A 144179-nucleotide genomic window follows, 5' to 3' on the forward strand; every position below is an offset into this window, starting at 1 on the left:
GCGAGCTGAAACTGCGGGCGACGCCGGTTCCCTCGCTTGCGCCGCAAACTGCGATCGATATCGGATCGCGCCCCATGAATTTTCATAGTAGCCCACTATTTTTAAGTCAACATTTTCGTGGAGGCCTGTGTAAAATTGTAATATCCCCTTATACACTTCTATTACACATCTGAAGTAAGAATAAAGCACTCTTTGTACTGTATATAATTATACACTATAAATAATATAAACCTTTACCTAAAATGAGACATTCCTTCTTCAGATGGCCTTATTTAGAAATTGCAGGACACTGGAATAGGCTAGACCCATAGTTCAGACGTAAACAGGTAAAGGCTCACAATGTCCCCTTCACAAATTGGTGTCCCTTCCAAAAATTGCAAACCTTGACAAAAGTGTGCCCTTCACAATATTGTGCCCTTTACAAAAATTGCAAACTTGTCCTTAACAATAATGTACCCAGCCACAAAATGGTGCCCCTTCTAAAAATTCCAAATCTTGACGAAAGTGTGCCCTTCACAATACTGTGCCCACTTCAAGTAACGTCAAACCTTCACAATAATGTGCCCCTTTCAAAACTTTCAAACCTGTCCTTCACAAAAATGTACCCATCCACAAAATTGCAAGCATTGACAATTAAAGTGCCCTTCACAAAAGAGTGCCCATTCAATTAATTACAAACCTTTACAATAATATGCCTTTTGCAAAACAGTGCCCCTTAAATTAATTTAAAACTTTTACAGTAATATGTCTTTCACAAAATGATGCCCCTTCCAAAAATTGCAAACCTTCATAATTAATGTGCCCTTCACAATAGATTGCCCCTTTAATTAATTGCAAACTTTAACAATAATGTACCCTTTCAAAAAATTGCAAACCTTCACAATAATGTGCCTCTTCCCAAAAAACGAAAAACATTCACAATAATGTGCTACTTCAATAAAGTATAACCCTTCACAAAATTGTGCTACTTCAATAAAGTATAACTCTTCACAAAATTGTGCTACTTCAATAAAGTATAACCCTTCACGAAACTGTGCCCCTTCAAATAATTGCAAAACTTTGCAATATAGTGCCCATTCACAAAATTGTGCCCCTTCAAAAAACTGAAAACCTTTACAATAATGTGCCCTTCATAAAATGTGTGCCCCTTAAAAAAATTGCAAACCTTCAAAAGAAAATGTTAACCCTTCACAAAATTGTGGCCCTTCAAAAAAATTTGTAATATTAATGAGCCCCTCACAAAAAAAATATACTACTTAAAATTGTACCCCACACAATTGTCAAGTTTTGAAAAATTGAAGGATTAAATACATCCCAATAGTAGAGCGACCATATTGTCGCTTTAAGAAGGAACACATATGAAAAATACATATGTCAGGGCTGTTTTCAGGTCTGTTTAAAGAAATGTTTTGTATAAGAACCCTGACATATGTATTTTTCATATGTGTCCCTTTTTAAAGCGGCAATATGGTCAGCCTACCCAATAGTGATGCCTCAGTGATCCCCACTACACTGCTAAACTTTAATGCAACCGAAGACCATAGATAAAGAAAACTATAGAAAAAAACATACTGTAAGCAATGAGACTAATGCTACAGCGACCCCTATGTTGGGTGTACAGCACTGCACATAATATTAGTAAACTAAATACATTCTATATTAAACAAGGGACAGAGTTAAAATGCAGGGACAGGAAGCCAAAAAAGCGGCACTGTTGGCACATTTCATATATATACATTATACAGAAAATAGCGGACCATGTTTCTAGGTCTTCTAGGGGAAATTTAAATTCATCCAGAGGACCACAGATAAAGAAAACTATAGAAAAAAACATACTGTAAGCAATGAGACTAATGCTACAGTGACCCCTATGTTGGGTGTACTGTACTGCACATAATATTAGTAAACTAAATACAGACTAAATTAAACAAGCGACAGAGTTAAAATGCATCCCAAAAAAGTGGCACTGTTGGCACATTTGATATATATACATTATACAGAAAATAGCGGACCATCGGCTAGATTATGAGTTTTGCGTTATGAGTAAAAAAAGCAGCGTTATGGGTGATAACTCTGCTTTTTCACTACTGCTGCTATTACGAGTCTTGTAGGTACAGCTGTACCGCAAACTTTTTTGGCCTTAACGCAAATTAACTTACGCAATTTGCGTTACGTCTTTTTTCAATGGGCCATAGCACCGATATTACAAGCTTTTTCTGTGAGGCCAAAAAGTGAGCGGTACAGCCTATCCCGCAAGATTCGTAACGCAATCTACAGTCAGTAGTTATGAGTTTTACGCTACAAAGCTGTAGCATACAACTCATAACTAAAGTGCTATAAAGTACACTAACACCCATAAACTACCTATTAACCCCTAAACCGAGGCCCTCCCACATCACAAACACTAAAATAAAATGATTAATACCTAATCTGCCGCTCCCGACATAGCCGCCACTACAATAAACATATTAACCCCTAAACCGCCGCACTCCCGCCTCACAAACACTAGTTAAATATTATTAACCCCTAATCTGCTGTCCCTAACATCGCCGCAACCTACATTACAGTTATTAACCCCTAATCTGACGCTCCCAACGTCACCGACACTATACTAAAGTTATTAACCCCTAAACCTAAGTCTAACCCTAACCCTAACACCCCCTAACTTAAATATAATTAAAATAAATCTAAATAAAAATTGCTATCATTACCTAAATAATTCCTATTTAAAACTAAATACTTACCTGTAAAATAAACTCTAAGCTAGCTACAATATAACTAATAGTTACATTGTATCTAGCTTAGGGTTTATTTCTATTTTACAGCTAAGTTTGTATTTATTTTAACTAGGTAGAATAGTTAGAAAATAGTTATTAACTATTTACTAACTACCTAGTTAAAATAAATACAAAATTACCTGTAAAATAAAACCTAACCTGAGTTACACTAACACCTAACCTTACACTAAAATTAAATAAATTACCTAAATTAAATACAAATACCTAAATTACAAAAAAAAACACTAAACTACACAAAATAAAAAAGAAATTATCAGATATTTAAACTAATTACACCTAATCTAATAGCCCTATCAAAATAAAAAAAGCCCCCCCAAAATAAAAAAAGCCCTAGCCTAAACTAAACTGCCAATAGCCCTTAAAAGGGCCTTTTGCAGGTCATTGCCCCAAAGAAATCAGCTCTTTTACCTGTAAAAAAATACAAACACCCCCCCAACAGTAAAACCCACCACCCACACAACCAAATCCCCCAAATAAAAACCCTAACTAAAAAAACCTAAGCTCCCCATTGCCCTGAAAAGGGCATTTGGATCGGCATTGCCCTTAAAAGGGCATTTAGCTCTTTTTCAATTGCCCGAACCCTAATCTAAAACTAAACCCCCCCCCCACATAAACCCTTAAAAAAACCTAACACTAACCCCTGAAGATCCACTTACAGTTTAGAAGAGCCGACATCCATCCTCAACAAAGCCAGGAGAAGTCCTCAGCGAAGTGGCAAGAAGTCCTCAATGAAGCCAGGAGAAGTTTTCATCCAAGCCGGCAGAAGTGGTCCTCCAGACGGGCAGAAGTCTTCATCCAGACGGCATCTTCTATCTTCATCCATCCGGCGTGGAGGGGCTCCATCTTCAAGACATCCGGCGCAGAGCATCCTCTTCTGATGACGGCGACTGAAGAATGAAGGTTCCTTTAAGTGACGTCATCCAAGATGGCGTCCCTTGAATTCCGATTTGTTGATAGAATTCGGAATTCAAGGGACGCCATCTTGGATGACGTCACTTAAAGGAACATTCATTCGGGAAGAAGACTTCGATTGAAGAGGATGCTCCATGCAGGATGTCTTGAAGATGGACCCGCTCTGCGCCGGATGGATGAAGATAGAAGATGCCGTCTGGATGAAGATAGAAGATGCCGTCTGGATGAAGATTTCTGTCCGTCTGAAGGACCACTTCTGCCGGCTTGGATGAAGACTTCTCCCGGTTTCGTTGAGGACTTCTTGCCGCTTCGCTGAGGACTTCTCCCGGCTTATTTGAGGATGATGTCGGCTCTTCAAAACTGTAAGTGGATCTTCAGGGGTTAGTGTTTTTTTTAAGGGTTTATTGGGTGGGTTTTAGTTTTAGATTAGGGTTTGGGCAATTGAAAAAGAGCTAAATGCCCTTTTAAGGGAAATGCCCATCCAAATGCCCTTTTCAGGGCAATGGGGAGCTTAGGTTTTTTTAGTTAGGTTTTTATTTGGGGGGTTTGGTTGTGTGGGTGGTGGGTTTTACTGTTGGGGGGGTGTTTGTATTTTTTTACAGGTAAAAGAGCTGATTTCTTTGGGGCAATGCCCCACAAAAGGCCCTTTTTAGCGCTATTGGCAGTTTAGTTTAGGCTAGGGTATTTTTTTATTTTGGTTTTTTTTTTTTATTTTGATAGGGCTATTAGATTAGGTGTAATCAGTTTAAATATCTGATAATTTCTTTTTTTATTTTGTGTAATTTAGTGTTTGTTTTTTTTTGTAATTTAGGTAATTGTATTTAATTTAGGTAATTTATTTAATTGTAGTGTAAGATTAGGTGTTAGTGTGTAAGACAGGTTAGGTTTTATTTTACAGGTAAATTTGTATTTATTTTAACTAGGTAGTTAGGAAATAGTTAATAACTATTTACTAACTATTCTACCTAGTTAAAATAAATACAAACTTACTTGTAAAAGAAATATAAACCCTAAGCTAGATACAATGTAACTATTAGTTATATTGTAGCTAGCTTAGGGTTTATTTTATAGGTAAGTATTTAGTTTTATATAGGAATTATTTAGTTAATGATAATAATTTTTATTTAGATTTATTTTAATTATATTTAAGTTAGGGGGTGTTAGGGTTAGGGTTAGACTTAGGTTTAGGGCTTTATAACTTTAGTATAGTGGCGGCGACATTGGGGGTGGCAGATTAGGGGTTAATAAATGTAGGTAGGTGGCAGCGATGTTAGGGGTGGCAGATTAGGGGTTAATAATATTTAACTAGTGTTTGTGATGCGGGAGTGCGGCAGTTTAGGGGTTAATATGTTTATTATAGTGGTGGCGATATCCAGAGCGGCAGATTAGGGGTTAATAGGTATAATGTAGGTGTCGGCGATGTCTGGGGCGGCAGATTAGGGGTTAATAAGTGTAAGATTGGAGGTGTTTAGACTCGGGGTTCATGTTAGGGTGTTAGGTGTAAACATAAATTTAGTTTCCCCATAACAATCAATGGGGCTGCGTTACAGAGCTTTACGCTGCTTTTTTGCAGGTGTTAGGCTTTTTTTCAGCCGGCTCTCCCCATTGATGTCTATGGGGAAATTGTGCACGAGCATGTAAAATCAGCTCACCGCTGCCTTAAACAGCGCTGGTATTGGAGTGTGCAGCGCGGTATGGAGCACAATTTTGCTTTACGCTCACTTCTTGCCTAATAACGCCTGGTTTATGAAAAACTGTAATACCAGCGCTGTAGGTAAGTGAGCAGTGACAATAACGTGCAAGTTAGCACCGCACCCCTCATAAAGCAAAACTCGTAATCTAGCCGCATGTTTCTAAGTCTTCTGGGGGAAATTTAAATTCATCCAGGACGACCGGTTTTTCAACCCTGTATAAACATATATGTAAAGATATTATAAATATATCTCTCAATATATATATATATATATATATATATATATATATATATATATATATATATTACAAGACAAGTACCGGGAGAGGAATACTGACACCTTCCTGTTTAAACAGAGCAAGGTATTTAACAGTAATTATATTTTGTTTGTTTAAGATCCAAGCGGTAATTATCCGTTCTTAGGTCAGGTGCAGACCCCCAAAAACTATTATAGATACAAAGTATATAAGAAAAAGAAGAGCCACAGTAGAGCTATATGAGATACTGTGTTAAGATGGGGGATTACAGCACTCAGTAGAGCTTCATTTTACTTAGTTAGGTGTTTGGCCGAAAGCAATCAAGAAACAAACACGCGGATGCACATAAGCTCTGGTCACACAGCAAATTTATTTACACAGTAACAAACATACTGAAAAGTCATTGCAATATGTCATGGTATAAAAGATTGTATTACTACCACTGCAGTGGGATATACATTATTGTAATATATTACTAAACAGCTAATAAAATTGCAACATGTATATTGATCTTATAAGTCAACAAAAGAAAGATAACTAATAATCATGTAGGATTACTTTTGATCATATATACGACCTGTATGGAAGTCCTCCTTGTGATTGGAAAAGTAGAAAGGGACAAAATATTTCAAAAGAGTCCGTTTCTGCCTGGGCCCAGGTTCCAAATGAAAGGAAACTTAAAAAAGAGATTTTTCCAGGGCTCATTCTTTGCTTTAAAACATGATCTTTGTTGACGAAACTTGCATGCTAGAATTCCGAGGTAAATGCGTCCTCTCTAACTATCATGGATAAATAACACTTTGTTGCAAGATGCCGTTATTACTTACAACCCAAGACAATTGCAGCTTTCCAGGAAACTGCGGTAGGTAGTGGTCCGAGGGTCTGCTTCAAAACACTCCTCCAGACTTCTGTAGTGTAACAACAGTCCAGGTATCTGTGTTAGCGCTCACCTCGGGCTCCACTTTTGTAGCCGCAAAGCAGCGGTAAGTAGCGGTCCAAGTGTCTGCATTCAACACACTCCTCCAGACTTCTATGACTTTATAAGTGTCCAGGTATCTGTGTTTGTGCTCACCTCCGGATCTACCTTATATCCGCAAGAACTACAGTGATTAGTTCGGATATGGATACTGAAGTTTCATGCCGAGTCGGGACGAGTACTTCCGACGTCAAACTGCTTGCTGTCTCCACTTCAAAGTCACATCACCTTTGCTTATAGGGATGTTGACTACACCGGGTGACAGATATTTATCTTCATACCCTTCGTCCGAACTTAGGTACACTGCAGATAGGTGTCTGTGTCTGTCTGTGTCTATATATATATATATATATATATATACAGTATATATATATATACATGTGTGTATATATATATATATATATATATATATATATAAATAAAGAGAATGCACCCTCTGGATTTATAAATTCAACAAACTTTACTACATGACGTTTTGAGGTTTTCACCAGTTCCTCAGTTATTCCTGATGCACCGTGGTATTTAAACTGTTGAATGGTCTCTGAGAGTGCTGCATCTTTCAATTTGAATGTATATATATATGGAGACTGTTGGGTTCTTGTTATTCTTTCTAGCTTCTGTGCTCGCTACCCCATTTAGTTGTCCTTGTACCAAAAAAAAACCCCAAAAAAACCCACCTTTTTAAGAACTTTATGGTGTGCGATACCTACATCTATCTATCCCCCAAATTAACAACGTTTGTGAGAAGGATTTCCTCCAAGATAGATATTACAGCCCCCCTTTCTAGAAGTGGTTAAGTTTCTGCCGGAGAGGTGAGGACTGTCTATGAGGAGTGAAAGACAGGTCGCAAGCGCAAGGGGATTGGATTGCCTTCCTTAGTGGACATTCACCACTCAGAGTCTTATCTATATCTCATATGGTTGAGGTGGAAACACGTGAGTTCGCATTTGTCACTGCACTGCAATTGTTTAAACAAGTGTCTAGACTTACTACACCAGGAGTTTTTCTCTGCTGTGCGCCCTTCCCTCTTCTGTTTCAGAATTTCTTGTCCTAAGGAGCTTTCCTGTTTACAGACATCATCATTGGTGTTATTGGAAGAAAATAAAGGGAGACCTATACACATAGGACAATACTGGTATATTTGATTATAAATTGGGACTGTCCAGGTTCATAGCGCTGTATCACACTGTCTCTCTCTCTCTCTCTCTCTCTCTCTCTATATATATATATATATATATATATATATATATATATATATATATATATATATATATATAAATAATCCAGTCAAATGCACTCTCAGGTCTTTTCAATGGGTTCTTTAATGGAACGTTTTCGGGGTTCACAACCCCTTCATCAGCATAAACCAATAATCAAATATCACACAATTTATAGTGTATCAAAACAGTGTCTCACCAAACAAATTTGCTTCCAAAAGTGCGCCAAAATACCGAGTGTGGAACGCATCTTGCGTTCCACCGTGATCATGTCAACCGGACGTGATGCCACTTCCGGTTTCGCGACATGATAGAAACATATGTACATTGCTTTGTATTGCAATTAATAACAAGTTACAATGTACTCAGAATTACCTGATAGAAAATTTAAAGATGATGTCAACAAACAAAATGTAATTACGTGTGATCTGCACATTAAATATTATAGTCTGAATCAATCATCATAGTAACCGTAACTATGGTTACGAGACATCACTAAGTGAGTGTATTTATATGATAGAGAATTCTCTAGTGCAATAAACATATATAGTGACATTAATTGCTAAACATTCTGTGTCATGTCCATTCACAGCTATGCATAGTGATTTATATACATAAATACGTTAAAAAAAAAGGGGAACTAAATATAAAAGTGAAAGAATAGACTTAAAGAGTGGCTGTTCTTGCTTATACTTGTTATCAAAACATGTAGCAATGTGCACTGCCAACTGCATAGTACATGTACTTTATACAGGCAGTGTGTCAATAAATCGTTTTGCAACATTATTCTGTTGTGTATTACCCTAAATGTAAAAATACATAAACGATGTACTGTGGCTAGTTTAAGCATGGCTTGTTATGTTAGCATTCAACCTTAGCAACTAAAAAAGTACATCTGTATCTGTATATATATATATAATTTTATACTGTGTTTAGAACTAAACTATGTCTTTTCATTTTTTGGGCACCTTCAGGTTAGCGATCAAGAGTAAGTCAGACCTGAGTTTTATAGCAGGTATTATAGGAGTCTATTAGTGAGGAATTTAGAGCTCTATGCTCCGCAAACCTCCAGATGTTAGCACCTTTTAGGCTTTCTCTCAAACACTAACATTTTACTTTCAACTTGTAATATGGAAGTAAATATAGGAGCGCTATGAATTTCGCTCTAGCAATGCTAGCATGCCCTAATTATAGGTGCTACCAATTTGGAAGCTTGGAAACACAGCAGATATATGATGGAGAGTTACTGGAAGGTAGTGAAAGATAGATTTCAACTTGGCGTCACCCATGAGTAGAGCGAGGTGGGGGAATAACCTTAATACTACAGGAAGTGCAGAATTATTAGGCAAATGAGTATTTTGACCACATCATCCTCTTTATGCATGTTGTCTTACTCCAAGCTGTATAGGCTCGAAAGCCTACTACCAATTAAGCATATTAGGTGATGTGCATCTCTGTAATGAGAAGGGGTGTGGTCTAATGACATCAACACCCTATATCAGGTGTGCATAATTATTAGGCAACTTCCTTTCCTTTGGCTAAATGGGTCAAAAGAAGGACTTGACAGGCTCAGAAAAGTAAAAAATAGTGAGATATCTTGCAGAGGGATGCAGCACTCTTAAAATTGCAAAGCTTCTGAAGCGTGATCATCGAACAATCAAGCGTTTCATTCAAAATAGTCAACAGGGTCGCAAGAAGCGTGTGGAAAAACCAAGGCGCAAAATAACTGCCCATGAACTGAGAAAAGTCAAGCGTGCAGCTGCCAAGATGCCACTTGCCACCAGTTTGGCCATATTTCAGAGCTGCAACATCACTGGAGTGCCCAAAAGCACAAGGTGTGCAATACTCAGAGACATGGCCAAGGTAAGAAAGGCTGAAAGACGACAACCACTGAACAAGACACACAAGCTGAAACGTCAAGACTGGGCCAAGAAATATCTCAAGACTGATTTTTCTAAGGTTTTATGGACTGATGAAATGAGAGTGAGTCTTGATGGGCCAGATGGATGGGCCGTGGCTGGATTGGTAAAGGGCAGAGAGCTCCAGTCCGACTCAGACGCCAGCAAGGTGGAGGTGGAGTACTGGTTTGGGCTGGTATCATCAAAAATGAGCTTGTGGGGCCTTTTCGGGTTGAGGATGGAGTCAAGCTCAACTCCCAGTCCTACTGCCAGTTTCTGGAAGACACCTTCTTCAAGCAGTGGTACAGGAAGAAGTCTGCATCCTTCAAGAAAAACATGATTTTCATGCAGGACAATGCTCCATCACACGCGTCCAAGTACTCCACAGCGTGGCTGGCAAGAAAGGGTATAAAAGAAGAAAATCTAATGACATGGCCTCCTTGTTCACCTGATCTGAACCCCATTGAGAACCTGTGGTCCATCATCAAATGTGAGATTTACAAGGAGGGAAAACAGTACACCAGTGAACAGTGTCTGGGAGGCTGTGGTTGCTGCTGCACGCAATGTTGATGGTGAACAGATCAAAACACTAACAGAATCCATGGATGGCAGGCTTTTGAGTGTCCTTGCAAAGAAAGGTGGCTATATTGGTCACTGATTTGTTTTTGTTTTGTTTTTTAATGTCAGAAATGTATATTTGTGAATGTTGAGATGTTATATTGGTTTCACTGGTAAAAATAAATAATTGAAATGGGTATATATTTTTTTTTTGTTAAGTTGCCTAATAATTATGCACAGTAATAGTCACCTGCACACACAGATATCCCCCTAAAATAGCTAAAACTAAAAACAAACTAAAAACTACTTCCAAAAATATTCAGCTTTGATATTAATGAGTTTTTTGGGTTCATTGAGAACATGGTTGTTGTTCAATAATAAAATTAATCCTCAAAAATACAACTTGCCTAATAATTCTGCACTCCCTCTATGCTTAAAAAATTGTATTTAGTGTTTTATAATAGGATTTATTTAATTATTTATGTTTTCCTTAATTTAACTCTAAAAAGTGTGTGATTTTCATTTGCTTTAGTTACTATAAAGTAAAGGGCAATTAAGGACAGATAATATGTGCAAACATTGGCTGTATAGAGGCTGTGTGGAATATAGCAATGTTAAAGGGATTTTTAAACCCTGATAATTTAAATGACCTTAACATTGGTATATTACACTCAGAGATTATTTGCACACTGAATATGTCCATAATTGTGCTAAGCAGAAGAAATTAGATAAGAAGAAAAATAGGTTTCAACATCATGACACCCGTTACTTTATAGAAACTAAATTACTTTATAGAAACTAAAACGTTATACACATTTCTTCAATATTTAAGCAACTAATACAGTTAAACAAAATAAATCTACATATGATTCTCAGGTTAATCTTTACTTTGAATGCATAATTATATCTAGCATTTATTTTTTGTTTCGTGTCCCTTTAATTTAATTATAGTGTTTTAACTTTCAACACTAATAAAGAAACTAAAGACACACCTGCAGCCGTCATATAATCCTTCATATTATTTTAGTCTGCCCTGTTTTCTAAAATAGGTATGTTAAAGCAATAACACTATTCAATACATGGTCTGTTTTTATCTGTAATCATTAACTTGGAATGTAGTTCTTAAATTTATGCTGAATTACAAACAACCACACACTCCCAGCATGCAGTGCTGAGTACTAATTTTGCAAGTTTTTCCTTTCTCTCCTCCCTCAGGATCACAGCTCAATGGAATGAAAAACAGTGGGAGGCATCAGGACTTGCCCAGGTTGCATGTGTGTAAATGTGTGTATATGTATTGTATATATAGTAGGTCACCATAGATTGAATAAGCGTGTCGTGTGTTTACTGAACTCTTATACTCAAAGGGATATTGTACTGTTAAATTGGTTTGCTCGTATTGTGTTTCCAATTGCTTGTTATACTAGATTCACAGTATAAACTATATCAGAAATTGCACCTATGTTTATTTTTGTATATGATATAGTTGTTTTTGCTAATTGAACATGCATTACATTTAAATGCGCTGAGTTTTCAAAAAGAGCAGACATCTTTATTTAATTATCTTTACACAAATTCTCTCTCTCTCTCTCTCTCTCTCTCTCTCTCTCCCTCTCCCTCTATCCCTCTATCCCTCTCTCCAAAAGTCTTAGGCCACAATTAGATTTGTTGTTTTAGCAAAGTCTTAATGACAATCCATATTTATTTGTCGGTCTCTTTATTAAGATACAAACAGAAAATACAGGAAATATGTACAGAAAATATAAAAAAACAGTTTTCAGAACAAAATGTCTTCTTCAGCAAAAGTCGGTATTTAGTGTGACCTCCCTTGGCACTAAGCACATCTTGAACTCTTTTGGGGAGACTGTCCTGAAGTTTTATGAAGTAACCTTCTGGTATATTATACCAGGCTTCTTTCAGCACTTCCCAGAGTTCTTCTTTAGCTTTAGGTTGTCTTTTATTTCTTTCTATGTTTAGGTGATCCCATACTGCCTCTATAATATTCAGGTCTAGACCTTGTGGAGGACAATCCATGACTGTCAGTGTTTTATCCGCTGTTTTTCTCTACAAATATGATTTATTTGCATTAGCAGTGTGCTTGGGATCGTTATCAAGCAGAAAAATAAAACCATTCCCAATCAGATGCTTTCCAGAAGGAATGGCATGATGAATTAAAACCTGTTGTACTTTTCCATAATACTCTTTTCCACTGATCTTCATTCCAATTTATGTGAGCTTTAGGATATCTTAGCCTTTTCCCCCTGTTCCCCTTTCGAAAAAGTGGTTTCTTGGCTGCTACCCTTCCACAAAGAACATTCCTGATCAAGCTTCTTCAGACTGTAGAAGGGTCAACTTGGCATTCAGATGAAGCTGCCAGATGCTGCCTGGGCCTTGCTGAACTTCATCCGGTCTCTCAAAGAAGAACTTCTCATCAGATTTTGAAGGCTTTCTTGGCCTTCCAGTCCTATTTTGTCCTTGACCTCTCCTGATTCTTTAAATTTCTTTATAACAGCTTGAATACCACTACTTGAGTATCAAGTTTGTTTGCTGATTTCCATTTGAGACTGGCCTTGCTGATGCAAAAGTATGATTTTAGTTCTGTCAAATTATTTGATCTTTGGCATTTTTGAATGGAATGATGTGATTGAAAGTTGGTCTTATTAGCAAACTAATACTACATGTGTATGTAATGCTCAAGCATGTCTTGCACAAACCTGGTATAATTGGCCTTTTTTTCAGCAGTCATTTTAACATGAAATAGTAGTACAAATACAGGTGTTGACAATGACATTAATTAGGGTTCCATTCCATTTAGGTTTACGAGAGCCAGGTTCCTGCTGTTGCTCAAGTGTAAGGGGAAGTCAAATTAAATACTTGCCACTTTAGCCTATCAAAGCATTTTTTCTGTTTTTTTTATTTTCTGTTTTTGAATACTGCATACAAATATCCTGTAGTTTTCTGGTTGTATTCTTATAAAGATACTGAAAAATAATTATATATGGTCATTGTACCATTGCTAAAACAACAAATCTAATGGTGGCCTGAAACTTTTGCACAGTACTGTAAATCTATACCTATATATATATATATATATAGGTATAGATATATACAGATATATATATCTCTATTTAAAAATACATGGAAAATATGACCCTATGTGAAGAACATTGGAATGTGAAATATTTACATAAAATACATAGTTAAAACCTATATTAAATGATTATTGCATAAATACTACTTTACGTGTTTTCATCTACTTGATTGCAAAGGGCTCCAATGCACTAATATATATATATATATATATATATAGCAAAATGTAGAAATGGCTGCAGCACTTCAAGTTGTATTTTAAAATTTTATTACAAGCAGTGACATACAGGCGACGTTTCGGGCTTTCGCCCTTTCTCAAGCCAAGACTCTGAGTCTGAGGACAGGGGTAAAACCCCTGAAACGTTACTCTGTTGGAATAAAGTTTTTTGCCACTTCAAACCCGGTGAGTGCCTGCTTTTGTTGGAGGTCTATGAAATATGTTGCTGAGCACCCCGGTCAAAAGGATTGTATCGTGAGTGCTAAACTGCTGTGTACTGGTTATATATATATATATATATATATATATATATATAAACGTGTATTTATGTGTTTATATTTGTATATATGTCTGTAATTACATAAATACACATACTGTATAAATACATAAAGGCATCTTATAGAAGCTTAGGCCCGATTCTGTAAAGGTCTCTGGATGGTGCGATTCTTTAAGAATGCTCGACAATACTTCTATTTCCCTGGTGGAAGTCTATAAGACCACTTTTTTACCCTACAAACAGGGTGTTTCTCGCTAAGGGGTATATATACTGCACTTTTGTAGGTGGAGATGCATACTTTATAAAAGTACACAAAGAAAATCGCAATTTAAAAATTATTCAATATGAATAATGAACCATTCACACAGAATTACTCTGGAAATTTTTTTTATAAAAAAAAACATGAAAGTGGTATATAAATTACATAGGAATACATTGTATATGCACAGTGTAAATTGTAAATGTGATTTGTTTTTGATGCAGGATTTATTTTTTTAAGTATGCCCCCTGCTCACTGCTAACTTTGGTCTACCCAGTGAAGTTTCCCACTCCAGCGAGCTGCTCTATTATTTTCTAGAGAAGAGATCTTACCACTCGCAGCAACTGCCCCATTTTTAAGATAATTCCACAGGGGCAGCCCCTGCGAGGGTAGGTATGATAAACCACTTCTGATCTGGCAAAGTTTAGATAATGGGGCTCTTAGAGACAGCAATTGAAAATAAATATTTTAGTATCTGGCATTCCCATCCACATTGATCTGCTGCAGATTATTGTCTACATAGCTTTTCTTTAGAGAAAATAAAAGTATTTATCTTTTCTGTACAGGTGGTGTTTTGAATGAGCAAAAACAGCTATTTCAAATGGCAAAATAAAGGTAAATTAGTTATTTGTAAACAATTTAATACACTCCAGCAGGTAAAATGGATCACTTGGAACATATTGACATATATCATTTTTAAAGTATAATTTCAATTTAATGTTATAATATTTAATTGGGAAAAATAAAAATCTGAATTCTAATATGTATGACAATGTATGACAATGTGTTATGTGTACAATGTGCCCCCCCCCCACAGTAAAACACAAAATATAATCAAATTTGGCATCAGGCTTCATATTTAAACATGGGACTACTCCCAAATGTTTGTCAAGTACTTTCAGTACTGACTCACAGCCTAGTATATTTAAGGCGTGTATTTTAGGATTTATTCTCTGGCAGTCTCTTCTGTAAATGACAACTTTGGGAGCAATTACTATGCTCCGTCTATTTTAAGCCACCCCCAGCTTCCACTAAGGCATCAATTTAAAAGATTTCCTTGATACTCTAATGGATATGGGTGGACTGGGTTTATTTTGAGAGAATAAACCCAGAAACAAAAACAATGATCCTCAATGAATAAATTAATAACTTTATCAGTTTAATATAAGAAAAACAAAATAATAATACAAAATAATAAAACCATCTGCTGGGAATACATTCTAAATACCTTAACATGAACTCTACATGGTGGCCTCTATACACAAATATTTATGTCATATTTAATTATTTTTAATGCAGATTTGGATTTTGCCCCCATGCACTAGACCAGGGGTTTTCAAACCACAGGTTGGGAACTATTACTGGGTCACAAAACCATGTTTACTGGGTCACAACTTGTGTGTGTGCTGTAGGAGTGTGTGGTGTGTGTTGTAGGAGAGTGTGTGTGTGGTTGTGTGTGTTGTATAAGAGCGTGTATGTTGTGTGTTGTAGGATAGTGTGTTTGTGGTGTGTGTTGTATGAGTGTGTATTGTGTGTGTGTGTGTGTGTTGTAGGAGAGTGTGTGTTGTGTTTGGTGTGTGTTGTAGTAAAGTGTGTGTGTGGTGTGTGTTGTATGATAGTGTGTGTTGTGTGTTGTAGGAGAGTGTGTGTTGTGTGTGAGTGTGTATTGTGTATGTTGTAGGAAATAGTGTGTGTGTGTGTTATTACCTTTTAGAACATTTTTTAGTTTAACTACAATCAGGAATAAGTGCGCTCAAATTTTAGAAACTTTGCCAAAAATGGCAGCTATCTTGTTGTATATTACTTCAGAAATATTCAGACCAAGCATAAAGATAGGGTCATGAAGGTATATGATATTATGGCACTGGGTCTTGGAAAAAAAAGTTTATGAGCCGAGCTTCAGCTTCTTTTTGTATCAGTCTTATTTGTTATATTTTATATTTTAACTGAACAGCTCTACGCCCTGAATAATGCAACTAACTAAATTGAAGGGTTTTTAACTGTGTGATAATGACGGTAACAATAATTTTAATACCATCATTTATAACAAAGTACAAGTGGAAAGTACTAGTGTTGACATTAAAGGGAAAGTGCACTTTTTCTCTCCTTTATTGTGTTCCAAATTATGTATTTTATCTGCTAGAATGTATTAACGTGTTTACAAAAATATCCTTTAGTTTTATTTTGTCATTTGACATAGATGATTTTGCCTATTGTGTTTTCTCAACATTTCAGTACTGTTTATTGGCAAAACTAGAATGTTAAGATGACATCATGCTCCGTGTGTGGGGGTGTGTGAAAGAGAGATACTAAAATGTTCATTTTGCTTTGTTCTCTCTATGTATTGGTGTTTTAGTAAACAGTGAGAAATAAGGTGATGAAGACACAGTTTAAATAATTAGACAGATAAGCTAATTAGTTCCAACCTGCCTAGAAGCTCAGCCCATTCATTGGTTGTGGTTTAAATTAGCAGGAACACCTATTTCATATACCAAAATATAAATAATGGAGCAATTTTTCATACATGTTAAACTCAGCAGCTGGTATAAGAAGTCATTGGAAACGCATTAAGGGGAAAACAATTTTACAGCAAACTGTCTCCTTAAGTAAAAGTATACGCACTTGTGTGTAAATAAAAATGTATACTTTCCTGTTTGCTAGTGTTACTAGAGTGGGGAAGCTATTTACACTATGGCCCATAAAGAGTAACAAACCAGATCCAGGAAAAGTGAATACTTTGTCTTGCAATAAAAAGCTTTAATAGCTAGCGTTCTTGAATATGTTCTAATTCTATTTTAACGTGTGGTCTATGGGGCCTAGTTATCAAGCCGTCAACCTCAAATACGCTGGAATTCCGCAGCGTATTTGTGGCGATGCTTATACGCCTTAGTTATCAAAGGCTCGAGACCGGCAAAAGTAGAATTTTGTGACGTAAGCTTCGATCCGCCGGACTCAGTCCGACACAGATCGATTCTTACGTCACTCCAGATGTTCCGCACACAAGTGCGGCACATTCTCACTACTTTTGCTAGTTATCAAAAAACTAGCAGGTACGCTCGGCACTTTTACGGCCCAGCGTACCTGGTTTTCAAACCGCCACCCCTGGAGGCGGCGGATCCCATAGGAATCAATGGGAGTCTGACCATAGCGAAAGTACAAGTTCGCTGCTGACAGACATCCCATTGCTTCCTATGGGAGCTGTCTACACCTAACACCCTAACATGTACCCCGAGTCTAAACACCACTAATCTGTCCCCCCTACACCGCCGCAACTAAATAAAGTTATTATCCCCTAAACCGCTGCTCCCGGAGCCCACCGCAAGCTACTCTATACATATTAACCCCTAAACCGCCGCTCCAGGAGCCCACCGCAACTATAATAAATGTATTAACCCCTAAACCGCCGCTCCCCGAACCCGCCGCAACCTATATTAAATGTATTAACCCCTATCCTGCCTCCCCTACACCGTTGCCACCTATAATAAATTTAATAACCCCTAATCTGCCCCCCCTACACCATCGCCACCTATAATAAATTTATTAACCCCTATCCTGCCCCCCACTACGCCGCCGCCACTGTAATAAAATTATTAACCCCTAAACCTAAGTCTAACCCTAACGCCCCCCTAACTTAAATATTAATTAAATAAATCTAAATAAATTAACTCTTATTAACTAAATGAATCCTATTTAAAACTAAATACTTACCTTTAAAATAAACCCTAATATAGCTACAATATATATAATTATTATATTCTAGCTATCTTAGGATTTATTTTTATTTTACAGGTACCTTTCAATTTATTTTAACTAGGTACAATAGCTATTAAATAGTTATTAACTATTTAATAGCTTACCTAGCTAAAAGAAACTGAAATTTACCTGTAAAATAAATCCTAACCTAAGTTACAATTACACCTAACACTACACTATACTTTAATAAATTATTCCTATTTAAAAATAAATACTTACCTGTAAAATAAACCCTAAGATAGCTACAATATAATTAATAATTATATTGTAGCTATCTTAGGATTTATATTTATTTTACAGGTAACTTTGTATTTATTTTAGCTAGTTAGAATAGTTATTAAATAGTTATTAACTAGCTAAAAGAAATACAAAATTACCTGTAAAATAAATCCTAACCTAAGTTACAATTAAACCTAATACTACACTATCATTAAATTAATTAAATAAACTACCTACAAATAACTACAATTAAATACAATTACATAAACTAACTAAAGTACAAAAAATAAAAAAAGCTAAGTTACAAAAAATAAAAAAATAAGTTACAAACATGTTAAAAATATTACAACAATTTTAAGCTACTTACACCTAATCTAAGCCCCCTAATAAAATAACAAACCCCCCAAAATAAAAAAATGCCCTACCCTATTCTAAATTAAATAAAGTTCAAAGCTCTTTTACCTTACCAGCCCTTAAAAGGGCCATTTGTGGGGGCATGCCCCAAAGAAAACAGCTCTTTTGCCTGTAAAAGAAAAATACAACCCCCCCCCCAACATTAAAGCCCACCACCCACATACCCCTAATCTAACCCAAACCCCCTTACAAAAACCTAACACTAATCCCCTGAAGATCATCCTACCTTGTCTTCACTCAGCCGAGCAGCTATGGAACCGAAGTGGACATCCGGAGCGGAAGAAGTTAATCCTCCAAGCGGCGCTGAAGAAATCTTCCATCCGATGAAGTCATCATCCAGGCGGCGCTGAAGAAAAGTCTTCGATCCGGCCGATGTCATCTTCAAAGAGGCGCTGAAGAGGTTTTCTATCCGGGCGATGTCATCTTCCAAGCCGGGTCTTGAATCTTCCTCCCGCCGATGCGGAACCTCCTTCTTCACCGACGGACTACGACGAATGAAGGCTCCTTTAAGGGACGTCATCCAAGATGGCGTCCCCTCAATTCCGATTGGCTGATAGGATTCTATCAGCCAATCGGAATTAAGGTAGGAAAAATCTGATTGGCTGATGGAATCAGCCAATCAGATTGAGCTCGCATTCTATTGGCTGTTCCGATCAGCCAATAGAATGCGAGCTCAATCTGATTGGCTGATCGGATCAGCCAATCGGATTGAACTTGATTCTGATTGGCTGACTCCATCAGCCAATCAGAATATTCCTACCTTAATTCCGATTGGCTGATAGAATCCTATCAGCCAATCGGAATTGAGGGGACGCCATCTTGGATGATGTCCCTTAAAGGAGCCTTCATTCGTCGTAGTCCGTCGGTGAAGAAGGAGGTTCCGCATCGGCGGGAGGAAGATTCAAGACCCGGCTTGGAAGATGACATCGCCCGGATAGAAGACCTCTTCAGCGCCTCTTTGAAGATGACATTGGCCGGATTGAAGACTTTTCTTCAGCGCCGCCTGGATGATGACTTCATCGGATGGAAGATTTCTTCAGCGCCGCTTGGAGGATTAACTTCTTCCGCTCCGGATGTCCACTTCGGTTCCATCGCTGCTCGGCTGAGTGAAGACAAGGTAGGATGATCTTCAGGGGATTAGTGTTAGATTTTTGTAAGGGGGGTTTGGGTTAGATTAGGGGCATGTGGGTGGTGGGTTTTAATGTTGGGGGGGGTTGTATTTTTCTTTTACAGGCAAAAGAGCTGTTTTCTTTGGGGCATGCCCCCACAAATGGCCCTTTTAAGGGCTGGTAAGGTAAAAGAGCTTTGAACTTTATTTAATTTAGACTAGGGTAGGGCATTTTTTTATTTTGGGGGGGTTTGTTATTTTATTAGGGGGCTTAGATTAGGTGTAAGTAGCTTAAAATTGTTGTAATATTTTTAACATGTTTGTAACTTATTTTTTTATTTTTTGTAACTTAGCTTTTTTTATTTTTTTGTACTTTAGTTAGTTTATGTAATTATATTTAATTGTAGTTATTTGTAGGTAGTTTATTTAATTAATTTAATGATAGTGTAGTATTAGGTTTAATTGTAACTTAGGTTAGGATTTATTTTACAGGTAATTTTGTATTTCTTTTAGCTAGGTAGTTATTAAATAGTTAATAACTATTTAATAACTATTCTAACTAGCTAAAATAAATACAAAGTTACCTGTAAAATAAATATAAATCCTAAGATAGCTACAATATAATTATTAATTATATTGTAGCTATCTTAGGGTTTATTTTACAGGTAAGTATTTATTTTTAAATAGGAATAATTTATTAAAGTATAGTGTAGTGTTAGGTGTAATTGTAACTTAGGTTAGGATTTATTTTACAGGTAAATTTCAGTTTCTTTTAGCTAGGTAAGCTATTAAATAGTTAATAACTATTTAATAGCTATTGTACCTAGTTAAAATAAATTGAAAGGTACCTGTAAAATAAAAATAAATCCTAAAATAGCTAGAATATAATTATTATTTATATTGTAGCTATATAGGGTTTATTTTAAAGGTAAGTATTTAGTTTTAAACAGGATTCATTTAGTTAATAAGAGTTAATTTATTTAGATTTATTTAATTAATATTTAAGTTAGGGGGGCGTTAGGGTTAGGGTTAGACTTAGGTTTAGGGGTTAATAATTTTATTACAGTGGCGGCGGCGTAGTGGGGGGCAGGATAGGGGTTAATAAATTTATTATAGGGGCGACGGTGTAGGGGAGGCAGATTAGGGGTTAATAAATGTATTATAGGTGACGACGGTGTAGGGGGGGGCAGGATAGGGGTTAATAGGTTTAATATAGGTTGCGGCGGGTTCAGGGAGCGGCGGTTTAGGGGTTAAACTATTTATTTAGTTGCGGAGAGGTGCGGGATCAGCAGGATAGGGGTTAATAACTTTATAATAGAGGGCGACGGTGTAGGGGGGGCAGGATAGGGGTTACTAGGTATACTGTAGGTGGCAGCGGTGTCCGGGAGCGGCGGTTTAGGGGTTAATACATTTATAAGAGTTGCGGCAGGGTCTAGGAGCGGCGGTTTAGGGGTTAGTAACTTTATTGAGTTGCGGGAGGCTCCGGGGGCACCGGTATAGGGATAGAACAGTGTAGTTTAGTGTGAGTGCTTAGTGACAGGCTAGCAATAAAGCTGGGAAAAAGCCGAAGAGCAGCGAGATTGGATGAGTGATAACTGTCACAGTCCGCTGCTCATCGCCCCGCGGCTTTTTGACAGCTTTATTTGATAACTTAGGTGTATTTTTTCAGGTCCGCGGCGGCGAAGGTAGGCGAGCTTAGGCGGGCGTATTGGGCCGGCGAAGCCAGAAAAGTATACGGCTTGATAACTACCCCCCTATGTGTAATTAACAGGGTAAATAATTATGGGAAATTAGTTGTCAATTGATCAATATAGATAAAGAGTAACTACACTGTAACCTTTGTGATATTTAAAATCACCATTTAGATTTGACACATTGTTTTAAACATTTTGAGTGTTCTTGCGGCCCTCGACATTAGTAATTGTGGCCCCAGGAAAAAAGCAAAACTAAGAATGTGTGCCATCGTTTTTGTTGCACCAAGAAAAAGCGGAACTAAAAATGAGTGTTTTGGGGAGTTTTGGTGTAGGGCAAACAAGATGGCCACAACTAAAAATAGCTATATGGAGAGGAGAACAGCACATGAAGGATACCCAGAAACCAACCTAAATCAGGCCCTATACTACTGTACATTTTTAGGAAATATATTAATTGTGTGTAACCATAAATGTATGCAGCCCTTAGGGACATGAAACTGTTATCTTTCATGATTCAGATAAAGCACACAATTTTAAACAACTTTCTATTTGACTTCTATTATCACTTATCTTTGTTCTATGGGTATATTTTATTGAAAAGCAAGGCCATAAGCTAAGGAGTGTGTATGGTTCTCTTTGTTCTCTAGGTATCTAATATTGAAATGCAAGGACATAAGCTAAGGAGTGTGTATGGTTCTCTTTGTTCTCTAGGTATCTAATATTGAAACGCAAAGTCATAAGCTAAGGAGTGTGTATGGTTCTCTTTGTTCTCTAGGTATCTTATATTGAAATGCAAGGACATAAGCTAAGGAGTGTGTATGGTTCTCTTTGTTCTATAGGTATCTTATATTGAAAAGCAAGGACATAAGCTAAGGAGTGTGTATGGTTCTCTTTGTTCTCTAGGTATCTTATATTGAAATGCAAGGACATAAGCTAAGGAGTGTGTATGGTTCTCTTTGTTCTCTAGGTATCTTATATTGAAATGCAAGGACATAAGCTAAGGAGTGTGTATGGTTCTCTTTGTTCTATAGGTATCTTATATTGAAATGCAAGGACATAAGCTAAGGAGTGTGTATGGTTCTCTTTGTTCTCTAGGTATCTTATATTGAAAAGCAAGGACATAAGCTAAGGAGTGTGTATGGTTCTCTTTGTTCTCTAGGTATCTTATATTGAAATGCAAGGACATAAGCTAAGGAGTGTGTATGGTTCTATTTGTTCTCTAGGTATCTTATATTGAAATGCAAGGACATAAGATAAGGAGTGTGTATGGTTCTCTTTGTTCTCTAGGTATCTTATATTGAAATGCAAGGACATAAGCTAAGGAGTGTGTATGGTTCTCTTTGTTCTCTAGGTATCTTATATTGAAATGCAAGGACATAAGCTAAGGAGTGTGTATGGTTCTCTTTGTTCTCTAGGTATCTTATATTGAAATGCAAGGACATAAGCTAAGGAGTGTGTATGGTTCTCTTTGTTCTCTAGGTATCTTATATTGAAATGCAAGGACATAAGCTAAGGAGTGTGTATGGTTCTATTTGTTCTCTAGGTATCTTATATTGAAATGCAAGGACATAAGCTAAGGAGTGTGTATCGTTCTCTTTGTTCTCTAGGTATCTTATAGTGAAACGCAAGGACATAAGCTAAGGAGTGTGTATGGTTCTCTTTGTTCCTGACTTCTATTATCACTTATCTTTGTTCTATGGTTATCTTTTATTGAAAAGCAAGGACATAAGCTAAGGAGTGTGTATGGTTCTCTTTGTTCCTGACTTCTATTATCACTTATCTTTGTTCTATGGTTATCTTTTATTGAAATGCAAGGACATAAGCTAAGGAGTGTGTATGGTTCTCTTTGTTCTCTAGGTATCTTATAGTGAAACGCAAGGACATAAGCTAAGGAGTGTGTTTGGTTCTGGAGCACTATATGGCAGCAGTTTTGCAAGAATTGTATCCATTTACTAGAACACTAGATGGCAGCACTATTACCTGCCATGTGGTGCTCCAGACACCTAACTAGGTATATATTTAACAAAGAATACCATGAGAACAAAGCAAATTTGATAATAGAAGTAAACTGGATTTTTTTTTACCTTGGAATGCAAGGTACCCTATATTTAGACGCGTACCTTGAATTCAATCCTCAGTGTGCGGCGGTGATCGTACGAAAAGGATCTCCGCGCTCCATGGCTCCGTGGTCGCCGGTCTTCAGTTCCGCCCGTCGCCGGTCTTCAGTTCCACGCTCCGCGCCGGCTTGTTCCTGGAAGAAGATAGAAGATATCGCCTCTTGGAAGAAGACTTCACCGCCAGACTTCAGGAACCGTGAGTCCCTATCTGGAGGTTAGACTTATGTTTTTCTTTTCATTTATTTTTTTATTTTTTTAAATGGGAGTTAATGGGCCCTTGAAAAAGAGCTGACCTAAAAGTGTTAGGTTTATTTATTTTGGGCGGTTTGGTTGGTGGGGGTTTTTACTGTTAGAGGGGGGACTTAGTATTTTTTAAGATAAAAGAGCTGTTTAACTTAGGGCAATGCCCTACAAAAGGCCCTTTTAAGGGCTATTGGTAGTTTAGCATTAGATTAGGGGGTGTTTTTATTTTGGAGGGGCTTTTTTATTTTCATAGGGATTAGGTTTAATTTTTTATTTTTTTTGATAATTTGGTTTATTATTTTATGTAATGTTAGAATTTTTTATTTTTTGTAATCTTAGATTAATTTAAACTTTGTTTTTTTTATTTTTAAAGGGACAGTCAACACCAGAAATGTTGCTGTTTTAAAAGATAGATAATCCCTTTATTACCCATTCCCCAGTTTTGCATAACCAACATGGTTATATTAATATACTTTTTACCTCTGTGATTAACTTGTATCTAGGAATCTTCTGACAGCCCCATGATCACATGACATTTTATTTATTATCTATTGACTTTCATTTTAGCCAATTAGTGCAGTGTCTGCCACAAGCCACGTGTGTGATCACAATGTTATCTATATGGTTTACCTGAACTAGCTCTCCCCTGTTGTGAAAAACAAATACAAAAGCATGTGATTAGAGGCGGCCTTCAAGGGCTAAATTATCATATAAACTTTTTTAAACCTACATAATTTTGCGACACAGTAATTCAGTTGTACTAGCAAACAGGAGGTTAAACTAACTTGTTTTAAGTGATACGTACACATATATAAAATTATATAATAACGAAATGTATTTACAAGTAACAGTATGTAAGTATGTTCAAGAGTTAAAAAAAAGTTTAATATCACCAACAGCTACTTACTATTTTAAATGAAAATATTTTTTATTGAAATCTTCCAATTCAACAAGCAAATAGTAACAATACATGCATTACAGTACAATACAGAACAGAATATTAGCACCTGTTACAAAATACATAAGGCAGGGTTATGGCATACTCTGCTTACATACAAGGACAATACAAATTGACCATACAGTTTCCTTATGTTGAATTAAAGGGAGACCTCCGTTATATATCGAATAGGACTCATAACAAGGACTCATGAAAGAAAAGAGAAAGAATAAGAATTTCTCTCTTAAAAAGAAAAGATAGAAGAAAAGGGGAAAGAGAGAGAAAAGTATGAATAGAGCACTCGTGGGAATTTCTTATTTAACGGGTCCGCCTTCCTAACAGACCCTACCTCCTACCGCCCTCCTCGTTTGCATTCTCACAGGGTCTTCCCAAATGATCCATTCCTCCCATACTTTAAGGAATTCTTGTCTTTTGTCTAACAAAGAAGATGCTATGGTCTCCATTTGGTAATAATACTTAATTTTGTTTATTATAATATCATAGTGGGAAACTCCTGTTTTCCAAAAATTTTGCTATCACCGTTCTGACAGCAGTACATATTATACCCACTAATTTTAATGATTGCCTATTAAGACCCTCAATAGGGAAATGCAAAAGGGCCTGCTCCATATTTAGTGTGATACGTTTATTAAAGATTTTACTTAGTAGCTCAGAGGTGGCATCCCAAATTTTAGTACATTCATGGAACTCCCATCACATATGAACGTAGGTACCCTCTGCTTGGCAACCGCGGTAACACTGAGCTGGTCTAACCATGTTTGTATCTGACTGGTAATATTTGAATCTACATGGATAATTATACCACCTATATGTCACTTTAATATAGTTTTCCTTCAAGTTTGCGCTAATAGAGCAAGCCAGGCCCTTTTGGATTATGGTTGCCCATTCCCCTATATCCCTAGAGAGGTTAACCTCGTTTTCCCATTTTTTAATAAAGCATAGCTTCTCTGACCGTTGCTTTGTGAACAGAAATTTATATAGGCTAGAAATTGCACCCCTGATTCTGGAGGTGGAGTTACAGAATTTCTCAAATAGTGTGGGGCTGTTCGAGACTCTTAATCTGCGGACTTTGTCTATCCTAGTTTTTAGTTGGAAATAATGGAACCAGGAATGTGGTGTGGAGGGCAGGATATCGTTATATTGCTGGAACGTGATGGCCTCAGAATTTCGGAATGTGTCAGCAATTCTGTATAGACTGTTGTTGGGCCATATTACATTAGTTTGGTTGCTATGTCTGTCTGAGAATATCGACAATGGTGTGAGAAGTGACCCTTCCGGAATTAAATTATATCTTTTTTGTAGGTTATCCCAGAGTCCCAAAGTATGTGCCAATGAGGTGTATTTTGTCCAGAGACCTGGCCTGTCCTTTTTGGGTGCCCAAAACATCTGATAAACTAGGTTAAGATTTAACATGTCTCTCTCTAATTGAACCCATGCTAGATCACTATCAGAATTATGTAGGAGCGTCATCTGAGCTAATCTGGCAGCGCTGAAATAAACTTGGAGGTCAGGTACTCCCAGCCCTCCTTCCGTTTTAGGTTTCAGGAGGGTATTTCTATTTATTCTCACTTTTTTATTAGCCCAAATAAATTCAAATATGTTTTTTTGGACCTTTTTAAGATCTTTGGAAGGAATATCTATAGGCAACAATCTAAATAAGTATAGTAGTTTTGGAAGTATTACCATCTTACTAACAACCTTTTTCCCATAAAATGAAATTTTATAAGTGCTCCAGGTTTTAATTTCTTTATGTAGGTATTTATATAGCGGGGATAGTTAAGTTTATACAGCTCTTTCAGGTTGTATGGGATTAGAACTCCAAGGTATTTAATCGCGTGAGTGGCCCACTTAAGATCAAAGTTAATTTCCAACAACTTTTTGTTATGGCTAGGGAGATGGACCTCAATTGCCTCACACTTGTCATTATTGATTTTATATCCCGATAGGGTACTAAACTTTGATAGAAGCTCATATAAAGTTGGTAAAGACAATAATGGTTTGCTAATTGTTAATATGATATCGTCAGCAAATAAGGAAAGTTTGTGTTCTGTTTTCCAAATAAGGAAAGTTTGTGTTATGATACCGGTTATGTCTCTTTGGTTTCTTATGCTAGTGGCTAAGGGCTCAATGCATATGGCGAATAACAGGGGCGACAATGGGCACCCCTGTCTGGTGCCGTTATGAATATGGATTCTTTTGGATTGGTACCCTGCTACTCTGAGATAGGCTGATGGATTACTGTAAATGACTTGTATTGCTTTAGTAAAGGAACCTGAAATCCCAAACTGTGACAGAGTTTCAAACATATAATCCCAATGGATTCTATCAAATGCCTTCTCTGCATCCAAAGATAGGAACAGAGAAGGCACTTTTTCATTTTATGCAAAGTCGATCAGATCAATGACCCTGCGTACATTATCAGGAGCTTCCCTCCCAGTGATAAACCCTACCTGGTCATTCAAAATTAGTTTAGATATATGTAAGTTTAGTCTAGTGGCCATTATTTTAGTAAGGAGCTTGAGATCTACGTTTATGAGCGATATTGGCCTATAGTTTTTACAATGGAACTTGTCTCTACCTGGCTTAGGGACCACGCATATTCGAGCCATTAATAATTTGGTTGGGATTCTACCCCCCTCCATTATATAATTAAATGATTCCACCAAATTAGGAACCAGGTCTACCGAGAATTTTTTATAGAAGCTACCTGAATACCCATCAGGTCCAGGAGCTTTATTGCTTTTAAGTTGTTTAATTGCAATGGTTATTTCCTGAGCTGTAATTGGGGCATTTAACTGGTCTAAAGCAGTTTGTTCTAGCCTAGAGAGATGGCATTCTTTTAAAAACTCTTGTATTCTAATTTTTCTAGAATCTGTCTGATTTCTTGATAAGCCATATAGAGACTGGTAAAAATCAGCAAAGGAGTTAGCAATCTGCATGGGATCATTTGTAGTAGAACCTGATATAGTCTGTATCTGGGGAATGGAAGAGGATCTAGTAATGTTCCTAATCTTTCTGGCTAGCATTCGATCAGGCTTATTGGCATAAACAAAGTATTGTGCATCAATAATCGTTAGGGAGGCTAACGCTTCTTCATCGAGTAACTTATCTAATTCTACCTTTTTTGATGTTATTAGTTTGGTTAAATTAGGGCTTCTAGTCATTATTGTTCGTCTATTGAGATCTTCAATCTCTTGCTTTTTTTCCTCTATTAATTTTTTTTTGTTTGTTTAGGTTTGCTTTTTCTTGAATTAAGAATCCCCTCAAGAAAGCTTTAAATGCTCCCCATATAAACAAGGGATTAGGAGTTGAGTTTTTATTATCTGACCAAAAGTGTCTCATTTGCTGGGTTAGTTTCTGGCATATTATTTCATCTCTTAAAAGTGATGTGTCTAGGGACCAGGATCTGTCTCTAGAGGGGTCAAAGAAACCTTTTATCAAAACTTCCACAATAGAGTGGTCGGACCAGCTGGTTTGTGCTATATTGGCGTATGTTGTTAATGGGCATAGAATCTGGCTAGCAAAAATATAGTCTATAGCCAAGTAATATGTATAGTTTTTAACTCCCAAATTATGAAGTCTCCAAATATCTAACAAATTATGATCTAGTATAAAGTCACTTAGGATTTAATTGGAGGGTGTACCTGTGGGGGGAGATCTATCAGTTTTATCATTGAGTGTCAGGTTGAAGTCCCCTCCCAAAATAATTTTATATTTTTTCCAGGAAGTCAATAGCTTACTGATTTTGGCCATAAAGTGTCCCTGATTTTCATTCGGGGCATAAATGTTCCCTAATACAATCAAATTGCCGTGTATTTTTCCCCTAAGTATATACCTCCCATCTGAGTCTCTAATTACTTCTTCCTCTTGGAAGTTCAGTGATGCATGTAGAATAATAGAAACCCCTCTCTTTTTTTTATGACCAAAAGAGTGATACTGGATCGGAAAAGCCGAGTCCCAATATTTCGGATTTTGTGTAGAAGTGAAGTGGGTCTCTTGTAACATTATGATATGTGCCTGTTTACTTTTGTAGTCTGCAGTACCTTTTTTTCATTTAATATGAGAATGAAGCCCTCTGACATTATGTGTAATTATTTTAAATGACATATTGAGTATATTTTGTTAAGCAAATAGATGCCGCAGAAATGCTGTACCAACTCCAAACCATACAATATCTGAAGTACCTGTACTCTTTATTCACCTTGTTCCTGCCTCCTAAGATCTGCCACCACCTTTCATCTATTAAGGTCCCACGAGTGCTCAGAGAAGAATAAAGAAAAGTTAGAAAGAGAAGAATATAGACAATAAACATAATAACAAATATTAACAGTAGTATCGGTATGAGATACTTAAATTTCCTGTGTACTAAACTTATTGGTTACAAGGTGTATAAATGGTATAACTAACAGTGGCTATGAAAGTAATATTAAACAGAATATTATTATCAGACCAGATTCAGCATGTTAGAATCTATTCGTACCCTTGGCTATCGCCCTATAGGACCAAACTTATCAATAATTACCACTTAACAATACTTATGAGAAACTTTCAATGGACCTGCCATTATATTACAATCATATAATGCTAAGTTCTTAGAACTAGCCTCAGGGGGTACAGGATTTACCAAAAACATAATTTATGCTTACCTGATAAATTTATTTCTCTTGTAGTGTATCCAGTCCGCGGATCATCCATCACTTATGGGATATTAACTCCTCCCCAACAGGAAGTGCAAGAGGATTCACCCAGCAGAGCTGCTATATAGCTCCTCCCCTAACTGCCATTACCAGTCATTCGACCGAAAACATGCAGAGAAAGGAAAACCATAGGGTGCAGTGGTGACTGTAGTTTAATGGAAAAATTACCTGCCTTAAAGTGACAGGGCGGGCCGCGGACTGGATACACTACAAGAGAAATAAATTTATCAGGTAAGCATAAATTATGTTTTCTCTTGTTAAGTGTATCCAGTCCACGGATCATCCATCACTTATGGGATACCAATACCAAAGCTAAAGTACACGGATGACGGGAGGGACAGGCAGGCTCTTTATACGGAAGGAACCACTGCCTGAAGAACCTTTCTCCCAAAAACAGCCTCCGAAGAAGCAAAAGTGTCAAATTTGTAAAATTTGGAAAAAGTATGAAGAGAAGACCAAGTTGCAGCCTTGCAAATCTGTTCAACAGAAGCCTCATTCTTAAAGGCCCAAGTGGAAGCCACAGCTCTAGTAGAATGTGCTGTAATTCTTTCAGGAGGCTGCTGTCCAGCAGTCTCATAGGCTAACCGTATTATGCTACGAAGCCAAAAGGAGAGAGAGGTAGCCGAAGCTTTTTGACCTCTCCTCTGACCAGAATAAACGACAAACAGGGAAGACGTTTGTCGAAAATCCTTAGTTGCCTGTAGATAAAATTTCAGGGCACGGACTACATCTAGATTGTGTAGCAGACGTTCCTTTTTCGAAGAAGGATTAGGACACAAAGATGGAACCACAATCTCTTGATTGATATTCCTGTTAGTGACCACCTTAGGTAGGAACCCAGGTTTAGTACGCAGAACTACCTTGTCTGAATGAAAAATCAGATAAGGAGAATCACAATGTAAGGCAGATAACTCAGAGACTCTTCGAGCCGAGGAAATCGCCATTAAAAACAGAACTTTCCAAGATAACAACTTGATATCAATGGAATGAAGGGGTTCAAACGGAACCCCCTGTAAAACATTAAGAACTAAGTTCAAACTCCATGGTGGAGCAACAGTTTTAAACACAGGCTTGATCCTAGCTAAAGCCTGACAAAAAGCTTGAACGTCCGGAACTTCTGACAGACGTTTGTGTAAAAGAATGGACAGAGCTGAAATCTGTCCCTTTAAGGAACTAGCGGATAAACCCTTTTCTAAACCTTCTTGAAGAAAAGACAATATCCTCGGAATCCTAACCTTACTCCATGAGTAACTCTTGGATTCGCACCAATATAAGTATTTGCGCCATATCTTATGGTAAATCTTTCTGGTAACAGGCTTCCTAGCCTGTATTAAGGTATCAATAACTGACTCAGAAAAACCACGTTTTGATAAAATCAAGCGTTCAATTTCCAAGCAGTCAGCTTCAGAGAAATTAGATTTTGATGTTTGAAGGGACCCTGGATCAGAAGGTCCTGTTTCAGAGGTAGCGACCAAGGTGGACAGGATGACATGTCCACTAGATCTGCATACCAAGTCCTGCGTGGCCATGCAGGCGCTATTAGAATCACTGATGCTCTCTCCTGTTTGATTCTGGCAATCAATCGAGGAAGCATCGGGAAGGGTGGAAACACATAAGCCATCCCGAAGGTCCAAGGTGCTGTCAAAGCATCTATCAGAACCGCTCCCGGATGCCTGGATCTGGACCCGTAACGAGGAAGCTTGGCGTTCTGTCGAGACGCCATGAGATCTATCTCTGGTTTGCCCCAACGTCGAAGTATTTGGGCAAAGACCTCCGGATGAAGTTCCCACTCCCCCGGATGAAAAGTCTGACGACTTAAGAAATCCGCCTCCCAGTTCTCCACTCCCGGGATGTGGATTGCTGACAGGTGGCAAGAGTGAGACTCTGCCCAGCGAATTATCTTTGATACTTCCATCATTGCTAGGGAGCTTCTTGTCCCTCCCTGATGGTTGATGTAAGCTACAGTCGTGATGTTGTCCGACTGAAACCTGATGAACCCCTGAGTTGTTAACTGGGGCCAAGCCAGAAGGGCATTGAGAACTGCTCTCAATTCCAGAATGTTTATTGGTAGGAGACTCTCCTCCTGATTCCATTGTCCCTGAGCCTTCAGAGAATTCCAGACAGCGCCCCAACCTAGTAGGCTGGCGTCTGTTGTTACAATTGTCCAGTCCGGCCTGCTGAATGGCATCCCCCTGGATAGATGTGGCTGAGAAAGCCACCATAGAAGAGAATTTCTGGTCTCTTGATCCAGATTCAGAGTAGGGGACAAGTCTGAGTAATCCCCATTCCACTGACTTAGCATGCACAATTGCAGCGGTCTGAGATGTAGGCGTGCAAAGGGTACTATGTCCATTGCTGCTACCATTAAGCCGATCACCTCCATGCATTGAGCTACTGACGGGTGTTGAATGGAATGAAGGACACGGCATGCATTTTGAAGCTTTGCTAACCTGTCTTCTGTCAGGTAAATCTTCATTTCTACAGAATCTATAAGAGTCCCCAAGAAGGGAACTCTTGTGAGTGGAAAGAGAGAACTCTTCTTTTCGTTCACCTTCCATCCATGCGACCTTAGAAATGCCAGTACTAACTCTGTATGAGACTTGGCAGTTTGAAAGCTTGAAGCTTGTATCAGAATGTCGTCTAGGTACGGAGCTACCGCAATTCCTCGCGGTCTTAGTACCGCCAGAAGAGCACCCAGAACCTTTGTGAAGATTCTCGGAGCCGTAGCCAATCCGAATGGAAGAGCTACAAACTGGTAATGCCTGTCTAGAAAGGCAAACCTTAGATACCGGTAATGATCTTTGTGAATCGGTATGTGAAGGTAAGCATCCTTTAAATCCACTGTGGTCATGTACTGACCCTTTTGGATCATGGGTAAAATTGTCCGAATAGTTTCCATTTTGAACGATGGAACTCTTAGGAATTTGTTTAGGATCTTTAAATCCAAGATTGGCCTGAAAGTTCCCTCTTTTTTGGGAACCACAAACAGATTTGAGTAAAACCCTTGTCCTTGTTCCGACCGCGGAACCGGATGGATCACTCCCATTAATAAAAGATCTTGTACGCAGCGTAGAAACGCCTCTTTCTTTATTTGGTTTGTTGACAACCTTGACAGATGAAATCTCCCTCTTGGGGGAGAGAATTTGAAGTCTAGAAGGTATCCCTGAGATATGATCTCTAACGCCCAGGGATCCTGGACATCTCTTGCCCAAGCCTGGGCGAAGAGAGAAAGTCTGCACCCCACTAGATCCGTTCCCGGATCGGGGGCCCTCGATTCATGCTGTCTTAGGGGCAGCAGCAGGTTTCCTGGCCTGCTTGCCCTTGTTCCAGGACTGGTTAGGTCTCCAGCCTTGTCTGTAGCGAGCAACAGCTCCTTCCTGTTTTGGTGCAGAGGAAGTTGATGCTGCTCCTGCTTTGAAATTACGAAAGGAACGAAAATTAGACTGTCTAGCCTTAGGTTTGGCTCTGTCTTGAGGCAGGGCATGGCCTTTACCTCCTGTAATGTCAGCGATAATTTCTTTCAACCCGGGCCCGAATAAGGTCTGCCCTTTGAAAGGTATATTAAGCAATTTAGATTTAGAAGTAACGTCAGCTGACCAGGATTTTAGCCACAGTGCTCTGCGTGCCTGAATGGCGAATCCGGAATTCTTAGCCGTAAGTTTAGTTAAATGTACTACGGCATCTGAAATAAATGAGTTAGCTAACTTAAGGGCTTTAAGCTTGTGTGTAATCTCATCTAATGGAGCTGATTCAAGTGTCTCTTCCAGAGACTCAAACCAAAATGCTGCTGCAGCCGTGACAGGCGCAATGCATGCAAGAGGTTGCAATATAAAACCTTGTTGAACAAACATTTTCTTAAGGTAACCCTCTAACTTTTTATCCATTGGATCTGAAAAGGCACAGCTATCCTCCACCGGGATAGTGGTACGCTTAGCTAAAGTAGAAACTGCTCCCTCCACCTTAGGGACCGTTTGCCATAAGTCCCGTGTGGTGGCGTCTATTGGAAACATCTTTCTAAATATCGGAGGGGGTGAGAACGGCACACCGGGTCTATCCCACTCCTTAGTAACAATTTCAGTAAGTCTCTTAGGTATAGGAAAAACGTCAGTACTCGCCGGTACCGCAAAATATTTATCCAACCTACACATTTTCTCTGGTATTGCAACTGTGTTACAATCATTCAGAGCCGCTAACACCTCCCCTAGTAATGCACGGAGGTTTTCCAGCTTAAATTTAAAATTTGAAATATCTGAATCCAGTTTGTTTGGATCAGAACCGTCACCCGCAGAATGAAGCTCTCCGTCCTCATGTTCTGCAAATTGTGACGCAGTGTCTGACATGGCCCTAATATTATCAGCGCACTCTGTTCTCACCCCAGAGTGATCACACTTACCTCTTAGTTCTGGTAATTTAGCCAAAACTTCAGTCATAACAGTAGCCATATCCTGTAATGTGATTTGTAATGGCCGCCCAGATGTACTCGGCGCTACAATATCACGCACCTCCCGAGCGGGAGATGCAGGTACTGACACGTGAGGCGAGTTAGTCGGCATAACTCTCCCCTCGTTGTTTGGTGAAATATGTTCAATTTGTACAGATTGACTTTTATTTAAAGTAGCATCAATACAGTTAGTACATAAATTTCTATTGGGCTCCACTTTGGCTTTAGCACATATAGCACAGATATCTTCCTCTGAATCAGACATGTTTAACACACTAGCAAATAAACTAGCAACTTGGAAATACTTTTCAAGTAATTTACTATAATATGAAAACGTACTGTGCCTATAAGAAGCACAGAAAAAGTTATGACAGTTGAAAATTAATAAACTGAAAAGTTATAGCATCAAATCTTTGTAAAAAACACAATTTTAGCAAAGGATTGCTCCCATTAGCAAAGGATAACTAACCCTGATAGCAGAAAAAAAATACAGAAATAAACGTTTTTTTATCACAGTCAACTACAATCTCACAGCTCTGCTGTGAGTGATTACCTCCCTCAAAACAAGTTTTGAAGACCCCTGAGTTCTGTAGAGATGAACCGGATCATGCAGGGAAGACAATAAACTTCTGACTGAATTTTTTGATGCGTAGCAAAAGCGCCAAAAAAGGCCCCTCCCCCTCACACATAACAGTGAGAGAGATCAGTAAACTGTCATAAATTAAATAAAACGACTGCCAAGTGGAAAAAAATAGTGCCCAAAACATTTTTTCACCCAGTACCTCAGAAAATTAAACGATTTTACATGCCAGCAAAAAACGTTTAACATTAATAAATTGAGTGTTATTAAAAAGCCTGTTGCTAGTCCCTGCAAATTAGGCTAAAGTTTTATGCATACAGTATAATTCCAGTGAAGTGCCATTCCCCAGAATACTGAAGTGTAAAATATACATACATGACAGCCTGATACCAGTTGCTGCTACTGCATTTAAGGCTGAGTTTACATTATATCGGTATGGCAGAATTTTCTCATCAATTCCATTGTCAGAAAATAATAAGCTGCTACATACCTCTTTGCAGATTAATCTGCCCGCTGTCCCCTGATCTGAAGTTTACCTCTCCTCAGATGGCCGAGAAACAGCAATATGATCTTAACTACTCCGGCTAAAATCATAGAAAAACTCAGGTAGATTCTTCTTCAAATTCTACCAGAGAAGGAATAACACACTCCGGTGCTATTATAAAATAACAAACTTTTGATTGAAGGTATGAAACTAAGTATAATCACCACAGTCCTCTCACACATCCTATCTATTTGTTGGGTGCAAGAGAATGACTGGTAATGGCAGTTAGGGGAGGAGCTATATAGCAGCTCTGCTGGGTGAATCCTCTTGCACTTCCTGTTGGGGAGGAGTTAATATCCCATAAGTGATGGATGATCCGTGGACTGGATACACTTAACAAGAGAAATTAAACCTGCGAAACTCTATTGGGTTCCCTCGACGGGACAATCTTACCTTAAGCCCAACTATGTTGGCCTAATATTTTGAGCTTAATCTATAACTACATTCCACCCTTTCTATGGCTAGATATTATATCAAACACTTATATAAATATTGTAAACCAACCTAAAAATGTAATTAAGCTAACTCCCACGGGGGTAGCTGTCAACCAACTGCAATGATAACCCTTTTATGTAACTCTGAGGTAGAGGGCCCCAACAACCACACTTTTTTATTTTTATTTATTTATTTATTTTCTTCTTTTTTTTTCCCTTTTATTTTATAGCGGTTATCAGGTACCTCCCCCCTCGTATTACGACATGTGCAAGTCTTACATTTTATGAACAGATCCTGGACCCTCCAGTTTGAGGTACGTCATCAACAGACCTCAATATTTGAAGAAAATAAGAAAGAAAAGACAAGCTTTTCCCATAATTGTCCAGCTTGAAAATTTTGGTTCATATAAGTCAATTCTCTTCATCCATTAGTCACAGCCTGGGATTGCTGGGCTAGTTCCGCCCTTGAAGTTTCTCTGGATCTACTATGTGGATCTGAACCCCTAGAAACTCTACTCCCCATCTGTTGCATCTGTTTCCTAGGTGATCTAGGTGGCAGTGGCATAGGGGCGTCTTCACCTGTTAAGTGCAGTCGTCAAAGTAAATCTTTACCTTCCTCAATGGATGTGCAGGAGTATGTAGTTTTGTTGTAGAGAAAAACGAGTCTGAAAGGGAATGACCACCGGTATTTGCTTTCATGAGAGCCATGGTGACTGGTTTAAGTTCTCTACTCTTTCATAAGGTAATAGGAGAAAGGTCAGCAAAAAATTGAAGCTTATGTCCTTCAAATTCTATATTTTGTTGCATTCTGGTCACCTGTAAAAGCTGGTCTTTGGTAGTATAATAATGAAACTTCTGGTAGTAGATGTCGCAGAATTTGGAGAAGGACATCATTAAGTTTATCATAAGACTCTGGGAGGTTCCTGAGTCTGACGTTAGACCTCCTAGATCTATTTTCTAGATCTTCAAGTTGTGATTCTAGTTGTTCTATCTTGTCATGTTGAGTTTGCATAGAGCTATGGATGATTGGGATTTCTTCGATGATTTCTCCCACTTTATCCTCCAAATCAGAGGTTCTCTGGCTTATTTCTTTTATATCACCCCTAATATCCTGTATTGCAGCCTTCAATTCTATTTGAAATACTTCCTTAATCTGCTGAACTAAATTGTTAGTTGGGGGCTGTGACTGATCTTCTGTACTAATGTCCAGTATGGTGTCTGACAAATCCCCCTCTTGAGTAGCTGCTTTATCTTGAAGCATGGCCTTCTTCTTTACTTGTGCTTTGGATAAACAGTCTCTGACTGATTGGGTTTTTCCCTTCATTGTATGAAGATTAAGGTATAACAGGGAGGAAGCTCAGTCAAATACGAAACGCCACCTACACACTTGCCAGGCATTAACTGAATAATATTCATAGATATATATGCAGTCCTCTGTGTATCATAGCATATTCAACACCTTGAAAACCAACAAGCAGGACTTATGGGGACATATCTCTTGTCAGCATGGCTGTCTTCCAAACCATAGTCCTCCAATTACTTTAGTTAGCAGATTAGAATATTCAGCTGGTAGACGCCCACTTGTATCTCAGATCCTGCAGTTTATCACTCAGGGTCCAAGACAGGAATCATATCTCCTTTCCTCATGGGGGAGCAGAGGAGCTGAATATCTTTTATAAGAGAGCACTCACTTCATGTCACAATGGTGTTAGGAAAGCTTTTACAGACATTTAAAGTCTCCAAGTGAGGGCCTAGTCTGTGGGCCCACGAGGGTGTCTGCAGGCATTAATTTGTATCACCCTAGTAAAGTGTTGGTCTATGGGCCTATCAGGTATGGGTAAACAAGGCCTAGATCTTCTAGTGGCAACTTTTGGTTAGTTAAAAAGTTATTAGGCTGATATCAGCGTAAGTCTCTTGTGGCATATGTAAGGCTCGGTGGCAGTATGGTGTGGATTGCAGAGCCAATGCCCCAAAAGTATTTAGCCCAAACACTTAATATTCTGTAATATCTCTTCTCCTCTGAAGATTAATAATAACCACAAATTGTAAAGTAAAAGATATGGTCTCTTACCGGATTCGTCAGACACTGACCGTCAGACAGGAGTTTATATATTTGCTGTGTCATCCAAAACTGTAGCCTGCAGTCCGCCGTTCAAAACACCTGTAACGGTTTATCAGGGCCCAGAAACAAAGATGGCTTCTTTTCGCGCCACTTCTTCTCCAAAGGACCCGCTCTGTTTGCTAAGGTACCCTCAGATGCTCTGGTGTCTCTTTAATTTTTCTTCTATCCCTCAGTAGTACTAGGTGCCTGTGACAGGGGAAGATGGTCCGGTGATCCCTGAATGTTTGTCGCACTACACTCCGGAGCGGAGCCCCGACCCTCCGGAGTTGTGCGTAGGTAGCAAGGCAAGGGGTGGCTTCTACAGATCTCACCCTCCGGTAGTTTAGGCAATGTACGACTTCTGTCGACTCGGGTAGCAGAGATCCTTGATAAGCAGCAGATCAGCTACTTACTATTTTAATGGGATGTATGAGGTTGATGGGATGAACACAGTTTCTGAATATTTTGTGGAATATTAAAGACACTCGCATTTTATCATCAAGCATTTTTAAGCTTCCACTTCCTATCCATGTATCAAGAGCAGTAGCAGCAATGCACTACTGGGAGCTAGCTGAAACAACAAAAAACACTTTTACTTCAGCTCAGCGTTTAAGCTGCCGCCCTCAGAGCTCTGTGAGTTGCACTGACTACTGCCAGCGCTGCAAACACACTGCTGTCCCAGGCACTGGCTACACATGCAGTCACAAGTCGATTGAGGAGACTACACGTGCAGTCAGGATCCAATGTACCGCCAAAGCCGCCAGTGGGAAAAGTTTCAGTTCCCACTGAGCTGCGCCAATCGGTTAAGATGATCTGTGACCCACTAGGTATTAATCATGAGTCAACCATGTGATATGCATAGGAGGCAGGCGAAAAAGTCGGAAACCCCCCCAAAAAAATTAATTTTTTTTAAATTAAAAACAAATTGTGCTGAAGCAGGGACACACCTATACACTGCTGCCGACACACTAATGTGTCACGACACACAGTTTGGAAAGCACTGAGGTAGAGCAACTTATAATTGTCATAACATGAAAATGAAATCTTAATATAAAATTAACAAAACAGTCAAAACAGAATATCCAAGATGTGTTAATTGTATTCAGATTTAAGATGATCTACATTACAAAACATGGTCAGTTAGAGGTCATTAGAGAGTGTATCATCCTGTGGAATGAATCCAGTATTTACAGATGAATTATTGACCATGTGAGCACAAAGCCACACTGTGCAGACCATCTGTGACCAGTGCAGTGTTCTGTACAAATCTGCTACTCACTGTGATTGGGGAGTTACATATGTTTAATATTTACAATTAAAGTCATTTTAGCCATTTCTGTTCATGACAATTAGTAACCTACATTTTAGAAAACGTAGGTTTAGCCTGAAGAACAAATAGCACACAACGTCAGCCTTGTTTAGTATGAGATTGACAATGTAGCAGAATCCATACTGATCATGGGGTAATGCAATCTCTTAGCTCTATCCTGATTTTAAAACGATCACAATCCATGAATCAAAGCTCTAAATTTTGACCATCAAGGAGAGCATCTGACTGTGTTACCTCATCGCAATGCATAAATCTTATTATTAGACACCTGAAAAGCCTTTATAGGTGAGATATGTAGATTTCACAAAAAGAACCAACAGCTCTGAGATGTTGAAATCTTCTTTTCTCTATTATCACATTGCTTAGCATGTGTTTTAATCCATCCTACAATGGGATGTGTGTGTGTGTAGGTGTATGTATGTGTGTGTGTTTGTATTTGTGTATGTATGTATGTGTGTGTGTATGTATGTGTGTGTATGTGTAAATGTATTTGTGTGTATGTATGTATTTATGTGTGTTAATGTATGTGTGTATGTGTATATGTGTGTGTGTTTCTGTGTGTATGTGTGTTTGTGTGTATATACATATGTGTATGTATGTATGTGTGTGTTTATGTCTATGTGTATATGTGCATGTACTTATGTGTGTGTATGTGTATGCATGTGTGTATGTGTGTTTGTGTGTATGTACATGTGTATGTGTGTCTATATGTGTGTGTGCTTGTTTGTGTATGTGTATATGTGTGTGTGTGCCTGTATGTGCATGCATGTATGTATGTGTTTCTGTGTGTATGTGTGTTGGTGTGTATGTACGTGTGTGTGTATGTGTATATGTGTGTGCCTGTATGTGCATGCATGTGTGTATGTGTTTCTGTGTGTATGTGTGTTGGTGTGTATGTACATGTGTATGTATGTGTATATGTGTGTGTATTTGTTTCTGTGTGTATGTGTGTTTGTATGTGTGTTTGTGTGTATGTGTCTGTGTGTGTGTATGTGTGTTTCTGTGTGTATGTATGTGTGTGTATATGTGTGTGTGTCTGTATGTGCATATGTGTGTGTGTGTATGTGTTTGTGTGTATGTACGTGTGTGTATGTGTGTTTATATGTCTGTGTGGGTGTGTATGTATACATGTATGTGTGGTATGTGGGAACATGTATGTGTGTGTCTGACTTTTAAGCAATAACAGAATTTAAGTATTCATTTAAACATGTAAAAGTCAAGATAATAAGAACATTCCCCTACACACACACACACACACACACTTGTTTTTCGGATAGCAGGAACTTCCTCTGAACCTCCAGTTTATGCCAGGTTTTGCTTTGTGCAGTGATCTCACACCTAACCACTGGTGTTGCTTAAGCAGGTCTTTAAAAATTGCTTTATAGGGACCGATTTAACAAATGTCTGTCCGACATGATCCGCTCAGCGGATCATGTCTGACAGACACTGCTGAATGCCAACAGCATATGCTGTCGGCATTTATTATTGCACAAGCAGTTTTGGTGAACTGCTTGTGCAATGCCGCCCTCTGCAGATTTGCATGCGGTGTCAATCAACCCGATCATATCTGATCGGGTTGATTGCTGTCCGCCGCTCAGAGCAGGCAGACAAGTTAAGGAGCAGCGGTCTTAAGACCGCTGTTTCGTAACTGCTGTTTCCGGCAAGCCTGAAGACTCGCTCGAAAACAGGGTCATCAGGGGCCCTTGTTATATCGGCCCCATAGACTTTAACATAGATGTGTGACTGTGAGTAACTTATGGTATCCCCAATGGTAAGAAATGTAATGCCCCATAAAATGTTTAATTAGTAAAAACCAAACAACCAATCAGCCAATAGGATTGAGCTTGCATTCTATTGGCTGATTGGAACAGCCAATAGAATGCAAGCTCAATCCTATTGGCTGATTGGATCAGCCAATAGGATTTTTTCACCTTTAATTCCGATTGGCTGATAGAATTCTATCAGCCAATGGGAATTCAAGGAACGCCATCTTGGATGACGTAATTTAAAGGAACCTTCAGTGTACGGCTGGGACCGTATGAAGAGGATGCTCCGCGCCAGATATCTTGAAGATGGAGCCGCTCCGTGTAGGAAGGATGAAGATAGAAGATGCCGTCTGGATGAAAACTTCTGCCCGCCTGGAGAACGACTTCTTGCCGCTTGGATGAAGACTTCTCCTGGCTTCGTTGAGGACTTCTGCCCGCTTGGATGAAGACTTCTCCCGGCTTGATGAGGATGGATGTCCGGTTTTCAAAAACTGTAAGTGGATCTTCGGGGGTTAGTGTTAGGTTTTTTAAGGGTTTATTGGGTGGGTTTTATTTTTAGATTAGGGACTTTGGGCAAAGAAAAAGAGCTAAATGCCCTTTTAAGGGCAATGCCCATCCAAATGCCCTTTTCAGGGCAATGGGGAGCTTAGGTTTTTTAGATAGGATTTTATTTGTGGGGTTTGGTTGTGTGGGTGGTGGGTTTTACTGTTGGGGCATTGTTAGTATTTTTTTACAGGTAAAAGAGCTGATTTCTTTGGGGCAATGCCCTGCAAAAGGTGCTTTTAAGGGCTATTGGCAGTTTAGTTTAGGCTTTTTTTGGGGGGGCTTTTTTATTTTGATAAGGCTATTAGATTAGGTGTAATTAGTTTAAATATTTGATCATTTCTTTTTTATTTTGTGTAATTTAGTGTTTGTTTGTTTTTGTAATTTAGTTAATTGTATTTAATTAATGTAATTTATTTAATTTTAGTTTAATGTTAGGTGTTAGTGTAAGACAGGTTAGATTTTATTTTACAGGTAACTTTGTATTTATTTTAACTAGGTAGTTAGTAAATAGTTAATAACTATTTAGTAACTAGTCTACCTAGTTAAAATACATACAAACTTAGCTGCGAAATAAAAATAAAACCTAAGATAGCTACAATGTAACTATTCGTTATATTGCAGCTGGCTTAGGGTTTATTTTACAGGTAAGTATTTCGTTTTAAATAAGAATTAGTTAGGTAATGATAGTAAGTTTTATTTAGATTTATTTTAATTATATTAAAGTTAGGGTTATGGTTAGACTTAGGGTTAGGTTTAGGGGTTAATATATTTATTTAGTGTTAGTGATGTGGGAGGCCAGAGGTTTAGGGGTTAATAACTTTAGTATGGTGGCGGTGGCGACGTTGGGGGCGGCAGATTAGGGGTTAATAAATGTATTTAGGTTGCGACGACATTGGGGCGGCAGATTAGGGGTTAATTAGTGTAGGTAGGTGGTGGCGACATTGGGGGCAGCAGATTAGGGGTTAATAAGTGTAAGTAGGTGGCGTTGACATTGGGGGCGGCAGATTAGGTGTTAATAAGTGTAATGTAGGTGGTGGCGATGTTAGGGGCGGCAGATTAAGGGTTAATAAGTGTAATGTAGGCGGCAACAATGTCGGGGGGCAGATTAGGGGTGTTAGGTGTAAACATAACTTTTCTTTCGTCATAGGAATCAATGGGGCTGCATTACTGAGCTTTACGCTCCTTTATTGCAGGTGTTAGGCTTTTTTTTTAGCCGGCTCTCCCCATTGATGTCTATGGAGAAATCGTGAACAAGCACATAAAACAAGCTCAAAGCAGCTCTGGTATTTGTGTGCGGTATGGAGCTCAATGCTGCCATATTGCCTGCTAAAGCCGGGTTTTTGCAAACCTGTAATAGCAGCGCTATTAAAGGTGAGTGGTGGAAATAACTTGCAAATTATTACCAAGCCGCTCATAACGCAAAACTCGTAATCTGACCGAGAGATTGATATGTGTAGGAGTTTGTTTATATCTGTCTGTAACTGGTCACTGAAAAGGAAATAAGGTAAATAACAAGAGGGTTTTTAAGTGGTGTGTTCCTTGGACTGCAAACAAGTTTGCTAAACAAAATTACAGTTTTAAATGCTTTCCTTTTATGCAGATCTTTTGAAATGCAGCAATTAATTTCAAATTCATAAGAAAAAAATCTTTAACATCCCTTTTGGAGAGAAAGAACACCATAATCGAAGAAAAAGCAAATACTATAAAATATGGTACACTGCCCCTTTAAGTATATAAAAACATACAAATTTTTTAGCAGATAATAAACGTTTAATAAATGTTGCTTGTCCAGGCAAAATCATGTTTCTTTTTCTCCCTTTTCCTCACGTGGAATTTGTTAAGTTTGATAATGTGTATTATTTTTCCTTGTAGAAACGTTATTAAATAGCAGTTTATTCTAAGTCAACCGTGTTTGGCACTAGGATTTCTTTATTTTAAGCCCCCACCCTGCAGCTGTGTCTAATTATTGACATCCTTCTGACTTCGCTTTTATGAGTCTTCCGTTTACATAATACATTGCAAAACGTGTTCATAAAACAATAGGTCTGTAGAGCACTGAGATCCATGCAGTTTTTATCTAAAAAACACTGAGAAAAAGACTTATGGGAAACAAGCGGCATCATGGGAAGTCAGGAATCAGAATCTGTTCTAGTGCTGCTTAATTCTTAGCTGATTCTTGTCACTACTTCCTCATACTTTTGTATTTTTTTATTTGTGTTATTAACATAGGAAACCTATAATGATCAGGACTTGCTTTGAATCGGAAAACCACAAAAAAAAAACATGAAAAACACGTTATATGGACATTCTGATTGAAATAGGGGCCACTGAGATTTATATCAGCCTATTAAAAATAGTTGGAATACGTTTGAATATTGGCTATATATAACAAACCCCAACTCTGGCTTCTACAGCCATTTAAAAAAAAAATGTTTTCTTAAAGGGACCGTGTACTGTAAAATTGGTCTCTCCTTGATGTGTTTCCAATAACTTGTTATACCAGCTGAAGATTTTAAAATGGATGGGGAAAAAATCATTAATGTATATTTTTGCATATGAAATAGCTGTTTCTGTTAACTGAAACCACAACCCAATACAGGGCCAGATTACAAGTGGATCGTTATATTTAATGCTCCCGCTCTCTACGCTAGAAGTACGTTTTTTGCAGGTGTCAGGTATCGCTCGTATTACAGGTTGAAAGTAAAACGTTTTCACTCTTGCGCTAACCCAATGCATGCAAAAAGCCAAATTTTGAATATCGCAATCACGTTAATGTATTCCGCCATAGAAGTCTAAGGAGCAAAAAAAGTCGGGGAAAAACGTCCTACTCATATGTAAACCCAATCGCATATTCTCAAGTGCACTAACCCAACAGGAAAAAATGAATATTTCACATTCCAATGTTCTTCACATCGAGGAATATGTTCTATTTATTCATAAATATATATTTTTACATATCTCTGTATTTTCATGTTGTTTAAATCCTAAAATTACATAAAATGCATTAAAATTACAATATTACATTACTTTTCTATTTTCTTGCAATACATTATCATATCAGTCAACTGTGAACATTTTTCAAATACATTAACATCTGCTTTGCTGCAAATAATTTTCAATTATAAAAATCGTCAAACACCGCCCCCATATTGCCTAATTTGGAGGAGCTAATCTGGACTTGTTACTGGAGAAGACCAGACTTGCCTCTGCCCTGTCGTTTTTGAGAAGAACTTCCATTGTTTGGCAGTTTGTTATCTTATCCCCTCTGCTGAGGCCAATTAGAGGCAGATATGTGTCAAAGTTAGGTTATAAAGCCTGCCATGTGTACAGAATACTAGGTGTTTAACCCCCTCAAAAGTTTTAAACACATAGTAAAAGCACTGCTCAGGGGGTTAAACACAATGGCCTCTAGTTATCATGGTCTGGCGGACCTGATCTGACACTGTGGATCAGGTCCAACAGACCTCGCTGAATATGGCGAGCAATACGCTCGCCGTATTCAGCATTGCACCAGCAGCTCACAAGAGCTGCTGGTGCAACGCCGCCACCTGCAGACTCGCGGCCAATGGGCCGCCAGCAGGGAGGTGTCAATCAAGCCGATCGTACTCGATTGGGTTGATTTCCGGCGATGTCTGTCCGCCTGCTCAGAGTAGGCGGACAGGTTATGGAGCAGCGGTCTTTGTGACCGCTGCTTCATAACTGCTGTTTCTGGTGAGCCTGCAGGCTCGCCAGAAACACGGGGCATCAAGCTCCATACGGAGCTTGATAGATATGCCCCATAGTATTAAAGGGTTGCCAGTCTTAAAATGACATGTTTTAAGGAATTAGAGCAAATACAATGAAAGTATACTGTAAAGTTATTTTATTACCCATAAGTAAATAGTTTATATTAAAAATATTATGTTTTTTTATATCTCTTTACTCACTGATATATATACTACGTATACAGAACAACATTTTATTGTCAATTTAAAGTGATGGTAATCTCTTCCCTTATTTATTATAGAAACAGATCCAGAATGTTAGTGATATTTTAGATGGAGTTTAATTCATCAGTTGTAATGAAGTTGCGCTATAACTTACTTTTTAATTTAGATATGAAATTCAAATACCCCGAGCTCCGTCACCCACTTCAAAAGTACATTTTTCTGTGAGCTCTAAACAATTTTGTTCTCTTATCAGTGCTCATGCTACAACAAAAGTGCCATATGGGGAGAGCACTGATTGGACAACAATTCAAACCATTAGCTCACATAAAAAAATGACTTTTGAAGTGGGCGGCGGAGTGCTGGATATTTAAATTTCATATCTATATTAAAAAGTAAGTTATAGAGCATCTTCATTACAAATCACAAATTAAACTCCATCTAAAATATCACTGACATTCCGGATCTAATTTTAAAAAGGGGAGAGTTTACTATCACTTTAATATAAACAATGTTTGAAAAATAAAATATTCCTGTACATGAATAAAATTGAACCAGAAAAACAATATATATGAGTGTGTGTGTATGTATATACAGGTATATATATATATATATAGTGCATTATTATCTATCAGAATATGGTGAGCCAACAACTGTAAAACCATATACATGTGCACTTTGTTCTTGTATAATATTTATTCAAATTGTTATAATTTAGGAAGTCTGGCGTAGTAAGAGGAAATGTGTGCACAATGCAAGGGAAGTCACCAAAGTCTATGCCAGACGGAAAAACTTGGTTGAGAAATTTCAGTGATTGTACATTTCTCTAGCTTATTTGTATTTTGTTGTTACAATATAAATAATTAGACCTCATGTGGTGTGGATACTTGAACCTGAGATAAGTAATTAAAGGGACATGAAACACAACATTTTTGTTTCATGCTTCAGATAGAGCATATTATTTTAAACAATTTTCCAATTTACTTCTATTATCAATTTTTTTTCCATTCTCTTGGTATCCTTTATTACAAAGCAGAGAGGTAAGCTCAGGAACATACACGTTTGAAAGAGCACGAGATGGCAGCACTTCTTCCTGTCATGTAGGACTCCAGATGTGCACACTACCTACCTAGGTATCTCTTCAACAAAGAATACCATGAGAACTAAACAAATTTGATAATATGAGTAAATGTGAAACATTGTCAATTGTATGCTCTGTCTGAATTATGAATGCAAAATGTTAGGTTTCATGTCCCTTTAAGTAATTAATGTACACTGGATGAAATAATGTTATTTTTTTCCAATAACTATTTTGCAAATGGAAACATAGCACATAACATTATCAGCTTTCTGTATTATTTTTGTGTTTTACCACCTCCAATCACAACTGTGCTGTAAAGTATAATGTATATAATACAGGTTAGGGATCCAAAAAGGATTTGGGGCTTGAGAGCCCAGTGCTGAATTACACACTATTAGAATTAAGTATAAGGATTAAAAAGCACCCTTTATTAACAAATATGCAACACACACATTTAAAAATACAGTTAGGGCCTCCGATAGGAGTGGGTAAATCAGAACAAAAAAAGTGGAACAAAGGAGAAATTCCACACAAATGTATGCATCTATAGCACTCTAGGCCCAGACTAATAGGCAAAAGTTACCAGAAAGGGTTAAAACTTAACCTTTATTCAAATGTCTGTTAAAATAGGGTCACACACAATTTAAAAGTACCAAGACACTAGCAATTAAATGGAAAATAATAATATATAAGGGAGTTATGAATGGACAATATAAGGCCTAAATGTGAGCGTCATCTTAATACTCCCTGTGGAAAGCCAAATACCTTAATAATAAGCTCCTAACTGAATAAAATAATCTTATGAATCCTCATAGAGAGTAATAATCCTTGCTAGATATGTTTACATACATAAATGTGAGATAGAAACAAGCAAACCCAACTCTCAATGGGTTAATAGATGATGCTATAACAAGAGTGTTGATCTGCTTCAAGACATATAATCATATGCTTAATATTGACAGCAATAATGTGGTCTGCATCAAGATCAGATCAAACTTTATAATAGCGGATTATCACCCTCTCTAAATCAAGTTATAATAAGTTATCGAAGCTGACATTCCCTGTCGAATGTTTTGAAGTGTACAACGTTTAAGTGCTATGTATATTATGCTTCAACACATGTAGCATTAAGGTAGCGTGGTCAAAGTTATATAAGAGTCTTGGCAGTTACACTTTCTCCCATCAGGATGCTAATAAACAATCAATAATATTTCTGTACTAGTTTAGTATCAAATATGGAACGAGTAAGTCCCAGTGCCACACATTAGTAATAGAAAACCTGTTATATATGCTCTGTACTGTCAGTAGATAAGCGATTAAAAGAAAGAGCTCCCTCCGGGCTTTATCAAAGGCAGAGGATCGCCGATTCTCTGGAGATATAAACCCTCTCACACCGGAAGTCTCGCCCAATACTGAAGCTGATCGGCTTGGGATTCCATCCGTCAACTGGTCATAGCCAATCGAAGGCTAGGACAGTTCAACATAGGCAATTCTGTATTGCCAAAACATATGAGGTGGAATGAAAGTAATATGTATAATATACGTTTAAGGTGAATTGATGTTTTCTGTCCCTTGTGATAGGAAAGTATCTGATTGTATAATTTTGTAAATAGTATCATATGCTGTTTGTAGAGATTCCTTATAGCGTAATCTCAGATATTGTAAGTCTTGTGTTTAGTAGTGTGGAATCATACTGTACTTAACTCAATAAAGGCAGTACCTGATCTTATTATCTAGACAGGATTTGTGATTAATAAAAACATAATTTATGCTTACCTGATAAATTCCTTTCTTCTGTAGTGTGATCAGTCCACGGGTCATCATTACTTGTGGGATATTAACTGCTCCCCTACAGGAAGTGCAAGAGGATTCACCCAGCAGAGTTGCTATATAGCTCCTCCCCTCTACGTCACCTCCAGTCATTCGACCAAGGACCAACGAGAAAGGAGAAGCCAAGGGTGTAGTGGTGACTGGAGTATAATTTAAAAAATATTTACCTGCCTTAAAAAACAGGGCGGGCCGTGGACTGATCACACTACAGAAGAAAGGAATATATCAGGTAAGCATAAATTATGTTTTCTTCTGTTAAGTGTGATCAGTCCACGGGTCATCATTACTTGTGGGATACCAATACCAAAGCAAAAGTACACGGATGACGGGAGGGATAGGCAGGCTCTTTATACAGAAGGAACCACTGCCTGAAGAACCTTTCTCCCAAAAATAGCCTCCGAGGAAGCAAAAGTGTCAAATTTGTAAAATTTGGAAAAAGTATGAAGCGAAGACCAAGTTGCAGCCTTGCAAATCTGTTCAACAGAGGCCTCATTCTTAAAGGCCCAAGTGGAAGCCACAGCTCTAGTGGAATGAGCTGTAATTCTTTCAGGAGGCTGCTGTCCAGCAGTCTCATAAGCTAAACGAATTATGCTACGAAGCCAAAAAGAGAGAGAGGTAGCAGAAGCTTTTTGACCTCTCCTCTGACCAGAGTAAACGACAAACAGGGAAGACGTTTGTCGAAAATCTTTAGTTGCCTGTAAATAAAATTTAAGGGCACGAACTACATCCAGATTGTGCAAAAGACGTTCCTTCCTCGAAGAAGGATTTGGGCACAAGGATGGAACAACAATCTCCTGATTGATATTCCTGTTAGTGACTACCTTAGGTAAGAACCCAGGCTTAGTACGCAGAACTACCTTATCCGAGTGAAAAATCAAATAAGGAGAATCACAATGTAAGGCTGATAACTCAGAGACTCTTCGAGCCGAGGAAATAGCCATTAAAAATAGAACTTTCCAAGATAACAACTTTATATCAATGGAATGAAGGGGTTCAAACGGAACACCCTGTAAAACGTTAAGAACAAGGTTTAAACTCCATGGTGGAGCCACAGCTTTAAACACAGGTTTAATCCTGGCCAAAGCCTGACAAAAAGCCTGAACGTCTGGAACTTCTGACAGACGCTTGTGTAACAGAATGGACAGAGCTGAGATCTGTCCCTTTAAGGAACTAGCGGATAACCCCTTTTCTAAACCTTCTTGTAGAAAAGACAATATCCTAGGAATCCTAACCTTACTCCAAGAGTAACCTTTGGATTCGCACCAATATAGGTATTTACGCCATATTTTATGGTAAATCTTTCTGGTGACAGGCTTCCTAGCCTGTATTAAGGTATCAATAACTGACTCAGAAAAACCACGCTTTGATAAGATCAAGCGTTCAATTTCCAAGCAGTCAGCTTCAGAGAAGTTAGATTTTGATGTTTGAAAGGACCCTGAATCAGAAGGTCCTGTTTCAGAGGTAACGACCAAGGTGGACAGAATGACATGTCCACCAGATCTGTATACCAAGTCCTGCGTGGCCATGCAGGCGCTATTAGAATCACTGATGCTTTCTCCTGTTTGATTCTGGCAATCAATCGAGGAAGCATCGGGAAGCATCGGGAAAGGTGGAAACACATAAGCCATCCTGAAGGTCCATGGTGCTGTCAAGGCATCTATCAGGACCGCTCCCGGATCCCTGGATCTGGACCCGTAGCGCGGAAGCTTGGCGTTCTGTCGAGACGCCATGAGATCTATCTCTGGTTTGCCCCAACGTGGAAGTATTTGGGCAAAGACCTCTGGATGAAGTTCTCACTCCCCCGGATGAAAAGTCTGACGACTTAAGAAATCCGCCTCCCAGTTCTCCACTCCCGGGATGTGGATTGCAGACAGGTGGCAAGAGTGAGACTCTGCCCAGCGAATTATCTTCGATACTTCCATCATTGCTAGGGAGCTTCTTGTCCCTCCCTGATGGTTGATATAAGCTACAGTCGTGATGTTGTCCGACTGGAACCTGATGAACCCCCGAGTTGCTAACTGGGGCCAAGCCAGAAGAGCATTGAGGACTGCTCTCAATTCCAGAATGTTTATTGGAAGAAGACTCTCCTCCTGATTCCATAGTCCCTGAGCCTTCAGAGAATTCCAGACAGCGCCCCAACCTAGTAGGCTGGCGTCTGTTGTTACAATTGACCAGTCTGGCCTGCTGAATGGCATTCCCCTGGACAGATGTGGCCGATAAAGCCACCATAGAAGAGAATTTCTGGTCTCTTGAATGGAATGAAGGACACGGCATGCATTTTGAAGTTTTGTTAACCTGTCCTCTGTCAGGTAAATCTTCATTTCTACAGAATCTATCAGAGTCCCCAGGAAGGGAACTCTTGTGAGTGGAAAGAGAGAACTTTTCTCTTCGTTCACTTTCCATCCATGCGACCTTAGAAATGCCAGTACTATCTCTGTATGAGATTTGGCAGTTTGAAAGCTTGAAGCTTGTATCAGTATGTCGTCTAAGTACGGAGCTACTGAAATTCCTCGCGGTCTTAGTACCGCCAGAAGAGTGCCCAGAACCTTTGTGAAGATTCTTGGAGCCGTAGCCAGTCCGAATGGAAGAGCTACAAACTGGTAATGCCTGTCTAAAAAGGCAAACCTTAGATACCGGTAATGACTTCTGTGAATCGGTATGTGAAGGTAAGCATCCTTTAAATCCACTGTGGTCAAGTACTGACCCTCTTGGATCATGGGCAAAATTGTTCGAATAGTTTCCATCTTGAACGATGGAACTCTTAGGAATTTGTTTAGGATCTTTAAATCCAAGATTGGCCTGAAGGTTCCCTCTTTTTGGGAACTACAAACAGATTTGAGTAAAACCCTTGTCCTTGTTCCAACCGCGGAACTGGATGGATCACTCCCATTAATAAAAGATCTTGTACGCAGCGTAGAAACGCTTCCTTCTTTGTTAGGTTTGTTGACAACCTTGACAGATGAAATCTCCCTCTTGGGGGAGAGGATTTGAAGTCCAGAAGGTATCCCTGAGATATGATCTCTAACGCCCAGGGATCCTGAACATCTCTTGCCCAAGCCTGGGCGAAGAGGGAAAGTCTGCCCCCCACTAGATCCGGTCCCGGATCGGGGGCCCTCAATTCATGCTGTCTTAGGGGCAGAAGCAGGTTTTCTGGCCTGTTTGCCCCTGTTCCAGGACTGGTTAGGTTTCCAGCCTTGTCTGTAGCGAGCAACAGCTCCTTCCTGTTTTGGTGCAGAGGAAGTTGATGCTGCTCCTGCTTTGAAATTACGAAAGGAACGAAAATTGGACTGTCTAGCCTTGGCTTTGGCCTTGTCCTGAGGCAGGGCATGACCTTTACCTCCTGTAATGTCATCAATAATCTCTTTCAAGCCGGGCCCGAATAAGGTCTGCCCTTTGAAAGGAATATTAAGCAATTTAGATTTAGACGTAACATCAGCTGACCAGGATTTTAGCCACAGAGCTCTGCGTGCCTGAATGGCGAATCCTGAATTTTTAGCCGCAAGTTTAGTTAAATGTACTACGGCATCTGAAATAAATGAATTAGCTAACTTAAGGAATTTAAGTTTGTGTGTGATGTCATCTAGTGTGGATGATTGAAGTGTCTCTTCCAGAGACTCAAACCAAAATGCTGCTGCAGCCGTGACAGGCGCAATACATGCAAGAGGTTGCAATATAAACCCTTGTTGAACAAACATTTTCTTAAGGTAACCCTCTAATTTTTTTAGCCATTGGATCTGAAAAAGCACAGCTATCCTCCACTGGGATAGTGGTACGCTTAGCTAAAGTAGAAACTGCTCCCTCCACCTTAGGGACCATTTGCCATAAGTCCCGTGTGGCGGCGTCTATTGGAAACATTTTTCTGAATATAGGAGGGGGTGAGAAAGGCACACCGGGTCTATCCCACTCCTTAGTAACAATGTCAGTAAGTCTCTTAGGTATAGGAAAAACGTCAGTACTCGTCGGTACCGCAAAATATTTATCCAACCTACACATTTTTTCTGGGATTGCAACTGTGTTACAATCATTCAGAGCCGCTAATACCTCCCCTAGTAACACACGGAGGTTCTCAAGCTTAAATTTAAAATTTGAAATGTCTGAGTCCAGTTTATTTGGATCAGAACCGTCACCCACAGAATGAAGCTGTGACGCAGTATCAGACATGGCCCTTGCATTATCAGCGCACTCTGTTCTCATCCCAGAGTGATCACGTTTACCTCTTAGTTCTGGTAGTTTAGCCAAAACTTCAGTCATAACAGTAGCCATATCTTGTAATGTGATTTGTAATGGCCGCCCAGATGCACTCGGCGCTACAATATCACGCACCTCCTGAGCGGGAGATGCAGGTACTGACACGTGAGGCGAGTTAGTCGGCATAACTCTCCCCTCGTTGTTTGGTGAAATATGTTCAATTTGTACAGATTGACTATTTTTTAAAGTAGCATCAATACATTTAGTACATAAATTTCTATTGGGCTCCACTTTGGCATTAACACATATAGCACAGAGATATTCCTCTGAATCAGACATGTTTAACACACTAGCAAATAAACAGCAACTTGGAAATACTTTTCAAAGTAATTTACAAATAATATGAAAACGAACTGTGCCTTTAAGAAGCACAGAAAATATTATAACAGATAAAATAATTAAGTTATAGCATCAATCTTTGTCAGAATATACAGTTTTAGCAAAGGATTGTTCCCCTCAGCAAATGATAACTAACCCAGGCAGCAGAAAAAAATACACAAATAAACGTTTTTTATATCACAGTCAATACAATCAGCACAGCTCTGCTGTGAATGATTACTTCCCTCAAAAAAGACTCTTGAGATCCCTGAACTCTGTAGAGATGAACCGGATCATACAGGAAGAAAATGAACCTCTGACTGAGTTTTTCTGATGCATAGTGAAAGCACCAAAATGGCCCCTCCCCCACACACATAACAGTGAGAGGGATCAGTGAACTGCTCTAATTTAAATCAAAACTATTGCCAAGTGGAAAAAAAGTGCCCAAAACATTTTTTCACCCAGTACCTCAGAGAAAAAAACGTTTTTACATGCCAGCAAAAAAACGTTTTACCTCAATAATTAATTGTCATTTAAAACCTATTGCAAGTCCCTGCAAAATAGGTGAAGTCTATGTATACAGTTTAAAAGCCAGAGAAGTACCATTTCCCAGAAAACTGAAGTGTAAAATATACATACATGACAGCCTGATATCAGCTACATCTACTGCATTCAAGGCTGAGTTTACATTATAACGGTATGGCAGGATTTTCTCATCAATTCCATGTCAGAAAATAATAAACTGCTACATACCTCTTTGCAGATTAATCTGCCTGCTGTCCCCTGATCTGAAGTTTACCTCTCCTCAGATGGCCGAGAAACAGCAATATGATCTTAACTACTCCGGCTAAAATCATAGAAAAACTCAGGTAGATTCTTCTTCAAATTCTACCAGAGAAGGAATAACACACTCCGGTGCTATTATAAAATAACAAACTTTTGATTGAAGATATAAAAACTAAATATATCACCATAGTCCTCTCACACATCCTATCTAGTCGTTGGGTGCAAGAGAATGACTGGAGGTGACGTAGAGGGGAGGAGCTATATAGCAACTCTGCTGGGTGAATCCTCTTGCACTTCCTGTAGGGGAGCAGTTAATATCCCACAAGTAATGATGACCCGTGGACTGATCACACTTAACAGAAGAAATTCAATTCGTTATTCCTCTGATAATCAAATGGGCATCCTATATTATCTAAAACAAAGCAGAAAAAAAGGGCGCCTCCTAGTGTAGCCAATAAATCACAAGTGGAGTATAGAGGATACAAACATACTCACATTGTAGGAAGGCAGAGATAGTGCCTAGGAAAACAGTCTAGGAACTTCACAGTGTCCCAGCAAACTGTGCACCGTACTGTGGCTGCTCCTCCCAAAATCAGAATGGAAATCTGTAGTCTGAAAAAATGTGAAAAAGAAGAGGGCGACCCCTAGTGCAAATCAATTGGATATCAACTTGTGATGACAAAGGAATACTCACAAATTGTATTGCACACTGTAGTGCAAATGGAGCATACTAGGTATATTATGGTGACCTAGTGCACATATGAACCAAGGTTATGCAGCTGCAATTGAAGATGGGCTCCAGGTGAAATGATAATGAACTTCAGAACAAAGGAAGAAGACTCCAGTATAAATATAAGTAGTAAAATATTTAATTAAAAGTAGTAAAAAAAGTACACAGATCTGACAATGAACCTGTGATTACAGATCAGACTACAGATCCTATATTATCTATAAGTATATGTTAGCTCTATCGGACACTCAAATCTCATGAGAAAATCGCAACGTGCCTTAGTGCATAAAGTGCAAATTATACTTGAAATCCAGATTATAAAATAAAATGACTGGATGAATATGTGCCTTTGTATCATAATAATAACATCATAAACTGTAAACGTATGAGATCTGTGAACTATTGTAAAAAGAAATAACGCGTGAACAACATAAGATATTGTGATAAAAAAAAAATGTCTTTATTTTAAAAAAAAACTTTTGTTTTGTTTAAAATAGATATTACTACTTCTATCTAATGGTGATTGAACGGAACTATGACTTTGAGCCATAGAAAATTAGTGTAGTGCAGGCGCAACAACTTTATATAGTAAACTTGTGTCTTGGCACAATAATAGTGTCTCTATGTGTTGGATACCCAAATTGTATATATATATTTGTCGCTCTTGATTTTCCCTCTAATATGTCAGGATGTTCCTGTTTTGCCTTCTAGTGTGATACCAGATCTAGTATCTACTAACTATTCAATTTACAAAAGTATATAATAGTTATTCTGTTCATTAAGTCCAAAAGGATAAATCACTTCCACTTCTTTAATGTGCATCTGATGTCCAGCTGATAGTTAAAAATAGGGCTGCATGGACTGAGAGAAAAAATTGTGATATGACTTCATACAGGCACAGGGAATCAACTTGCACACAGGTAGACTGATCTATACGCTCAAAGGCCTCTTGTCTGCGTACTGCTGTGATTAAACACAGTCAGCGGATTTCTAGCTATTATCTAAAGATATCCAAAGAATCTAATACATTAGAGCGTAGATGTAACTTCCATGGAGTAAATATATATAGCATGAATTCAAAGCATTACTCATTCATACTCAATCTGATCATTCAATTTCTAAATTGTTTAAGTAACAGAAAATTGCTACAAAGTATACACAACAAACACGCTCCAGTTCACATATGTTCCACTCAGCCCCACCCACCGATGCATTTTTTCACTGTGCGTGATTTCGTCAGGGCTTAGGGGCGGTCTCAGCCAGCTTCCCTTGTTTTGTAGGCATCTGTGGCCATAGTAACTTCTCATGTGGGCAGAAGTGTTAGCCGCCTGGCGTTCCTAATGCCAACAGGCAAAACTCACTCAGATTATTAATCCAAATCATGGGTATTAACGTGAAACTGCGTATTCAATTTTCATATCTCGGTTATCACTGCCACAGCAATGACCAACACAAATACATTATAATAAATCTATCAGGTCAATTTGGTGTGTGTATATCAATTTGGTACGTGTACAGTATAAGGAAACATATTTAAGTATTCTGACATGTACTCCATTCACAATTCAATGTGGACGGTATATTGTTATCCTCTATGGTGATTTTAACAATTTGCTATGTTCATGTGGGATAAAACTCCACTTCTTGTCATTATTACTGTACATCATTAAGAGAGATAAATAACATCATCCAGGCATATGATTCTGTCTAGGGATTTATCTTTCTGTTTCGGTTATAGATTACATTTCAAATCATTATATTGCACCTATTATTGTGCATATCTCAATTGTTATTAAGGATATATGAAAAATATAACCTATAACCTATTTCTTATGTGCTGCCTATACCATTTGCTCTAAGACTCTAGTTCTTAACTCTCTAGATGTTTCACCCACATAGATCATTGTACATTTGCACATAGCCACACAAATCTGGTGATTTAATTCACATCTGAATTTGGGTCTACAAGGGTATGAGGTATAGGTAACAATGGTGGGTTACTTATCCTCCACTATTGATTTTGATCAGTGGAAACAAGAGGCAGAAAAAATGCTCACATTAAATGTAGACAATATATGCACTCAAGCTACAAATATTGAAAAGGCTTTCAAAATAATTGCTAAAATAATGAAAAAACAAGTCAAATCATTTTGGGAAAATTTTAGTCTGAGAAATTATGTTAAAAACAAACTTGTACCAAGAGGTTTATGTATACAACTAGCACCATCATTTCATATCAGTGATGAAAACTTTATTTTAAGGTGGCAGGAAATTCTGACAAAATGCTCATTAGATCTAATGTAACTAACATTGGAATATGAAAGGAAACAATATGAACAGTTAAAGTTACTGGAGGATAAGCTAAGACACAAACAAACAAATTCACTACACATAAAGACTTTGATACACTAGACCAAAAATTGAAATTTCACATTGACAAACTAAAGGAAGAACTTAGTGAAATTAAAAATAGGAAATTACAAAGAGACTGGTCTGATCTCCAAAAGGGGAACATATATAAATCGAATTATAAGAAGAGAAAAACATAATACAGAAAATCAGGATAAAACAACTAAAAAGTCAGATAGTTCAGCCACAGAATCAGACACATTAGATGAGGAACAAACACTCACAACACCAGCAGGTGCCCCAATTCCCCTGAATGAACCTGCCATTACCAGGATTTTTTTAGAGAAGGACTTGTTCCCTCCAAAAAGGACAATAAGGACAAAGCAGCAAAACAAAGGCAGACCACACAACAAACAGAAATAAAAAGGGACAACTTTCAGATAGTGAATTTGGCTGATATTGCATTAAAGTGAAATTCAATCCTAGCATTGTACAAACGCTAAGATTGACTGTTAAAACAAATAAAGGGGACTTTCATTCATGAAGTATAAGGTACTTCATGTAGAAAGCTCCTTTATTTGTTTCAACAGATCCCCGTTTTTAGCTGCTACAGCAGCCCACGGCTAAAAAACTTTTTTGCTAAGAGGTGACGTTTTCACCTCTTAGCCAATAGCCGTGCGGTAAATCCAGCTTGGCGCCCATGGGAGCCAGATTTACCGCACGGCTATTAGCTAAGAGGTGAAAATGTAGCCTCTTAGCAAAAAAAATGTTTAGCTAGGCTGCTGTAGCAGCTAAGAACGGCGATCGGTTGAAACAAATATAGGAGCTTTCTACATGAAGTATCTTATACTTCATGAATAAAAGTCCCCTTTATTTGTTTCAATAGTCAATAGGGGTTGAGGAAGAAGACCATGAGATGGTCCAAATTCTGTTGGAGTTTTTGAATGAAAATGAAAATCCATTGAATGAAGGAAACAAGTGTAGTTAAAGAAAAGAGTACATTTATGTCTATGATTTCAAAGTACCCAATGATAGAAAAATGTGTCTCTTTAGTGACAACTGAACTAGAATCACTAAATGATAAAAGTACAACCAGGAAAAACCTTAGCTTTAAAGAAAGAACAGCCTTAAATGAACTGAAAAATAATCCGAATATCACACTCAAAAATGCTGATAAGGGAGGTAATACTGTAATCTTGACCAACAACAAATATTTAAAAATGTGTAAAAATATACTTGACAACAGGGATAACTATAGCATTATTGCTGTTGACCCCACAGAAAAATTCACACAAGATCTGACATCAATGTTAGACAGGGGTTTAAAGACTCATCACCAAAGATGAATTTCAATATATGATAAACAAATCGGCAAGAATAGCTACTTTTTATAGTCCCCCTAAGATACAAAAAAAAATTAAATGAACCACCAGGCAGACCTCTCGTCTCAGGCAATGGGTGCCTTACAGAAAAAGATAGCATATTTTTGGACAAAAAGTTAAGAGGCTTTGTACATACACTCACCTCATATGTTCAGGACACAAAAGATGTCCTGAATTTTGTAATCAATATTACAGTAAATGAAAACACACTGTTAGCTAGCATAGATATGGAAAGCCTATATTCCAATATTACACATGAGCTGGGAATGAAAACAGTCAAACATTTCCAGAGAACTGTTAACCCAACAGGTAGTGCACATGATGATTTTGTTATAGAGTTGTTAGAATTTGTTCTGACACACAACTGCTTTTTATTTGATAACAAAATAAACATACAAAAAAGAGGCGTTGTGCGCCAGCATATGTAAACCTTTTTCTGGGGTGGATAGAACAAAGGAGTATATCGAATTCGGATGTTTATCCATATATGAAATACATTGATTTTTACATCCGTTATATTGATGATTTGTTGATACAGTGGTCTGGAACTAAAAATGACTTTTTAAATTTAATGGAATGGCTGAATAATTACTTACATGGAATGAGATATACACATCGATGAAGTTAGTATCCCCCTTTGAACCTTATTATTAGAAAGGAAAGTGATGGCTCTCTAAATACTAAACTTTACAGAAAAAGTAGTTCAACTAATAGCCTCCTTGAATGGAAGAGTTTTCATCCAATAAGTCAAAAACTAGGTATTCCCACTGGACAGTACCTTAGAGCAAAAAGAAACTGCAGTACAGAGGAAGACTTTGAAAAGGAGGCTCAAGAATTAAGAAAAAGGTTTTAGAGAGAGAGGGTCCCCTAACCAATGTTTGAAAAAATCATACCGGAGAGCAAAAGAAATAGACAGAAGATCACTATTAAGTGAGACTAAAATGGCTGACAAATGTAAACAGGAACAAAAACAAGTCATCCGAATTATATGTACATATGATGAAAATAACTATAAAGTTTTCCAGATTTTTTAAAAACACTAGCATGTGCTAAAAGATGACCCAGGCTTGTTGGAGGTTATTACTAAGAATCCATTGATAACTAACAGGAGATCACAAAATCTAAAGGATATTCTCACTAATAGTCACTACTATGTACCAAAACCTAGAACCTGGTTAAGGAAAACGAAAGGCTTTCACAAGTGTGGTTATTGTAAAGCCTGTAGGAATATGAGACCTACAAAAGTTCTTTACACATCCGAACACAAACGAAAAATATAAAATTAAATCCTTTCTCAATGTAGGTCCAATATAGTAATTTATGTGGCTATGTGCAAAAGTAAAATTATCTATGTGGGTGAAACATCTAGAGAGTTGAGAACTAGAGTCTTAGAGCACATGGGTGATATTAAATGGAACCGCTCTGTTCCTATTGCCCAACATATGAACAAACAACATGCTGATAATAAGTATGACATACAGATTTTTTTGCCATTGAACAAATAAAACTAAAGGGCAGAAAAGGTAATATCAATAAAATGTTAGTTCAAAAAGAGTGTAGATGGATACATGAATTACACTCCGCTGCACCAAAAGGACTTAATAAAGCAATCTCATGTAAATGCTTTCTGGGATAGGCAGCCCATAAGGGATAGGTTATAGATGATATTTTTCATATATCCTCAGTAACAATTGAGATATGCACAATAATAGGTGCAATATAGCGATTTGAAATTTAATCTATCACCGAACCAGAAAGATAAATCCCTATAAAGAATGATATGCCTGGATGATGTTATGTATCTCTCTTAATGATGTACACTAATAATGACAAGAATTGTGAATGGAGTGCACGTCAGAATCCTGAATTATGTTTCCTTATACACATTACCAAAATGATATACACACCAAATTGACGTTAATACACATGATTTGGATTAATAATCCGAGTGAGCTTTGCCTGTCAATATAGGCATTAGGAACGCCAGACGGCTAGCACTTCCGCCCACATGTGAAGTTACTATGGCAACAGATGTCTACAAAACAAGGGGAGCTGGCTGAGACCGACCCTAAGCCCCAACAAAGTCACGCACAGTGACGAAACGCATCGGTGAGCGGAGCTGAGAGGAACTTATGTGAACTGAAGCGTGTTTGTTGTGTATACTTTGTAGCGATTTTCTGATACTTAAATAATTTAGATATTGAATGTTCAGATTGAGTATGAATAAATAACGCTTTGAATTCATGCTACATATATTTACTCCCTGATATGGGAGTTACATCTACATTCTAATGTATTAGATACTTTGGATATCTTTAGCCTTTTGGATAATAGCTAGAAATCAGCTGACTGTGTTTAATCATAGCAGTACGCACACAGGAGGTCACCTTTGAGCGCATAGATCAGTCTACCGGTGAGCAAGTTGATTCCCTGTGCCTGTATGAAGTCATATCACTATGTTTCTCTCAGTCCATGCAGGGGGAGGGTATTGAGGGGGCAGCTACACTACAGAAAAGTGGGAATAACTTAAAATAAAAAGCCCAATTTTATTGCAAAGTGCCCAAAATGGTTGCAAATAGTTAGTGGGGGGAAGGTTAGAGAGCTGTTTGGGGGGCTCAGGGAGGCTGGGTGGTAAGGGGAATCCTACACTGCAGAAAATATATAATTTAAAAATAAAAACGACAAAAAAATTAAACCTTTTTATTTTTATACTGGCAGACTTTCTACCAGTACTAAAGATGGCAGTGACAATAGTGAGGTGGGGGAGGGAAGAGAGCTGTTTGAGAGTGGTCAGGGAGGGATCAAGGGGTGGGATGTGTCAGGTGGGAGGCTGATCTCTACACTAAAGCTAAAATTAACCCTTCAAGCTCCCTACAAGCTACCTAATTAACCCCTTCACTGCTGGGCATAATACAAGTGTGGTGCGCAGGGGCATTTAGCTGCATTCTAATTACCAAAAAGCAATGCCAAAGCCATATATGTCTGGTATTTCTGAACAAAGGGGATCCCAGAGAAGAATTTACAACCATGTGTGCTATAATTGCACAAGCTGTTTGTAAATAATATAAAATCTGTAAATTCCATCAAATTGGTTGCTTCAGACTTGAAAAAGGAAGACATTCTTCCGAAAGCTTGTCATCTTATAAATGTATAGTTAGTCCAATAAAAAAATATGATTGCTCAATGCAATACCCTTGTTATTTTGATATCTAAATCTCTGGACTAACATGGCTACTCCAATTAACATAAATCATTTCAGTGAGAAACCTTAAGTTAGTGAAAAAGTTAATGATTTTTTTTATTTGATAGCATTTGGCGGGGAAATGGTGGCATGAAATATATTAAAATGGGCCTAGATCAATACTTTGTGTTGTCTACTACACTACACTAAAGCTAAAATTAACCCTACAAGTTCCCTACAAGCTACCTAATTAACCCCTTAACTGCTGGGCATAATACAAGTGTGGTGCGCAGCAGCATTTAGCGGCCTTCTAATTACCAAAAAGTAATGCCAAAGCCATAAATGTCTGATATTTCTGACAAAAGGGGATCCCAGAGAAGCATTTACAACCATTTGTGCCATAATTGCACAAGTTGTTTGCAAATAATTTCAGTGAGAAACCTAAAGTTTGTGAAAAAGTTAGTAAAAATGTTAACAATTTTTTTTATTTGATTTGGTGGTGAAATAATGGCATGAAATATACCAAAATGGGCCTTGATCAATACTTTCGGTTGTCTACTAAACAAAATGTAAAGGGTTATTCAGGGATTCCTGGCAGATATCAGTGTTCCAATGTAACTATCGCTAATTTGCTACTTGTATTTATTGCCCTATAACTTGCAAAAATAGAAAAGAACATGTAAACATTGGGTATTTCTAAACTCAGGACAAAATTTAGAAACTATTTGGCATGGGTGTTTTTTGGTGGTTGTAGATGTGTAACAGATTTTGGGGGTCAAAATTAGAAAAAGTATGTTTTTTTTTCCACTTTTTTCATCATATTTTATCATTTTCTTTATAGTAAATAATGGAATCTTTAGAAAGTCAATTTAATGGCGAGAAAAACTGTATATAATATGTGTGGGTACAGTAAATGAGTTAGAGGAAAATTACAGCTAAACACAAACACAGCAGAAATAAAAATAGCCCTGGTCCCAAACGGTCGGAAAATTGAAAAGTGCTGTGGTCACTAAGGGGTTAACCTGTGCTCTAGAAAATTAAAATCTTGCTCATAAATGTGCTTTGAAGACTGGAAATGAAAAAACACTGTTCTAGACCATACAGTTTGGAAATGTCAACAAAGGTGACCACAAATCTAAATATAATGAGGCCTATTTATGAAATGTCTTGCGGACCTGATCCGACAGTGCGGATCAGGTCCGCAAGACATCGCTGAATGCGGAGAGCAATACGCTCTCCACATTTAAAATTGCCCCAGCAGCTCACAAGAGCCAATGGGCCGCCAGCAGGGGGTGTCAATCAACCCGATCGTACTCGATCGGGTTGAATTGTTGCAATTCCTGTCCGACTGCTCAGAGCAGGCGGATAGGGTTATGGAGCAGCTGTCTTTGTGACCGCTGCTTCATAACTGCTGTTTCTGGCGAGTCTGAAGACTCGCCAGAAACACGGGCCGTCAAGCTCCTTTCGGAGCTTGATAGATAGGCCCCTTAGTACTGTGTATGACTGACTGAGGTGATATATAAAGTGTTGTTGGCTGCAATAGTTGTTCTACTATTGGCTGCTGGAATACAGGTATAGACTGCAAACGTACTTCTGCTGGCTAATGGCTTCAGGATGGGGTTAAACTGGTGTTGATGCTAGTTCATTAACTGCTGGCTGTTGGCAAATATTGCTGACTGCCTTACATAGTATTCAGATATATTTTTGAAAAAATTATTAGTTGTTTAAAATATATTAGTTTATGTAAATATTATTTGTTTATATAAAGTAAGTTAGTTCCTTTAAAGTAATGGGTGATGGTTCTTATCTATCTCTTCTGCTGAGGACAATCAAAGACAGATATAAAACAGTCAATAAAGGAGAGTGTGCACAGAAAGCTGTGTGGAATATAGGACTGGTAAAGTATCTTTCTAAGACTACAAGTGGAGCGCTGTGCGAAAAAAGGGTTTATCAAGGGTGTTAGCGTGCATTAGGTTTTTCGCTCTTAATCCAAGTTGAAAATAAACATAATCTCTTTAGCACAATTGAAGTTAATGCTGGTTGGGTTAGCGCATCTTCAGAGCTCTGGTTAACTGTTTCATAAAACACAAAAGTGTCACAAAATACATCAAAAATATTATTTAAAAAAAAAATATTGCACAAAAAGTTATAAGGGCTCAAAGATATGAGGTCCTGGGTGTTAGGGGAAAAAAGGCTGCAAAGGGATTTAACATAGAGATACATACATATTTATAAATATGTATGCATATGTATATATGTGTGTACATATGTATTTGTGTATTTTTATGTGTATACAGACATGTACACAGATAAGACATATACCGGTGTATAAGTGCAATGGTGCCCTTTGCAGTTAAGAAGATGAAAACGTAAAATATTTATGCAATATTCATTTTTAATAAAGTGTTTAACTTTGCACTTACTGTCAATACTTCACATTCCATTGTTCTGCACATAGCAGAATATGTTTTAAGTATTTATAAATATATATTCCTATATATATCTGTATATATCTATATATAATCATGTGTATGTATATATATATATATATATATATATATATATATATATATATATATATATATATATATATATATATATGAAACAAAGGGTAAACAGCGCTTATAGATATTCCTAAATACAGTATATAATTGAGTCTCAGGAGCGAAGGTAAGCCATATATAAATAAGTGTATATGAGTATATATATATATATATATATATATATATATAAAAAGTCTTAGATAGAGAAACAAAATTATGAGATCCAAGTGTAGTGAAGGTGTATTAGATACCCTTACCAAAAGTTACCTCAATCATATGAGGTAAGTTTGCCGCATTGGAGGATGTATCTGATGGTTGGTGAATCCTGGATAATATGATCTGTATGGTTCAGCTGCCTCTTGGAGTAAAACGAGATGCAAGTCCCTTTGTACTGGTCTCTTTAGGAAACTTCCTGTGCTTGTTGCCTCTTGGAGCTTTGTTTTCTTGTCTTGGTATGAAAAATTCTGTGCTCAGTGCAAAAAACTTCCGTCGCTTCTTCCAGACCCTCGTAACAGGAGGCGCTTAAGCAGCAGGTCCTGACAATCATTCTTTTGTCAGGACCTGCTGCTTAAGCGCCTCATATTACGAGGGTCTGGAAGAAGCAACGGAAGTTTTTGCACTGAGCACAGAATTTTTCATACCAAGACAAGAAAACAAAGCTCCAAGAGGCAACAAGCACAGGAAGTTTCCTAAAGAGACCAATACAAAGGGACTTGCATCTCGTTTTACTCCAAGAGGCAGCTGAACCATACAGATCATATTATCCAGGATTCACCAACCATCAGATACATCCTCCAATGCGGCAAACTTACCTCATATGATTGAGGTAACTTTTGGTAAGGGTATCTAATACACCTTCACTACACTTGGATCTCATCATTTTGTTTCTCTATCTAAGACTTTATATATATATATATATATATATATATATATATATATATATATATATATATATACTCATATACACTTATTTATATATGGCTTACCTTCGCTCCTGAGACTCAATTATATACTGTATTTAGGAATATCTATAAGCTTACCCTTTGTTTCATATTCTCCTATATTTTATAGACTCAGTCTATTACCCAATATTTGTACCTAAATAGCTGCCTTATTAGATCTTCAGACTTCTGACTAGCGCATTCACAAGAGTAACGCTTGTCTCTACTCACTGACACTGAGTGGGAACATTCTACTTAACTCTCTCTCTCTCTCTCTCTCTCTATATATATATATATATATATATATATATGTATGTGTGTGTATAAATATGTATATATTTTGGATGATAATAGAAGTCCACTGCCGGGATGAAGATAGACCACCTCTTGGATGAAGATAGAGCACCTCTTGGATGAAGATAGACCACCTCTTGGATGAAGATAGAGCACCTCTTGGATGAAGATAGACCACCTCTTGGATGAAAATAGAGCACCTCTTGGATGAAGATAGACCACCTCTTGGATGAAGATAGAGCACCTCTTGGATGAAGATAGACCACCTCTTGGATGAAGATAGAGCACCTCTTGGATGACGATAGACCACCTCTTGGATGAAGATAGAGCACCGCCCAGGATGAAGATGGATTCAACTTTGGTGAGTACCATCTTTGGGACTTTTTTTTTTTAGATTAGTTTTTTTTATTTGTTTGTTTGGGCAGAAAAAGAGGGAAATGCCCTTCAAAGTGCAATGTTAGAGTAGTATTTTTTTTTTTAAAGTGAATGTCAATTTTGATGCTAAAGTGCCCGGTTTTTAAAAATTCTATTAAAAACAGGGGCACTTTAATTCATCAAAATTTACATTTCACTCCTGTTGAAAAAAAAACCTTACCTTTTAATCTTCACAGCAGCTCCAGCTTCCTCCGGTCGTTGCAAGCCATTTCTGACTTCAGAAATGATGGATAGCTCTTCCTCCAATCACGGCTTCCCCCCCAAGGGAATCAGTGTCTGATTCAACGTTGTGATTGGAGGAAGCCGGATTCCTCATTTTAGACCCAGGAAGAGGCTTTGTGACGGGTGGAGGAAGCTGGAGCTGCTGTGAAGATTAAAAGGTAAGTTTTTTTCATAACAGGAGTGAAATGTAAATTTTGATGAATTAAAGTGCCCCTGTTTTTAATCGAATTTTTAAAAACCGGGCACTTTAGCATCAAAATTGACATTCACTTTAAATAGTCTTTTGTTTTTTTTGGGGGGGGGGGGTGTGCTTGTAGAATAGTGTGTGTGCTTAAGAGGTTTTGAGGGCTTTTCAGGGATCATAAGTGGCGAGTAACATTTAAGCCTGGCTAGCAGTTTAGGATTTGAGATTTTATATATATATATAGTATAGCAAATAAGGGCCTGCATTCCAAATCTCAGGTACTGAGAAATATCCACCGGGGTGCTGGACCACAGGTACAAACAGTCTTAGAATAAGATAGCACTCACTGGATTTGAAGTAAAACTTAACTTTTATTGTAGTAGATGAATGTAGAAAATGTCCCATGACGTTTCAAATGGATCAACAGTTCATCAGGCAGATGGCATAGCCTGATATCTGGAAAACAGGCTATGCCATCTGCCTGATAAACTGTTGATCCATTTGATAAAGGTGTCAGTCGGCACCAAAACGTCATGGAACATTTTCTACATTGATCTACTACAATAAAAGTTTAGTTTTACTTCAAATCCAATGAGTGCTATCTTATTCTAAGACTATACTGTATATATATATTAGTTCACAGCCACCTGGTGCTCAGCCAAAAAAAGTACATACAGTAATACAGAACCGGATCCAACGGGCGGACTCCGTTGTCTGATGAGATCCAAGAACAGCCGGCACACAGGAATTTTGTTCAGCAATCCGATTTATTCAATAAACAAGAAACCAAACGTTTCGGCTCTACCGTGAGCCTTTCTCAATGGTATTCAGACCGGATATATATATAAAAGTCCAAACAGATCACACTCCAGACTACCAAAAACAGCAACCCAGGGTGCAGCAAAAAGTTATTAACAGCAGCAAAGAAAGCGCACTCCAATAGGAATCCTTTAATCAATTTTTCACTTCATACAATAAAGTGAAAAATTGATAAAAGAATTCCTATTGGAGTGCGCTTTCTTTGCTGCTGTATATATATATATATATATACTTTATTACCACTTAAATATTCATCACATAAATATATAAGTATATAGATATATGTGTCAAATAAATATATAGATACGTGTCAAATAAATATAAAAATAAATAGGATATGATAAGGCTGGACATTATTTTGCACACCTAGCAGCTTGGATCAAGAAACAATGACAACATGAATCTCTGGAGTGAAAAACAGATATGACAGCTGCTCTAAGCTTCCCTGCAGGACTTTTATTTATACCACACAGTGTAAAAATCTATTGGCTTTAGGGGGCGTGAAAATGCAGCCTAAGGAAACACAGTTCTGGCCACGAATGAACCCTTAATATATATAAACAGACCTCAGTAACAATAAAGGACTAATATCCTTATTTATCTTTGGCACCACGATAGTAACAGTAGTATGCACGTAGATGCTGCTCTGTTAACAGATTGAAGACATTTTTAACTGTAAATTTGTCTCTCAGTTATCATATACTGGAAATTGTACATTTAGGTTTTTATTTTGGCTTTTTATTTTTGCTTATTGAAAAAATACAAGAAAATATTGTATTGTTATAGGATTGTAAACTAACGGCTAGATTACGAGTTTTGTGTTAGGCTTAAAAAGCAGCGTTAGCCGGTCCCAACACTGCATTTTAACGCCCGCTGGTATTACGAGTCTTGCAGGTATAGGTGTACCGCTCACTTTTTTGGCAAGACTCGGAAATACCGCAAATCCACTTACATCAATTGCGTATCCTATATTTTCAATGGGACTTGGATAGCGCCGGTATTACGAGTCTTCCAAAAAATGAGCGGTAGACCCTCTCCTGTCAAGCCGCTACCGCATTTTAAAGTCAGTAGTTAAGAGTTTTACACTACAACGCCGTAGCATAAAACTCTTAACTAAAGTGCAAAAAAGTACACTAACACCCATAAACTACTTATTAACCCCTAAACCGAGGCCCTCCCACATCGCAAACACTAAAATTAAATTTTTAACCCCTAATCTGCCGAACCGGACATCGCCGCCACTATAATAAATATATTAACCCCTAAAATGCCGCACTCCCGCCTCGCAAACATTAGTTAAATATTATTAAACCCTAATCTGCCGTCCCCAACATCGCCAACACCTACCTGCATTTATTAACCCCTAATCTGCCGCCCCCAACGTCAACGCCACTATATTAAAGTTATTAACCCCTAAATCTAAGTCTAACCCTAACCCTAACACCCCCTAACTTAAATATAATTAAAATAAATCTAAATAAATATAACTATAATTACCTAAATAATTCCTATTTAAAACTAAATACTTACCTATAAAATAAACCCTAAGATAGCTACAATATAACTAATAGTTACATTGTAGCTAGTTTAGGGTTTATTTTTATTTTACAGGCAAGTTTGTATTTATTTTAACTAGGTAGAATAGTTACTTAATTGTTATTAACTATTTAATAAACTACCTAGTTAAAATAAATACAAAAGTAACTAAAATAAAACCTAACCTAAGTTACAATTACACCTAACACTACACTATAATTAAATTAATTCCCTAAATTAAATACAATTAAATACAATTAAATAAAATGATCTAAAGTACAAAAAAACACTAAATTACAGAAAATAATAAACAAATTGCAAGATTTTTAAAATAATTACACCTAATCTAATCCCGCTAACAAAATAAAAAAGCCCCCCCCAAATAAAAAAAAACCCCTACCCTACACTAAATTACAAATAGCCCATAAAAGGGCCTTTTGCGGGGCATTGCCCCAAAGTAATCAGCTCTTTTACCTGTAAAAAATACTACAAATCCCCCCCAACATTAAAACCCTCCACCCACACAACCAACCTTACTCTAAAACCCACAAAATCCCCACTTAAAAAAACCTAACACTAACCCCTTGAAGATCACCTTACCGGGAGACTTCTTCACCCAACCGGGCCGAAGTCTTCATCCAAGCCGGGCGAAGTGGTCCTCCAGATGGGCAGAAGTCTTCATCCAGACGGCATCTTCTATCTTCATCCATCCGGCGCGGAGCGGGTCCATCTTCAAGACATGCGGCGCGGATCATCCTCTTCCATCGAAGTCTTCTTACTAAATGACGCTTCCTTTAAGTGATGTCATCCAAGATGGCGTCCCTTCAATTCCGATTGGCTGATAGAATTCTATCAGGCAATCGGAATTAAGGTAGAAAAAATCCTATTTGCTGATGCAATCAGCCAGTAGGATTGAGCTTGCATTCTATTGGCTGATTGGAACAGCCAATAGAATGCAAGCTCAATCCTATTGGCTGATTGGATCAGCCAATAGGATTGAACTTCAATCCTATTGGCTGATTGCATCAGCCAATAGGATTTTTCCTACCTTAATTCCGATTTGCTGATAGAATTCTATCAGCCAATCGGAATTGAAGGGACGTCATCTTGGATGACGTCACTTAAAGGAACCGTCATTTAGTAAGAAGACTTCGATGGAAGAGGATGCTCCGCTCCGGATGTCCGCTCCAGAAGTGAAGATGGACCCGCTCTGCACCGGATGGATGAAGACTTCTGCCCGTCTGGAGGACCACTTCGCCCGGCTTGGATGAAGACTTCTCCCGGCTTTGTTGAGGACTTCGGCCCGGTTGGGTGAAGACATCTCCAGGTAAGGTGATTTTCAAGGGGTTAGTGTTAGGTTTTTTAAGGGGGGATTGGGTGAGTTTTAGAGTAGGGTTGGTTGTGTGGGTGGTGGGTTTTAATGTTGGGGGGGATTTGTAATTTTTTTTACAGGTAAAAGAGCTGATTACTTTGGGGCAATGCCCCGCAAAAGGCCCTTTTAAGGGCTATTTGTAATTTAGTGTAGGGTAGGGCTTTTTTTATTTTGGGGGGGCTTTTTTATTTTGTTAGGGGGATTAGATTAGGTGTAATTAGTTTAAAAATCTTGCAATTTGTTTATTATTTTCTGTAATTTAGTGTTTGTTTTTTTGTACTTTAGATCATTTTATTTAATTGTATTTAATTGTATTTAATTTAGGGAATTAATTTAATTATAGTGTAGTGTTAGGTGTAATTGTAACTTAGGTTAGGTTTTATTTTACAGGTACTTTTGTATTTATTTTAACTAGGTAGTTTATTAAATAGTTAATAGCTATTTAGTAACTATTCTACCTAGTTAAAATAAATACAAACTTGCCTGTAAAATAAAAATAAACCCTAAACTAGCTACAGTGTAACTATAAGTTATATTGTAGCTAGCTTAGGGTTTATTTTATAGGTAAGTATTTAGTTTTAAATAGGAATAATTTAGTTAATGATAGTTATATTTATTTAGATTTATTTAATTATATTTAAGTTAGGGGGTGTTAGGGTTAGGGTTAGACTTAGATTTAGGGGTTAATATGTTTATTATAGTTGCGGCGATGTTGGTGCGGCAGATTAGAGGTTAATAAATGTAAGTAGGTGTTGGCGATGTTAGGGACGGCAGATTAGGGGTTAATAATATTTAACTAATGTTTGCGAGGCAGGAGTGCGGCGGTTTAGGGGTTAATATGTTTATTATAGTGGCGGCGGTCTCCGGAGCGGCAGATTCGGGGTTAATAATATAATGTAGGTGTCGGCGATGTCAGGGGCGGCAGATTAGGGGTTAATAAGTGTAAGATTAGGGGTGTTTAAACTCTGGGTTTATTTTAGGGTGTTATGTGTAGACATAAATTTTATTTCCGCATAGGAATCAATGGGGCTGCGTTAAGAGCTAAACACTGCTTTTTTGCAGGTGTAAGGTTTTTTTTCAGCCAGCTCTCCCCCATTGATTCCTATGGGGAAATCGTGCACAAGCACGTTCAGCCAGCTCACCGCTAACGTAAGCAGCGCTGGTATTGAGGTGAGATGTGGAGCAAAATTTTGCTCTATGCTCACTTTTTTGCGGTTAACGCCGGGTTTGTAAAAACCCGTAATACCAGCGCTGTCTGTAAGTGAGCGGTGAGCATAAACTGCTCGTTAGCACCGCACCCCTGTTAACGCCAAACTCGTAATCCAGCTGTAAGTATTTAATAAAAAAAATCAATGAAAGTGCCCCTGGTTTTTATAGTAATTTTATATACTATCCAGCAAATACTTAAAGTTTACAATCACTTTAAGACGCATCCAAATTGGTAACAAAATTAAAAAAAAGACAAGAAATCAACTGATAATATCTTATAGGGGGCACATCGAGTGAATACAAAAATATACACAGTGTATATTAAAAATATTTACTCAAAATTGATAGTGAATATTAAACAAAAGCTATGCAACTATACAAAATCTATCTGACATACAAATAAATGTATATTGTGAATACAAAATATCTGTGAAAGAAATGACTGAAATAAACAATATGAAAATTAAGAAAAAAAAAGAGAAAGAAAGAGAAAAAAATGTCCAGTGAGTTCAGGACAACTGTTTGTGAGCTGTGCTTCTTAAAGCAGAATATTGTATGCTTGACCCAAAGTAGTTCATAGAAGGGCCTATCCTTCTTGTGGACCCGTCTGACTCCTCTCTGTAGTGCCTTGGAGGCAGCGAAAGCTGCTCCGGAGCCTTTGCGGGGCAGGTTCGCATATGCGAGCCTGCTTCCCGCAACGTAAGAAGTAGCGGTCATTAGACCACTGCTTCTTACACTCTACGCCACCTCTGAGGTGGCGAGGGAAAATCACTGAGAGCTCGTGAATGAAGGGGCGGGCATTACACACTCCGATGAGTGTGTAATGATACATATGGGCAAGCTGATAAACAGATCCGCTTCTTGTGTGTAGTGAAGGCGGGTGGACAGCTTCGCGAGTTGAGAAGTTGTCCGCCCGCCGCTAAGTACATGGAGCCCTTGAAGTCTGGAAGCAGGAAAAGAGACTGGAACTACTGCAACAGGACCCTATAAAGAATAAAAGATCTTTGTAAGTCCGGCTACAGTGGCTGATGCAGTGAGCTGTCCAGATAGGAGAATGAAGCCACAGATCAGCAGACGGAGAGTATCAGTGAGCTAACGACTGCAAAGTGTTAGCCTGCCATTTTGCACCCTTTCCAGGACGGGTGCCACTTATCTTGTGAGCGCATTTCTTTTCTTTTCCACGCAGTATATGATATACAAAATACACTATGAGGTGCTCCTTTTCTTTCTTTCCTGGTAACAAAATTGTTCACAAAAAAATCATATATTATCAAAAACATAAAATCTGTATGTAAATTACACAGGAATAAAATGTATTAAATATGCACAGCGTCAATTGTAATTTAACCACACTGGATGTGCAAAAACACATAGAATTTGTATTTGTAAGAACAAAATACAAAAAATAGTTTTCTCATAAAATGGGCTGGACATGGGCGTGTATGAAATTGACTAAGCGTAATTTACTAGCCATTTTTGCAGATCTCATTGTTTTTTCTCACAAATTAAAGGGACAGTAAAGTCAAAATGAAATGTTCACAATTCAGATAAAGCACACAATTTTAAACAACTTTACATTTCACTTCCCTTATCTAAATGTGCACAAGCTTGTATCAGCTAATACTGAGCATGTGCAAGATTCACAGGATATACAGTCATGGCTAAAAATATTGGCACCCCTGCATTTATTTCAGATAATGCACAACTTCACCCAGAAAATTGTTGCAATTACAAATATTTAGACATTCTCATGTTTATTTATTTTGTTTATATTGATATGACACAAAAAAAGTGGAGAGAAAAAAAAGCTGACACATTCCACTCAAAACTCCAAAAAATGACTGGACAAAATTATTGGCACCTTCTCAAACTTGTAAGAAATAATTGCATTCCAAGTTTGTGATGCTCCTGTAATTTGTAATTTAAAGGGACACTGTACCCAAAAATTTTCTTTAGTGATTCAGATTGAGCATGAAATTTTAAGCAACTTTCTAATTTACTCCTATTATCAAACTTTCTTCATTCTCTTGGTATCTTTATTTGAAATGCAAGAATGTAAGTTTAGATGCCGGCCCATTTTTGGTGAACAACCTGGGTTGTCCTTGCTGATTGGTGGATAAATCCATCCACCAATAAAAAAGTGCTGTCCAGAGTACTGAAACCAAAAAAAAGCTTAGATGCCTTCTTTTTCAAATAATGATAGCAAGAGAACGAAGAAAAATTGATAATAGGAGTAAATTAGAAAGTTGCTTAAAATTGCATGCTCTTTCTGAATTACAAAAGAAAAAATTTGGTTACAGTGTCCCTTTAACTCTCCTATATCAATTAACAGGGTCTGATAATATAGAAATCACACTGGAAACCAGTTAAAATGGTGAAAATTTGACTCAACCTTTCTGTTGTGTAAATCTGTGTGCCACACTGAGCATGGAGAAGAGAAAAAGCAGCAAATAATTGTCAGAGGATTTGAGAACAAAAATTGTGGAAAAGCATGGACAATCTCAAGTCCATCTTATTGTTCCTGTATCCACTGTGTACAACATTGTCAAGAAGTTTACAGCCCATGGCACTGTAGCTAATCTCCCTGGATGTGGACGAAAGAGAAAAATTGATCAAAGATTGCAACGAAAGATTGTTCGAATGGTGGATAAAGAACCTTGATCAACTTCCAGACAAATTCAAGCTGACCTTCAGACACAGGGTACAAATGTGTCAGCTCGCACTATAAGTCGCCATCTGAATAAAAAGGGACGCTATGGTAGGAAACCCAGAAGGACCCCACTGCTGATACAGAAACATAAAAAAGCCAGATTGGAGTTTGCCAAAACTTACCTGAGGAAGCCAAAATCCTTTTGGGAGAATGTGCCGTGGACACACAAAACAAAATGACAGCATTTTGGTAAAGTCCATCATTCTACTGTTTTCAGAAAAAGAAATGAGGCTTTTAAAGAAAAGAATACAGTCCCTGCAGTCAAACATGGTGGAGGTTCACTGATGTTTTGGGGTTGCTTTGCTGCTTTAGTCACTGGATGCCTTGACTGTGTGCATGGCATTATAAAATCTGAAGACTACCAAAGAATTCTCTGGGGCAATGTAGAGCTAAGTGTCAGAAAGGTGGGTCTCCGTCAGAGGTCATGCGTCTTACAGCAGGACAATGACCCAAAGCACAGGTCAAAAAGCACCCAGAAATGGTTTAAGACAAAGCGCTGGAGAGTACTGAGTTAGCCAGCAATGAGACCAGATCTCAATCCCATAGAGCACCTGTGGAAAGATCTCAAAACAGCAGTTGGGAAAAGGAACCCTACCAATCTGAGAGACCTGGAGCAGTTGGCGAAAGAAGAGTGGTCCAAAATTCCAGTAGAGAGGTGTAATAAACTCATTGATGGTTACAGGAAATTATTGATTTCAGTTATTTTTCCAAGGGGTGTGCTACCAAATATTAAATTGAGGGTGCCAATCATGTTTTCCTGTCCATTTTTGGAGTTTTGCGTGGAATGTGTCATACCTCAACACTTTTTTGTGTCATACCAATACAAACAAAAGAAATAAACATGAGAATGCCTAAACATTTGTATTTGCAACAATTTTCTGGGCGAAGTTGTGCATTATCTGACAGAAATTCAGGGGTGCCAATATTTTTGGCCATCACTGTATGTATATGCATTTTGTGATTAGCTGATGGCTGTCACATGATGCATTAGGAAGGAAAATGTAACTATCTTTGACATTTTATCAGAAAAAAAGCTACTACTCATTTGAAATTCAAACTAAGGGATTTTGTATTGTATCTTAAAGGGACATGATACCCAAATGTTAAAGCACATGAAAGTGATGCAGCATAGCTGTAAAAAGCTGACTTGAAAATATCACCTGAAAATCTCTATGTAAAAAAGGAAGATATTTTACCTCACATGTTCTAAGTATTCACACCCCATTGTAAAGAGACTTTAAGCAGCCAGTCAGGATGCTTGTCCCAGGATAAGCTAGGGAGTGTGCCTCTGTCATGTACAGGCACAGTCATAGTATTTTCCTATTCAGTTTAACCCCTTAACGACCGAGGACGTGTAGGGTACGTCCTCTAAAAAATGTCAGTTAACGACCAAGGACGTACCCTGCACGTCCTGGTCTGGAAAGCAGCTGGATGCGATCCTGCTTACTTCCAGCTGCTTTCCGGTTATTGCAGTGATGACTCGATATGGAGGCATCCTGCAATAACCCTGCATGGCCATCCAATGCAGAAAGAGCCACTCTGTGGCCCTCCCTGCACCGGACATCAATGGCCGGTATCGTTGGTGGGTGGGAGCCGACTTGGGAGGCGGGTGGGCGGCCATCGATGGGCCCTGTAATGTGGAGGGGTTGGGATCGAGGGTGGGGCCAACAGGGGGTGGCGGGCGCGTGCACGGGGCAGGACGGGTGTGAACCGCTACATTACAGAAAATGTTTATCTAAATAAGTGGGAGAAAAGGGGGGATTTTAAAATCTAAAAAAAATTAAGAGATCCTGGAGGGGTGGGGGGTTAGTCTTGGGTGGAGCTACACTACAGAAAAGTGTTTTTTTTTGTAAAACAATTTTTTTTCTAAACTGGGTACTGGCAGACAGCTGCCAGTACCCAATTTGGCGCCTATTAAGGCAGAGGGGAAGGGTTAGAGAGCTGTTTGGTGGGGGATCAGTGAGGTTGGGGGCTAAGGGGGATCCTTCACAGCAGCATATGTAAATATGCTAAAAAAAACACACACACAAAAGCCCAAATATACCTTTTATTTTAGTACTGGCAGAGTTTCTGCCAGTACTTAAGATGGCGGGACAATTGTGGGGTGGGGGAGGGAAGAGAGCTGTTTGGGAGGGATCAGGGGGCCTGATGTTTCAGGAGGGAGGCTGATCTCTACACTAAAGCTAAAATTAACCCTGCAAGCTCCCTACAAGCTACCTAATTAACCCCTTCACTGCTAGCCATAATACACGTGTGATGTGCAGTGGCATTTAGCAGCCTTCTAATTACCAAAAAGCAACGCCAAAGCCATATATGTCTGCTATTTCTGAACAAAGGGGATCCCAGAGAAGCATTTACAACCATTTGTGCTATAATTGCACAAGTTGTTTGTAAATAATTTCAGTGAGAAACCTAAAGTTTGTGAAAAAGTTTTTGAAAAAGTGAACTTTTTTTTTATTTGATCGCATTTGGCTGTGAAATGGTGGCATGAAATATACCAAAATGGGCCTAGATCAATACTTTGGGTTGTCTACTAATATATATATATACACATGTCCATGGATATTAGTGTTCTAATGTAACTAGCGCTAATTTTGAAGAAAAAAAAATGGTTTGGAAATAGCAAAGGGCTACTTGTATTTATTGCCCTATATCCACCTATATTTTTGGTGGTTGTAGATGTGTAACAGATTTTGGGGGTCAAAGTGTGTTTTTTTCAATTTTTCATATTTTTTTTATAGTAAATTATAAGATATGATGAAAATAATGGTATATTTAATTTAATGGCGAGAAAAACGGTATATAATATGTGTGGGTACAGTAAATGGGTAAGAGGAAAATTACAGCTAAACACAAACACCGCAAAAATGTAAAAATAGCCCTGGTCTCAAACGGACAGAAAATGGAAAAGGGTTGTGGTCATTAAGGGGTTAAGTAAGTTATATTGGCTATTGTTTTTGTTTGCTTGTTTTTTCAACATGCAACTGAACAGCAGCTGAAGAATAACTGTTTACACAGCACTTACTCTGGTGAGCTAAATATTTTTTTTAGGTAAAATATCTTCCTTTTTTACATAGAGATTCTCAGGTGATATTTTCTTGTCAGCTTTTTACAGTTATGCTGCATCACTTTCAAGGGATTTAGCATATGAGTATTATGTCTCTTAAATTGTGCATTTATTGATTATCCAATTCTACTGTGTTTAGTGGTACTTTAAAAAGCTTTGATCAAAATAATCAAAACACCAAGGGCTAGATTACAAGTGAAGCGTTAAATTATCACGCTCCCGTAAAGGGGCAAATTTGCCTAATTGCAGGAGCGCAATAATTAACCAGGCATTACAGGTGGCTGGTTATTCCTACTGCGAGCTCGAGGTAGCAATTAGTGCTCTGAAAATTAACCAGAGATTAGATCTCTGGTTAATTTTCTGAAAGTGCCCAAAGGCCCTCAAAATAGAGGGCATTGTAGTTTTTTATTTTAAAAAATCTAGCATTTTTTTTAAATATAAAAAAAACTGCACTAGGCAGTTTTGGGGCTTAAAGTCAGTGGGAGTGCGGTGTTAGAAACTAAACGGCAATGAAAAGTCTATAGGAACTGTGTGTTCTCACACACCGCAATGTAAATATATATGTATATGACTATATACACATATGAACACAGACATATATATAAATTCATATCCATATATATATTAAAAAATGCTGCCCATCGCTGTGCTACATACTTCCTTCGCTGCGCAAGGTTCTGATACCGTCTGTGATGGCATCAGAATGAGGCTTCATTGTAATATCTTGTGCACATTATCGTGCGCTGGTATTACAAAGTGGACCGCTAATATCACTAGCATGCAAGCGATATTTAGCGATCCACTTGTAAGAAGGCCCAAATTGCTCTGAAAGGAAAACCTATGTAAAAATAACAGAATTTAAGGTACAACGCACTGAAAACAGCATACTCCGGATTCCCCCTGTGTAAACCACGTCTAGACAGTAACATTTTTTAGAATCATCCCCATAGAGAGAGCAATTTTAAATTAACATTTTAGTATCTGTCACTTCCAACCTACACTGGGCTTCTGCTGATTTTTGTTTGCTTTTCTTTCGAGAATACAAGAATATTAATATTTTCAAAATAGGTGATGATTTAACAGGCAAAATCATCCATTTAAAATGACAAATAAAGATTTGTAATCACTTTAATGCACTCCAGTGGATAAAATGGGTCATTGGGAGCATTTTAAAAAGAGAATATTTTACTGTACAATGTCCCTTTAACCATCAATAATTTATAGCTTATTATTTTGCTACAATAATCTAAACCAAGAAAACTCTATTAGTAAAAGCTAAGGAGATTTATCTCAGAGTCCTTTGCCTTGAAGGCAAATAAATATATTTTTCTAAAAGGCTGGTGGAGCAGATGTATCATTTATTGGCTTGATAGAAGATTTTTTTTACAATTGGAATAAAGTGGCAGCTAATCTGCAAGTGGCAGCTATTGCATTTACCCTTTGGGCAGCTAACTAATGCTAATAAGATGCTGAATAAACTTTGCTTTGGTTATTTTAATGCAATAAGGATATGCAGCAGCATATTGAGGCACTAAAACAATAATACATTTTTGTTAGGTAACTCCTAAGGGCATCAACCCTGGAAATTTGCATTGTTAATAAATGTAATATTCAGATGGAATTGGCATAGACTCTAGCCTAAACATTTCATTAAATGCCCAGATTATGCCAGCTGCATTACAACTCTAAGTGTAACCATATTTGTAATTAGCATTTGAATATTGAAAATACAAATTCTCTTCCATTATCTCTTGCCCCTGATTTCCTCTCTCTCTCTGTGCCCATCTCTCTTTCTCTCCCTTTGTCTATTCCTTCCTTGCTGCTTCTTTCATTTAAACGAGCATTCCAGACAATTCATTTGGATCTCAAATTCGGATATTTAAACAAGTTGTCAGTGTAGATTATTAATTCATATTACGTATTTGAAATTCATAGTTTTGCTTCACATTGAAATGATACAATTTACATATAAAATTATTTCAGTTAATAATGATTATGTTGTAGAACCCATATTTTGTAAGTTACTTTAAGTATCCATAGATGGCAGTCTGGATGCTTTACAATTCTCCACATTTATGCATACAATTGATAGGCAGTTCCTTAAAAGGACATGAAACCCTACATTTTTCTATCATGATTCAGATAGAGCACATCGTTCCAGTTTACTCTTATTACATAATTTGCTTTGGGCATATATTCAAAATATATATTCAAAAGGGATCCACCGAGATATCAAACAAGCCGGTAAAATATTCCACCTGCCAACATCATTGTCTAAAGGCAGCATCATCAAGAGGCGTTTCACTATACATCTCAATGGGTGGCGATGCTAGCAAAATATACCAACCAGCATCACCACCGACATTGGCAATGTAAAGTAAAGGATCCCTTTATAATATACACAGAGCCTAATAAATTTACCTATTTACCCCTAAACTAACATAACCCACTGCAATTACCCCTACACTGCCAAAACCCCACGGCAATCACCCCTACACAACTTAAACCCTACACCTCCAATACCCCACCGCAATAAACTCCTTACTCTACTAAAGCACTACACCACACCACCACCCCAAACTACCCCTACACAACTTAACCCCCTGACAGATAAGACCCCAAGACCTCTAATCCCCTAAATTACAAAAAATTAAAAAAACAATAACAATCCCAAAAAACAAACACATTACCTAAAACATATTTTTAAAAATCAGCCAATAGGAATGAGAGCTGCTGTTGAAATCAGCCAATAAGATTTAAGCAGCTCTCATTCCTCTTGGCTGATTTTAATTTTTCAGCCAATAGAAATGCAACGGTACCCCAATATAAAAGGGGTACCTTGCATTGAATCGTCAGTGTGCTGCAGACGATCGCATGAAGAGGACCTCCACGTCAGACTGATGGACCTCTGCCTGGACCTCGCCTGGACCTCCGCCTCTGCGCATTCACTGACCACTCCGCCTCTGCTAGGATGAAGATAGAAGATGCCGGTCCTGCGATGGATACAGATGGAGCCGCCTAGATGAAGATGCTTAGCCGCTGGGATGAAGATCTTTCACCGGACTTCAGCAACTGTCAGTACTGATTTTGGGGTTAGTGTTAAGTATTTTTTTTTGGGGGGGGGGTTTCTTTTTAGATTAGGGCTTTTTTATTTTAATGGCCACAAAAAGAGCTGAATGCCCTTTTAAGGGCAGTAAAAGAGCTATATGCCCTTTTAAGGGCAATGCCCATACAAATGCCCTTTTTTAAGGCAATGGGTAGATTAGGTTTTTTTTTATTTTGTGGGTTTGGGGGGGTGGGGGTTTGTAATGTTAGGGGGGGTTTGTTTTTATTTGTTTGCAAAAGAGCTGTTAACTTTAGGGCAATGCCCTACAAAATACCCTTTTAAGGGCCCTTGGTAGTTTATTAAAGATTAGCGTTTTTTATTTTGGGGTGGTTTTTTTTTTTTAAACGGGGTATTAGAATAGAAATAATTTTTATTATTTTGGATAATTTTGCTTGTTATTTTTTGTAATGGTAGTTTCTAAAAAAATAATAATTTTAGTGTTTATTATTTTTTGTAATTGTAGTTTTAATTTTTTAGTAATGTTAGGTTTTTTATTTTTAGTAATGTTAGGTTTTATTAGTGCAAGCTTTGATTTTATTTTTATTTCACAGGTAAGTTTGTATTTATTTTTAGTAGGTAGTTAGTAAATAGTTATATTGTAGCTAGCTTAGGTTTTATTTTTATTTCACAGGTATGGTTGTATTTATTTTTAAATAGGTAGTTAGTTAATAATTGTAACTTTAATTTAGGTCTATTTTAATTATGTTAAAGTTAGTGGGTGTTAGGTTTAAGGATAAATAGTTTAATTTAGGTTTTTGCGATGTGGGGCCGGCAGTTTAGGGGTTAATAGGTTTAGTTAGTGCTGACGACGTTTGGGAACGGTGGTTTAATAGGTTTATTTAGTGTTTCAGTTAGTGTCTGCAATGGCGGGGAACTGCGGTTTAGGGGTTAATAGGTTTAGTTAGTATCAGTGATGTTTGGGAATGGCAGTTTAGGGGTTAATAGTTTTAGTTAGTGTCGGCGAAGTTGGGGAATTGCGGTTAGGGGTTAATAGGTTAAGTTAGTGTTGGCGATGTCGGGGGATCCACCGAGATATCAAACAAGCCGGTAAAATATTCCACCTGCCAACATCATTGTCTAAAGGCAGCATCATCAAGAGGCGTTTCACTATACATCTCAATGGGTGGCGATGCTAGCAAAATATACCAACCAGCATCACCACCGACATTGGCAATGTAAAGTAAAGGATCCCTTTATAATATACACAGAGCCTAATAAATTTACCTATTTACCCCTAAACTAACATAACCCACTGCAATTACCCCTACACTGCCAAAACCCCACGGCAATCACCCCTACACAACTTAAACCCTACACCTCCAATACCCCACCGCAATAAACTCCTTACTCTACTAAAGCACTACACCACACCACCACCCCAAACTACCCCTACACAACTTAACCCCCTGACAGATAAGACCCCAAGACCTCTAATCCCCTAAATTACAAAAAATTAAAAAAACAATAACAATCCCAAAAAACAAACACATTACCTAAAACATATTTTTAAAAATCAGCCAATAGGAATGAGAGCTGCTGTTGAAATCAGCCAATAAGATTTAAGCAGCTCTCATTCCTCTTGGCTGATTTTAATTTTTCAGCCAATAGAAATGCAACGGTACCCCAATATAAAAGGGGTACCTTGCATTGAATCGTCAGTGTGCTGCAGACGATCGCATGAAGAGGACCTCCACGTCAGACTGATGGACCTCTGCCTGGACCTCGCCTGGACCTCCGCCTCTGCGCATTCACTGACCACTCCGCCTCTGCTAGGATGAAGATAGAAGATGCCGGTCCTGCGATGGATACAGATGGAGCCGCCTAGATGAAGATGCTTAGCCGCTGGGATGAAGATCTTTCACCGGACTTCAGCAACTGTCAGTACTGATTTTGGGGTTAGTGTTAAGTATTTTTTTTTGGGGGGGGGGTTTCTTTTTAGATTAGGGCTTTTTTATTTTAATGGCCACAAAAAGAGCTGAATGCCCTTTTAAGGGCAGTAAAAGAGCTATATGCCCTTTTAAGGGCAATGCCCATACAAATGCCCTTTTTTAAGGCAATGGGTAGATTAGGTTTTTTTTTATTTTGTGGGTTTGGGGGGGTGGGGGTTTGTAATGTTAGGGGGGGTTTGTTTTTATTTGTTTGCAAAAGAGCTGTTAACTTTAGGGCAATGCCCTACAAAATACCCTTTTAAGGGCCCTTGGTAGTTTATTAAAGATTAGCGTTTTTTATTTTGGGGTGGTTTTTTTTTTTTAAACGGGGTATTAGAATAGAAATAATTTTTATTATTTTGGATAATTTTGCTTGTTATTTTTTGTAATGGTAGTTTCTAAAAAAATAATAATTTTAGTGTTTATTATTTTTTGTAATTGTAGTTTTAATTTTTTAGTAATGTTAGGTTTTTTATTTTTAGTAATGTTAGGTTTTATTAGTGCAAGCTTTGATTTTATTTTTATTTCACAGGTAAGTTTGTATTTATTTTTAGTAGGTAGTTAGTAAATAGTTATATTGTAGCTAGCTTAGGTTTTATTTTTATTTCACAGGTATGGTTGTATTTATTTTTAAATAGGTAGTTAGTTAATAATTGTAACTTTAATTTAGGTCTATTTTAATTATGTTAAAGTTAGTGGGTGTTAGGTTTAAGGATAAATAGTTTAATTTAGGTTTTTGCGATGTGGGGCCGGCAGTTTAGGGGTTAATAGGTTTAGTTAGTGCTGACGACGTTTGGGAACGGTGGTTTAATAGGTTTATTTAGTGTTTCAGTTAGTGTCTGCAATGGCGGGGAACTGCGGTTTAGGGGTTAATAGGTTTAGTTAGTATCAGTGATGTTTGGGAATGGCAGTTTAGGGGTTAATAGTTTTAGTTAGTGTCGGCGAAGTTGGGGAATTGCGGTTAGGGGTTAATAGGTTAAGTTAGTGTTGGCGATGTCGGGGAACTGAGGTTTAGGGGTTAATAGGTTTAGTTAGTTTTGGCGATGTCGGGGAACGGCAGTTTAGGGGTTTATAGTTTTTTTTACTGATTTAGTTGGTGTTGGCGATGTTAGGGAATGGCAATTTAGGGGTTAATTGCTTTATTTAGTGATTTAGTTAGTGTCGGCGATGTCTGGGAACTGTGGTTTAGGTTAGAACAATGAAAAATTTTAATATGAATAATGGATTTGAAAATTCGGAAACTGATTTCTTTATTTTCGTAATTTTTTTGGGATTTTAGTTATGGTGCCAATTCGGATGCATTCGAATCTCCAAATCTGCAAAAATTAATCGAAAAATGAAATTCGGCCGAAACGAAATGCACATGTCTAGCTAACGCCTTTACTACCCATTCCCTAGCCTTGCACAACCAACATTGTTATATTAATATACTTTATAACATTTAAACCTCAAAATTTCTGCCTGTCTCTAAGCCACTACAGACAGCCTCTTATAACATGCTAGTTTGTGTGTTTCATATAGATATCATTGTGCTCTCTTACGTTAGTTTGTGCACAACACAGAACTAATTGGCTAAAAATGCAAGTCAATAGATAATAAATATCTATGTAATAATAGGGCTATCAGAAGAGGCTTAGATACAAGGTAATCACAGAGGTAAAAAGTATATTAATATAACCATGTTGGCTGCACAAAACCGGGGAATTGGTAATAAGGCGATTATCTATATTTATTAAACAATAAACATTTTGGAGTAGAGTGTAGAGTTGCATTTTTATTGTAAATTACCAATAACTTTTTTATGCATTTATTTATTTGATAAGAAAAAAGGTGTAATTTACTATTTGATTAATAAAAACAATGTTAAACAACTTATCGGCTAGATTACGAGTTTTGCAGTATGAGTAAAAAAGCAGCGTTAAAGCTTTTGTGGGGCATTGCCCCAAAGAAATCAGCTCTTTTACCTGTAAAAAAAATACAAACAACCCCCCAACAGTAAAACCCACCACCCACACAACCAACCCCCAAAATAAAACCCTAACTAAAAAAACCTAAGCTCCCCATTGCCCTGAAAAGGGCATTTGGATGGGCATTGCCCTTAAAAGGGCATTTAGCTCTATTGCTGCCCAAACCCTAATCTAAAACTAAAACCCACCCAATAAACCCTTAAAAAAACCTAACACTAACCCCCGAAGATCCACTTACAGTTTTGAAGACCGTACATCCATCGTCAATGAAGCCTGGAGAAGTCCTCAACGAAGCCGGGAGAAGTCTTCATCCAAGCCAGGAGAAGTGGTCCTCCAGACGGGCAGAAGTCTTCATCCAGACGGCATCTATTATCTTCATCCATCTGGCATGGAGCGGGTTCATCTTCAAGACATCCGGCGCGGAGCATCCTCTTCTTACGACAACTCCGGACGAATGAAGGTTCCTTTAAGTGACGTCATCCAAGATGGTGTCCCTTAGATTCCGATTGGCTGAAAGAATTCTATCAGCCAATCGGAATTAAGGTTGAAAAAATCCTATTGGCTTATGCAATCAGTCAATAGGATTGAGCTTCAATCCTATTGGCCGATCCAATTAGCCAATAGGATTGAGCTTGCATTCTATTGGCTGATCGGAGCAGCCAATAGAATGCAAGCTCAATTCTATTGGCTGATTGGATCAGCCAATAGGATTGAAGTTCACTCCTATTGGCTGATTGCATCAGCCAATAGGATTTTTTCAACCTTAATTCATTGGGAGTCATTGTAAGAAGAGGATGCTCCGCTCCGGATGTCTTGAAGATGGACTCGTTCCGGGCCAGATGGATGAAGATAGTAGATGCCGTCTGGATAAAGACTTCTGCCCATCTGGAGGACCACTTGTCCTGGCTTGGATAAAGACTTCTCCCGTATTCGTTGAGGACTTCTTGCCGCTTCGTTGAGGACTTCTCCAGGCTTCGTTGACGATGGATGTCTGGTCTTCAAAACTGTAAGTGGATCTTCGGGGGTTAGTGTTAGGTTTTTTTAAGGGTTTATTGGGTGGGTTTTAGTTTTAGATTAGGATTTGGGCAGCAATAGAGCTAAATGCCCTTTTAAGGGCAATGCCCATCCAAATGCCCTTTTCAGGGCAATGGGAAACTTAGGTTTTTTTAGTTAGGGTTTTATTTGGGGGGTTGGTTGTGTGGGTGGTGTGTTTTACTGTTGGGGGGCTGTTTGTATTTTTTTTACAGCTAAAAGAGCTGATTTCTTTGGGGCAATGCCCCACAAAAGGCTCTTTTAAGGACTATTGGTAGTTTAGTTTAGTTTAGGCTAGGGTTTTCTTTTATTTGGGGGGGGGCTTTTTTATTTTGATAGGGCTATTAGATTAGGTGTAATTAATTTGTGTAATTAATTTAAATATCTTGTAATGTGTTTTTTATTTTGTGCTGATTGGAACAGCCAATAGAATGCAAGCTCAATCCTATTGGCTGATTGGATCAGCCAATAGGATTTTTTCTACCTTAATTCCGATTGGCTGATAGAATTCTATCAGCCAATCGGAATTGAAGGGACGCCATCTTGGATGACGTCATTTAAAGGACCCGTCATTGTACCAGTCGCCGTTGAACGAAGAGGATGCTCAGCGTCGAATATCTTGAAGATGGACCCGCTCCGCTCCGGATGGATGAAGATAGAAGATGCCGCCTGGATGAAGACTTCTGCCCGTCTGGAGGACTTCTTCTGCCCGGATAGGATGAAGACTTCGGACCGTCTGGAGGACCACTTCTGCCCGGTTGGGTGAAGACGTCTCAAGGTAGGGTGATCTTCAAGGGGGTAGTGTTAGGTTTTATTTAGGGGATTGGGTGGGTTTTAGAGTAGGGTTGGGTGTGTGGGTGGTGGGTTGTAATGTGGGGGGCTTTTTTATTTTATTAGGGGGATAAGATTACGTGTAATTAGTTTTAAAAATATTGTAATTATTTTATTATTTTCTGTAATTTAGTGTTTGTTTTTTTTCGTAATTTAGTTTATTGAATTTAATTGTAATTAATTGTAGTTAATTTAGGTAATTTATTTAATTATAGTGTAGTGTTAGGTGTAATTGTAACTTAGGGTTACTATTGTACCTAGTTAAAATAAATACAAAGTTGCCTGTAAAATAAAAATAAACCCTAAGCTAGCTACAATGTAACTATTAGTTATATTGTAGCTAGCTTAGGGTTTATTTTATAGGTAAGTATTTAGTTTTAAATAGAAATAATTTAGTAGTCATTTTATTTAGATTTATTTAAATTATATTTAAGTTAGGGGGGGTTAGGGTTAGAATTAGATTTAGGGGTTAATAACTTTATTATAGTGGCAGCGACGTTGTTGGCGGCAGATTAGGGGTTAATAATTGTAGGTAGGTGTCGGCGACATTGGGGGGCGGCAGATTAGGGGTTAATAAATATAATGTAGGGTTCGGCGAATTTGGGGGCAGCAGATTAGGGGTTCATAAGTATAATGTAGGTGGCGGCGGTGTCCGGAGAGGCAGATTACGGGTTAATAATATAATGCAGGTGTCGGCAATGTCGGGGGCGGCGGATTAGGGGTTAATAAGTGTCAGGTTAGGGGTGTTTAGACTCAGGGTTCATGTTAGGGTGTTAGGGGTAGACATAAATGTGTTTCCCCATAGGAATCAATGGGGCTGCGTTAAGAGCTGAACGCTGCTTTTTTGCAGGTGTTAAGTTTTTCTTCAGCCGGCTCTGCCCCATTGATTCCTATGGGGAAACCGTGTACGAGCACGTTTTGCCAGCTTACCGCTACCGTAAGCAGCGCTGGTATTGAGGTGAGATGTGGAGCTAAATTCTGCTCTACGCTCACTTTTTGCGGCTAACGCCGGGTTTAAAACCCGTAATACCAGCATTACTGTAGGTGAGCGGTAAGGAAAAACTGTGCGTTAGCCACACACACCATTACCGACAAAAACTCGTAATCTAGCCGATAGTTTATATATTTTTTTTATTACCTAAATGAAGTCTGTTTTCACTAAGACTCCTCCCAGCAGCAACTTTCGATTTTCGGAGCATAGTGACGTATAGAGTGGTCCTACCCGCTCTATAAGTATCTCTGAAGCGCTCGCCTGTTGATCGTTGGATCTGCACATGTGCAAAATTCCGACACAGTTTACTCACAGCATAGTATTAATTGAATACTATCAGCGTTCGCAGCAGCAGACTTTCAATTGTTGGCAATTATTGTAATTGCGATCATTGAGAAAAAATCTATCTATATTTCTAATGTATATTTATCTGTTTCCGATTCTGGGGCTACAGAGCATGCGCGACGCATGAACACACATAGAAACTGAACAAGCGAAATCGGCTTGAGCGCATGCGCATTAGACGCGTGTGACGTTGTAAAGAAGGGGTTGAACTCCCGGGGGGGAAAAGATAAGTGGATAATGAAGGTCTAAAAATATGTCAATCAAAGTGCAAATATGGTGGCCGGGCGGACGATCGAAGCTACGAATGAGCATATTAAAAGGTAGAATTGGGCAAAAATAAACTGTTTTATAAAAAAATCATGAATTCCAGCTATTTTTAAAAGAGGAATTATGTGGCGTTACCGGATGTCACTGACTTGACATTCACTTTAATTTTCATTCTTAAAGGGACATAATACTCATATGCTAAATCACTTGAAACTGATGCAGTATAACTGTAAAAAGCTGACAGGAAAATATCACCTGAGCATCTCTATGTAAAAAAGGAAGATATTTTACCTCACAATCTCCTCAGCTCAGCAGAGTAAGTTCTGTGTAAAAAGTTATACTCAGCTGCTCCCAGCTGCAGGTAAAAAAAATTAAAAAAAGGAAGAAATGAACAGCAGCCAATCAGCATCAGCAGTGCCGAGGTCATTAACTCTTTTACTGTGATCTCATGAGATTTGACTTAACTCTCATGAGATTTCATAGTAAGCTTCCTTTACCTGATTGGTGAAATAATATGAGAGTGCGCAATGCTCATCCCTTCTGCTGTCCTAGGACAGACACACTAAAATGCTGCTTAGAAATCCTTTACAATGGGAGGTGGCTACTGAGGAACTTTTGAGGTAAAATATCTTTCTTTTTTACATAGAGATGTTCAGGAGATATTTTCTAGTCAGCTTTTTACAGCTATGCTGCATCACTTTCAAGTGTTTAAACATTTGGGTATTATGGCCCTTTAATAAATTATTTCAACACATTTTATATAAATTAAATATAACTATCAGTGCTGAAATATGCTTCACAGGAAAACAAAGTTCAAAAGTGGTTCTTTTATTTATCATTTTGTATGTTGCTTTTTTCTCCACTTTTTACAGCCTATCCTTTTATTTTATGCCCCTCTAAACTTTGGCTGAACTTCCTTTGCCCTCTTTTTAGAATGTAACAGAGACGTCTAGAAATTGGAATCCACAAAACATGTAGACTAAAGGCCTTCCAAACACTGCATGAACTATTTTGCGGTAGTAATCATCACTAAATGCAGAAATAAAATATGATAATATTGTAACATTATGGTAGCATTGTTTTAGTTTTTTTTGTTTGTTTGTTTTTTTAAATTATGTGAGACATAAAAATGTTTTAGAGGGAAATGCAAGCATGATTTGAGATGTGTGAATTCAAATAAAGCATCTAAAAATGATATTTAAAAACAATAATTAATATAATTATCCCTAAAAGTACTCTAAAGTTCCAAAAAACTTAAAACAGTGAATACTTTTCATGCACCTCTCTCTAATTATGCCCTCATTTTGGCACCTAGGTTTTACTGCAGGTATCTGAAGGAGAGTTGCTGCATATGTGCAAACACCTCTGCACCTGAATGCAATAAAGGCTATATTTCAACATGGCGACACCCGTGACTAACGGCAGGATGGGAATAAAACTCAATAATATGCATATAAAATGTAATTATTGTTTTAATGTGCCTTTACCTACACCTTCTAAGAGACAAACATTCTATTATACTGTTTAACTACTCTTCCTGCTAAAATACCTGTGTATTACCGTGCTTTGCTTGATGAAGGGTGCTCTTAAAATCTGAAACAGTGTGTTCCAGCCTTGCAGTACTTCTTTTTCCAGCTACTCCTTAAATATTTTACAATTTATTGCAGGCATTTAAAGGGACAGTCTAGTCAAAATTAAACTTTCATGATTCAGATAGGGAATACAATTTTAAACAACTTTCCAATTTACTTCTATTATCTAATTTGCTCAATTCTTTAGATATCCTTTGTTGAAGAAATAGCAATGCACATGTGGGAGTCAATCACACAAGGCCTTTATGTACAGCAACCAATCAGCAGCTACTGAGCATATCTAGATATGCTTTTCAGAAAGTGATATCAAGAGAATGAAGCAAATTAGATAATAGAAGTAAATTACATGCTCTTTCTAAATCACGAAAGAAAATAAAATTGGGTTTCATGTCCCTTTAAGCACTCTTGTCTTACTCCTATGGATACCCATGTGTCCTAACCTACAGAATTTTTACCTTGAGAGCTTAAGTTAGAAGAAAAACTATATCTATACATTTTAAAACATTTACAATCAGAGGTTTTAAAAAAGGGATATTGCAAGATGACATCATCGCTCGCATTATAATGATGATATATTGATCTCTTTCTTACAAGTTTGAAGATCCTCCGCAGCATTGGAGCAACTTTGCTTAACAGAAAAAAAGATCCAAATGACAGGGATAGTCCAGAAAAGAGAACCACCAGAAAAAAAGAGTCAGTTCACTCATAGGGGCCGATTTATGAAAGTGCGAGCAGACATGATACGATGTAGTGTATCATGTCCGCCGCACATCGATAAATGCTGACAGCATACGCTGTCGGCATCTATCATTGCACAAGCAGTTCTTATGAACTACTTGTGCAATGCCGCTAGCAGGGGGTGTCAATCAGCCTGATCGCATTCGATCGGGTGGATTGATGTCCACAGCCACAGAGCAGGCTGACAAGTTATGGAGCAGCGGTCTTTAGACCGCTGCTTCATAACTGCTGTTTCCGGCCCCCATAGAGTATATTTTTGATATATATTTTTGTATACAGTGAATATATATATTTATATACAAATAAATAAACCTTGAAAAAAAGTATAGATAGTTCTTAAACTCACTTACCCAATTGTCTATATTTTGTTTGTTTTTGGGGGGTTTTAAACGTGAAGAAAGAACCACATCAAAGGAAAAGCGTATAACTTAAATTCAGAGCACCAATCTGCAGCAGATAAAATATTCTGAAAATTGCATCATGCCAAACAGTCTCAGGATGTGGATGCACGCATAACGGAATGGGCTTCTTATGAAGAATCTACACCCGCAGCTGAAATAAGCCACATAACTCATGTAACAAATGTGAGGGAGAAATGTACAGTTGCAAATGTTATGGAAAATGTAGATAAAATATATTAGTGGATAAGCCTTAGTGTAACAAGTACATTGCCAGCCTAGTGACCATGGTTTTTCAGCTTCCTGTTATGTCTATGCCTTCTCAGCCCTAAAATATTGTCAAAGGATGTCAAAGGATGGCATTGAGTAGATGTTGTTGTTGGGCACAGAACCCATGAGTGCCAGAAGGTTGGGTGGGTAGGTGTTGCAGGGTAGTGAATGTGGCAGCAAGAGAGTATATATATAAATGTGTGTATGTGTGTATTTTGGAGTATTAGAGATTGGAGGAGAGATAAAGTGAAGAACAAAATTGTGAGTGGGAATCAAATTAATTGCAGTACTAATTAAAGGGACATTAAAGTATTGTTTCTCTTTCTAGCATCTAACATTTTAAATTATATTATATATTTACATTTTCTTCTGTTTCTTTTTTTGTAAAATGGATATTTCTGTACTGAGGAAAACAACTTATGCTTGTGAGGTGTGTTAATGCCCAACCATAGAATAGAGGAAAATTTTGTTTTGCTTCATTCCGTTTATATTCCACTGGCAAGTATTGTACAAACATTCTCTTTTTGTTAGCTAACAATATTAGTTTTAAAGGGATAATATACTGTGAAACGTTTCCCACTTAAAAGGACTTCCCAGGCAAAATTGGAATCCACTTGGATGCATTTCAGATTTGAACAGAAGCATTTTTGTAATATACATGTATTAGCAAAAATGCTTCTAATAAATGTTTCAAAAGTAAAATATGCACAGTGCACCAGCATCTTAAACACAGCACTTGCTCAGAGAGCCTAAGGTGATTGTACCCTCTGGTAATGACTAAGGCCTAGATTTGGAGTTTGGCGTTAGCCGTGAAAACCAGCGTTAGAGGCTCCTAACGCTGGTTTTAGGCTACCTCCGGTATTTGGAGTCATTAAAAAAAGGGTCTAACGCTCACTTTTCAGCCGCGACTTTTCCATACCGCAGATCCCCTTACGTAAATTGCGTATCCTATCTTTTCAATGGGATTTTTCTAACTCCGGTATTTAGAGTCGTGTCTGAAGTGAGCGTTAGAATTCTAATGACAAAACTCCAGCCGCAGAAAAAAGTCAGTAGTTAAGAGCTTTCTGGGCTAACGCCGGTTCATACATTTTTTTAACCCCTAATCTGCCGACCGCCACCTACGTTATACTTATGTACCCCTAATCTGCTGCCCCTAACATCGCCGACCCCTATATTATATTTATTAACCCCTAACCTGCCCCCCACAACGTCGCAGCCAGCTACCTACAATAATTAACCACTAATCTGCCGACCGCAAAGCGCCGCCACCTACGTTATACTTATGTACCCCTAATCTGCTGCCCCTAACACCGCCGACCCCTATATTATATTTATTAACCCCTAATCTGCCCCCTCAACGTCGTCTCCACCTGCCTACACTTATTAACCCCTAATCTGCCGAGCGGACCGCAACGCTATTATTATAAAGTTATTAACCCCTAATTCGCTTTACTAACCCTATAATAAATAGTATTAACCCCTAATCTGCCCTCCCTAAAATCGCCGACACCTAACTTCAAACATTAACCCCTAATCTGCCGACTGGAGCTCACCGCTATTCTAATAAATGTATTAACCCCTAAAGCTAAATCTAACCCTAACACTAACACCCCCTAAGTTAAATATAATTTTAATATAACGAAATTAATTAACTCTTATTAAATAAATTATTCCTATTTAAAGCTAAATACTTACCTGTAAAATAAATCCTAATATAGCTACAATATAAATTATAATTATATTATAGCTATTTTAGGATTAATATTTATTTTACAGGTAACTTTGTATTTATTTTAACCAGGTACAATAGCTATTAAATAGTTAATAACTATTTAATAGCTAAAATAGTTAAAATAATTACAAATTTACCTGTAAAATAAATCCTAACCTAAGTTACAATTAAACCTAACACTACACTAACAATAAATTAATTAACTAAAATACCTACAATTACCTACAATTAAACCTAACACTACACTATCAATAAATAAATTAAATACAATACCTACAAATAACTACAATGAAATAAACTAACTAAAGTACAAAAAATAAAAAAGAACTAAGTTACAAAAAATAAAAAAATATTTACAAACATAAGAAAAATATTACAAATATTACAACCTTGTCTTCACCTCACCGGGTATCACACCGATCCGTCCTGGCTCCGATATCTTCATCCAACCCAAGCGGGGGCTAGACATCCACTGAAGAAGTCCAGAAGAGAGTCCAAAGTCTTCATCCTATCCGGGAAGAAGAGTAGATCCGGACCGGCAACCATCATCTTCCAAGCGGCATCTTCTATCTTCATCCGATGAGCACCGGCTCCATCCTGAAGACCTCCACTGCGGACCCATCTTCATCCGGCGACGTCCAACTGAAGAATGACGGCTCCTTTAAGGGACGTCATGCAAGATGGCGTCCCTCGAATTCCGAATGGCTGATAGGATTCTATCAGCCAATCGGAATTAAGGTAGGAATATTCTGATTGGCTGATGGAATCAGCCAATCAGAATCAAGATCAATCCGATTGGCTGATCCAATCAGCCAATCAGATTGAGCTTGCATTCTATTGGCTGATCGGAACAGCCAATAGAATGCGAACTCAATCTGATTGGCTGATTGGATCAGCCAATCGGATTGAACTTGATTCTGATTGGCTGATTCCATCAGCCAATCAGAATATTCCTACCTTAATTCCAATTGGCTGATAGAATCCTATCAGCCAATCGGAATTCGAGGGACGCCATCTTGGATGACGTCCCTTAAAGGAACCGTCATTCTTCAGTTGGACGTCGCCGGATGAAGATGGGTCCGCGGTGGAGGTCTTCAGGATGGAGCCGGTCCTCATCGGATGAAGATAGAAGATGCCGCTTGGAAGATGATGGTTGCCGGTCCGGATCTACTCTTCTTCCCGGATAGGATGAAGACTTTGGACCCTCTTCTGGACTTCTTCAGTGGATGTCTAGCCCCCGCTTGGGTTGGATGAAGATATCGGAGCCAGGACGGATCGGTGTGATACCCGGTGAGGTGAAGACAAGGTAGGATGATCTTCAGGGGCTTAGTGTTAGGTTTATTTAAGAGGGGTTTGGGTTAGATTAGGGGTATGTGGGTGGTGGGTTGTAATGTTGGGGGGGGGTATTGTATGTTTTTTTTTACAGGCAAAAGAGCTGAACTTCTTGGGGCATGCCCCGCAAAGGGCCCTGTTCAGGGCTGGTGAGGTAAAAGAGCTTTGAACTTTAGTAATTTAGAATAGGGTAGGGCATTTTTTATTTTGGGGGGCTTTGTTATTTTATTAGGGGGCTTAGAGTAGGTGTAATTAGTTTAAAATTGTTGTAATATTTTTCTTATGTTTGTAAATATTTTTTTATTTTTTGTAACTTAGTTCTTTTTTATTTTTTGTACTTTAGTTAGTTTATTTCATTGTAGTTATTTGTAGATATTGTATTTAATTAATGTATTGATAGTGTAGTGTTAGGTTTAATTGTAGGTAATTGTAGATATTTTATTTAATTAATTTAATGATAGTGTAGTGTTAGGTTTAATTGTAATTTAGGTTAGGATTTATTTTACAGGTAATTTTGTTATTATTGTAACTAGGTAACTATTAAATAGTTCTTAAATATTTAATAGCTATTGTACCTGGTTAAAATAATTACAAAGTTACCTGTCAAATAAATATTAATCCTAAAATAGCTATAATATAATTATAATTTATAGTGTAGCTATATTAGGATTTATTTTACAGGTAAGTATTTAGCTTTAAATAGGAATAATTTATTTAATAAGAGATAATTAATTTCGTTAGATGTAAATTATATTTAATTTAGGGGGGTGTTAGTGTTAGGGTTAGACTTAGCTTTAGGGGTTAATACATTTATTAGAATAGCGGTGAGCTCCAGTCGGCAGATTAGGGGTTAATAATTTAAGTTAGGTGTCGGCGATGTTAGGGAGGGCAGATTAGGGGTTAATACTATTTATTATAGGGTTAGTGAGGCGGATTAGGGGTTAATAACTTTATTATAGTAGCGCTCAGGTCCAGTCAGCAGATTAGGGGTTAATAAGTGTAGGCAGGTGGAGGCGACGTTGTGGGGGGCAGATTAGGGGTTAATAAATATAATATAGGGGTCGGCGATGTTAGGGCAGCAGATTAGGGGTACATAGGGATAATGTAAGTAGCGGCGGTTTACGGAGCGGCAGATTAGGGGTTAATAATAATATGCAGGGGTCAGCGATAGCGGGGGCGGCAGATTAGGGGTTAATAAGTGTAAGGCTAGGGGTGTTTAGACTCGGGGTACATGTTAGGGTGTTAGGTGCAGACGTAGGAAGTGTTTCCCCATAGCAAACAATGGGGCTGCGTTAGGAGCTGAACGCGGCTTTTTTGCAGGTGTTAGGTTTTTTTTCAGCTCAAACAGCCCCATTGTTTTCTATGGGGGAATCGTGCACGAGCACGTTTTTGAGGCTGGCCGCGTCCGTAAGCAACTCTGTTATCGAGAGTTGAAGCTGCTTTAAATATGCTCTACGCTCCTTTTTTGGAGCCTAACGCAGCCTTTATGTGGACTCTCAATACCAGAGTTATTTTTATGGTGCGGCCAGAAAAAAGCCGGCGTTAGCTTTTCGGGTCGTTACCGACAAAACTCTAAATCTAGCCGTCAGTTTGCTAATTGCTGATATAATACAAGCCCCACTGGTGTTCTGAGCAGCTGCAGTATTTAAAATGTGGGTGCACTGAGAATATCTAGTTATGCGTCACGTACACATGCAGATAAAAATGTTAATACTAAAACAGTGATAACATTAACTAGAAGCATTTTTGCTAATGTGTGTGTATTGCAAATATGTTTCTATTTAAAGGGCCATAATACCCAAATGTTTAAACACTTGAAAGTGATGCAGCATAGCTGTAAAAAGCTGACTAGAAAATATCACCTGAACATCTCTATGTAAAAAAGAAAGATATTTTACATCAAAAGTTTCTCAGTAGCCACATCCCATTGTAAAGGATTTCTAAGCAGCAAATCAGTATGTCTGTCCTGGGACAGCGGAAGGAGCGAGCTTTCGTGCACACTCATCTTATTTCCCTATTCAGTGTAAGGAAGTTTACAAACTCATGAGAGTTATGTGAAATCTTATGAGATCACAGTAAAATAGTTCATGACCTCAGCACTGTTGATGCTGATTGACTGCTGTTCATTTCTTCATTTTTTTTTTACCTGCAGCTGGGCTGCAGCTGAGTATAGCTTTTTTACACAGAACTTACTCTGCTGAGCTGAGGAAATTGTGAGGTAAAATATCTTCCTTTTTTACATAAAGATGCTCAGGTGATATTTTCCTGTCAGCTTTTTACAGTTATACTGCATAAGTTTCAAGTGATTTAGCATATGAGTATTATGTCCCTTTAAAGATATAATTCATCTATGTGAATTTACATTTTGATTGGAATGTCTCTTTAATAAGTTCCTGATGGTCCATCTTACTTACTGAAGTGTATTAAGTTGTTTACAAATAGCTATAATCACTAAGGCCTAGATTTGGAGTTTGGCGTTAGCCGTGAAAACCAGCGTTAGAGGCTCCTAACGCTAGTTTTAGGCTACCTCCGGTATTTGGAGTCACTCAAAATAGGGTCTAACGCTCACTTTTCAGCCGCGACTTTTCCATACCGCAGATCCCCTTACGTAAATTGCGTATCCTATCTTTTCAATGGGATCTTTCTAACTCCGGTATTTAGAGTCGTGTCTGAAGTGAGCGTTAGACATCTAACGACAAAACTCCAGCCGCAGGAAAAAAGTCAGTAGTTAAGAGCTTTCTGGGCTAACGCCGGTTTATAAAGCTCTTAACTACTGTGCTCTAAAGTACACTAACACCCATAAACTACCTATGTACCCCTAAACCGAGGTCCCCCCACATCGCCGCCACTCGATTAAATTTTTTTAACCCCTAATCTGCCGACCGCCACCTACGTTATACTTATGTACCCCTAATCTGCTGCCCCTAACACCGCCGACCCCAGTATTATATTTATTAACCCCTAACCTGCCCCCCACAACGTCGCCTCCACCTACCTACACTTATTAACCCCTAATCTGCCGACCGTAAAGCGCCGCCGCCTACGTTATCCTTATGTACCCCTAATCTGCTGCCCCTAACACCTCCGACCCCTATATTATATTTATTAACCCCTAATCTGCCCCCCACAACGTCGCCTCCACCTGCCTACACTTATTAACCCCTAATCTGCCGACCGGAGCTCACCGCTATTCTAATAAATGTATTAACCCCTAAAGCTATGTCTAACCCTAACACTAACACCCCCCTAAATTAAATATAATTTTAATCTAATGAAATTAATTAACTCTTATTAAATAAATTATTCCTATTTAAAGATAAATACTTACCTGTAAAATAAATCCTAATATAGCTACAATATAAATTATAATTACATTGTAGCTATTTTAGTATTAATATTTATTTGACAGGCAACTTTGTAATTATTTTAACCAGGTACAATAGCTATTAAATAGTTAAGAACTATTTAATAGCTACCTAGTTAAAATAATTACAAAATTACCTGTAAAATAAATCCTAACCTAAGTTACAATTAAACCTAACACTATACTATCATTAAATTAATTAAATAAAATACCTACAATTACCTACAATTAAACCTAACACTACACTATCAATAAATAAATGAAATACAATTCCTACAAATAACTACAATGAAATAAACTAACTAAAGTACAAAAAATAAAAAAGAACTAAGTTACAAAAAATAAAAAAATATTTACAAACATAAGCCCCCTAATAAAATAACAAAGACCCCAAAATAAAAAATGCCCTACCCTATTCTAAATTACTAAAGTTCAAAGCTCTTTTACCTTACCAGCCCTGAACAGGGCCCTTTGCGGGGCATGCCCCAAGAAGTTCAGCTCTTTTGCCTGTAAAAAAAAAACCATACAATACCCCCCCCCAACATTACAACCCACCACCCACATACCCCTAATCTAACCCAAACCCCCCTTAAATAAACCTAACACTAAGCCCCTGAAGATCTTCCTACCTTATCTTCACCATACCAGGTTCACCGATCCATCCTGAAGAGCTCCTCCGATGTCCTGATCCAAGCCCAAGCGGGGGGCTGAAGAGGTCCATGATCCGGCTGAAGTCTTCATCCAAGCGGGAGCTGAAGAGGTCCATGATCCGGATGAAGTCTTCATCCAAGCGGGAGCTGAAGAGGTCCATGATCCGGATGAAGTCTTCTATCAACGGCATCTTCAATCTTCTTTCTTCGGGAGCCATCATCTTCCATCCGACGCGGAACATCCTCTTCTCCCGACGCCTACTAGCCGAATGACGGTTCCTTTAAGGGACGTCATCCAAGATGGCGTCCCTCAAATTCCGATTGGCTGATAGGATTCTATCAGCCAATCGGAATTAAGGTAGGAATATTCTGATTGGCTGATGGAATCAGCCAATCAGAATCAAGTTCAATCCGATTGGCTGATCCAATCAGCCAATCAGATTGAGCTCGCATTCTATTGGCTGATCGGAACAGCCAATAGAATGTGAGCTCAATCTGATTGGCTGATTGGATCAGCCAATCGGATTGAACTTGATTCTGATTGGCTGATTCCATCAGCCAATCAGAATATTCCTACCTTAATTCCGATTGGCTGATAGAATCCTATCAGCCAATCGGAATTCAAGAGACGCCATCTTGGATGACGTCCCTTAAAGGAACCGTCATTCGGCTAGTAGGCGTCGGGAGAAGAGGTTGTTCCGCGTCGGATGGAAGATGATGGCTCCCGAAGAAAGAAGATTGAAGATGCCGTTGATAGAAGACTTCATCCGGATCATGGACCTCTTCAGCTCCCGCTTGGATGAAGACTTCATCCGGATCATGGACCTCTTCAGCTCCCGCTTGGATGAAGACTTCAGCCGGATCATGGACCTCTTCAGCCCCCCGCTTGGCCTTGGATCAGGACATCGGAGGAGCTCTTCAGGACGGATCGGTGAACCTGGTATGGTTAAGATAAGGTAGGAAGATCTTCAGGGGCTTAGTGTTTGGTTTATTTAAGGGGGGTTTGGGTTAGATTAGGGGTATGTGGGTGGTGGGTTGTAATGTTGGGGGGGGTATTGTATGTTTTTTTTTTACAGGCAAAAGAGCTGAACTTCTTGGGACATGCCCCGCAAAGGGCCCTGTTCAGGGCTGGTAAGGTAAAAGAGCTTTGAACTTTAGTAATTTAGAATAGGGTAGGGCATTTTTTATTTTGGGGGACTTTGTTATTTTATTAGGGGGCTTAGAGTAGGTGTAATTAGTTTAAAATTGTTGTAATATTTTTCTTATGTTTGTAAATATTTTTTTATTTTTTGTAACTTAGTTCTTTTTTTATTTTTTGTACTTTAGTTAGTTTATTTCATTGTAGTTATTTGTAGGAATTGTATTTTATTTATTTATTGATAGTGTAGTGTTAGGTTTAATTGTAGGTAATTGTAGGTATTTTATTTAATTAATTTAATGATAGTATAGTGTTAGGTTTAATTGTAACTTAGGTTAGTATTTATTTTACAGGTAATTTTGTAATTATTTTAACTAGGTAGCTATTAAATAGTTCTTAACTATTTAATAGCTATTGTACCTGGCTAAAATAATTACAAAGTTGCCTGTCAAATAAATATTAATCCTAAAATAGCTATAATATAATTATAATTTATATTGTAGCTATATTAGGATTTATTTTACAGGTAAGTATTTAGCTTTAAATAGGAATAATTTATTTAATAAGAGATAATTAATTTCGTTAGATGTAAATTATATTTAACTTAGGGGGGTGGTAGTGTTAGGGTTAGACTTAGCTTTAGGGGTTAATACATTTATTAGAATAGCGGTGAGCTCCAGTCGGCAGATTAGGGGTTAATAATTGAAGTTAGGTGTCGGCGATGTTAGGGAGGGCAGATTAGGGGTTAATACTATTTATTATAGGGTTAGTGAGGCGGATTAGGGGTTAATAACTTTATTATAGTAGCGCTCAGGTCCGGTCGGCAGATTAGGGGTTAATAAGTGTAGGCAGGTGGAGGCGATGTTGTGGGGGGCAGATTAGGGGTTAATAAATATAATATAGGGGTCGGCGATGTTAGGGCAGCAGATTAGGGGTACATAGGGATAATGTAAGTAGCGGCGGTTTACGGAGCGGAAGATTAGGGGTTAATAATAATATGCAGGTGTCAGCGATAGCGGGGGCGGCAGATTAGGGGTTAATAAGTGTAAGGTTAGGGGTGTTTAGACTCGGGGTACATGTTAGGGTGTTAGGTGCAGACGTAGGAAGTGTTTCCGCATAGCAAACAATGGGGCTGCGTTAGGAGCTGAACGCGGCTTTTTTGCAGGTGTTAGGTTTTTTTTCAGCTCAAACAGCCCCATTGTTTCCTATGGGGGAATCGTGCACGAGCACGTTTTTGAGGCTGGCCGCTTGCGTAAGCAACTCTGGTATCGAGAGTTGAAGCTGCGTTAAAAATGCTCTACGCTCCTTTTTTGGAGCCTAACGCAGCCTTTATGTGGACTCTCAATACCAGAGTTATTTTTATAGTGCGGCCAGAAAAAAGCCGGTGTTAGCTACACGGGTCTTTACCGACAAAACTCCAAATCTAGGCCTAAGATATTTAAATACTTAACGGGACATAATGCTCATATACTAAAACACTTGAAAGTGATGCAGCATAACTGAAAAAAGCTGACAAGAAAACACAATTTATGCTTACCTGATAAATTTATTTCTCTTGTGGTGTATCCAGTCCACGGATCATCCATTACTTGTGGGATATTCTCATTCCCAACAGGAAGTTGCAAGAGGACACCCACAGCAGAGCTGTAATATAGCTCCTCCCCTAACTGTCATAGCCAGTCATTCGACCGAAAACAAGCCGAGAAAGGAGGAACCATAGGGTGCAGTGGTTACTGTAGTTTAAATTTAAAAATTATCTGCCTTAAAATGACAGGGTGGGCCGCGGACTGGATACACCACAAGAGAAATAAATTTATCAGGTAAGCATAAATTGTGTTTTCTCTTGTAAGGTGTATCCAGTCCACGGATCATCCATTACTTGTGGGATACCAATACCAAAGCTAAAGTACACGGATGAAGGGAGGGACAAGGCAGGAACTTAAATGGAAGGAACCACTGCCCGTAAAACCTTTCTCCCAAATATAGCCTCCGAAGAAGCAAAAGTATCAAATTTGTAAAATTTTGAAAAAATATGAAGCGAAGACCAAGTCGTCGCCTTGCAAATCTGATCAAAAGAAGCCTCATCTTTAAAGGCCCAAGTGGAAGCCACAGCTCTAGTGGAATGAGCTGTTATCCTTTCAGGAGGTTGCTGTCCAGCAGTCTCATAGGCTAAGCGGATTAAGCTTCTCAGTCAAAAAGAAAAAGAGGTTGCTGAAGCCTTTTGACCTCTCCTCTGTCCAGAGTAGACAACAAACAAAGCAGATGTTTGACGAAAATCTTTAGTAGCTTGTAAGTAAAACTTTAAAGCACGGACCACGTCCAAATTGTGTAACACAAGGATGGAACAACAATCTCTTGATTGATATTCTTGTTAGATACCACCTTAGGTAAGAACCCAGGTTTGGTACGCAGGACTACCTTATCCATATGAAAAATCAGATAAGGAGAATCACATTGTAAGGCAGATAGCTCAGAGACTCTACGAGCCGAGGAAATAGCTACCAAAAAAAGAACTTTCCAAGATAAAAGCTTGATATCTATGGAATGAAGAGGTTCAAACGGAACTCCTTGAAGAACCTTAAGAACCAAGTTTAAGCTCCATGGTGGAGCAACAGGTTTAAACACAGGCTTGATTCTAACTAAAGCCTGACAAAATGCCTGAACGTCTGGAACATCTGCCAGACGCTTAACTAGCTGACAATCCTTTTTTCCAAACCTTCTTGGAGAAAAGATAATATCCTAGCAATCCTGACCTTACTCCATGAGTAACCCTTGGATTCACACCAATAAAGATATCTACGCCATACCTTATGGTAAATTTTCCTGGTGACAGGCTTTCGTGCCTGTCTTAAGGTATCAATAACTGACTCGGAGAAGCCACGCTTTGATAAAATCAAGCGTTCAATCTCCAGGCAGTCAGCCTCAGACAAATTAGATTTGGGTGGTTGAAAGGACCCTGAAGTAGAAGGTCCTGTTTCAGAGGCAGAGACCATGGTGGAAAGGATGACATGTCCACTAGATCTGCATACCAGGTCCTGCGTGGCCACGCAGGTGCTATCAGAATCACCAATGCTCTCTGCTGCTTGATCTTGGCAATTAGTCGAGGGAGCAGAGGAAACGGTGGAAACACATAAGCCAGGTTGAAAGACCAGGGCGCTGCTAGAGCATCTATCAGTGTCGCCTTGGGATCCCTGGACCTGGATCCGTAACACGGAAGCTTGGCGTTCTGGCGAGATGTCATGAGATCCAGTTCTGGTTTGCCCCAACGATGAATCAGTTGTGCAAATGCCTCCGGATGGAGTTCCCACTCTCCCGGATGAAAAGTCTGACGACTTAGAAAATCCGCCTCCCAGTGCTCTACACCTGGGATATGGATAGCTGATAGGGGCAAGAGTGAATCTCTGCCCAGCAAATTATTTTTTAAACTTCTAACATCTCTAGGGAACTTCTCGTTCCCCCTTGATGGTTGATGTAAGCTACAGTCGTGATGTTGTCCGACTGAAATCTGATGTACCTCAGAGTTGCTAACTGAGGCCAAGCCTGAAGAGCCTTGAATATCGCTCTTAGTTCCAGAATATTTAATGGAAGGAGAGACTCCTCCTGAGTCCACGATCCCTGAGCCTTCAGGGAGTTCCAGACTGCACCCCAACCTAGAAGGCTGGCATCTGTCGTAACAATTGTCCAATCTGGCCTGCGAAAGGTCATACCTTTGGACAGATGGACCTGAGATAGCCACCAGAGAAGAGAATCCCTGGTCTCTTGGTCCAGATTCAGTTGAGGGGACAAATCTGTGTAATCCCCACTCCACTGACTGAGCATGCATAGTTGCAGCGGTCTGAGATGTAAGCGTGCAAACGGCACTATGTCCATTGCCGCTACCATTAAGCCGATTACTTCCATACACTGAACCACCGAAGGGCGCGTAATGGAATGAAGAACCCGGCAGGAATTTAGAAGCTTTGATAACCTGGACTCTGTCAGGTGAATTTTCATTTCTACAGAATCTATCAGAGTCCCTAGAAAGGAAACTCTTGTGAGTGGGGATAGAGAACTCTTTTCCTCGTTCACTTTCCACCCATGCGACCACAGAAATGCCAGTACTACGTCCGTATGAGACTTGGCAATTTGGAAGTTTGACGCCTGTATCAGGATGTCGTCTAAATAAGGGGCTACTGCTATGCCCCGCGGCCTTAGGACCGCCATAAGTGACCCTAGAACCTTTGTAAAGATTCTTGGGGCTGTAGCTAATCCCAAGGGAAGAGCTACAACTGGTAATGCCTGTCTTAAAAGGCAAACCTGAGAAACCGATGATGATCTTTGTGTATCGGAATGTGAAGATAAGCATCCTTTAGATCCACTGTAGTCATATATTGACCCTCCTGGATCAGTGGTAGGATGGTACGAATAGTTTCCATCTTGAACGACGGAACTTTGAGGAATTTGTTTAAGATCTTTAGATCCAAAATTGGTCTGAAGGTTCCCTCTTTTTTAGGAACCACAAACAGATTTGAGTAAAAACCCTGTCCCTGTTCCTCCTTTGGAACTGGATGGATCACTCCCATAACTAGGAGGACTTGTACACAGTGTAAGAATGCCTCTCTCTTTATCTGGTGTGCAGATAATTGTGAAAGGTGAAATCTCCCTTTTGGGGGGGAAGCTTTGAAGTCCAGAAGATATCCCTGGGATATAATTTCCAACGCCCAAGGATCCTGAACATCTCTTGCCCACGCCTGGGCAAAGAGTGAAAGTCTGCCCCCTACTAGATCCGTTCCCGGATAGGGGGCCATTCCTTCATGCTGTCTTAGAGGCAGCAGCAGGCTTTTTACCTGCTTACCTTTTTTCCATGTCAGGTTTGGTCTCCAGACCGTCTTGGATTGAGCAAAAGTTCCCTCTTGTTTATTATTTGAGGAAGTTCATGCTGCACCTGCCTTGAAGTTTTGAAAGGCACGAAAATTAGACTGTTTGGCCCTAGATTTGGACCTGTCCTGAGGAAGGGCATGACCTTTTCCTCCAGTGATATCAGCAATAATCTCCTTCAACCAGGCCCGAATAGGGTCTGCCCCTTGAAGGGAATGTTAAGTAGCTTAGATTTTGAAGTCACGTCAGCTGACCATGATCTAAGCCATAGCGCTCTGCGCGCCTGTATAGCAAAACCAGAATTCTTAGCCGTTAGTTTAGTCAAATGAACAATGGCATCAGAATAAAAGAATTGGCTAGCTTAAGTGCTCTAAGTTTGCCAAGTATGTCATCCAATGGAGTCGCTACCTGTAAAGCCTCTTCCAGAGACTCAAACCAGTACGCCGCAGCAGCAGTGACAGGGGCAATGCATGCAAGGGGCTGTAGGATAAAACCTTGTTGAATAAATATTTTCTTAAGGTAACCTCTAATTTTTTATCCATTGGATCTAAAAAAAAAAAAAAGCACAACTGTCCTCGACAGGGATAGTAGTACGCTTTACTAGAGTAGAAACTGCTCCCTCCACCTTAGGGACTGTCTGCTATAAGTCCCATGTGGTGGCGTCTATTGGAAACATTTTTCTAAAAATAGGAGGGGAAGAGAACGGCACACATGGTCTATCCCATTCCTTATTAATAATTTCTGTAAACCTTTTAAGTATTTGGAAAAACATCAGTACACACCGGCACTGCAAAGTATTTATCCAGTCTACACAATTTCTCTGGCATTGCAATGGTATCACAGTCATTCAGAGCAGCTAAAACCTCCCTAAGCAACACGCGGAGGTGTTCAAGCTTAAATTTAAATGTAGAAATGTAAGAATCAGGTATCTTTCCTGAGTCATTAACATCACCCACTGACTGAAGCTCTCTTTCCTTAGCTTCTGCATATTGTGAGGTAGTATCAGACATGGTTCTTAAAGCGTCAGTATGCTCTGCATTTTGTCTCACCCCAGAGCTATCTCGCTTACCTCTAAGTTCAGGTAGTCTGGCTAATACCGCTGACAGTGTATTATCCATGACTGCCGCCATGTCTTGTAAAGTAAACGCTATGGGCGCCCTAGATGTACTTGGCGCCATTTGAGCGTGAGTCCCTTAAGCGGGAATCAAAGGGTCTGACACGTGGGGAAAGTTAGTCGGCGTAACTTCCCCCTCGTCAGATTCCTTTGGTGATACATTTTTTAAAGACAGAAAATGATCTTTATTGCATAAAATGAAATCAGTACATTTGGTACACATTCTAAGAGGGGGTTCCACCATGGCTTTTAAACATAATAAACAAGGAGTTTCTTTTATGTCAGACATGTTTATACAGAATAGCAATGAGACTAGCAAGCTTGGAAAACACTTTAAATCAAGTTAACAAGCAAATATAAAAAACGGTACTGTGCCTTTAAGAGAAACAAATTTTGTCAGAATTTGAAAAACAGTGAAAAAATGCAGTAAATCAAGCGAAATTTTTACAGTGTGTATAATAAGCTAACAGAGCATTGCACACACTTGCAAATGGATGATTAACCCCTTAGTTCAAAATATGGATCAAAAAGACGAAATAGACATTTATTAAACAGTCACAACCAACTGCCACAGCAAGCTGTGGCCCTACCTTCCCCAATAAACGACTTTGGAAAGCCTTTGGGCCCTTTAGAGATGTCCTATAGCATTCAGAGGGCCTTTGAGGGAAGCTGGATGTCACAGTTTGTAATTTTAACTGCACCAACTGTAACTTTTATACTACAACAGTGGAAATTGTTTCTAGTCAAAATTTAAGCCAGCCATGTGGAAAAAAATAGGCCCCAATAAAGTTTTATCACCAAAGCATATATAAAAACGATTAAACATGCCAGCAAACGTTTTATATTGTAAATATCATAAGGGTATTACCCCTGGGAGTAAGCATGATACCAGTCGTTATTAAATCACTGTATTCAGGCTTAACTTACATTAATCCGGTATCAGCAGCATTTTCTAGTGTTTTCCATCTCTAGAAAAAATTATAACTGCACATACCTGATAGCAGAATAAACTGGACGCCATTCTCTCGCTGAAGTTACCTCATCTGTGTAATTCCCTCAGACATATGTGAGAATAGCAATGGATCTTAGTTACAACCTGCTAAGATCATAGAAACCTCAGGCAGATTCTTCTTCTATTTACTGCCTGAGATAAAATAGCACAACTCCGGTACTATTTAAAAATAACAAACTTTTGATTGAAGAAAATAAACTAGCTATATTTAACCACTCTCTCCTACAACGTCCTTGCTTGTTGAGAGTTGCAAGAGAATGACTGGGTATGACAGTTAGGGGAGGAGCTATATTACAGCTCTGCTGTGGGTGTCCTCTTGCAACTTCCTGTTGGGAATGAGAATATCCCACAAGTAATGGATGATCCGTGGACTGGATACACCTTACAAGAGAAATTATATTTATGTTAAAAATGAAAATATTTCACCGCTTCTTTTTCAGCTTTGAAGAGTAAGTGCTCTGTTAACAGTTATTCTTCAGCTACTGTCCAGCTGCAAGTTGAAATAAAAAAAAAAATAGCCAATCAGCATCAGCAGAGCTGAAGTCATGCTTTGCTTTGCTGTGATCTCATGAGATTTAACAGTAATCTTCCTTTAACTGAATAGGGAAATAACACAACTGTGCCTGCACATATTAGATGCACACTACCTTGCAAGTCCTGGGACTAGAATCCTGATTGGCTGCTTAAAGTCCTTTTACAATGAGGGTGTAGATACTTAGGATTTTTTTGTAGGTAAAAATCTTCCTTTTTTACATAGAGATGTTCAGGTGATATTTTCTAGTCCACTTTTTACAGCTATGCAGCATCAATTTCAAGTGCTTTAACATTTTGTTATCATGTCCCTCTAATTCTGTTGTTTATTTTGTGTGTCAGCCTGATGTTAAAGGGACATTCCAGTCAAAACTGAAATGTACATAGATGAATTACATATTTGAATAGAAACATATTTATAATATACATATATTGGCAAAAATGTTTCTAGTGAAACTTTTTTAGTTTTAGCATTTTTCTCTGTACATGCATGTGAAGCATAACAAGGTATTAACAGTGCACTAGCCAGTGCCGGTGGGGTTTGTGCTATCTGGTAATGACTCACATAATATCATTGCTGATATGATATGAGTCATTATCAGATGATACAAGCACCTTCGACTCTTTGAGCAAGTCATTTGTTTAAAATGCTGGTGCACAGAGCATATTTAAGTACACTCATGAAGCAATTATAGCTTTTGCCAGCATGTTTGCTAATACATTTATATTTTAAAAATGTTTCTATTCAAAATCAGAAATGCACTCGTATGCATTCCAGTTTTGGCTAGTATATCTCTTTAAGGACCTTACTCCTTCGAAAATGCTGAATTCAGTTACAGAATGTTGTTAATCCCAACTCAGTACATCATTCCAGTTTTAAAAATGCAAAGTATCAACAGCCGACTAATTGAATGTGACACATTAAATTTAGGAGCCTCATTCATGATTTAAGAAATAATATAAATTGAAAAAAATATTTGGGGCAGATTAAAAATTTTCAATTTTTCCAATATTTGTTTGGTTTCTTTTTTAAAAAAGTGATTGCAGTTCTTCGAAGTGAAACACACCTGAGATTGTTAACTCACAAAAATATTATCTTCATGTTCCCAAAACCGTATTGGGAACAAATAATGGATGGCGGTCACTTGATCCTGGGTAAAAATCCTTTGCTGCTTCTTTGCATTTCCTGCAACAGTACTGGAACACACCCCGCCCTAATATAGGACCGGCACCGGTATGCCTAATGTTGGGCAGATTGCTTCAAACTAAGCTTGATCTCTTGAAACCTGTAACAGGAGCAAGTGTACAAACTGAAGGAAAACAGAGAAGGTGGTGTAGCTAGAAGAACATACAGAATAGGAGATACTGTATAGCTAAGTCTTTATCAGTCTTTGGACAACTGGCATAATTACAAACGTTTTAGGGCCCAAAATGTATGAAGCATCAAATGCAAACATAATTGTCACAAGACGCCATACTGATTAGCTTATGCCTCGGATCTCAAAGACCAAGGAGTCACCCCTAAAAGTACCTGGATATTCTGAAACTGATATATATGGTTTAGTGTGTGGAACGTTGATGATGGTGACAAAAGGCATCAAGAAGAATTGTAGCAGCATGTCACTCATTGGCACTTCAGACCCAGAAGTTTCAGGTTTGGATCCTGTGGTCACAGCAGTCACACCTGGAAACAGAGATAATCATCCTGTGAGATATCAACATCCACCAGATTGCTGGCAATCCCAAAAAAAAACACTCAGAGACTTCCAAAAATGGGAAGAATATTGGAGGAGACAGAAATATTACCATAGTAAAAAAACTCTGTTGCCTCCCATTTTATAACTTGAGGGTGAAGCGTATAACTCCAATAGCAACCAATTTGTTGTATATTTAATATTTATTATTTTTTTAATTTTTCTTTATTGGGAAGAAAAGGAGAAAAGGCTCAATTTATCAAGCCGTTTGCCGCATTACAACTGCAGGTTCTCACAAGAGAACCTGCAGTCAGTATTTATCAAGCAGTGGTCATCAGACTGCTGCTTCCTAGCCTCTTCTTCACCTCTTAGGTGGAGAATTTCAATCTCCCTGGTCTCGTCCAACCGGGGAGATTGACAGCTCCTACTGTTTGGCTGTGCACGGGCAGGGGGCGGTGTTGCACAAGAGTGCAAAATAGCGTTCTTATGCAATGCTAAATTCCGCCAACAGAATTCTGCCCACCAGAGACGAGCTGCGGCAGATAGGGGTGAATATGTATGCCGCTGTCCACTGTCGCTTGATAAATCGAGCCTGTAGTGTCTCATAGGTAGAGGGCTATGTAGATGTGGCGCCAGCTAGCAGGAAGGAAGCCTGGCAAACAGCATGCTGGGAATATAAACTGTAACCAGTGTTACTGTAGAGCATATCTGTTAAAAGGTAAATCACACCAGCAGCAGTTATGCACTGACAGTTGCAGGCAGTAGGGACAGTCTACTTGAAATGTTTTTGGTTTAAAAATATAGATAATCCCTTTATTACCCATTCCCCAGTTTTAGCTAACCAATACTGTTATATTAATACACTTTTAACCCCTGTGATTACCTTGTATCTAAGCCTCTGCAGACTGCCCCCTTATTTCAGTTCTTTTGACAGACTCAATCAGTGCTGACTCATTAATAACTCCACGGGAGTGAGCACAATGTTATATGTGTGACATACATGAACTAGCACTGTTTAACTATGAAAAACTGTCAAAATGCAATGAGATAAGAGGCGGCCTTCAACAGTTTAGAAATCAGTTTGAGCCTACCTAGGTTTAGCTTTCAACAAAGAATACTAAGAGAACAAAGCACATTTGATGCTAAAAGTACATTGGAAAGTTGTTTAAAATCGCATGCCCTATCTGAATCATGAAAGTTTAATTTTTACTTGACTGTCCCTTTAAGTTGAGTTGACACTCAGGACTAAGAGAGACTGTTTCCCTTTTGAATCTGCTGCAGTACCTCTGATAAGTATATAATATGAATAGTGTTTCTCATGCAAATTATATCTATCTTTATTTATGGACTTATTACAGTGTTCTTTAAGTATAATGCATATGAAGGATTCTATATTATTCCTTATCTGGTGCAATCTAACTAAAGAGCGAAACCCTATAGTCAAAATAATAGAATTATTCCAAATTATATTGGAATGCTGGCACCTGGCAGTCATGTCAAAATGGATCATTTTGCATTTTATCAACACCATTTGTTTGCTGTATTCAATGTGTATATTTTGTTGCCAAACAAAACCAGTGATCACCAAATTTGTTGTTGTCCATGCATCTTATGGGTGACTTTCCCACTATTGCTCAGATCTGATCCAAACATTTCACAATAGGCAAATGGTGTTATCCACTGGATGCTGATTGCTCAGAACTTGAAAAAAGCACGGATCTGGATCTGAAAAACTGCAGATAAAACAAAATAGGAAAGATTATAATCAACCATATTATCAGAATTTTACAATATGATGTATAGCATAAATACTTGCACTATGACAACATTGCGTTTAATCATATTACCCATTGCTATGGCTTTTCTTAAATGCAAGATAACTTTTAACCAGTTGTTGGCCCATCTAGAGTCTTAGAGGCCTATCTATCAAGCCATCAACTATGCTGCATTCGACGGCACCAATACGCTCGCCTAACATCGCAGCCGCGGACCTGAATACGCTCTCCTTATTTATAAAAAAAGCTGTCAAAAAGCTGCGCACCAAGTATGGGGCGATGAGCAGCGGACTGTTGTTATCTAGCAGTCATCAATCTCGCTGCTATTCGGCTTTTTCCCAACTTTATTTATACCCTGTCACTAAACATCGCCACTATACTAAAATGTTTAACCCCTATCCCGCCGCTCCCAGACCCCGCCGCAACTAAATAAAGTATTAACCCCTATCCCGCCGCACCCCAACCTGTCGCAACTTTAATAAATGTATTAACCCCTATCCCTCCGCTCCCGGAGCCCACCGCAACTCTAATAAATGTATTAACCCCTATTCCTCTGCTCCCGGAGACCACTGCAACTCTAATAAATGTATTAACCCCTATCCCGCCGCTCCCAGAGCCCACCCCAACTCTAATAAAGTTATTAACCCCTATCCCCCCGCTTCCGGACCCCTCCGCAACTAAATAAATGTATTAACCCCTGGCCTCCCACATCACTACCACTTGCTAAACCTTTTAACCCCTAAACCGCCAGCCCCCCACATCGCCATAAACTAAATTAAGCTATTAACCCCTAAACCTAACAACCCGCTAACTTTACATTAAATATTAACTCATCCCTATCTTATAATAAATTTAAACTTACCTTTAGAATTAAAATAAACTATATTAAACTATTAATTAACCTACCAATCGGAATTAAGGTAGGAATTTTCTGATTGGCTGATGGAATCAAGTTCAATCCGATTGGCTGATCCAATCAGCCAATCAGATTGAGCTCGCATTCTATTGGCTGTTCCGATCAGCCAATAGAATGCGAGCTCAATCTGATTGGCTGATTGGATCGGCCAATCGGATTGAACTAGATTCTGATTGGCTGATTCCATCAGCCAATCAGAAAATTCCTACCTTAATTCCGATTGGCTGATAGAATCCTATCAGCCAATCGGAATTCGAGGGACGCCATCTTGGATGACGTCCCTTAAAGGAACAGTCATTCGTCGTTCAGTCGTCGGTCCGGATGGATGTTCCGCGCTGGATGTCTTCAGGATCCTGCCGCTTCGCTCCGGATGGAAGAAGATCGAAGATGCCGCTTGGAGAAGATGTTTGCCGGTCCGGATGTCCTCTTCTTGCCGGATAGGAGGAAGACTTTGGAGCCTCTTCTGGACCGGATTATGGATCGCCAACCCCCGCTTGGGTTAGATGAAGATGTTGGAGCCAGGACGGATCGGTGAACCTGGTATGGTGAAGACAAGGTAGGAAGATCTTCAGGGGCTTAGTGTTAGGTTTCTTTAAGGGGGTTTGGGTTAGATTAGGGGTATGTGGGTGGTGGGTTGTAATGTTGGGGGGGGGTATTGTATGTTTTTTTTTACAGGCAAAAGAGCTGAAATTCTTGGGGCATGCCCCGCAAAGGGCCCTGTTCAGGGCTGGTAAGGTAAAAGAGCTTGTAACTTTTTTAATTTAGAATAGGGTAGGGAATTTTTTATTTTGGGGGGCTTTGTTATTTTATTAGGGGGCTTAGAGTAGGTGTAATTAGTTTAAAATTGTTGTAATATTTTTCTTATGTTTGTAAATATTTTTTTATTTTCTGTAACTTAGTTCTTTTTTATTTTTTGTACTTTAGCTAGTTTATTTAATTGTATTTATTTGTAGGAATTGTGTTTAATTAATTTATTGATAGTGTAGTGTTAGGTTAATTGTAGGTAATTGTAGGTAGTTTATTTAATTATTTTATTGATAGGGTAGTGTTAGGTTTAATTATAACTTAGGTTAGGATTTATTTTACAGGTAAATTTGTTATTATTTTAACTAGGTAACTATTAAATAGTTCTTAACTATTTAATAGCTATTGTACCTGGTTAAAATAATTACAAAGTTGCCTGTAAAATAAATATTAATCCTAAAATAGCTATAATATAATTATAATTTATATTGTAGCTATATTAGGGTTTATTTTACAGGTAAGTATTTAGCTTTAAATAGAAATAAGTTATTTAATAAGAGTTAATTTATTTCGTTAGATAAATATTATATTTAACTTAGGGGGGTGTTAGTGTTAGGGTTAGACTTAGCTTTAGGGGTTAATCCACTTATTAGAATAGCGGTGAGCTCCGATCGGAAGATTAAGGGTTAATAATTGAAGTTAGGTGTCGGCGATGTTAGGGAGGGCAGATTAGGGGTTAATACTATTTATGATAGGGTTAGTGAGGCGGATTAGGGGTTAATAACTTTATTATAGTAGCGCTCAGGTCCGCTCGGCAGATTAGGGGTTAATAAGTGTAGGCAGGTGTCGGCGACGTTGTGGGGGGCAGGTTAGGGGTTAATAAATATAATATAGGGGTCGGCGGTGTTAGGGGTAGCAGATTAGGGGTACATAGGGATAACGTAGGTGGCGGCGGTTTACGGAGCGGCAGATTAGGGGTTTAAAAAAATATGCAGGGGTCAGCGATAGCGGGGGGCGGCAGATTAGGGGTTAATAAGTGTAAGGTTAGGGGTGTTTAGACTCGGGGTACATGTTAGAGTGTTAGGTGCAGACGTAGGAAGTGTTTCCCCATAGGAAACAATGGGGCTGCGTTAGGAGCTGAACGCTGCTTTTTTGCAGGTGTTAGGTTTTTTTTCAGCTCAAACAGCCCCATTGTTTCCTATGGGGGAATCGTGCACGAGCACGTTTTTGAGGCCGGCCGCGTCCGTAAGCAACTCTGGTATCGAGAGTTGCATTTGCGGTAAAAATGCTCTACGCTCCTTTTTTGGAGCCTAACGCAGCATTTGTTTGAACTCTCGATACCAGAGTTAATTTTATGGTGCGGCCAGAAAAAAGCCCGCGGAGCGTTAACAGCCCTTTTACCGCCGAACTCCAAATCTAGGCCTTAGTGTTTTTAATTTTTGTAACTTAGTAATTTTTTATAGTAGATTTAAATAACTTGAGTAGGGTTAGGTTTTTAAATATGTAATATAGTTAATTTAATTGTTAGTTTAATGTAATTTTAGTATAATCGTTAGGGTAGATTAAGTATTAGTTTAATATAGTTTAATGTAATTGTAGTATAATAGTTAGGGTAGTTTAATTAGTAGTTTAATATAGTTTATTTTAATTTTAAAGGTAAGTTTAAATTTATTATAAGATAGGGATGAGTTAATATTTAATGTAAAGTTAGCGGGTTATTAGGTTTTGGGGTTAATAGTTTCATTTAGTTTATGGTGATGTGGGGGGCTGGTGGTTTTAGGGGTTAATATGTTTAGTTAGTGGTAGTGATGTGGGAGGCCAGAGGTTTAGGGGTTAATACTTTTATTTAGTTGCGGAGGGGCCCGGGAGTGGTGGAATAGGGGTTAATACTTTTATTTAGATGTGGAGGGGTCGGGGAGAGGCAGAATAGGGGTTAATAACATTATGTAGGTGGCGGCGGTGTGGGGGAGCAGCGAAATAGGGGTTAATAATTTTATTTAGGTTGCGGCAATGTCGGGGCGGCAGTTTAGGGGTGTTTAGACTCGGGTTTGTGTTAGGGTGTTAGGTGTAAACTTTACTTGTTTTCTACCATAGAAATCAATGGGATATCTGGCAGCATCGAACATAAGCTTTCGCTGCTTTCAGACTCCCATTGATTCCTATGGAATCCGCGGCCTCCAGGGTGGCGGTTTGAAAACCAGGTACTATGGGCCGGAATAGCAGCGAGCGTACCTGTTAGAAATTTGATAACTAGCAAAAGTTGTCAGATAGTGCTGAATTTGTATTCGGAACATCTGTAATGGGGTAAGCATCAATCTTTGTCGGATTGAGACTTTTGCCGGTCTGTAGGCTTTGATAAATTGGGGCGAATCAGGCTCACCACAATTACACTGCGGAATTCCAGCGTATCCTTTCTTCAATGTCTCCTGAATAACCTTAGTAGTTTTGCCATAGCCATGTCTAAAATTGTTCCTGTTAATATAATGCACAAAATAATTGTTTCATGTTAATAGTAAGGTAAACTGCTAAATTCCATTTCCATTGTTTGATCTTTAAGCATATGAGCATTGATACTTGGCTTAGAATGCTCAAGTGAGCATAATCTAATAAATTTGCACCAAAATTATGAGCATTGTACATTGCCATTTTGAGCTGAGAGATATTTCCAGAAATATCTTATTGAAAGATTTATGACAGAGTCATGAAACATTCTATGACTCACACTATTCAATCAGAACACTTAATTTATCAGTGCAGAGCTTTAAATTATGTGATTAATTTAGCTGTAAGAAAATGATCTGTAGGAATCTGAAAAACAACATAAAATAAGGGGAGAGCTGCATTTCAATCAGTCAGAATTTTCTTGAAACGTTCATTCTTTTCCTTTATCAAGGTTTACATTTTTAAACCCATAGTAAATCATCTAAAACTTACATTATAACCCTTTATTTTATGTTTTCCAAATGGGTCCATGCTACAAAAACATTCCCTATATCTTACATTGATTGGGCCGATTCATTACCAGTATTCCAATCAGAAAAATTAAAACTTATGTAGCTTTGTACTTCTCAGCTTCTACACCTTAGTCCTATTTTTGCCTTTTTGGAGTAGTTAATTCTTGCTCATGCCCAGATAACATGCTGATATAAAAATCCATACTAGCATATGCAAAAAAAGTCAACTTGAAAACAGTTAAAAAAAGAAAACTTAAAGAAAAACAAAAACTAGACAACCAAGACAGTTTTAAAATAAAGAGACACCATTGCTAGCTTAGATACTTCACAGGGGCATTAGAATCCTTAGCAATAGTGCATGCTGGGACAAATTGCAGCTGAAAAATCTAGACCACGCCACTAAAATCCCTCTAAATGCCCATGAAAACTCTTTTCATATTATTCATTGAGACTACTTTACCGTAACAAAATAGATGCAAATATTTTACAATTACAAACATTTACATAATTTGTTTGTAATTGTATTTCCTCAGTGCGTTGGTTGTAATCTCTGGTTTTCGTTGCTTTGCTAGTTCTAGTTTGATGTACAAGATATTACTTAATGGGCTTATTCACATTGATGGGCTGGAATGACTACTAATAAAATGCTGGAACAGACAGGTAAAACAAAGCTCAATACATTTCTTAACCTTTACAATGAACATCCTCATGAGTGTCTATAAATATAGAAAAATGCCTTATTGTGCAAATTCAAATCCAGGCAAAGTCTTATGAGGAATGATAGTAATTGAAAAAAATCTGAGGACGTAAAAATGACAACAAACAATTATACAAGGTTAAGCACAATTTTTATGCTATATTTTTATTAAGCATATATTTGCTTTTATAACATTTTAAATACAATTGTTCACATTACACTGCTACTTCCCTGTTGCTGCCTGTTGCTGCTGTGTCAATTGGAGTAGGATGGGGACTCGGTTGCACAGATTTTTTTATAGACCCCACTTGTTTGATGTTAAACTACACATCAGTAGCTACTCACATGGTCATCTTTTTGGGGTATGTTTATATGATATGTGGTGCTCCCTTTTGTTTCTTTAGCTCACATGTGAAGTTTTGATCCTAAAAAAATATGTTTGCAAATGTTGACAATTTTAAAGCATTAAATCTTAAACCATTTACGTGAGCTGTGTAAATTGATATTGGCACTAGCAGGACGTGTATGCTACTCTCTGGCTATAACAGGACAAAATCTGAGTGTTCTTTGGATTGCGGCAGGCATGGGCTTCTGCAGAAATGTTTCCAGGCAAAAAATGAAAGTGGTATAAATATAATTCCATCAATAGTAGCATGTGAAACAGGAGAGAGTCACATGTTCTATACTTATACTGGGAAACATTTTAAAAATGATGGTTCATTAGCATCAAAAGAGTAACTCAAGTGGATGCTTAGACTTAGATAGAAGGAGCAAAATTACAGGAGAAGGAATTTGCTAATTGTGACAGATAAATGAATAGTGACCAAAATCACACACTCAAGTCACTGAGGTAATAATAATGATTTCAATATGATATAATAAGTTAATTGGATAATAAAATAGATTATTAGATAGAACGAAAAGTAGACTTTTAAATAATGAGATCATTAATAGCTTTGGAATGTCATTGACTAAAAATAGAATAGATATGAAAGACATAAAAATTGTCTTGCAAGATTGTGAAATGTAACAAAGTATGAGCTCTAGGGCCCGAATTATCAACCTCTGAGGCTGTGGTCTGCAATCCGCCCGATCCTATACGATCGGGCTGATTGACACCCCCTGCGAGTGGCCAATTGGCCGCGAATCTGCAGGGAGCGGCATTGCACAAGCAGTTCTGGTGAACTGCTTGTGCAATGTTAAATGCCAACAGCGTTTGCTGTCGTCATTCAGCGATGTTTTTCGGACATGATACGCTACAGCGTATCATGTCAGAGAGACATTGATAAATTGGTCCCCTAGTGTTTAGCTGAAAAAAGGTTACAAGAATAAAGGGAACTACAGTGTTAAAAAGATTATTCCCAATTATTGTTATTAGATTGTTATTAGATCTCAGAATAAGATTTAATGGATTTGATTATTAAATGTTATCACTAAACAGGTAAGTCAGTACCAATATTGAACCATAAAACAAAACATATAAAACTAATTATGAACATTCAAATACAAAGTAACATTTAAAAATTGGAAATAACATTTGGTTATAGAATTTAAATGCATTTTCATTCTTATCAACATTTGATTGTCCAAAACGAATGTCCAGTGGACTATTTGTTCTAACAAACAAATTACACTTTCAGCATATTCACCCATCCCTATATCCATTCCTATAGATTGTATGCGTATAGATATCTATTTAACATTAACAGTATCACATTTATAAAGAAATATATATTAAATAATAAAAAACATTTTTTTTCTATGTGAAGAACATAGAAATGTAAAATATGAGTAACACAATTCGTGTTTTGGAATTAAGGTCTAATGAGGGTTAGCGCACATGAAGAACTACTAATCTTACTAATCTTCTGGATGAAGACTTCTTCCCGTCTGGAGGACCACTTCACTCAGCTTGGATCAAGACTTCTCCCGGATTCGTTGAGGACTTCGGCCCAGTTGGATGAAGACTTCTGCCTCTTCCTTGAGGATGGATGTCCGGTCTTCAGAACAGTAAGTCGATCTTCAGGGGGTTAGTGTTAGGTTTTTTTAAGGGTGTATTGGGTGGGTTTTATTTTTTAGATTAGGGTTTGGGCAGCAAAAGAGCTAATTGCCCTTTTAAGGGCAATGCCCATCCAAATGCCCTTTTCAGGGCAATGGAGAGCTTAGTTTTTTTAGATAGTATTTTATTTGGGGGGTTGGTTGTGTGGGTGGTGGGTTTTACTGTTGTGGGGGTTGTTTGTATTTTTCTTTACAGGTAAAAGAGCTGATTTCTTTGGGGCAATGCCCCACAAAAGGCCCTTTTAAGGGCTATTGATAGTTTAGTTTAGGCTAGGGTTTTTTTTTATTTTGGGGGGCTTTTTTATTTTGATAGGGCTATTAGATTAGGTGTAATTAGTTTAAATATCTTGTAATTTGTTTATTATTTTCTGTAATTTAGTGTTTGTTTGTTTTTGTACTTTAGCTAATTTAATTTAATGTATTTAATTGTTGTTAATTTAGTTAATTTATAAAATTATAGTGTAGTGTTATGTGTTATTGTAACTTAGGTTAGGTTTTATTTTACAGGTACTTTTGTATTTATTTTAGCTAGGTAGTTTATTAAATTGTTAATAACTATTTAATAACTATTCTACCTAGTTAAAATAAATACAAACTTGCCTGTAGAATAAAAATAAACCCTAAGCTAGCTACAATGTAACTATTAGTTATAATGTAGCTAGCTTAGGGTTTATTTTATAGGTAAGTATTTAGTTTTAAATAGGAATTGTTTAGTTAATGATAGGACTTTTTTGTTAGATTTATTTTAATTATATTTAAGTTAGGGGGTGTTAGGGTTAGGGTTAGACTTAGGTTTAGGGGTTAATACATTTAGTATAGTGGCGGCGACGTTGGGGCGGCAGATTAGGGGTTAATAAATGTAGGTAGGTGGCGGTGATGTTCGGGATGTCAGATTAGGGGTTAATAATATTTAACTAGTGTTTGCGAGGCGGGAGTGCGGTGGTTTAGGGGTTAATATGTTTATTATAGTGGCGGCGATGTCTGGAGAGGCAGATTAGGGGTTAAAAATGTTATTATAGTGTTTGTGATGCGGGAGGCCCCGGTTTATAGGTTAATAGGTAGTTTATGGGTGTTAGTGTACTTTTTACCACTTAAGTTATGAGTTTTATGTTACGGCGTTGTACTATAAAACTCTTAACTACTGACTTTTAAATGCGTTAGGACTCTTGATGGGGTAGGGTGTACCGCTCACTTTTTGGCCTCCCAGGAAAGACTCGTAATATCAGTGCTATGGAAGTCCCATAGAAAAAAGACTTTACGAAGTTTACGTAAGTCGTTTTGCGGTAAGGCCAAAGAACTGTGCAGTGCCCCTAAACCTGCAAGACTCGTAATAGCAGCGGTAGGGAAAAAGCAGCGTTAGGACCTGTTAACGCTGCTTTTTCAGCCTAACGCACAACTATTTATATTGTTAGAACAATTTTTTAACACACTACCCTTTACTCCAGAGATTCAGTTGTGCTAAGCTGACGAGCCTAAAATGCGATTGTGCTCTTGCAATTGCATTTTTTTAACTTGTAATACACCCGCTATTTCCATCAAGTGCAAAATGACATAAACGATATCCCTCGTGTGCTTATTTTTTGCGTGCCACTTGTGTCAGGCCCCTCGGCACTATCTCTTGGTGTATGTCTTCCAATTATGCAGAGAAATTAGATAATAAAAGTAAATTGGAAAGTTGTATAAAATGTAATGTTCTATCTGAATCAGGAAAAAACATGTTTGGGTTTCATGTCCCTTTAAATGTGAGCAGCAAATAAATGCTCCCAAGCAGTTCAGCTCAGGAATGTGAAATGGCTCAGAAGCTAAGGAGTTAAACCTTCCAGACTTTAAAGTTCTATAGTGTTCTATATAGAGGGAGGAGAAGATCTTACTGGGTAGTGATCATTTTTTTATTCATCATGCTGCGTTTAAATGGATTTGAAACCCAAAAATGTCATTTTATGATTCAGACACAAATGTACTTCTTTTATAACATGTGCCTTGTTCCCATGGTAGTCTGTGTTGTAGAGATTTTTATGTAACACAACATGGCAGGAAATCGTGATGCTAACTAGTGCAACGTTCTTGCAAAGCTGTGGGCATATAGCACTCTAGACGTGTGCACGCTGATGAGCTTGCGTCTCTGCTTTCCAACAAGGATACCAAGTGAACAAAGAACAAATTATTATAGAAGTAAATTAGAAAATTTTTAATATTTGCATGCTCTGTCTGAGCAATGAAATAATTTTTTGGGGTTTCATGTCCCTTTAAACAATCTGCTGTCAAACTCAAGACAATTGAAGATCAATGGGCCGATTTATCAAAGTCTGGCAGACGTGATACACTGAAGGCTTGTGCAGAAACAGGGGCATCAGAGGCCATTCGGCTCTTGATAAATCGGCCCCCAAGAGTGTTTATGTCATTATAATGAAATTCCTTATACTGTGCAATGTTTCTGCATAGTTAATGACTGTTTATAACTAGATGCTGACTGAAATTCATATGACATCCCTAATATCTGCAAATGAACACATATGCTGACAAACGTGTCTGCACAGTGTTTGTTAATAAGGAAACTGACTAATCTTACTGAATTAATTAGCAGGTAGTAGGAGACAACGTTTTAAAACAGTACTGCAAACACCCTCTGATTAAAAATATATGTGTGTAATATTAGAAAACAAAAAGAGTGTTTATTTTATATCACAATAAATACACTGAAAAAAGATACGTTTAAGTTTATGAAACCCAAAACTTGTCTTTTATGATTCAGATAGGGCATGCAATTTTCAACAATTTTCTAATGTACTTCTATTATCCGATTTATTTGTTCTCTTAGTATCTTTTGTTGAAAAGCAGGCCATACGTTCAGGAGCGTACACATTTCTGGAGCACTATATGACAGAATGTTATTTATTTGCAAGAGCACTAGAGGGCAGCACTATTTCCTGTCATTTAGTGCTCCAGACACCTACCTAGGTATCTCTTCAACAAAGAATACCATCTGAAAGAAGCAAATTTGATAATAGAAGTAAATTGAATTTTTTTTTTAAATTGTATGTTCTGTCTGATTCACAAAAGAAAGTGCCTTTAGGCTTGAAACGTTGCCTGTTTTGTACCTGGACCTAATGAGAAAATAAAAGCTGTTATTATTGGACTTTACTACATGTAGAATACTGTTACACAGTATTAATATACGATCTGTACATTTTCCAGTTTCTTTTCACATTTCAGTATCAATTTGAACAATGTGTACGCAGATGAAATTCATTTTACATGTATTTAAAGGACCACTGTATTTTTTTTAATGATTATATAAACGGTCTTATCAAGATTAAACGTATAAAATGCACTTACTTTCACTGTCGAACGATGCAAGTAACATATTAAAAATGAACTTTATATTTTTCATCCTGACGTCATTCAAGCCAACCCACTAATATGGGTTGTACTATCGTCGTCTTCATCATCCTATCTGCGGCCGTTTGGATGAATATAATTAACAGACGGCTTCATTGTGTAGCGCATGCGCATTTCGCCTGTCCATATCGCGCATGCGCTGTTGGTTCGGTGAAACCGATGCTTCCTTAATCTTAACACTGGAATCAATAGATTCAATAGATGTCCAGAGAGTGACGTATTTATTGTCATCCGTGAAGCTTGCACAGGCGCATTACGGCTAAATGCTGCCATATTCCTACCTGGGTTGTCAGTCAGGATAGGACACCTTGAAACGGTACCCACGGAGTGGGTTTGGAAAATGACAAAAGTTTTTAAAACAATTGCAGCGAAATTATAACTATTTAAAACGAAGAGTACATTGACAATAGCATTGTCAATATATAACGTTTATTTGATTAATGCCAACTGTTTTTTTTTTTATTTCAGTGTCCCTTTAAGCCTTTTGTCTCCAGCAAATCTACATGTTATGTTGCATACATTTAAATGTAATGTTCAAAAATATCATTATTTAATAAAGGGACATTAACACTTTGAGATTGTATTAAAATATATGTAGAAAAAAGTTATTTACTTCAATTATTTTTTTTGTTCCATTTTCCTGTTATTTAATCCTGAAAATCATGGGATTCATAATTCTTGTTGAAGGGACACTAAAGTCAAAATTAAATTTCAAGATTCTAATAGAGCACAAAATTAAAAAAAAATCAAGATTACATTCATTATCAAATCAGACAGTCTTTTTATGTGCACACTTTCTGAGGCACAAGTTACTACTGAGCGTGTGCAAAAGTTCACAGTGTATACATATATGAGTCTGTGATTGGCTGATCTCTGCCACATCATACATATTTAACAACATGCCAGCATGGAGAGTAATCATGCAAAATCTTTGGGAAAGACCTTATATTATAATGTAGGTGTCTCTCCTTAACATCAAGAAACCTGCATAGTGAGATAAACGTCTTCATGATTCAGATAGACCATGCAATTTTAAGCAACTTTCTAATTTACACCTATTATCATTTTTTCTTCGTTCTCTTGCTATCGTTATTTGAAAAAGAAGGCATCTAAGCTTTTTTTGTTCAGAACTCTGGACAGAACTTTTTAATTGGTGGATGACTGTATCCATCAGATTAGACTTCCGGTGCAGGGTGGAGCGTACAGGTGATGCGCAGGTGGTGTACAGCTTAGCGCGCTGCAACGAACATCCACCTTTCGACTGGCGCACTTACCTTGGCCGGGTTTACAGGTATACAGACCGGCCTGGACCCAGAAGTGGGAGTTAGCGCCGTGGAAGTCTAACTGCATCAATAGCTTCGTGGCTGAAGCAGCTCTAACAATTTACCAAGAGCTGGTACAAGCAGGATCCACTCCTGTCAATATCTCCAGTACCCTCTACCAAGACCACAACAAATTAGGTCAGTACTTAACAGGATATTTAATTCCATATTTCTCTTGTAAGGTGTATCCAGTCCACGGATCATCCATTACTTGTGGGATATTCTCCTTCCCAACAGGAAGCTGCAAGAGGATCACCCACAGCAGAGCTGTCTATATAGCTCCTCCCCTAGCTGCCACCTCCCAGTCATTCTCTTGCAGCTCTCGACAAGATGGAAGTAGCTAGAGAGATGTGGTGAATTTATGTAGTTTATCTTCAATCAAAAGTTTATTATTTTCAAATGGTACCAGAGTTGTACTGTTTTAGCCTCAGGCAGAAAGTTGAAGAAGAGTCTGCCTGTGGTTTTTGATGATCTTAGCAGGTTGTAACTAAGATCTATTGCTGTTCTCACACATAACTGAAGAGATGAGGTAACTTCAGCTGGGGGAATGGCGTGCAGGGTCTCCTGCTATGAGGTATGTGCAGTTAAAATTTTTCTAGAGAAATTAATATGCTAGAAAATGCTGTTAATACCGGATTTATTTAAGGTAAGCCTGATTTATGAACGACTAGTATCATGCTTGCTGTAAAAGGTAATATTCTTATTACTTTCTCACATTACTGAAAATAAAATAACGTTTGCTGGAAGTGTTTAAACGTTTTTTTCTACATATTGGTGATAAAACTTTATTGGGGCCCTGTTTTTTCCACATGGCTGGCTAGATTTTGCCTAGGGATAGTTTTTTAAGGGCCTAATTTCAGGCCTAAATCGTGCAGTAGTTTTTGCAGCTTGAGACTTCCAGCTTCCCTGAAGGAGTCCCCTGAACACTTAGGACCTCTACAAAGGGTTTTTGTGCCTTCAAAAGTCATTGTATGTGCAGGTAGGGCCACAGCAGAGCTGTGGCAGTTTGTTGTGACTGTTAAAAAACGTTTATATGGTTTTTTTTATCCGGTTTTGAAACTAAGGGGTTAATCATCCATTTGCAAGTGGGTGCAATGCTCTGTTAGTCTATTATACACACTGTAAAAATTTCGTAAGATTTACTGCTTTTTATCACTGTTTTTCAATTTCTGACAAAATTTGTTTCTCTTAAAGGCACAGTACAGTTTTTATTTTTTGCTTGTTTACATTTATCAAAGTGTTTTCCAAGCTTGCTGGTCTCATTGCTAGTCTGTTTAAACATGTCTGACATAGAGGAAACTCCTTGTTCATTATGTTTAGAAGCCATTGTGGAACCCCCTCTTAGAATGTGTACCAAATGTACTGATTTTACTTTAAGTTATAAAGATCATATTCTGTCTTTAAAAGATTTATCACCAGAGGAAATTGACAAGGGGGAAGTTATGCCGACTAACTCGCCCCACGTGTCAGAACCTTTGACTCCCGCTCAAGGGACTCCCGCTCAAGTGGCGCCAAGTACATCTAGCGCGCCCATGGCGTTTACTTTACAAGACATGGCGGCAGTTATGGATCATACCCTTACAGCGGTATTGTCCAAACTACCAGGGTTACAAGGAAAGCGAGACAGCTCTGGGACTAGAAAAAATACAGAGCTCTCTGACGCTTTAGTAGCTATGTCTGATATCCCCTCACAATATGCAGAAGCTGAGGCAGGAGAGCTTCTTTCTGTGGGTGATTTTTCTGACTCAGGGAAGATGCTTCAACCTGATTCTGATATGTCTACATTTAAATTTAAGCTTGAACACCTCCGCGTGTTGCTCAGGGAGGTTTTAGCTACTCTGGATGACTGTGACACCATTATAGTGCCAGAGAAATTGTGTAGATTGGATAAATACTATGCAGTGCCTGTTTACACTGATGTTTTTCCAATACTTTAAAGGTTTTCAGAAATTATTACTAAGGAATGGGATAGACCAGGTGTACCGTTCTCTCCCCCTCCTATTTTTAAGAAAATGTTTCCAATAGATGCCGCTACACGGGACTTATGGCAAACGGTCCCTAAGGTGGAGGGAGCAGTTTCTACCCTAGCTAAGCGTACAACTATTCCCTTCTAGGTCAGTTGTGCTTTCCTAGATCCAATGGATAAAAAGTTAGAGGGTTACCTTAAGAAAATGTTTATTCAACAAGGTTTTATTCTCCAGCCTCTTGCATGCATTGCCCCGGTCACTGCTGCTGCGGCCTTCTGGTTTGAGTCTCTGGAAGAGGCCTTACAGGTAGAAACTCCATTGGATGATATACTTGACAAACTTAAAGCGCTTAAGCTAGCCAATTCATTTGTTTCTGACGCCGTTGTTCATTTAACCAAACTAACGGCTAAGAACTCAGGTTTTGCTATACAGGCGCGTAGGGCGCTATGGCTTAAATCCTGGTCAGCTGACGTTACTTCAAAGTCTAAGCTTCTCAACATTCCCTTCAAGGGGCAGACCCTATTCGGGCCTGGACTGAAGGAGATCATTTCTGATATTACTGGAGGAAAAGGTCATGCCCTTCCTCAGGATAGGTCTAATAAATTAAGGACCAAACAAACTAATTTTCGTGCCTTTCGAAACTTTAAGACGAGCGCGGCATCTACTCCCTCTAATGCAAAACAAGAGGGAAATTTTGCCCAGTCCAAGCCGGTCTGGAGACCTAACCAGGCCTGGAACAAAGGTAAGCAGGCCAAGAAGCCTGCTGCTGCCTCTAAGACAGCATGAAAGATCAGCCCCCGATCCGGTAATGGATCTAGTAGGGGGCAGACTTTCTCTCTTCGCCCAGGCTTGGGCAAGAGATGTCCAGGATCCCTGGGCGTTGGAAATTGTGTCCCAGGGATATCTTCTGGACTTCAAAGCTTCTTCCCCAAAAGGAAGATTTTCACCTCTCACAATTATCTGCAGACCAGATAAAGAGAAACACATTCTTACATTGTGTTCAAGACCTCCTAGTTATGGGAGTGATCCACCCAGTTCCAAAGGAGGAGCAGGGGCAAGGCTTCTATTCAAATCTCTTTTTGGTTCCCAAGAAAGAGGGAACCTTCAGACCAATCTTAGATCTCAAGATCCTAAACAAATTTCTCAGGGTCCCATCTTTCAAGATGGAGACTATACGAACCCTCCTACCTATGATCCAGGAGGGTCAATACATGACTATCATGGACTTAAAGGATGCTTATCTTCACATTCCGATACACAAAGATCATCATTGGTTTCTCAGGTTCGCCTTCCTAGACAGGCATTACCAGTTTGTGGCTCTTCCCTTTGGGTTAGCTACGGCACCAAGAATCTTTACGAAGGTTCTGGGGTCACTTCTGGCGGTCCTAAGGCCGCGGGGCATAGCAGTAGCCCCTTACTTAGACGACATTCTGATACAGGCGTCGAATTTCCAAATTGCCAAGTCCCATACGGACATTGTTCTGGCATTCCTGAGGTCTCATGGGTGGAAAGTGAACGAAAAGAAGAGTTCTCTATCCCCTCTCACAAGAGTTTCCTTCCTGGGAACTCTGATAGATTCTGTAGAAATGAAGATTTACCTGACAGAGGCCAGGTTGTCAAAACTTCTAAATTCCTGCCGTGTTCTTTATTCTACTTCTCGCCCTTCAGTGGCTCAGTGTATGGAAGTAATCAGATTAATGGTAGCGGCAATGGACATAGTGCCGTTTGCCCGCCTACATCTCAGACCGCTGCAACTCTGCATGCTCAGTCAGTGGAATGGGGATTACACGGATTTGTCCCCTCTACTAAATCTGGATCAAGAGACCAGGGATTCTCTTCTCTGGTGGCTATCTCGGGTCCATCTGTCCAAAGGTATGACCTTCCGCAGGCCAGATTGGACAATAGTAACAACAGATGTCAGCCTTCTGGGCTGGGGTGCAGTCTGGAACTCCCTGAAGGCTCAGGGATCGTGGACTCAGGAGGAAGCACTCCTTCTGATAAACATTCTGGAACTAAGAGCGATATTCAATGCTCTTCAGGCTTGGCCTCAGCTAGCTGCGGTCAGGTTCATCAGATTTCAGTCAGACAACATCACGACTGTAGCTTACATCAACCATCAAGGGGGAACAAGGAGTTCCCTAGCAATGTTGGAGGTTTCAAAGATAATCGATGGGCAGAGATTCACTCTTGCCATCTATCAGCTATCCATATCCCAGGAGTAGAGAACTGGGAGGCGGATTTTCTAAGTCGACAGACTTTTCATCCTGGGGAGTGGGAGCTCCATCCGGAGGTATTTGCACAGTTGATTCAACTTTGGGGCAAACCAGAACTGGGTCTCATGGCGTCTCGTCAGAACGCCAAGCTTCCTTGTTACGGTTCCAGGTCCAGGGATCCCAAGGCAGCACTGATAGATGCTCTAGCAGTGCCTTGGTCCTTCAACCTGGCTTATGTGTTTCCTCTGCTCCCTCGTCTGATTGCCAAGATCAAACAGGAGAGAGCTTCTGTGATTTTGATAGCACCTGCGTGGCCTCGCAGGACTTGGTATGCAGATCTGGTGGACATGTCATCCTCTCCACCATGGACTCTGCCTCTGAGACAGGACCTTCTACTTCAGGGTCCTTTCAACCATCCAAATCTAATTTTTCTGCGTCTGACTGCTTGGAGATTGAATGCTTGATTTTATCAAAGCGTGGTTTCTCCGAGTCGGTCATTGATACCTTAATACAGGCGCGAAAGCCTGTCACCAGGAAAATCTATCATAAGATATGGTGTAAATATCTTCATTGATGTGAATCCAAGGGTTGCTCATGGAGTAAAGTCAGGATTCCTAGGATATTATCTTTTCTCCAAGAAGGATTGGAGAAGGGTTTATCAGCTAGTTCCTTAAAGGGACAGATTTCTGCTCTGTCTATTCTTTTGCACAAACGTCTGGTTGAGGTTCCAGATGTTCAGGCGTTTTGTCAGGCTCTGGTTAGAATCAAGCCTGTTTTTAAACCTGTTGCTCCGCCATGGAGTTTAAATTTAGTTCTTAAAGTTCTTCAAGGGGTTCCGTTTGAACCTTTGCATTCCATAGATATTAAGCTCTTATCTTGGAAAGTTCTGTTTTTAGTAGCTATCTCCTCGGCTCGAAGAGTTTCGGAGTTATCTGCTTTACAATGTGATTCCCCTTATCTCATTTTCCATGCAGATAAGGTAGTGTTACGTACGAAACCTGGTTTTCTGTCTAAGGTGGTATCTAATAAAAATATCAATCAGGAGATTGTTGTTCCGTCACTGTGTCCTAATCCTTCTTCAAAAAAGGAATGTCTATTACACAATCTTGACGTGGTTCGCGCTTTAAAGTTTTATTTACAAGCTACTAAAGATTTTCGTCAAACATCTGCATTATTTGTTGTCTACTCTGGCTTCGGCAACTTCTCTATCTTTTTGGCTAAGAAGTATAATCCGCTTAGCTTATGAGACTGCTGGCCAGCAGCCTCCTGAAAGAATTACAGCTCATTCTACTAGAGCGGTAGCTTCCACATGGGCTTTTAAGAATGAGGCTTCTGTTGAACAGATTTGTAAGGCGGCGACTTGGTCTTCGCTTCATACTTTTTCTAAATTCTATAAATTTGATACTTTTGCTTCTTCGGAGGCTATTTTTGGGAGAAAGGTCTTACAGGCAGTGGTGCCTTCCGTTTAAGTGCCTGCCTTGTCCCTCCCTTCATCCGTGTCCTATAGCTTTGGTATTGGTATCCCACAAGTAATGGATGATCCGTGGACTGGATACACCTTACAAGAGAAAACAAAATTTATGCTTACCTGATAAATTGTATTTCTCTTGTGGTGTATCCAGTCCACGGCCCGCCCTGTCATTTTAAGGCAGGTGTTTTTTATTTTTAAACTACAGTCACCACTGCACCCTATAGTTTCTCCTTTCTCTTGCTTGTCTTCGGTCGAATGACTGGTAGGTGGCAGTTAGGGGATGAGCTATATAGACAGCTCTGCTGTGGGTGATCCTCTTGCAGCTTCCTGTTGGGAAGGAGAATATCCCACAAGTAATGGATGATCCGTGGACTGGATACACCACAAGAGAAATAAATTTATCAGGTAAGCATAAATTTTGTTTTTCACTACAGACACGCAGACGGCGTGTGACGTCACTGAGATGTGACTGGGCTCAATTACCAACAGGGAAGCAGCAGAATGGATAAGCAGCTCCACAGAGAACGGTACTGTTTTTTTTTTTTTGTTTTTTTTACTATAGCTCTAACCCTCCGCTACTAACAAGCATAATAAACACAAAGACTGTGACCTTTCAGCAAATGCTTAACGCTTTGACTTTGTTTGAATTGCCTAATATGCTTTGACGAACCGCAACTGCTTTTTTGAACTAACTCCTGCTCTTTGCAACACTGCAATCCAGCTGCTACTAAGGAACTGTGTTTAAACTAAAAACCACAGTAGACATATATGGAATATGCTTTATTTATGTGCAACAGCAAGTACATAGTAGCTAGAGGTGAGCTATACAGACCCCAACTGCAGCATGCTAAACTAACCTAACTCTATCAGACTGACAGCATTAAGTAACCCACAAATGTAATCTCTGCACCTAATCCTGGATTCAAGGAGCCAAATGTATAACTAGCTTTGATAGGAGGAGAGAAAGTGGGGAAAAACACCAACTGGATTATACTGCATAGTGGATAACCGGGAAACTCCCAGCTTCAGAGCTATAGTTTGACCCACAACGTAAGCCATTTTGTTCTCCCATAACCCTAAGGGTAGGAGCTGAAATTGTCTAATTTTCTGACAAACTAAAGGACTCTGAAAGACCTGCAACAACAGACCATAGACCCAATAGGAGGGGAGAAGGGAAGGCGGGGAGATATCTGGAGCCATACAGTGATTTTGACCTAAGTAACTTTGTACCTGGAAGACTCTAATCCCAGAGAAAACCTTGAGTCACTAACACTATTCTTAAAGGGACAGTCTACCATAGAATTGTTATTGTTTTAAAAGATAGATAATCCCTTTATTACCAATTCCCCAGTTTTGCAGAACCAACACTGTTATATTAATATACTTTTTACCTCTGTGATTACCTTGTATCTAGGAACCTTCTTCCAGCCCCCTGATCACATGACTGTGACTGTTTATTATCTATTGTATTCAATTTAGCATTGGTTTGTGCTAAATCTTAAATAACCCCCTGTGCCTGAACACAGTTTTATCTATATGGCCCACGTGTACTTTCTGTCTCTTTGTGTTGAAAAGAGATTTAAAAAGCATGTGATAAGAGGCAGCCCTCAAAGGCTTAGAAATTATCATATGAGCCTACCTATGTTTAGTTTAAACTAAGAATACCAAGAGAAAAAAGCAAATTTGATGATAAAAGTAAATTGGAAAGTTGATTAAAATTAAAAGTCCTTTAATTTTAATCAACTTTCCAATTTACTTTTATCATCAAATTTGCTTTTTTCTCTTGGTATTCTTAGTTTAAACTAAACATAGGTAGGCTGGGAGGAAGAGGAGGAGTCTGGAGCAAGAGTCTGTGCTCCAGGCTTTCACTCCCGGTAGCTTGGTTCTTGGCGGTTTTTCGCGCCTGGCTTTCCCCTGGACTTGGGGAAGCTTTGCTACAGCACAAGAAAAACATCCTTTTGGTGCTACCCCGGCAGCGCAAGATTCAACTGCACTAAAAAAGATCTGTCCCACCAAGAGCTTACATCGTTTGGCAGGCTACCTATGTAAGCTCCCCTTTAGGTGGAAGGAACGGGAAAATCAAAGGTGGGCCTCGCACTCATAATCCTGCCAATTGAGTGGGGCAAGAAGCCCAGAGTCTACACACACAAGTACAGCCTTGACACAGTGGCGGCCACCCGAAACTTACCCTGCTACCTGATTCCTGAACATCGCGGAGGTCTTTGTGACTCGAGGGTAACGGGTCGAAGTAGTTCCGGCAGTCAACGCGAGGCTCTGCAGGAACAGCTGTTCTCCCTACCCACCGGTGCTGCGTGTGGGGATTGAGCAGTGTAAGTTCCTGACTGCCCCGGTTCCCGCGAGAGGCAACTCCAAAGAGAAAGCACCCCTTCCAGCGATTGCGGTTCTCCCCCACTGATGCTGCGAGGTGGTTCCTGCAAAACAAGTAGCTGAGTCAAGGGGCAAGGGAGCGGCAAAAAGCCTCGAGAACCGAGGTAAACAATTTGACGCCTGGGACCAGCATTGAGCAGTGAGTAAAGCAGAATCTGGCTACAGAAAATACGCTGGCTGTTTACCAGGAACTGACACAAAACACAGAGCCACCTGGTGAAGACGGGTAAGTGCGGGGCGGCTGTCACTGTGTTTACATACTCCAGCTGGCCGATAAAGAAGGTTGGTCGAATCTAATACGGCCTAGAAAGTAAAAAAAAACTCGGGTGGGAACCAACTAATTGCCTACCCCTAGGTCTGGAACTTTTACCAATCTGGGCAGGAGAACAGTATTTAATGGTTTAACTGTTTTTTGAAAAGGAAAAAAGGGGAAAAAAGAAAAAGAACTCAAGGTTTGAACTTTGACACCTTGAAACTAGCTAATCCCCTCGAGGCAATTAAGCCATAACTCTGCTCTATCATCCCCTCAGTAAATTACTGACACTAGCAGGCCTCAGCTTTCTTACAAACATTGTTTTGTTTTTTTTCTTGTATTGTTTTCGCTGTTTGCTTAGACTCTTTTGTTTTGCTGTTTGTTTAAGCTGTTAAAAACACAAATAGGTGCCAGCAGGGTCAGAAATTCAGGAGATAACTGGCGATGTGAACAATAGCTGGCTTTTACGTCAATTTACCATGTAATATACAAAAATGAAATATGCTGTGTAAGGGTTAAGATATAAGATTTAACCAATGCATCCAAATAATCTGCATTCCTTTTGGAACAATCAGGATCTGGTTTAGTTCCACTGTCATACAGAAATCGTTGTTATTATTAAGGGTTGTTCAATCCATAAATCTTTATTTAGTATTGCTGATAAGTAAATTGCAGGGTTAAAAGCTCCTGATCTAGCTCAGTGATGTGAGAAAAAGGAAAGAAAAAAGAGGAAGCTAATAGCTGGCTGTTCTATCAACACACTGATGAACTGTGCAAATCTTGAAAGTAAGGTGTAGAAATTAAGGCACATGATCTTATATAGGTATAAAAGCAATACTTTGTTATAGGAGGTAAGCAAGAGCTAAAGTGGTTTCATCATTTCATAGCAAATTTTTGATGTTATTAAGCATTTCATTCTCTGGTGCTGGCATTAAGAATCCAGTATTGTGTACATAGATCTGGAATACTCCGTGTAAAGGTTAAGGTATATGACTCAGTAATAGTATTGAAGTAACTTCTGAGGCATCTAGGTAGTAGTATTGAAGTGCTTCTGAGGCATCTAGGACTTGGCCCAGCCATACTGCCTCTCAGTAATCACTGTGACTATTAGGAGCTATTTTTCTACACTGAACTGCCAGTGACACTGATGGGCAGATGCAGGGGTGAAAGTCCTGGATCTTGCAATTTGATGTGATTTCAGGCTGGTTTCAAGTATGCTAGAGGCCATTGCTCCAAAATTTGACCTATTAAAAAGTGAAATCAGACAGGATATCTCGTTAATGACCCTAGAGGTCAGACAGTTTTCGAAAAGAATTCAGGAGGCAGAGCAGAGAATTTCGGATTTAGAGGATACGTCAAATGCTTATTTTTCTAAAACCGAAGATCATCACTCTGAGATCTTGAAATTAAAAGCTAAAGTTGAAGATTTAGAAAATAGATCAAGGAGGAACAACCTCAGAATTGTTGGTTTCCCAGAATCAGCTAAACAGGAAGAGCTTATGCAGGTTATGACGCACACTATACCACAACTGTTAAAAATCCCCCCAGCACAAACACTTGTTTCGATCGAAAGAGTTCACAGACTGGGGAGGGCTCCCGACTCCTCAAGTAACATAGCCAGACCCAGACCAATCATAGCAAAATTCCTGAACTACCAGGACAAAATGATGTTCCTCCAATTTTATCGCAAGAATCAAACTATTTTCTATAATGGAGATAAAATTCTGTTATTTCAAGACTTTTCTATAGAAACCTCCACAAAGAGGAGGGAGCTCTCCCTGGTTTGTGGTAGGATGCTGAAGATGGGATGGCAAGCTACGGTCATCTTCCCAGCAAGACTTAAACTTACACTTGAAGGTCAAACTTTTTTTTTTTGACTCAGTAGCTGATGCTGAAAAAAAGATAATGGAACATGGGGCTAAATGATAAATTTAGTGTAAGAATTAGGGATTGTTTTAGTTTATTGTTAATTGTATGGGGTGGCTCCCTTTTTTTTTTTTTTTTTTTTCTCTTCCCCCATTTTCCTTTTTTCCGCTATCCCGCCCCTCCCTCCCCCCCCCCCCCCGCCGCGGGTCCCAGTCAATTCAGGAGTATTCTCCATATACGCAATTGCTTTTTTAGGCATACATGAACAACCCATGGAATAAAGAAATTAAAATTACCTCATGGAATATAGGCGGAATTGCATCACCTATTAAACGAAAAGTAATTCTGACACATTTACAGAAAACCCAGTCCCTCATAGCACTACTCCAGGAAACACATCTTAACGCAGAGGAATCGCTGAAATTGAAAGCGTCCTGGGTGGCTGAATGTATCTTCGCACCCTCACTCAATTGCAATTCTGATTGGGAAGAAATTAAGTTATGAAAAACTAGATACATTGATTGACCCAGACAGTAGATTTATAATCTTAATATTGAAAATTTAAAATTCAATATACACTATATGCAATTTGTACGCACCAAACATAATTGAGTATGGGTTTTGGGACTCTCTTCAAGCGAAAATCTTGCAAGTGGCAGAAGGTCACATAATAATAGCAGGGGACTTTAACATGTCCCCACGAGCCCCAATTGACAGATTGAGATATGGGTTGAAGCAGAAGATAAACAAGAAGGACAAATTGGAAAATAAATTATTCAAATCCATCATGAGAAACCTAGCAGTTAGAGATATTTGGAGGGTTCAGAATCCCGATAGTAGAAAGTACACATGTTGCTCTAAAACAACAAAATCTCTATCGAGAATTGATCTCATGCTAATTAATGATAGCCTCTATCACAAGGGGGTCAAAGCACATATAGATGAAATCTTATTATCTGACCACGCACCAATTACATTAAACATCCCTGACTCGAAAACTGGCTCTAAGAGACAGGCGTTTTACTACCCAAAATATCTTAATAAGAATGTAAAATTCAGACTGTGGCTCAAGGAAAGGTGGGAGGATTATTTTCGAAACAACAAAGACTCAGTGGCGAGTCCACTGATTCTGTGGGAAACAGCAAAAGCGGTACTGAGGGGGGATATAATCGCATATATGGCAAACATCAAAAAAGAAACACGCCGGAGGGAAAAACAAGTAATTGATACGGTAATTAATGCTTATAATAGGTATATAAATATATCTTCCGATGAGAATTGGAGAAAATACACCAAAGCTAAAGATGACAGAGACACTTTTTTACTTCTTAACTCAACACAAGCAGATTTAAGATACCAATCTAATTTTTATAAATTCGGTAACAAATCGGGCAAATTACTGGCCAAACTAGTTAAGAATTTGAGATCTTCAAAAACAGTGGAAACCATACGAGTTAATAAAACATTGCTTACCTCACCGGAGGAAATATCTGAATCCTTTTTTCTATACTATAAAGCAATTTATGCGGCGAACCCAGTAAATACAATTACAAAGGAGAGTTTTTGGAAAGATATCGCACTCACGAAAATATCTCCTGAATTCAACCTGGCGTTGAATGCCCCAATAACAGAGCTGGAAGTAAGCCAAGTAATTCAAGCTTTGAAAAGAGAGAAAGCGCCTGGCCCTGATTCGTTGCCAAATGAATTTTATAAAAGTCTAGATGAAGCAATCACTCCGCATCTGGCTATTCTCTTTAATTATCTGTTCCAACAGAACAATCAAATATCTCCTAGCTTCCTAGCATCACATACTATACTAATACCTAAACCTGGCAAAGATCCACAATGCAGAGAGTCGTACAGACCCATTGCATTGCTTAATACAGATTACAAAATATTTGCTTCAATTATGGCCAAGAGAATGCAAAAAGGTTTAGGGGAATTGATTCATAAGGATCAGGTGGGGTTTCTTGTAAAAAGGAGCTCTTCATCTAAAATTAGACAACTTCTTTTATCCATTGATTATTTTAAGAACAGTGAAAGGAAGATAGCGGAAAATCTAACTGACGCTGCGATTATAGCGATCGACGCCGAGAAGACGTTCGATCGAGTCAGTCATGACCACATTCTAACTACACTGAAACAATACGGATTTCAAGATAAATTTTTAAATCTTGTAAACAATTTATGTACGCAGGCAACATCAAAATTGGCCATGCATGGGCAAGAGTCACAGACTATCCGATTGGAACAGGGCACAAGGCAGGGATGCCCGCTTTCCCCCCTTTTATTTGATCTAGCGATTGAACCCCTGGCCACAAAAATCAGAAATCACATCGATGGTATTAGGATTAACAAACATGAGTTAAAAGTGTCTCTTTATGCGGACGATCTGCTGGTTTATGTCTCTAATACCTCTCAGAATATCCCAATAATTCTCAATTTAATTGAACAATTTGGCCAATTCGCAGGGTATAAAATGAACAAACAAAAAACAGAACTACTCTGGTTAAGGAAGACCGACACGTCATATTTAAATAATCCATTTAAGACAGTTCGGGAATCGCTCAGATATCTGGGGATATTTGTCTCGGCAGACCCCCAGGAATGGTACTCCTTAAATTTCACCCCAATCTTTGCACGTGCCATCTCTCTTATGAGAGATTGGCAGAATCTACCTCTCTCCCTTTCGGGGCGTGTCGCCCTATATAAAATGGTAATTTTGCCAAAGATATCATATACTCTTCAAAACCTCCCGCTTTTTATAAAAACGCAAGATATTAAGAAATTTAACACGGCTTTGCGGAAATTTATATGGCAGTCAAGGAAAGCCAGAGTCGCCTTGCATAGGTTATATCTAACTAGGCAATTTGCTGGGCTGGCTCTTCCAAACTTGTATCTGTACAATTTAGTTTTTTTGGGTTGCACTGCGGCAGACTGGGTAGCAGAAGCTGACTATTTTACGGATAATAAGTTAGAGGATGGTGTAACCTTCCCTTTAAAGCCAGTATCGCTCTTACATACACCGACCCACTTAATTCCATTGCTGGGAATAAATACCAACATTCCCAGGTATCAAACCTTTTTAGGTAATATAGAATTTCAAGAGGGATCCCAAGCCCCGCACCTGAAAAAGTGGCAGGAGCAAGGGCTCAGACAGGTCGCACAGCTCCATCATTCAGAGTCAGGAGTCATTAAATCTTTCCATGAACTGAAAGTGGAATTCAATCTTAGTAATCAAGATTTTTTTGCCTATCTTCAAGCCAGGCATTACACTACTCAGCTACATGCCCAATACAATTGGAAGTGGACTTGGGGGAAGCTGGAGCCATGGCCAGCCCTGATTAAGGCTGGACGTGGCTCCATCTCCCCATGGTATACCCTCTTGAACTCGCAGAAAGGCCTCAGTAATGTTGAAAAACTAGCTCAAAAATGGTCAGATCAACTATTCATGAACATAGATAAGGAAATACATATTATGAGATCCTTCACGCTACTACGCAACACTACGATATCTGAAACATGGAGAGAGTCCCATACAAAGCTCATATATCAGATATATTACACGCCAGATAAAGCGTATAGATGGAATAATGCCGATTTCAAAAAATGTCCAAAATGCAGTCTATTGGCAGCAGACTTATTGCATATGGTGTGGCTATGCCCAAAAATAGAACAATTCTGGCGCAAACTAGAGTACTGGTTAGTAAAAGTGGTAAAAATAAAGCCTCTTAAATTTACTTTTTCAAACATAATTTTTTTGTCAAACAATAAGGAGGATTTCAGAGATGCTAAGATATTAAATCTAGTAGTTCTTGCCGCAAGAAATCTGATTTTTAAGAAATGGGAAACTAGATTTATCCCCACAGTGAACGAGGTTAAAAACTATCTTAAAAAACAATACAGAGTTGAACAACTCGCCACAGATCTAAACTCAGAGGGCGAAATTGTAACATTTTTTAGTAAATGGTCAAAATTCATTAAAAGTTTCTCGCCAAGCGAAATAGAGTATATGATAAGCCCATTTCAAAACTCGGAAATAGTTCTCTTGGGTATTTGGTAGTGTGGGGGTGGCGCGAAGGGGGGGGGGGGGAAGAAGTCAAGCATTGCAGGGTTTTTTTTGTTTTTTTTTTCTGTTTGTTGTGTGTGTTTTTGTTTTCTGGTCCCTTTGTCTTATAAAATTCAGAAACCTCAATAATTTATGTTAGGAAAAAAAAAAAAGTAGAAGCTTATTAGTTCTCATTGGAAGGTGCAGGACGGTTAGATTCTTGCTTGACTGGTACTGATGCACTTACTTGATAGAGTAGACATAAACATGGTAAAGATGGTTATATTCTTATATTTTTTGTTGTTTTCTGATTGCCTCTTCAAAATGTTACTGAATCATGGAAAGTCATGGTTTATATAGATTTGTTGAAAAATCAAAGGTGTCGGTGAGACTTTTAAAAGTGTTATCAAGAACAGAATACCCAACAAGAAATTATTTTTTGAATAAACTTAGTTGTATTAAAACAGACCCATCTCAGCATATACAGCAGATAAGGTCATTATGATTTATTGTAATATGCATTGATCTTTTTGTGTGTACCAGATTATGGTTTATTGTTGCATCTTTTTTTTGATGTTGGTATTGTTGAAAACCTCAATAAAGAAAAATAATAAAAAAAAAATTAAAAAAAAATAAAAGTCCTATCTGAATAATGAAAGTTTAATATATACTAGACTGTCCCTTTAAGTTGGCCCTCCCATAACCCAAGGGTAGGAGACTGTAAAAGACCAAACACACATATTTAAAGCTAAAACAGCTGGACTGACCATTTTAAGTATGAGACAATAGATACTTAGTAAAAGCAATATAGATTAATACATCAGGCTATATTGCTACACAATACCTATAAGGAAGATATGAGACACCTGTTGAGAGTCTGCAAATAGACTATAAATGTAATATATGTATTTCTGTATAAAGGTCTACAGAGACTAGTCTTTATAAAAGGGAATTGTACAATTCAAATTATAGGTCTCTACAATACCTGGCATTAAGGTTTTGCATACCTAAACTGTAAAGTCTGATTAAGCTATTCAGTATGTGGGAAATATCTCTAACTGCTTTGGTATTGTATTAATTAGACTAGTATTGATATAACTGGTTGTAGGAATTTGCTAAATAATGTCTCTTCTTTAATATAAAAGAAAAGAAGGGGGATATCTCCTCTGGCTTTGGTTGACGTGGCCCATACGCACTAGTCACGTTTTTTTTAAAAAAAAATTTATTTTTTTCAGCACGTTAACTTTACGACCCACTTAGACATTAGACACACATTTAAACACATAAACACAATTTGATTTTGCCAACACACACGTTAGAACATTGTTCTCTCCTTTTTATAATAAATCACACAAATATTAAAAAAAAAAAAAAATCACTACTTCCGAATGGAAAAATATATGGCACCTGTAAAAGGTAATTCACCAGCCATGGCGCCAAAAACCAGAGAGAGAAAAAACATCAAATCAGCAGGGATAATTTTAGAACAATCACAAAAAAAAGTCAGATGTAACTTTCACTAATGCTGGGACAGCTGACATAGTGGTAAAATAACAAAAGCGATTTCACCCCACTTAAAACAGAGATTAAACAAGAGATTAGTACACTGACAAATGAAATCAGACTATTTGCCTCAAGGATGAATGAAGTAGAAGTAAGGGTTTCTGATTTAGAAGATAGGGTTAGCCATCTTGAACACACTGACTTACAACACAGTAAGGCCACACTTAACTTTCAAGCAAGACTGGAAGACCTGGAGGACCGCTCCAGGCGGAATAACATAAGAATTATTGGGGTACCAGAAACTACAGAATTTCAAAATCTAATGTATTTCATTACAGATAACCTTCCAAACTTGCTCAACATAATAACATCTACACATCCTATTCAAGTAGAGAGGATTCATAGAATAGGTCCTATAAAGAAAAACCCAGATGGAACAACTAGACCAAGACCTATTATAGCCAGGTTCCTGAATTTCCAGGACAAAGTAAATTACCTTAGGAGCTATAGGAGGAACATTCCCTTAATGATGCAACAGGAAAATATTTTTTATTTCAGGATTTCTCAGCCGAAACTTCTGCCAAGAGAAGGGAAATGTCCCCCTATTGTTCCAAGTTAATTGAAGCTAAAATTAATGTCAGACTGGTATATCCAGCTAAATTAGTTATAATTAAAAATGGAGACAAAATAACCCTAAAAAGTGTCCAAGAAGCACAAGACTTTGTAAAAATATGGGATTAGATTAAACATAAAATGTCCTTTTCTTTTCCCTTCTTCCTGTTTTTGCTGATCTAAAGAATGGAGTGTTATGTTTTAAATTTGTTAATATTGTTTTTGTTTTTTCTTATTTTTGCGCTCTTTTGTTTTTTTTTTCTTGTTTTTCTTCTCTTCTTTTTTTTCCCTATATTCTGGCACACTATAGATTATATGGTTTTGATATACAGACACATGTGTGTGATGCTTTCGAAGAATGTATCCCAGCTAGGTTTTTTGCTGGTCCATACAGGTTTTTATTTTTATTATACCGTGTGTCCAGGTTTTCATTTATGTTATATGTTGTACGGTATGTAAAAATGTTTTAAAGTTTTTTTGTTTTGTTTCCCCCCCTTTTAATTTACTATATGATGGGTCTAACACATAAATAGGTGAGATAAGACATCATTTGAGCATTCAAGACAATAACCTATAGTCATTTAGAAGAATTATCACAATACTGAGCTAAGGTACTAGTCTTATACAGGTGATTGCCATAAGATAAGTAAAAAAAAAAACAATACTAAATCATCAGTTGTACATGTAAGGAAACACAAAATACACATTAACGACAATACAGGAGAGTTCTATTCACATACGACCTGAGGGCTCATCGAAGGTATCCAGCACACAGTCCCGAAAATGAAAGCAGTATGACCCACTGGGGTCGGTTGCTGGGGGTCCTGGAAATAGGAAGATCAATGAAACAAAATCCTGAACAAGGGTACTAAGGGAGAAAGAAAAATCAGTCTCGCGGTTGCTGAGCTTCCCCTTGACCCCTCTCAAGAGGGACTTGAAGAGCCGCTTCGTCTTCCCCGGGAGGCCTAATGTCAAGGCCAAGTGCTTGTGAAAAGTTTGGGAGATCCTCCGGTGTTCTGAGGGTGTGAGTTGCATTATTTTTGGTGGCTATTAAGCAAGTGGGAAAACCCCACCTGTAAGGAATCCTCTTTTCTCTCAGGACAGATGTAATATGTTGCATGTCTCTTCTCTTTTGCAATGTTGTAGGGCACAGGTCTGAGAACACTTGGATCTCAGTTCCCCTGAACACTATAGGATGCTTTGCCCTAGCCATTTTTAGAACATCTTCCTCATCCCTAAAGGAAAGGAACTTCATTATAACGTCTCTTGGAAGAGCTCTATTTGGTGGTTTAGGGCGCGAGGCCCTGTGAGCTCTTTCTATTTGTACATCCTGCACTGATGCATTGTTTTTGAGATATCTGATAAACTCTTGAATATACTGTTGCAGAGCAGGAGGGTCCACAGCCTCTGGAATGCCCCTCAGCCGAAGGTTGTTCCTCCTGCTCCTATTCTAAAGATCTTCTATACGGTCCATGAGAGTTTGCACTGTACCCTCCTGAGCTTGTAAATAGCTAGATTGCTGTTGCATGTCAGAGCTAAGGGTCTCCTGTTTTTCTTCGACTTGGGTGACTCGCCTGTCTACAGCCGTAATATCTCTTTTAAGCTCCCCAAACATGCTCTTAAAATCCTGCATAGCGTTCTTTATATCCTCTTTGGAGGAAAGGTGAATAATGTCATTTTTTGTAAGATAGGCATGTGTCTGTATACCCTGCTCGTGTTCATGTGTCTGGGCTGTGATGAGTTGCCCCGCCGCCTCGTGGGCTGTCTTGCTGGGGGGTATAACTGAGTTTGCTGAGATCAAGAAATTCTCCATTACCGAAGAATGTGCTCCTTTGTGGGGTTTAAGGTTCCTCTTGCTGTCCATAATTATGAGTAAGAAAAGTTCCCCAGGGTATACTGCTGACCCTTGCTCTGTATAAGTCTCCTGTCTGTCTAAGATCAGCAATTGTATTGGTGCTTGGGTTACTGTGACATGCCACGCTGTTAGGTGAGGAAAGCGGCCAAAGACCCACCAAAATAGAGTACTCTGTTTGCCATCCCCCCTCCAGGGGCTACCTTAAATATGTGCAGGGCCGGAAGAAGCTCTTGGGGCTTTATCTATTCCTTTTCCCGGGAAGTGATAAAATTGAAGGCCCACTGTGATCGCGAAAGTTCACCCGATGCCGTGGATCTGCAGAGCTCCGTCTCCTCTGTTTTACCCTCAGTCAGGGATTGCGCATATGAGGCTCGCTCCCGGTCATTCAGGCAAGAATATACTCTTGGGCTGTGAGTATTGTGCTCTGCAATAACGAATCAGCCGTCCCAGTTAGATGCACAGCGGGGTATCTGTGAGTGGGGGAATTATCACTAGGTGCTTTGGGGTGTTTTTAGGCTAGTTAATCATACTGAGTTTTAGCAAGTTACACTAGGGTCCACAGAGCCCTAATGAATAGCAGCCATCTCCGTTGGTGGCTAGGCTCCGCCCCCATGTTTTAAAGTTTTTAACTATCAAGTCCCCCCCCCTCCCTTTTTTTTTTCCTCTCCCTTGCCCGTGCCCCCTATCTCTGCCTCTTCCAATACCGTAATATTTATCACTATTATTTCAGAAATAGCATTTCATGACGATACAGATGCAAAAAGCAATGCTTAAGATCCTGTCATGGAATGTGGGGGGGATCACCTCCCAAATTAAGAGGAAGGCAATAATTAAAGAATTAGCACAGTATAAACCAGATGTAGCAATGCTACAAGAAACTCACTTGAATGACCAAGAAACAGCTAAATTAAGCTAAATTGAGGTGTAAATGGATTGGAGAGGTTATTTCCTCCCCAGATAAGGAAAGGAAGAGAGGAACAGCTATCTTAATTAGTAAACATTTGACATATCAAATTTTAGACCAAATAGCAGATCCAGAAGGCAGGTTCCAAATTATAAATATAGAAATAGACAAAATTATTTTTATTCTTGCAATGTCTATGTCTCCAACAAAACTGATAATAATTTTTGGGAGAATTTGGCATTAAAACTCATGGATTATACTGAGAAGAATTTAATAGTGGGGGGAGATATGAACTTAACATTAATGGCAAATATGGATAGAATTAAAAAAGCTGGTACAAGAGATAGGAAAATATGTACCTTACATAGATTCTGTAATAAGACTGGCCTACGGGACATATGGCGTATCCGAAATCCAGATTTAAAAACATTTACATGCTTGTCAAAAGGACATCAAACTATGTCCGAAATAGATATGTTTTTGATATCGGATAGGTTGGCTGGTTTAGAAATAAAAACAGACATTAAAGATATATGACCATGCTATTGTTTCCTTGGAAGTGCAAGTAAAAGCTCTTCAACAAGTTCACTCCAATAAAAAAAAATTCCCTAAATATCTTGTGCATAATCCCAAATTTCAGAAATGGTTAAAAAATAAATGGCAGGAATTCACGAACTTTAACTATGCATATATAGACAAAGTAGAAATCTTCTGGGAGACTGGGAAGGCGGTCATGCATGGAGATATTAAAGCATACCTATGTGGACTTAAAAAAAAATTAAACAACAGAATATACAATTATCAAACTGAAGTAAGAATACCTATAATAAGTACCTGGCTAAGCCCATAAAAGTTAAATGGGACAAATATATAAATGCGAAAACAAAGCGTGACCTCTTCTTTAACAAAATATAATCCAAGAAAAACTACGTCTTAAAGCACTACGTGAACACAGCTTCAGGGACATCCGCTCAGTGTGGTAGTGGGCAAAGCAGTGATCTTCGCGTAAACAACACTCCCCCTCTTGACGTCACACTGACGTATCCAGAATCTGTCAGCTGTACCGGTGCAGTAAGAGAAGCGTTCCATCGCCGCTCCAACAAGTAACAACAGCAACCAAATGCATCCGGTAAAGGCGAACAGGAACAAAAAATATTTCCAGACTCAGATAAATGCGAAAATAAAAGCTGTATTACTTGAATAGCTTATTCCAAAGTACAAATAACAAAGGCATATAATGGGTAAAAAGACAGGCAGCAATGAACAGGTCAAACAAAGGCATATAATGGGTAAAAAGACAGGCAGCAATGAACAGGTGAAACGCGTTTCATATATTACAACATATCTTATTCAGTTACCTTCAAACACATAATATTGGCATGGCAAAAATATTGCTTCGAAAATAAGATTAATTCCCATTGCTCAGAATATTTAACAATCACCGGGAACCCTGAATTTATACCAGGTCTCTCCCACAGGGTTTTTTCACAATGGAAAATTAAGGGTTTAATATATATTAAACAACTTTTACTACCAAATGTAACTATTGACTCCTTCCAAAATATAGCAAATCGGTTCAATCTATCCAACCAAGACTTTTATGCCTATCTACAAGTCAGGCATTATATTAATGTGCTACAAACAAAATATAATTCAGACTGGACACTGGGGACACTAGGAAGTAGAATTAAACTATATAAAGTTGTAATACATTTAATGAGGCCCATTTATCAAGCTCCGAATGGAGCTTGAGGGCCCGTGTTTCTGGCGAGTCTTCAGACTCGCCAGAAACAGCAGTTATGAAGCAGCGGTCTAAAGACCGCTGCTCCATAACCCTGTCCACCTGCTCTGAGCAGGTGGACAGGAATCGCCACAATTCAAACGGATCGAGTGCGATCGCGTTGATTGACACCTCCCTGCTGGCGGCCCATTGGCCGCAAATCTGCAGGGGGCGGCGTTGCACCAGCAGCTCTTGTGAGCTGCTGGTGCAATGCTGAATTCGGAGAGCGTATTGCTCTCCGCATTCAGCGATGTCTGTCGGACCTGATCCGCACTGTCGGATCAGGTCCGACAGACATTTGATAAATAGGCCTCAATATCTCACTTATATAATTTGATTAATTCCAATTCTAATTTAAGACAGATAGAGGGAATTTGTGATAAATAGCGTCAGGACTTCCCCAGCATAAATAGCTTAGATATACAAGATAGTCTTAAAATAATAAATAAAACGTGGGTACCAACTGCATGGCGTGAATCGCACTTGAAATTAATTAACAAGACATATATAACAGCATATAATCTTAAGAAGTGGTATAAGACAAATCAAGTTTGTCCAAAATGTAACGCACAAGCAGCAGATATTCTACACTACTTTTGGGCATGCCCCAAGATCCATCAGTTGTGGTCACAAATCAATTATTGGCTTAAAAGGAATTTGGTAATAGGGGATGAGATCCTAAGACAAAGTGGGTTTTTTTAATAAAATATTCAGAACAACATAAGGATAATGACTTACTTAATACAATAATATTATTAGTACGGAATCTTATACTAAAAAGATGGAAGTCCTCAAAAGCGCCTACGTTTGTAGAATGTAAAAAGGCACTGATAACTCAATGTACTATTGAACAACTATCTCTACAATATCCCACTAATATTCAAATTAAAAGTTTCTTTAAAAAATGGACAAAGGTCATTAAAGTCCTTCCAGAAAATTCACAAAGTCAAATAGTTAAGCCATTTAGTACCACTGAATATGTACTGCAAAATGTTTACACAGGCCAATTTCCAGAATGTTGGGTAGAGGTTTAGGGGGTGGCGGGTGGGAGGAGGGAGAAGAGGGAAAATAGATTTATTTATTTTTTTCCATTATGTGATTATTAGTTAATAACAATGCATGTATTCCAGAATATGTTTCTTTTCCTTTCTTTGTTTATTATGATCCATGCTGGAAGAATGTTCCTTCATATTTTTGATCTGTGTGCCTATTTTTGAAAATTAATAAAAATATATTTTAAAAAAAAAAGAATGTTACCACCAATCAGTAAGGACAACCCAGGTTGTTCATAAAAAATGGGCCAGCATCTAAACTTACATTCTTGCATTTCAAATAAAGATACCAAGAGAATGAAGAAAATTTGATAATAGGAATAAATTAGAAAGTTGCTTAAAATGTCATGCTCTATCTGAATCACAAAAGAAAACATTTGGGTTCAGTGTCCCTTTAATAACATTTTGTAGTGACCTCTCTGTACTGACAAAATGTCTTAGATAATCTCGTCTGAGCAGAGAACTTTTGATTATCAGTGACAGAGAAATGGAAGGGAATTTTGAAATTTGTCACCAAAAAAAATCTGCTCATTTGAAATAAAGAGTAAGTGTTATTCATTTGTCTTTTTATTATGCAATTATTGATCATGCCATTCTACTGTATGTAATGGTTCCTTAAAAGAGGAAGTACAGACCTCAGGGATATGAAAAATAATGCTAAAAAGCAGCCAATTTATAATAGTTAAAAAAAAATAATCATACTGGTGCAGACCCTCAAAAGCAATATATATTTAACGTTAACAGATAGTGACTGTGTTTCAGTACACACAGCCCAATAAAGAAAGGGAATACAGCACTCTTCATAAATATTAATTTATTAAATACTAACAAATATAAATCAGTTAAGCATAAGGGTAATTTTTGGGTTGTGTCCCATGAATAAGACATGAAAAACCCCTATAATAAGTCCTAAAAAGAGTTAATGCAAGACAAGGTACAGTACATATAAGTGATACAAAATATGTGCAACATCAAAATTCACAAAATACACACAGATAAAATACATTAGAGAACAAAAGCATGGGATACCCAGAAAGCAATGTACAACACCCTCCTGCTCCCGACCCTGTAATGCAGGACCCGTCTGACTCTGTTCAGGATATAATTGGGATCTATGTACACTGCAAATAAGGATGAGAAGGTCAACACCGGAGGTCGCTACCAGTGACGTGCAGTCATAGGAGGCAGGGGAGGCAGCGCCTCCCCTGTCCTATGAGTGCAATTACAGTTTTTAAGTTTTTTAATAATGTTTA

The sequence above is a fragment of the Bombina bombina genome, chromosome 5 (assembly GCF_027579735.1).
Source record: "Bombina bombina isolate aBomBom1 chromosome 5, aBomBom1.pri, whole genome shotgun sequence".
Taxonomy (NCBI): Eukaryota; Metazoa; Chordata; class Amphibia; order Anura; family Bombinatoridae; genus Bombina; species Bombina bombina.